The sequence below is a fragment of the Actinia tenebrosa genome, unplaced genomic scaffold (genome assembly GCF_029948245.1).
Source record: "Actinia tenebrosa isolate PJP-AT-01 unplaced genomic scaffold, QUT_ActTen_1.0 PGA_scaffold10__47_contigs__length_13832649, whole genome shotgun sequence".
In the NCBI taxonomy this organism is placed as follows: domain Eukaryota; kingdom Metazoa; phylum Cnidaria; class Anthozoa; order Actiniaria; family Actiniidae; genus Actinia; species Actinia tenebrosa.
Window position 1 is genome coordinate 12,922,549 of NW_028292570.1, and position 105,710 is coordinate 13,028,258.

At 41.3% G+C, this 105,710-nt stretch overlaps 5 protein-coding genes, 5 non-coding genes and 3 pseudogenes across 11 annotated transcripts; 10 read left to right on the plus strand and 3 right to left on the minus strand.

Annotated features, from left to right (window-relative positions):
* Positions 1 to 16,256: 16,256 nt before the first annotated feature.
* Positions 16,257 to 18,873, minus strand: LOC116306958 (equinin B). 2 transcript variants are annotated; one of them, XM_089027037.1, is made up of 4 exons: positions 18,727 to 18,873; positions 17,437 to 17,492; positions 16,868 to 17,084; positions 16,257 to 16,642 (listed from the first exon to the last, which is right to left on the minus strand). In XM_089027037.1, exons 3-4 carry the CDS (start codon positions 17,066 to 17,068, stop codon positions 16,583 to 16,585), a joined length of 261 nt encoding a protein of 86 aa, XP_088883163.1. In that variant the 5' UTR covers positions 17,069 to 17,084; positions 17,437 to 17,492; positions 18,727 to 18,873; the 3' UTR covers positions 16,257 to 16,582. The 2 variants fall into 2 exon arrangements, with proteins under 2 accessions (XP_088883163.1, XP_088883164.1); XM_089027038.1 differs by lacking the exon at positions 17,437 to 17,492 and having other exon boundaries at positions 18,727 to 18,850.
* A 10,384-nt stretch (positions 18,874 to 29,257) lies between these two features.
* LOC116288032 (astacin-like metalloprotease toxin 2) lies at positions 29,258 to 61,969 on the minus strand. The gene is made up of 8 exons (XM_089027041.1): positions 61,805 to 61,969; positions 59,990 to 60,142; positions 59,738 to 59,855; positions 58,965 to 59,146; positions 32,445 to 32,678; positions 31,443 to 31,599; positions 30,449 to 30,551; positions 29,258 to 30,085 (listed from the first exon to the last, which is right to left on the minus strand). Exons 1-8 carry the CDS (start codon positions 61,875 to 61,877, stop codon positions 29,984 to 29,986), a joined length of 1,122 nt encoding a protein of 373 aa, XP_088883167.1. The 5' UTR covers positions 61,878 to 61,969; the 3' UTR covers positions 29,258 to 29,983.
* Positions 40,350 to 43,798, plus strand: LOC148913109 (uncharacterized; annotated as a pseudogene).
* Positions 44,004 to 45,270, minus strand: LOC148913110 (uncharacterized). The gene is made up of 2 exons (XM_089027042.1): positions 44,785 to 45,270; positions 44,004 to 44,490 (listed from the first exon to the last, which is right to left on the minus strand). The coding sequence occupies exons 1-2, from the start codon at positions 44,994 to 44,996 to the stop codon at positions 44,073 to 44,075; spliced, it is 630 nt and encodes a 209-aa protein (XP_088883168.1). The 5' UTR covers positions 44,997 to 45,270; the 3' UTR covers positions 44,004 to 44,072.
* Positions 55,956 to 56,037, plus strand: Trnas-cga (transfer RNA serine (anticodon CGA)). Its single transcript has one exon. It is a non-coding gene; the product is annotated as a tRNA-Ser (tRNA).
* Positions 56,659 to 56,740, plus strand: Trnas-uga (transfer RNA serine (anticodon UGA)). The gene has a single exon. It is a non-coding gene; the product is annotated as a tRNA-Ser (tRNA).
* On the plus strand, positions 57,277 to 57,358 carry Trnas-uga (transfer RNA serine (anticodon UGA)). Its single transcript has one exon. It is a non-coding gene; the product is annotated as a tRNA-Ser (tRNA).
* Positions 59,264 to 59,345, plus strand: Trnas-uga (transfer RNA serine (anticodon UGA)). The gene has a single exon. It is a non-coding gene; the product is annotated as a tRNA-Ser (tRNA).
* A 799-nt stretch (positions 61,970 to 62,768) lies between the features above and the next one.
* On the plus strand, positions 62,769 to 64,189 carry LOC116288031 (histamine N-methyltransferase). The gene has a single exon (XM_031694746.2). It carries the CDS (start codon positions 62,885 to 62,887, stop codon positions 63,776 to 63,778), a length of 894 nt encoding a protein of 297 aa, XP_031550606.1. The 5' UTR covers positions 62,769 to 62,884; the 3' UTR covers positions 63,779 to 64,189.
* Positions 64,190 to 66,618: 2,429 nt separating this feature from the next.
* Positions 66,619 to 66,700, plus strand: Trnas-uga (transfer RNA serine (anticodon UGA)). Its single transcript has one exon. It is a non-coding gene; the product is annotated as a tRNA-Ser (tRNA).
* A 5,099-nt stretch (positions 66,701 to 71,799) lies between these two features.
* On the plus strand, positions 71,800 to 76,541 carry LOC148913111 (uncharacterized; annotated as a pseudogene).
* A 1,530-nt stretch (positions 76,542 to 78,071) lies between these two features.
* Positions 78,072 to 79,561, plus strand: LOC116288972 (uncharacterized). Its single transcript, XM_089026266.1, has 3 exons — positions 78,072 to 78,193; positions 78,526 to 78,671; positions 78,981 to 79,561. The coding sequence occupies exons 2-3, from the start codon at positions 78,569 to 78,571 to the stop codon at positions 79,340 to 79,342; spliced, it is 465 nt and encodes a 154-aa protein (XP_088882392.1). The 5' UTR covers positions 78,072 to 78,193; positions 78,526 to 78,568; the 3' UTR covers positions 79,343 to 79,561.
* A 5,160-nt stretch (positions 79,562 to 84,721) lies between these two features.
* Positions 84,722 to 86,382, plus strand: LOC116306549 (uncharacterized; annotated as a pseudogene).
* Positions 86,383 to 105,710: the final 19,328 nt, after the last annotated feature.

Consider the following 105,710-nt stretch of genomic DNA (forward strand, 5'->3'; position numbering starts at 1 on the left):
TCATCAAGAACTTGGAGCTGCAGTACGAGACGGTACACAGCGAAGAGCTGGCTCGTAGCGCTGGCATGGAATACAGCGCTGGGAAGGCTTTCCTTTACGATCACGTCGTGATGTACAAGACCTTTAGCTTCACGAACAACGTCGAAGAGGTCATCAACCAAAGCATTAACCTACCCAGACGCAGCCTTACAGGATAATGTTGCTGTTCGCAAAGACATACACGGCAGGATTGCGTGACTCTGAGGCATTCTTTAATCCTAACATCACTAACGTAGGCGTTAGCATTAACGGAGTACCTAATAAGGTTTACTCACAAGGGATAAAGCCTGAGGACATGTACCGGGAAGTCGCGCGTAAGTTTGGCGATCAAATTAGTCCAAAGGAATTCTTTAAGGATAAGTACGCGCTGTGGATCGACATGCGCACGACAAACGACGAAGACCTACATGGTCAGGGATTGCGGCTGGTAAATACCCAGGACGGTATTACGTTGGAGATCAAGCGCACCAAACATGCCAGCGACACTACTAAGATCAACGCGTATATCTTCGTAGTCTCAGACGCGCAACTGAGCGTAGAAATGAATCAGCTAAAGAGCGTTGCGTATTGATGCGCTGCGCTCCCTCATCCAAAAAAAAAAAGAATGAAATATCCCTTACGTATATAATGCTTCGCGTATTTGAAAACAATGAAACTAAACTGCAATGCATAGTGCAAGGCGATAAACTTTATTTCAAAGCAAAGGAAGTGGCGGCTGCGTTGGGTTACGAGCGTCCAAAAGATGCAATTAAGGCGCATGTTTGCGATAAATACAAGGTAAAGCTTAGCGAACTTAGAGTGGAGGTGAATCGCCTCCCCTCTCATTCACAGCCTAATTCCCTGTACGTAACTGAATCTGGGTTGTATCAGTTGATATTTAGCTCTAAGATGCCAACGGCAGAGACATTCCAGGATTGGGTCTTAGAGGAAGTTCTCCCTACCCTCAGGAAAACAGGTAAATATGCAATGGACAAACGCTTTGACAGTCCTAACAAGTTGGTATTCAAAATAGAAAATGAATTTGACCTGCATAAGAAGGTCGTAAACTACATACGTCGATTCCACCCTATCCTACTGCTCGCACCAGGTCTTGGAGAACTACAGGACTCAGCTAGCAAAAGGATAGTATGTTGGCAGAAAGGGTATCAGGCGGGGGCAACCCGACATCTTAGTCCTTAATGCACATAAAAAACATAATGGGTTATGCCTGGAGTTGAAGACGCCTAAGGGTAACGGCGTATTATCCTCAAAACAAGAGGCGTTACTCACACAATACGAGGCAAATGGTTACCTAACCATGGTGTGCAACGATTACGACCTTATATGTAGGGAGATCGACCATTACGCGGAAGGCATTCGTGTACCTTGTCCTTGGTGTGTTAAGGCTTTTAAGACGCAGGAGGCGTTAAGGACTCACCAAAGAATATTTCATAGATATAATGATAGTTGAACAGACACACTGGCGTAATCTGACCGTTGGTCAAACTTACAAAATAAAAAATTATGTCATGTTTGAAGATATCAACCGATTGAGGTTAATCTTGATGCATGACAATGAAGAGTGCACTTTATGGGCACCTGACTGCGTGCGGTATGTCCTTCAAGGTGAGGAATACACACACGTAAGAAGTTATGGTAAAGTGAATGGTCGATGGAAGTTTGACATCGAACGCCGCACCGACGCTAATCCATTATGTGATTAGTCATCCTCATGGGCGGGTTAAGTATTGGTCTGCTATGTCGGACCTCATTTTTTCTGTCATGTAATTAGTATGGTAAATTAAGGCTCCTCCTGCGAACGCTGCGATGTAAGGTAACATCATATATTATTCATTTTTCCATGCTTTTCTTACAGCAAGGTAATGGTCTAAGGGCTTGGGTCCGTCGTACAGGCAACACCAAATATGTTGACCGCTACGTATACAGCCACATCGGTTGCAAATGCCGTCCCAGTGTTCCCTGTATTCCCATCTCACGCCCTCAACGTCGTCAAAGCATACGAAGGTCTGGTCTATTTCCTTCTTACGTCGCGTGAGCACCCGGGAGGTTTCGTGGGGACAACAACGTTCGGCTAAGTCTCCGTGGGTTTCACAGACGACATCTTCGAGGTGGTAACGACGACAGCGGTATTTATGCCAGTTCTCCTCGAAGTGAGGTTCATCGCAACGGAGACAACGGTCTTTGAGGCAGACTCTGTTCTCGCGGTGATATCGTAGGGCCTGTACAGTGGACAGTTCCTTACCGCAGTCACCGCAAAGGGTACTTACGGTCTTCTGACAGACTTTCTTGGAAAGATGGTATTGCAGTCGCTGCTTGCTACTAAAAGCTCTATCACATTGCACGCACTTCATTATATATACCTTATTTTTATTGTTATTTTGTTAAATGCTGCAAAGAGGTCTCAAGTAAGGATCTATCTTTTATTGTTATTTTGTTAAGCCCCCATTAAAAGATGAGGTATCATTCTTTCTCATTGTTGAAACCAGCAAAAAGATAATCATGTTAACCATTCTTCGATCGTGATGATTTAACAAAATAACAATAAAAGATAGATCCTTACTTGAGACCTCTTTGCAGCATTTAACAAAATAACGATAAAAAAAGAAAGACCTATGCTAATTCCTCTTGCTGGGGCTTAGTAAGATCTTCTTTGCGACCTCTTACTCTTCTCGAACGTCGTCTAAAGTCCTTTGTGCTTTAGTATCCGCGGGACACCAATGTCCAACGAAGTCTTCTTCAGAGAATACCTTATTACAGTGACAGCAGCTGTGTTTCTTACGAGGCGTCGGAGGGGTAACGATGATGCAGTCAGCAGGTAGTTCGCACGTAATGCAGTCCATATATCTATGGGGGATATCGAATGAAGTCCTTAATGGACTCCTTAGCCCAGCCCGCCATTGTCAAAAGCGCGCCAAACCGTTCTGCACGCTTCAGACCACACATTTCATCGTACAATTCCTGTACGCGCTCTTTTAACCGGTCTATCTCTTCCCTTTGCATTTCTATGGTGTCTCTTTTATCCTTTGCGTCGGCGGTAATCCTTCTTACTGCTTCCACTGGTTCCATCTATATATGAACCCAGATCACATGCCTTGTAACGCTCTGATAGTAGGACCCACCGGCTGCGGAAAGACCCAGTTCATCGTGGAGCAGCTATTAGGATCCTTTAGATACCGCTTTGACTACATAGTGCTGCTTTGTCCCACCTACGTGAATAACCGCACCTGGGAAGGCATAGGAGTGAAAGATGACGACTTCTTCGTAGATATCTTAGATCCTAACGAGTTATCCAGCCATTTGAAGTTCTGGCACAAGCAATTCCCTAAAGATACACAGACGCTCCTCATATTGGATGACATTGCCTGTGGGGACGACGTAAAAAGGCGCACCTCCGAATTAGTGAAGCTCGCCTTTAGCGGCAGACATGACAACATTAGCGTTTGGTTGCTTTCCCAGCAGCTTACCAGCGTCTCTAAGCCCTTTAGGGAAAACATAGGCTCTCTCGTAGTATTTTATACTCCGAGCAAGTCTGACCTGGAAACCATTTTAAGCGACTACGGCGGTGAGATAAGCAAGGAACAGCTGCACGAATACATGCGGCATTTAAAAACGCACCAACATTCCAAGATGATCTTCTCTTTGAGGTTTCCGTATGACGTTAACATATATGGACATTGAGCAGCTCATAGATGAAGTCCCCACACAGTTAGATGAAAGTAACCTCAAGGAACAACTTAACATTCTTGTGTCTTCTGGGAAGTGTAAAGAAATGATAGGCAAGGAACTTACCCATGAGCAGGTTAATAAGCTGTCAGAAGAGGAGGTTAAGAAGTTCCATAAGAGGTACGAGGCTGCCCTTGCAAGTAAGACCACGGACGCCGTAGCAGACTCCGCTATCCGACTTGCCACTAAATTGCTTGGACTTGCACTGCCCATAGACGACGTGGAGCAACTACAGAAGGACATAAGAGATGACTATGTCATATCCCAAGAACTTAAGATAACCTGTGGGTGGTTGTCTTTGAAGTGCGGTAAGTTAATGGCAGTCGCCTCTGCGGCTTTGCACGTAGCTCAGCATGTCGACTTGAAGGAGGTACTAGGTTCCTTCGGAACATCTTGGAAGGACTTCAAGAAGGACAGAGAAGTCGAAAAGGTCTTCCAGGCGGCACTTGCTGAGGTACCTAGTCAAGTACCTGCAAGTGACTTATCAAGTACTTAGTCAAGTCATTCGCGGGAATTACCCAGGTCGCCTCAAGTACCTAGTTAAGTACTTATCAATTCCTTCAAGTCCTTAGATATAAATGAGTGAAGCCGAATCGAAGGCGGAGGAAACCCCTCAAGTAGAGGAGCAACGAATCACCAAGGCTAAATCTCCAGGCAGAGTCGCTGCCGGAAAGAAGCTCGCGGAGATGAACAGGAAGAACAAAGCCAAAAAAGAAGAAAAGGTGGAGGAAGAGGAATCCTTTATTAATCCGGGATACGTCATTGGCGCGTTAGGAGTCGCTATAGCAGCAGGCAGCCTTTACTTACAATGGCGGGCAACGAAAAAGGTAGAACCACCAACGTATCACGCACCTGTGGAGGTTAGAAAAAGTAAGATCCCTGAAATGGAGTAGATTTATCACCACGTACCGTGGCGACCTAGATTTTCCTTCTCGCTTTGTAATATAATGTCGACCGCGTTGTTGAAAACTGTTGAAGAGGCAGCTATCATTACTTCCATCGTTGCGGGTATTGGTTGGGTAGGTAAGAAAGTGCTCAAAGAAGACTTTACTGAAGACCCAAGCAAGAGCTTCGCTAACTTTGCTAAGATGACCGCTGCCGTAGGCGGGGCTATCATGGTAAAGGATTACCTACGGAAGGAAAAGTACCTACCTAATGTATAATGGTTAGCTTAGTCGCAGGTGGAGTCATTGCAGCTTTAGCATTTACAGGGGCTAATTATGGTGGTCAATATTTGGATAGATTAGTTAGAGGCGACAAAAGCGGTGCCGCCGAAAGAAAGAGACACGACTTAGCGCTGGAGAAATATCAAAGGGACGTTGCAGCTTGGAATGAAAAAAGACAAGCTTACAGGGATTGGTTGGATAAGAACTACCAAGACAAAATGCAGGCAGACAAGAACTTCGAAAACACAGACTACGCCTTCAAACTTTATGCGCAAGCACACCCCGACTTTAGAATGAAAAAGCCTCAGTTCAAGAATTACTACCAGCCTTCTAAGAAACGAAAAGACAATGAATTGGTCTTTGTAGGAGTCGCAGGGCTGGCCGGAGGCGTGGCTTTGGCGTATCTAATATAATGATCGTCTTTTTGGAAAGCGACAAGAATGACTTTACCACGTATTTGAATCCTCCCATCAAAGCCTGTAAGGTTCGGTTGGTTAGTTGCTCTTTGTACAATTCTTGGTATAATTTAATTAATGGCTTTGTCATCGGAACTTCCGGCACCAAACCAAAAATACCAGATTCCCATTACACCCCCATAACACTGGCTAAGGAGCTAGCAAAGCATGGATATACTCTTACCACAGGATTACCCCATGAAATGACATTTAAGAAAAATAATGGGAGCGCTAATTTAAAGGACAGTTCATTGGTAGAACTCCTGGGCCTTACTAGTACCACAATAAATAGCGGCAATACATATGATGTGAAATGGAAAGTCGCATCCTCTTACGAAGTCTATTGCGACTTGGTTCATAGTTACAACAATGGAGAAAAGTCTTCTCTTATGTCCAAGTTTCTGCCCCAAGGTAATCCATTTGACCCAGTAGAATACACTCCCATTTCTTTGAGCTATGACTTGTCTAATTTGGTAGAAAGCATAAACATCACCATTAAAGTGGACGGAAAGACGGTGGATTTTAACGGACGTAAGATCAATCTTGTTTTGGAATTCATATAATGGGCCGCGTAGAGGACAAACTTAAAAGGATTTACTATGGGCCGGAAGGCTATTGGAGAGGAGCGTCAGCTATCAAGAAACTCGCGACCGCGGCCAGGGTATCAGACGAAACGGCTAAGAACTGGTTGAAAAAACAAACCCTCTGGCAGGTTTATCTTCCCGTGCCTAAGTACATTCCCAGGCCCAGCTTCACCGTAAATACCCCCAATGAAGTTCATCAGGCGGATTTGCTTTTCTTGCCGCACGATAAGGTGAGAAAGAAGACCTATAGGTACGCTTTGACCGTAGTCGATATCGCAAGCAGATACAAGGACGCCGAACCTATAACCAGCAAGGATTCTGGGGAAGTCGCAGAAGCCCTAGGTAGGGTTTATAAGCGCGTCTTGAAATGGCCTAAGCTGCTGCAAGTGGATGCGGGGACGGAGTTTATGGGCGTGGTTACCAAGACCCTGAAAGACCACGACACTAAGATTAGAAGAGCTAAAGCAGAGTACCACAGGGGTCAAAGCATTGTCGAAAGATTCAATAAGACCCTGGCCGAGCGTCTCTTTGGATACCAGTATTGGAAAGAGCTGGAAGATCCCTCCAAACGCAATAGGGAATGGACTCAGAGGCTCCCCCAGGTCGTCGCAGCTTCGAACAACGAGGCGGCCAGGGCTACGGGAATGAAACCCAGGGATGCCATAAAAAAGAAACACGTGGAACACAAGTCCTTCATCAGAAGTTCGAGGGCGGTCTTCCCCCATGAAAAGAAATTAGGTAATGTCACGGTTCGATATCTCTATGAGCCGGGTGAATTAGAAGGAGGATCCAAAAGAGCTACGGATCCTAATTGGTCTTTGGAAACTTACCAGATCCGAAGTGCGATAGCTAAGAAGGGTCAGCCCATCTTGTATTATCTTCATGATGGTCCCACGCGTGGGTTCGTCAAAGAAGAACTGCTTATCGTGTGATGTCCGAATGCTATCGTATGCACTCCGTCATCACACATCCATCGCTTACCGTCAAATGCAGACAGTGACACCTTCTCCTGCGTGACGTTATGTATCTGATGACCATAGCTGCGCAGGCTGTTCATCTTATGCCGCTGTTCCTTGCGTGTTCGTAATACGTTGAGGTAGGACTCGTGCGTAATGTCCTTCTTAACCACATACTTTTTTACGCCTTTAGCTTTCTTTTCTACGCCGTCTAACTTTAGCACGCTGTACATCTTTGGTTTCAGACCCACGTATTCCACGATGGGTTTTCCTAACATTTCGTCTTTCATCTTCCCAATTACCTTCTTATTCTTCGCAGAGTAAAGGAAGTGCTCCTTCGGGTAACCGCTGGTGTCGTACTCGTCTATGTCGGGGAGGCAGTCTTTGTAAACGTCTTCCGTTTGCACTTCTAGAATTAGGGAGTCGGTGTCTGTGTACAGGAGGCGACAGCGGTCTCCGTACTTTGGCTTAAGCTTATCGTAGTAGAACTCGTACATAAGCAGCTTCGATAGATCCAGCACCGTAAAGCCTGTGTAAACGGGCTTGTTTAGTAAGAGGTTTGCCTTTTTCATGTGAATCACGTAGAAGTTCAGCATTTCTACGTATCTAACGAAGCCTGGCTGTGACACGTATGCTTCTGCTTCCTCTTTGGTGCTGACTATTTTTACGCTTACGCGCTTGCGGATGTTCTCCATTGTCTTTCCGAACACGCTGTTGTTCATCAGTTTGAAGAGATTTTTCTCGAAGTCATTTTTCGCTGCGGTACGCTTTTGCGTGTTAAAGTCAATGTAGGGGCGCATCCAGGGTTCCTGCGTGAATTTTAGGACTCTGTGGATCTTCTCTACGCGCATTCCGTGTCGCACGTAGAACTGCAGGTTGCGGTAATGTACCACATACTTCTTCTTATCCATCAGGTTCATAGTTAGTTTCCTGTACGGTTTGTAACCAGGGCACATTTGCTTTTGCAGCGGACTTAGCTGCTTAAATGGTATCTCTATCGCTTCTGGTGCTAAGGGGAACTCATTGTGTTCGTCGTGCAGGCGCTCTGGGTACTCCAGATCCACTTCTAAGACGTAACCCTTGTCTTCCTCCTTTCCTACCTGCATGTAGAAGTCTATCGGCTTCACTGGATCCCATTCGAAGTCTCTCACAGGTAGGTACTGTGACATTGCCCAACCATAAAGGTTATTCGCATCCAGGTAGTAAATGTATGTGGTTGGTTTCTCTGGGTCGTGCTCTACTAAGGGGTTGTTTGCGCGGGCGTAACGTCGGCTGGGTCCGCATACGCCGCCACGAATACCGTCTTCCATAAACCGATACATGTCGTACTCCGTTAGGAGATCCAACTGCGCATTTGTCTTCTTTAACAAAGCACTCCAGCTGAGCCCAGGAACCGTGTAGAAATTAGCGGGATCCAATCCGTAATATTCCATAGCCATCTTTCTGAAGCTTTGGAAAACATCTGCGAGCAGCACTACGTCAGACCTTAGGTAGATGTCGTGGTAGTCACCCATGTTCTCACAGGAGTACTTTTCCCACACGTCTAACGCATGCTGGTACTCCTCATCCTTTATACCAGACTCGTTTAGGGTGCTGTAGAAGCGATCTTTGGGTGGTAGGGGTTCTTTGAATCGATCCCAGGAGTCCATGTATTCGTATGGGTAGACTCCTTTCCTTTCCGCGCCGTATTGACTGGAAATGGGAAAGTTGGTGTTATACTTTACGAGGTTTGCTAAGGAGTCCGCCATAAACTGCTGCGAATCTAAGAACTTTAGCTTACCCACAGTTACGGACATGTAGCGCTCTTTGTTGTTGGGTATGCATTTGACGTCGGAGCCGTCTGTTCCTTGTAGTAGCAAATGGGAGTCGTAACCGCGGAGGTTGTGAAAGAACACCGGAATCTCCATGTCTGGATTTACTTTGAAGTTTATATTGCATTTCCAATGAGCCGCTCCTCTGTATTTACCCGTGATGTGGCAGTGATCCCTAACCTTATCCACATAGAAATCCTCAACAAATGCTTTGTGACAGTGAATGCAGTGCGTGGAGGGCTTTCCCGGCTTCTCACCTTTCTTAGCATACTTCCCGCATTTAAAATGAGCTTCTCCTAGATACTTTCCATCTTCATCCCACGCTTTCTTGGCTCGTCTTCCAAACTGAAGAAGCGTATGTTGGCAAATGTAGCATTTTTTTGCCTTGTTAAAAGCCTCCTGGTTCTCTTTGGTAAATTCCATCTTCTTTGGACATCTTAATTGTTCTCTAATCTCTCCCTCCTCTTCTCGCAATGCTTCTAGAAACTCATTAGCTGCGTTCTTACCTCGGTAAATCACAGGAGGGTTTGCTTTACCGTCTGATCTGACTACTATGTAACCAAAGGAGCAGATCTCGTGTAATCCTACCTTATTCGTGGCGCCACGTTTCTGCTCTTCCTTAGTTATCAACGCTTCGAAGTCTGCATATATCACGTAAGGCACTTGCATCTGCTTTTGATGGTCTGCGTATGAAAGCTCTTTGTTGGTGGGCATCTGGATCCGTTGCGCCACTTCTTCGACTCCGCGGCAGATCTCATCGTGTTTCTTTAGGGTATTTAAGGATGTAAATGACAGCAAGCAGCAGTCACAGAAGTACTTTTTGCCTTTGTGCTTAGTATGTCTGTAGAATAGTCTGCTAATGTGTTTAACCCATGAGTAGTGTCCGCCGTGGTAGAATAAATGTACGCGCTCTCCTTTACTTTTTGACAGAACTAACGGTACTATCGTCTGCTCTCTGACTCCGTAAACGTTAATTGCTAGATCGTTTATTTCCTCAAATATGGGGATGTCTATCAACTGCATGGGAAATTCCACACCATCCCACTCTAAATCATCTGTGGGATACTTACTTGTCCTACAGGGATCCTTCTCTGCTGGATACAGTGCAGACCTGATTGCCCACATAAAGCATCGATTGTCTTCATTCTTCACGTTTACAATAGCCTTCTTCCTTTCTACCCACGTTGGTAGCGGTACGTAACTCCCCCCTCGTATGGGTACGTACCTGGCTATACTTATCTCTATTCCTTCAACCTCCTCTACTGTCCAACCCGATCCTTCTTTCGTGTAGTTAGACAGCGACTCCATTATTGCTTCTAAGGCTTCACTGAGTGACCTATCCAGATTCGTGGATTCTAATATCACTAACGACTTTGATCGCAACATTGCTGTCGTCATTACCTCGTCTTTTGACAAACTTACTTCTACCATTATGCTCGCTTTCAGGGCTCCTAATTCTTCTATACCTTTTCGGAGAGTCCTTTTAACCTTCCTTTCTGACTGACGCCAAAACTGTCTAACGTCAATCTCACCGTTACCGGGTATTGACACCGTGCTGAAGTTGCTTTGGGATTCCATCTATATAATAGGAAATATTTTATACCTAATACCAAGCACTTTTTAGGTCGTCGTAGTCGTACTCACAGTCCTGACAATGCCAAAACAATTTAACCTTAGTCTCAAACTTCTTACCACATCCACAATCATAACTGCTCATACACTTCGTCTTCATTTTCAAATGCTTTTTCAAATCCGCTTCTTTCTTAAAAGTTCTCTTACATTCTTCGCACTCCATATATAGACTAACATATTTGCGCTGTTGCCCCCAACCACACTTGGAGTGGGTTGTTTCCGTAGGTGGATTTTTGACGCGGGTCTTACCCCGTGTTGAGATTGCGCTGGAACCCCCATTCCCTATACTACTTAGCTGGCTCTGTTTACTTGTTCGGATTTTAGCTTTGGGAGCACTCCTAGAAACCTCAATTCACCACTATGAGTATCCAAAGTTGGAAACTCTAGGAAAGTCTGCCAATAACGTGCAAAATTGGTGTATCTGGAATGAATTCAGCAGGTTTCTCTTAACTTCAAAGATTCAATTCAAGCGCATCAATTCTCCATCTCATCTGAATATCTCAACTCCGGCCTTAAAGACCACCAAACATGGCTCTGTGCTCCTGGCCTTGCCTGATAAACTATTTTGGACAGACCTTACTATACACATGGATGTCCAGAGGAATCCTGGACCAGTGGTCGCTACGAATCGTTCGGGACTTATTCAGAATCCTACATTACGAAACCAAAATGCTCCTGCGATAATTAAATATTCAAGAACAGAAATTTCGTACTCAAGATCTAATGCTCCTGTTTCACCGGATCTGTTCCTAAATCTTATACCAACTGCCATACATCACAGCTTCTATAATCGAACATACCAGTTTTCATCAACTACTAGACCTATTCCTGTGCTTAATATCTCGCAAAGACGAAGGCAAAGTAGGACTCTTCAATGCAGTAATCGCTTGGCTGAACAAAGGGATCTTCAAAATCTCGTCCCTATTCAACACATTAATTCTAAGCCGACTAAAATCAAATTTGGAGCTTGGAATGCACAATCTATAAACAAGAAGTCCGTTTCAATTTGTGATTTGGTAATATCTAAACACCTAGACATCTTAGCAATTACTGAAACTTGGCTCTTTGCTGATTTTCATGGTAATAACACTATGGCTGAAATATTGAATACTCTGAAAGATTTCGAATTCCATCAGGTTCCTAGAATCGACAGACCTGGCGGTGGAGTTGGTATCTTACTGCGGAAGGGCTTCAAAGTCACAAAAAATGACTGTATTCCGCTTCCATCGATGGAATATATGGACTTGACTATTAGTCATGGTACATCTTCCATCCGTCTAGTAACCATCTATAGACCGCCCTCTTCGAAGAAAAACCGCTCAACTCCAGATACCTTTTTTAATGACTTTTCAACGCTACTTGAAACGCTCACTTTAGCTTCTGATTATTTATTGTTAAACGGTGACTTTAACTTTCATATGGATAAAGAAAATGATACTTCTGCGAACGCATTCAAGGATATATAGGAATGGGCTGGCCTGGAACAACATATTACAGCCCCAACGCATCGCAGCGGACACACTCTGGATCTTATTATTGACAGACAGCAAGATTCGAAATTCTCGGAATTCTCGGTTATAGATGATTTCCCGTCTGATCACAGCGCCGTGATCTGCTCTATAGCCTTCGCCAAACCAGCTGCCAGTAAATCACAATACAAACAACGCCGCCTGAGAGACATTGACATGGACGCATTTAAACAGGATATGCTTCAGTCATCTTTGCCAAGAAACGATAGCCACGACCCTGATCCTGAGGAATTAGCTGAGCTTTACAACTCAGAACTACGTACGGTACTTGACAAACACGCTCCGGAGCTTTGCCGTTCTATCACTCTCCGCCTTCACGCACCGTGGTATACCGCTGAATTACGTGACCTTAAACGCGAAAAACGCCGCTGGGAACGTGTCTATCGGAACTCTGGTTTGGAGGTACACAGACAAATATACCATGAACAATGTAGAAAATATACGTTATCAGTGGATCAACATAAAACTGAGTACTATAAATCTAAAATTGAGTCTGCTGATCAGAGACAGCTGTTCCGTTTAGTATGGCATGTTCAAGGTTAAACCAGTGCCTCCTCTCCCTTCATATACTTCAGCTTATGAGCTCACTGAAAGATTCAACACTTATTTTACCGACAAGATCGTCAAACTAAGACAGACATTACTTCCTACACCGATGTCTAAGCCGATCTTGAGCCCCAAGTTTCCTCTTAATTGCTCTCTAGCAAGATTTGACCAAGTCTCACCGGAATCGATACGTAAAATAGTCGAGAAGTCACCTTCCAAGTCATGCCCTTCCGATCCTATTCCAACACGAATATTAAAGACCTGTATTATGGAACTACTTCCTGTAATAACGACCTTAATAAACTCTTCATTTCAAAAGGGTGTTTTTCCAACTGCCTTCAAAGAGGGTCGTTTACATCCAAAAATCAAGAAAAACCTCATTAGATAAGGATGACTTCTCTAACTATCGGCCTATAACGAATCTTGCATTCTTGTCAAAAGTTCTTGAGCGTATCGCTTCTATTCAAGTACGTGATTATCTCTCAAGAAATCAACTCTATCCCAGATTACAATCAGCATATCAAGAATTCCACAGTACAGAAACGGCTCTCCTACGAGTTCACAACGATATTCTTAGAACGATCGACCAGAGGAAGGAAGTGATTCTTGTTCTTCTTGACCTGTCGGCTGCTTTCGACACCATCGACCACGACATACTCATCAACAGATTGAACAACAAATATGGCTTTACAGGAATAGTACTTCGATGGTTTGAGTCTTACATACGTGAGCGCTCTCAGAAAGTCGTACTTGGAAATACCGAGTCCAGTCCTCAGCTTATGAAGTCCGGCGTAGCTCAAGGTTCGGTGCTTGGCCCACTGCTGTTTATCTTATACTTTGCTCCTTTGGAAGATGTAATTAAATCTCATGGCCTTGACTGCATGATGTATGCTGACGACTCTCAGCTGTACATAACAATGAATCCTGATCATAGACATTCTGCTATAAACAATCTTGAACAATGTATTAATGACATTCAGTCCTTTTTCCTAGAAAATAGGCTTAGTAACAATCCTTCTAAGACTGAGATCGTTCATTTTTATTCTCGTTTTTCAAACCACGCTCCTATTTCTAGTATCAGTATTAGTCAACATTTCATATCAATTAATGCGGAAGCACGAAACCTCGGAGTTATTTTTGACAGACATCTTACTATGTCTAGTCATGTGAATAATCTATGCCGCACAGCCTCATTAGCAATTAGAAATATTGGTAGAATTAGGAAGTATCTTGATCAAACGAGCACAGAACGCCTAGTACATGCTTTTGTGACCTCTAAATTAGACTATTGCAATAGCGTCTTGCATGGTTTACCCACAAAGCAATTAAATAAGTTGCAGCGCTTGCAAAATTCAGCTGCCAGACTAATAACTAAAACTAAGCGCAGAGAACATATAACTCCTGTTTTACGCCAATTGCATTGGCTGCCTATTAAGCAAAGAATAACTTTTAAGGTCTTACTAATTACTTTTAAGATTATTAACGGTTATGCACCAACATATTTAAACAGTTTATTAGAATCTTATACACCTAAGCGCGCTTTACGCTCTGTTTCTAAGAAGCTATTGATAGTTCCTAAATCATTTACATCTACTTATGGCGATAGAGCATTCTCTATCGCTGCGCCTAAGCTCTGGAATAACCTACCAGAAATAATAAAAAATGCTGAGACTGTTAAACAGTTTAAATCTTTAGTTAAAACATATCTTTTCAAAGAAGCTTTTGACTGATCTATTGCGTCCTTACGAAATACAGATTATGCTATCTTATTGTGCTATATTAATTTTAACCCTATATTGTTTTAACCATACTTTTATATTAGCTATATATTAATTAATTTGTTTTAGATTATCATTATTATAACATTTTAGTCTAGTTATCTATATATATATATATATATATATATATAATAATAATTATTACGTCTTAATTATAGTTTATTTGTGATACACATTGTAAACGCATTGAGGCGTAGCGAAATGCGTCATAAAAGATGTAAATTAAATTAAATTAAATCTTACCTGACTGGCTCACTTTCCTTTCCAGCTCACTTATGCTGGCCTCTCTGAGAGTACGATTTTTAAAATCAGGAGACCGAACATCGTATACAAATAAGGATAATCCGGCCAGAGTTCAACCAATTTCTCTTCTTGTTGCAGTTCTACCACTGGCGCCGCCATGTTTGTTTTGATTTTGAGGTCATCACGTGACAAAACGGGCGCTTATGATTGGCTGTGGTGAAAAATCAGGCGAGCAAAACGTTCACGTCCTCCGCAAACGTTGCAATTTTCGTCATGCGAGTTCAAAATTTTCAAGCAAGAGAGAAAATTGACTCAGCGCCTCGCGAGAAGTTAAAACATTCGAAATCTACCCGCAAACGGTGAGTTTTCTGCCTCGTGTGCCAGTGAGAAAATTGCTCGCGAGGCAAATTGCTCACCGTGTGCGGCGGCCATTACTGCTCAAAGTCAACACATTGGATTGAGCAAAATATTTTCTTGTGTTACAACTTGACTTACGATCCCCCGATAACAATAACAAGATAACAATGTAAAGAAGATACAAAAATATAGGTATTACATTGCGTTTCTCTGCTGAAAAATCTTTTGATTTATGGCATCAACGCTTAGAGCAGTTGTCGTATGACTGTGACAAGCTCAGTGCCGTAAGCGTGACGTGCCGTGACCGTGATACTTTCTAGAATTTTAATTGGCTGATTTTTTTCACGCGCAATATGATTCGTCTAAAAGTGCCGTGATCATGTCGTGACCGTGTCCGCTCCGTGTTTATGCCGTGTTCCGGGTATTTGATTGGATGGAGAGTAAATTCTTGTGCAATGTGATTTGTCTGGCGTATCCCTTGCTGTGTCACGACCGTGTTCGTGTCGTGAACTTTTCACAGTAATACGAAAACTGCACTATTCCCAAGATGTCGCGACGACGTAAGGTGCAATCAAAAATTGTTGAAGATGTGCATTCTTAACTTTACTGTTGGTATTTGTGGATATTTTGATACTAAAATGAGACTACTAGGCCTAGATTTGAATAAATGTATCTGTAATAACCATGGAATATCTTAAAATGCATTGTGCACGGCGCAGATCATTCCGCAAATTGTCTTTGTTAACATCAATCTCGTACTCAGAGCCTGCGTTTCTTCTGGCCTGCGGCGAAGAACGAGGGCTCTGACATAATCCAAGTTTTGAGACCAGGATTTCTTGGACTTCCGGTATAAGAGCGCATTCGTTCAAAGACTTGCCAAAATTGAAAAAATATATCCCCATTTTTAATTTTTATTTTGATCAGAATTAAACGCAGAACTCTGCTTGAAAGCATGATTTTCATTGATTGTGTTTCACTTCCGGAAAATTGTTCATACGCCAAAAAATGGATTATGCCAGATCCCTCGTCCATCGCCGCAGGACAGAAGAAACGCAGGCTCTGTGTACGAGATGCCAAAAAATATCAACAGCGACACGAGTGAAAAACCTCTGCGCATGCCCTGAATCCGTATGCAAATTAGTCAAAACATATGAAATTTGACTTTCAAACATGCCTGATAAATTGGACGTCACAAAATACCAAAACTTAGTGTCCATGCTTGAAGCTTAAGACTAATTCTTTCATATTGTGTTTGTTAATACAGTATCTTGGTCTGACAAAAGTATGCTCTCGAACTTTTTGTATACTCGAAGAAAACAAACATTTATTTTTTCACTCAAACTCTTCAAAATTCCTAGAAAACATGCTGAAGAGCACGCATGCGCAAATGTTTTTCTCTAGTGCCATCAACAGCACGAGTATTCAATAAATGACCAATTAGATAACATCTCGTTTTTATTCGTATTTATTATTTATTCATCTTTTTTTTTTCCCTTTTTTTTGGATTTTTTCAATCCAGTTCCTTCGATGTTACTTTGTGTGATCCAAACCTGAATAGCTCAGACCTAAAGATTTAGTACCCAAACCCTTCAGATACATCCACACCAAAATTGGTCGAGGGAACTTGGAGGGGCATTTTATATTTTATCCGAGCCGTTTAAATTTATCGTTACACGTAAACTTTTTCCTTTTAGTTGCTGCCGGCAGGAACAGCATTTCTAAACTAGTTAGGGAGATTCCGGCGTCCGTACTTGTCCTCGTCGTCAGTAGTCGTTAAAGTTGTTTGGAAGGATCACCAATGTGTCGCTCTCATCATCAAGAGCCTGCAAAAAAAAAAAAAAAAACCACAATCATACATAAGGGAATAAAATAGTCGTCTTTCGATGCATACCGCTGTTGTTAGAAACGAAAACACGTTTAGCCTCGTTTATACAGACACCATTACTAATCGATAACGTTTCTAACCATTGTTAATGTTCAAGCTGCATGAAGTTGACATTAATTAAGCTAATTATTTTTTATAAAACTGGGTAGTCTTGTATAATTACCATTTGTTCGGGTTCATCTCCGCGTCGCATGCAGTACCCGAAACAGCGTCTTATGCATCTTCTCCGACACTGGGGATGTTTAGGGCACTTTTTTCTGCAATGCCCTAAGCATTTTCGCTGGCATTGGCCGCCCTCTGCTTGGTCCACCATGATCACAGCCATCAGCACGATACACAGCAGTACAAACACTTTAAGATTCATCCTTGATCAGCTTCTTCTAAATAAGAAAAGGAAAGCGAATGATTGGCGATGATTCTAGGATAAAGACATATGTGAATAGCTGTGCCCTTACTTAGTAGAACAGCTTAGAGGATGGTTTCAGTATTTGATCTGTGAAGTAGTTTCAAGGTGCAATCCGTGAGTTAGCTATGCCCTGACTTTCGGATCAGCCCAGAGGTTGTTTCAGGGTTCAATCTGGGAGTTAGCCATGCCCTGACTTTGATCAGCCCAGAGGTTGTTTCAAGGTTCAATCCGTGAGTTAGCCGTGCCCTGACTTTGATCAGCCCAGAGTTTGTTTCAAGGTTCAATCCGTGAGTTAGCATTGCCATAAATATTGAAAAGAATCTTACTTAGGATTGCTTGGATATTTCTCTTCTTCTGTTGCTTACTTTCCTCGAACGAGAGACTGAAAGCATAGATTGAACTCCAAGTCAAATTTGGTTGCACCTCAAAAATAAACCTTAATTGCTTAACTCTAGGTACTGACTTTTTTAAAACTATTTTCAAAAGGAAACCTCGTTAGTGATAGAGATGTCGCCTTTTAAATGGTTGACATATTGTTCTAGTCTTTGGTGTATAACCACAGTGCCCCAATGACAATAGGTATGGTTTTTGTTTCCATACCCCACATTTTTTAATTTCTATTTTTAAATCTTTGTAGTTTGAGAGTTTTTCTATTTGTTTTAGGGGCACATTTCGAGTTCTGCTGGGATTTACACGTTCGCTATCAAGGAACATCGTTTCTCTACTTTATTCTTGACTATAATTAGGATGACGTCTGCAGACGTCTGTGGTACGAAAAAAAATTCCTTTCTTTCTTCTCAGTTGTCAACATAAATAAATCATAAAGAATCAAGATGTTAGGAGTCCCTTCTTTGTTAAACAAAATGGATCTGTATCTCAATCTTCAATCATCAATGTTGTCGTTCACAAATCGTTTAAAATATTTTTTGAAAAATCTTTTTTTTTTCATGACGCGCCAAAGTAACTTGGTAATAACAAATTTTCTGCCAACATTTAGTTATTTTTAAGATAATAAAATTTCATAGATTTAAAGCCAAGACAATGCTAAAAACAGCTTTTTGAACAAGAAGCCCACACACATATTTGCAAAGGCACGCGAGGCCCTCGAAGTTGGAGGGTATTTTGGCTCTCTCAGAGGGCCATTTATTGACAATTTTGTTTTTCTCATTTTTCTCGGAAATAAAGCAATATTTCGAAAAACGAAGCATACCACGATTTGTGTTGACTATATGTTTACCTTATACTTGAATATGAGCGAAATTGATTTTTTCGGCTGTTGCCGCCAAATTTCGATTTTGTTTGATTTTTGCTGAAATCTTCTCTTAATCTTATTACTATTCTCTTTCTTTTTGCTTTATTTTTTCCTCCAAAATTATTTTAAGCTAATAATACTATTATTTTTTCCCTAGGTGAGCTTGTTAGTTCTTGGAGAGAGAACAATGAAAAATTGGTTAAATTGAAAAAAGATACTTATCCGTTAAAATAATTATATGTTACATAAGACTATAAGATGATTAATGATTAACAAAACTAGAAGATCCAACTCAATGATTCAACTCTACCTGGCCGGACAGTGTAGAGGAACTAGCGATTTCGTTCGTAAAAGAAAGACTTACCGTGCGATTAACTTCTTTTGTTTTCTCCTTTGTGATCACAAGTCGTAGAACTAACGAGAGATAGTTCCGAATGTCGACCCGCTAGACTATCGAAAGCAATATACTAGACAATGTTATATCGGGATCCAATCACAATAGACTACGTTAGATTAAATAATATATTTAATTTTTTTGGTCTTGCGTGCGGCGCTTATTTGAGAGTGGCTTTTGATCGCCCGCTAGACTATCGAAAACAACATGCTAGACAATGTTAGGGACTGTGCAATAATTATCGGGAAGTGAGGGGGGTTCTAAAATTCTCCAAATTGGGCTTAAATTAAAGCTAAACACCCCCTGTGCCAAACGTAAAAAAACTTCTCACCCCTTCCCCTTTTGAAATGAAATAACTATCAACCCTCCCGCATACATCGTCAACAACGCCAATCGAAAAAAAAGGACGCACACATTCCTCTACTTGCCTTCATATATTTACTTGTCCTATATCCCAATCTGCTACAAACAAAACCTGAAAGCTTTCATTAATTCGACTTCAAAATCACTCGAGCTATCATCAGCGGACGTAATTTCATCATCTTCTTCCTCGAGCTCTTCAGTTTCAAGTGTTCTAGATCCTCTAGCATGCGAAAGTAGACGTTCAACTAATTGTGCTTCGTCCCCAGATACTTTTTGACCTATTTGTTTGAGATACAGTTGCAGTTGCTTATTGGTAAGTTTTTCGACGTCTTCTTTGTTCTCCCAACATATGTCTGGTATACAGTTTCTTTCGCTTTTTCGTTTTTCTGACTTTAATTAAAGTAAGAAATTCAAGGTGCTGAACATATTCTATACATGTGCTTTCGACAATGTTTAGCATTGAGCATGCTTGCTATACAGCGTTTTTGTACGAAGAGGACAACTCTCTTTCAAGAACCATCTTCTTCACTTGAACACTAGAAAGCACGCTGTCTATCACCATCGCAGAGGTTGTACTGTTTTTAATATAAAGGATACTCAGTTTATACATTATATTTCAACACATATGGTTTTGAGGTTGCATCTGTGACAAGTTGTGTTCTTTATACAATAAAAAATATAACAATAAATGTTTATTTTAAATGCATTTATATGCATCTTTTCCATTTTATGGTGAACAAGATCCCAAATTAACTTATGACCCCCCTCTCCATATTTAAGCAATTAGCTTCTAATCCCCCTACCCTATACACTCCAATTTAACTTTTGACCCTCCCCCCCCCCCCCCCCACGATAATTATTGCACAGTCCCTTATATCGGAATCCATTCACAATAGACTACGTTAGATTACATAATGTATTTAAATTTTTTGGTCTTGGGTGTGACGCCTATTTGAGAGTGGGGTTTGATCGCCCGTTAGACTATCGAAAACAACATGCTAGACAATGTTATCTCGGGATCCAATCACACTAGACTACGTTAGATTTAATAATATATTAAAGTTCTAGTTCTTATTTATTTATTTTTGGTCGGGTGCAGCGCTTTTTTAAGAGTGGCGTTTGATATGTGGGGGAGCTTAAGGTATCAGGGTACCCCTAGCGACCATTGTGCATTCAACTCTTAATAGCGCAAAACTTTTTAATCAAAACCTTAACAAAGTATACATTTTCTGGAAGCTGAATAAATGAAAAAACTATTCCTTTTTTCCTTTTTGTAAAATATATTTATATTTATGTATAAATTTATATATTTATTTAAGTTAGAGCGAATTATTCAAATTTTTACCTAGGCATCTTCGCGGCGGTTCGATAGCAGCACGTAATGATCGGAAACCAATGCTTATTACCTTTCCAAGGTCACAAGACATCACTTGTGCAAAAGGGTGTCTCCGATTTTTGATTCATTGCCCCGTTGCTTTTTTATGCGCTCCTAAAGTTATGACGCTGCTATATCAGCTGTATCCGAGCCAAAATCCACGATAACTTTGGAAATAAACAAAAAATCAAGAATCGAAGACATATTTTTGAAGAACAACTATCCAAGATGACTTCCTCAAAATTTCAGTTAAATCGGTTAAATTCCCTTTGACAACGAACTCAAAATGTACGTGTAACTGAACGCAAAATCACTTCCGAGAAAAACGCAAAATCGTTTTTCAAGCCAAGAAGTGCATTTGTTGACATAAGGGGATTACGGACACCAAAATGTGTTCTCAATGACAGATAAAGTATCCAGAAACCAAAAGATCTAATTACTTTATCACTGTTATTCAGGGCGGGAAGTTGAGATAAATTCCTAACTGAACTTTGGTTATTCAGTACCGCTCAATAGTATTTTTTTAGGCATTCATCGCTATTATTCAAGTTCAGACATGTTGTTTGCTCAGTTTACGCCTAACTAAAGAGAAAAGCAAGCAAACAGCAGGGAATCAAAACAAAGGCCCAAAAGCGTCCAAGGTAAAACAACAATGGCTGATAGAGACGTAACGACAGATCGTTGACAAATAATGTCAACAACAAATCGAAAACTCAATTAAAGCTAAAAAGTCGTTTTTCGTTTATTTCTCGCTATTAAAAAACGCTATTGGAAAATCATTTTTGGAAAATGATAGCTTATTGTGCATTCTCTCGGAAAATGTAAAAACCTAAAAACCAATCTTTCATAGCAATTTTGGGTTTCCCCTGATACCTTAAACGAGTAAATACGGTATGCACGAACATTCATCAATTGTTAATCAGTGGCTAACAAACTTGTAGCCCTCGTTCCGTGATCGAATAGCGCAGCGCAATCGTGACGTCATAAAAACGAAGACAAAGGCGAAATTCGGACAAACAAACTTACAAGTTTACTTTCAGCAGATAATTTTCACAGCCGATCGCAGTTGATCTTAGTTTACATGGGTTATTATCGTAACTTTAAGTAAAAATAATAAAATCGGTTCGTATAATCCTCGTAGCGGTTTAACAGAATGCAATGTTTGTCTGAATCTTTAAGCTATTTTTAGAATCAGTGCACTTAGCTTATTGGAATTTAGAATTTGATTTTTACGGAGGCAGGAAACCGAAGAAACACCCTCGAAGCACATGAGAGAACGAACAGGAAAGTCTAGAGTTGGCGAAACACGTTGAAATGCCGCGGCCGCTTGTTTCGTGTTACCTACTTTAAGGTTTTGACGCCGGCATCAGTTTCAGTTTATTTCAACATTAGCGTCTATATATCTGTTATAAATATTTAAGACTTAAGGTGGAACCAAACTAATTCAGAGCGAATTTAGGACAATTTTATTCTCGCTCCCTTCGCAAACCTATTACGACAATTTAACTGTGTTTTTCATATAATGTGCTTGGATTATCCTAGATTCTAACAGCGTATTTTATTTTAAGCTTTTTAAAATGTTTAGCCTATTACGACCAAAAATCAAACAGTGCTGTTTTTAGTTTTTGGCTTTTTTCTCATCATCCTTAGATACGATTTTTCTAAAATTTTCAGAATCTAATCATCCAGTACTATTGCAGCCTGTGTATCAATTTGGATGGAAAGTGTTGGGCAGAAAAAAGTTATGATGCCGCTTGAAAATTCAATCCAAAATTTGAAGCATATAAGACATCGCGCTGTAGAAACATTAACATTGAATGGATTGCCTAGGAGTTTTCACATATCTATTCATGTTTCCAAGACGCATGGAAACATTGTTTCCCGATGTTTCCTGACAGTTTTGCCACCTTAGGAGACATTTAGGGTAACATGTTTCTGGAAACATGTTTCCTCGTTAAGCCAGGACCTTAATATAACGGTGGTTCTATTCTTTATATTAACTAGATATTTATTCAAATGCTGTTATTTCTTTTGCTGAAACAATCATATATATATTTTGCTACTATTTTTTGTATTGATTTCTTTGGATTTATAATAAAAGCAAATTTTTCTTCCTTTTTCAACCAATTTTCTATTCGTAATTGTGTTATATTTTCAATCTTATCAATAAGGTATTTTCTTTCATTATAATAATTTGGACATGTTAGTAGGAAGTGTAATTCACTCTCTACTTCAAGTTGGCATATCTGACACACTCTTTCTTCTGGTTTGGTATATGGTCTTGTATATCTACCTTTTTCAATTTGTAATTCTGTGTTTAATGTTAGTTACCTCTCTTAAGTACTTCTCTCGCTTATAATCTATTCTAAATGTTCTATATGTTCTTAATTTATTTTTCTGTGAGTCTTTTCTTCCCGAATCGTTATGAATGTCTGCAAGCCAAGTTTGAAATTCTTGATCTTCAATTCTTTGTCTAATGCTTTTCATCAGCTTAGTTAATTGGTATTCGGTCATTCTCTCACTTGTATTTTGCTGCCATAAATAGCTTAGACCTAACTTATCAAGGGCTAATTTTATTTTCTCTGTCCATCTCGAATTGTTCGAAGTCTCTGAGAAACTATAAGATATTGTCTGATCTGATCGTACACTGAATACATCCCACGTAAAAAATACTGAATAAAGTATAAAAATTCAGGTGATCGATCATTGGGAAGTCATCGTGGACAAATATCAGCACATTTTCCTTTTCTAGATTTACTTTTAGTCTAGTTTAGCAGCTTTACACCTAGCATCTTGTTAGCGAAATTATGCAAATGAGCTATATTGTTTACGTGCAACATGCTCATTTCTTTTGGCTTCAAGTCCAGCCGATCACAAATAAAATACCGTGCTATATACAAATGCTGTTCTTACAAAAACTACATACTGCAATCAAAGTATGAAGTTTAAATGTTGACATTGCTATATCCAAATGTGACTTTTGAATGATTTTATACCTGGATGTATTCAGTGTACGATCGACGCGTCAAAATGTGAAAATGTAAGTACGAATGAAGCTGCCTTGCAACAAGAAACAATTGTCCGCGGCATTTCAGTCGGGAAAGCTATAAGAATAAGTGATCTTTCTGGGAAAATTAGTGCCTTTAGTGTTTTCAAGCTACTACATTGGTTTTGGACTGTTTGAACTTCGGCTCTTTTGATCTTCCATATCACAAAGGACAAAGTATACCGCAAAATTGTATAATATATATCTCCCTCTAAGGGACCGATCGTTGATTACGTCCCAGGGAGGGGGGAGGGGCGGCGGTGGATTTATAAAATTTCCAAATTCTTAAAAAAAGACCCCTTTTGAAATCTTTCTTCCTAAAACATACCCCCCCCCCTCCCCCAACACACACATACACAGGCAAAATTTTTAGTTTGCACGTGGAATGTACGAAGTTTTATCTAGTCTCATGTGTTGCGAAGATGGGAACGGCAAAGGTTAAAGTATTGCACGGTCCTTCCTACGAAAGATGGAAAGTTTTAAACTTTGATCGAAGTGAGTTCCTCGCCATGGGCTTTGATTTAATTCACTTTTAAAATCTCCACCGCGATTGAATAAAGATTGTTCTTCATAGCTTTCACAAAACTGCTTCCAAATTTTTCTTACTGTCTTATAATCTTAAATCTTAAGGTCATCGCTCCTTCTCTGTACTGTAGCTGCTCCTGAACTCTGGAACTCACTGCCAATATCTCTCCGAAATGTATCACATCTGGCCTCATTCAAAACTGAACTTAAAACTTATCTCTTCAAATTACCTTATTCTTTGTAAATAATTTTCATTTTGTCGTTGTCTTTGTCGTTTGTAATTATCCTTTTTACAAGCGCTTAGAACAGATTTGTATTTGCGCTTTATAAAAAAATATTATATTGTATTATTATTATGTTATATTATAAAATGATAACTTAAATTCTTGCGCAAATGAAGAGAAACTAAGTAAAAAAAATCCTGTAATACTGTCTCCTCCTTGCAGTAGAATACAGTCAATGACCAATCTTCTCATATCGTTCGAGAGGGAAGCTCCAGGTAAATATGACCTTCCAAATTTTTTAACTCTTAATTGCATTTTTTTTTACTTCGCGCTTAAAGTGTAGAGAGTTTTGATATGAAACCAGGGCGGGAGGAACTTAAAGGAAGAGCCGCATAAAACTTCGTACGTTCCACGTGCAAACTAAACGTTTGTCGACGCCACCGTAAAAGTTTCACATGTCAAACTTGACAGTTATATGTGCCAAACGTCTGGCAAAAAAAAAAGTTTGGCGCGTCACGCTTCACGATAGTTAGCAAATAGTAGTATGTTGTTCTGAAAAACAATTCCAATATGGAAGAATCCTTCGTTTATTTTTCAAAACTGGTGTCCTCAATTTGTCGCGACCAAGAACTAGTCAGTCCATACCATATTTTCACCGCCTCATCCCCCTGGGACGTAATAAACGATCGGTCCCTGATAAGACACATAAATACAAAACTGTTATTTTTAGCCTCAATATATGTTTTTCTAAACTTCTTTGTCTAGCTTTAGTTTCTTTTATATTGGCCTTCAGGCTCAAACGGTACTGTATTCAGTTTTCTACTTATTTTCCCAGAAAGATCACTTATTCTTATAACTTTTCCCGACTGAAATGCCACGGCACTTGTTTCTCGTGCGAGGGAGCTTCTGGCTTACCTATTTTCACCATAGTTAATGGACCGGAATGGTTAGGAAACCTATCGTTCTATGTTTTTGTTCGTGTTTATTCATTGTTATATGACGTTGACAGTGCACAGTGAAGGAAAAGTTTCTCCATTTGTTCACAGTATTAGGAAATATAAAAGTTTTTTATCCTTAAAAATCGTTCTAAAATATGTATTATTTGTTAATTAATCCTATGTGATTAATATCAATTGTTTATTGAAAATGAAATTGCCCTTTTTAATGCTTTTTTATTTATCATCTAGTAATTGAGCTGTACCTGCACGGAAACATTTATTCGCATGGTTTTTGGTCATGGAATGAAAGTTTTTACTTTCAAATTGTCCATACATGAAAATAATAAAAAAATGAGCATTTTCAGCCATACTTGCTTTGGTTCATTGTGCACCGTCAGTATCACGTGATGTTACGATTCAACATCAAAGGTAAAATAATAGCTTTGTTCTATGGAGTTTCCAAACCGTTCTGCTCCATCAACTATGTTTTCACGTTTCGACGCATCGATCGTACATTGAATACATCCACTTAAAAAGTACAAAATACATTATAAAACTTCAGGAGATCCTTGAAAAGTCACTAAAATTGTCTTTGGAACTTGTGCGAAAAAATGTTAGTATATTTTACTATGATTTATTTTTAGTCTAGTTTAGCAGCTTTTCATAGCTAACCTAGCATCTTGTTAGCTGAATTATGCAAAGCTATATTATTTACATGCTCATTTCTTTGGGCTTCATCAAAAGCGAGCCGATCACGGATAAATTATCGTGCTATACAAATGCTGTTCTTAAAAAAACTACATATTGCAATCAAGGTACTAATATTACTAGTATTTAACGTTGATAATTAAATATCTCAGGCAGCTTATCCAAGACTGAAGTCTTCACATGGATGTATTATTAACATATTATATAGACGTACGCGGTAACCGACCGCTTTCATTCAGCCAAAGTCATTCAGCCTACAAGTAGAAAGCGTTCGGTTACCGTGTACGTCCAATATGTTAATAATACATCCATGTGAAGTCTTCAAGCGCTAAGCCCCGTTTACACTGGCGATTTTTGCGGCGATTTTTGCTGCGTTTTTTGTGGCAATTTTCGGAAATATGAAATCTTTTGTCTCATCCTTCAAAAGAGACATTCGTCTAGGAAAATCTTGGTATCCTGAAAAAAACTACAATTAAATTCTTCACCATTATTTATTATGGACAAAATTGCAAAAAATCGCATGATCTATGATCGATAAGAGGACAGTAAATGGAAAGTATATAAGCGATTCGTTTTTACGATAAAATCTAAAAACCATCTAAAAGCAAGGAAACAGCTTGAAAGTTTCAAGTTCACGTTGGCTTCATGCATGCGCGAGCATTGACGATCATGTGATTCATGGCGCGAGCGCTTCGTCATTCTATGTGTCTGTGGGTTGTTTTGCTTTTTAATATTTATTTTACGAGGGTAAGATTAATTAACTCTCTCTGTTGTGGAAAGTACTGCTGTTTTTCATTTGCAATACATCCTTATAACTGAAATGTATGGTTTTGTACACTTAGATAGGTTATTTGACTTCAGAATAATTCTTGAATTTACGTCATCTCATTTGCATATTGATATTTCAATTTTTTCATATCTCTGCAAAGAGAAGACCACATACAAAAATACTGCAACCATACTACTACACTGTTCACATATAAGGTATTTTGAAAATGATACATTGAAAACGCAATATTATCAGATTTTCTCCCAGCTTCTGAGGGCTTCTTTCGACTTAGAGGGAGCAGCAGAATGTTCTTAAATACTAAATGCTAATATTAAGTACTAATATGTAATAATAACAACTGGGTAGTTAAAAAACGAGGTGGTCTAGTTAGGGTGATTGAGCGAATGAAATGTAATAATAAATTAAATGAATAAATATATAGAGTACAAACACTAAAAGTGTGCAACACTTTGCACTATTGAGTACTAAATAGCGCTAATTACTCGGGCTTCCGCAGGAACCCGAGTCTAAAAATGCAGGCCGTTCTTTTTCGTCGTATTTGGTCGCCAAAATGGGGATCATGGTCCCAGGCGTTCCTAGTTGAGTCGCTGGGAACTGGGGATGAGAATCATAACCGCATGCTAATCAATGCTAATCTAAACCCTGCTTTCTTCGTTCCTTCTGCTTCGGTTCGTGGGATTAAATTTGTTGCGTGAAGAAATCTTTGGAAAGTGCTATGCCTTATATGATCATCCCACATACAAACGCACTCGCCATTCGTGGTAGGCCCACACTGAAAGATGTAGAGCTTTTTCGGAACAGGTCGGTCCACGAATCTCATAGCTTGAAAGCTTACTAGCCAAATTCATACTAGTTCTCACGAGGTAACAAATGAGCTATATATTCGAGAACAAACCTCGAAAAAACTGCTAAAACTATGACTAGTGACTCAACAGAAAACTATGACGCTGAAATGAACCACTCAGTTGTTGAAATAACAGAAAATCTCCTAGAGCAGAGCCTCGAAGGTGAAGCAAACGACAACAACAAGCAAATCGCCATATTGGATAAAGAATATAGTAAGCGAAACAACTTGAAAAGTAAATATCTAAGTTTAACTTTCTTGTTAAATATCCTGATTCATTTGTTTGTTTTTGCTGTATTCAATAGTCGTAAAATACGATTTGATTTTGCACAAATAACTATTTGTGTTTATATCGTACAAGTGATTGTGAACATTGGTTTGTATTACGTATGGAGTCGCACGTGCTTAGTAGAAGACGTGGTAAATACTCTTGGTGTCTGTAACATACTAGAAAAAGTTATCCATTCTACAAATGTACATGAACATAATGATGTTTCAGTGTCAATAAAGGTACAAGAATTCGGATCTCGGTATGCAAAGTATGTATTTCATAATTGTCATGTCGAATGTGATAGTCATGGCTCTAGACGCGATCATGAACCAAGCAGGGTACCAGTGAACAGATTAAGACGTGTCTTTCAGAAAAACAGAAAACTAAGGAGTTATGTATGCAGAAATGTAATTAAAAACACGCCTAAGCCATCGAAAGTTCATTGTCTTATTAAAAATATTGCAACGAAAAAGAGAAGTATACAGTACAAACCAGGTATCAGATTTGTACAAAAAATGAGAAGGAAACCAATATTTAGAATAGGAAAACTTAACTCTTCAATGAGATATGTTTACAATTCCAGTACAGATAAATATAGGGATAAATATCTCAAATACGTAAGGTGGTTTTCGTGTAATTTTCCATATAGTGAGTATAAGGGTTTAGATCATAAAAGCAACTGTGCAACTTACAAGCTTTTTAATGATATAGAGAAAAACCCAGGTCCTGTCACCCACCATGTTGATGCAAGTAAAACAGTAAGTGCAGCATATAGTCAAGGGAATGTTGTCATATATTTGGAGAAAATGCCGGGCAACAATGTGTTGCAATGAGTTTATGTGTTTTAATTTATCACCAAATGAAAGGGATTACCAACTCTGATGACTTAAAACAAATCATGCATATTGGGGATCAATTGTATAGCAGTTTGTCACAACTTGTACAACAATCGTTTTTACTGCGATTTTTACCGATTCAATATATTTCACGAAATATAAATTACGGTTCTTTTGATAGTAAACTCAGAAGGGGGGGGGGGGGGATGACCCTAGTCTCCACAGCAGCCGTTAAGAACGAGTAGTATTACACCAAGAGAACTATATGTACACTGTCTTTCGCCTGTCATTAATTACATTGTACAGGACGCATTTCAGTTTCAAGAATGAAACTTACGGCATGGTCCTTACTGTGCTGTGACTGTGTTCGTAAGCATTCTGATTGGAAAAGCAGTTATCTCTCACGCTCTACTAATAAAGGGTTGACAGAATGCTGCCATTTTCGTAACACAAACGTACCGTGACTTCACACGCAAGAAGAAGCCCGAGTACACGATCATGGGTCGTCTAGTTAAACAATAGAAAACGGGTGCAGCTAAACACTGAAACACCGAAACAATCAAAATACAAATTACACCATACATAATGTCAGTATTTATTTTCATCCATTTCGAATTCAAACTGAGCAATAACTGGCTTATTTTTTTTGAATTTTAGAATATTTTGAACATTATGTCTGTAACCGATCTGTCATCACTTACTAATCTATTTTTCTTTCGTCCCTCCCTCCCCAGCCCCCTCCCCCAGGAACTTTTGACTCGTAACCAATCTTCCTCGACCAATCGACACGGACAGACAGACGTACAGTGACCAAGGGGTCTATTGAGCTGCTTTGACGTCACGTGCAAGGGGTCTATTGAGCTGCTTTGACATCACATGCAAGGGGTCTATTGAGCTGCTTTGACATCACATGCAAGGGGTCTATTGAGCTGCTTTGACGTCACATGCAAGGGGTCTATTGAGCTGCTTTGACGTCACATGCAAGGGGTCTATTGAGCTGCTTTGACGTCACATACAAGGGGTCTATTGAGCTGCTTTGACGTCACATGCAAGGGGTCTATTATGCTGCTTTGACGTCACATACAAAGGGTCTATTGAGCTGCTTTGACGTCACATACAAAGGGTCTATTGAGCTGCTTTGACGTCACATACAAGGGGTCTATTGAGATGCTTTGACGTCACATACAAGGGGTCTATTGAGATGCTTTGACATCACATGCAAGGGGTCTATTAAGCTGCTTTCACGTCACATACAAGGGGTCTATAATGCAAGTGACCTATTAGTTCCTCATCATATGTCACTACCATTAGACCGAGGGCATTAGAGTTTTCGTGTTGTGATCACCAGATATCCAACAAGAACAACTGAAAGTATACTTCTTTTTTCGTTTGTCATCTTCGACGTCGATCTGAATGAAAAAATAAATGGCTCAGCTTTAAAATACGACTAATATACCTTTTAACTGATAGGGCGGCCATCTTGAATTTTGGATTCCCTTTGGCGGAAAAACGCAGAAAATTTATGAAGCATAGAGTTGCGATTTTTAAAAACACTTTTATCAGCTGATTGAAAACCAGCAATTCTTTCTGGCTGACAGCACATATTGGACAGTGTTTGGCCACTATTTGAAGCAGATAATGAGATTCAAAGACTTTTATCAGCTGATTGAAACTCAGCAATTGCTCTGAAGGTAGAGTGAGCTTAGACCAGGAACAAAGAAGGTAGAGTGACCCTAGGGCGAGGGACGATATTATAGCTGAAAACAGAATACCTTATTAAGATACCAGGCCGCACCAAAACCTTGATTATTGTGTCTCACAGTTAGCTTGGTAAGTTGGCCCAAGTCTGGAGCAACGACGTTAAACTTGTCTGTGCTGAAAACATGAACCATGATAATCAATCTGATGTATGACTGTACACAAGCTAGACCAGTGAATCTTGGGGTGGGCGAAAATAACCCCTTACGCCAAAGCAGCTCAATTTGGAGGAGAAAATAAAATAATTTCCAAATCATGAGAATTGGAAAACCTATGGTTATGTCCTCCAAATTGAGCTGCATTCCAACGTGCTGCAAGGGGTCTATAAACCCATTTAGCTTGACGTTTACCTTCTGAGGTGTTAAGAAAAATAACTGGATCTAATTGGCATCGTAGTTTATTGCGGGACCACTTTAGGGGCTATATATCTAAGATGGTGCCTATTTAATCCGCAAGCGTTATACTGAAAAATCTGTATCGTTTCCTTTCTCCCAAGACTATTCGATATCAAATTCATTTGGGCGTAGTTTTCCCTAGAGTATAATTTCTTTGTCTAACAGTTGCATTCATTGCATGAGAAGACACACGAATGATCCCTTGATTGTATGTGACGTCAAAGCAGCTCAATTTGTAAGACAAAAACAAAAAAATCTCAACCTCATGACAATTAAATACCTATTGTTATATCCTCCAATAAGCCTGAAGCGAGATGACGTTTTACCCCCGTCTCTAGACCATAATCCTTTTCACACTGCTTTTGTTCTTTAATTATGACTATTGTTCCTGTATTCTCTAAGGAATCAAAAATTTTAATATGAAAGAATTTTAAAAACTATTATGGTAAAAGTCGGGGGTAAAACGTCATCTCGCTTCAGGCTTATTGAGCTGCATTCAGACGTGCTGTATAGGTCTATATTTACCCGACTTAGAAAAAGAATCGTACTCTCAAGAGAATGAGACGTGGTTTGTAATGGGAAAAGCTTACGCCCAAACCTATTACATACTTACCCTCCCGTCTCAAAGTGCCCATCTTTAGCATATATCTGCACTTCGCCAGAATTTGTTCTTTCTCCAGCCAAGATTCCATACAACTCGACGAAGACCTTGGCGTCAGTGCCCGCGAAAGGTAAGTTGCCAGTGTAAACAGTTAAACGGAAGTTTTCAACTGTAAATAAAAGAAGACAAAAAGATGTTGTAAAGTCACTTAACTTGGATTGACCAAGAAATTCCTGCTGAGCAGGCAGCACACTAACCAACCAAGCCAAACTTGCTCCTTAAAACAAGTGTGTGAGGTCACTGAGGATCAAACTATGGACCTCTTGCTTAGCAGGCAGCACACTAACCAACCAAGCCACGCTTGCTCCTTAAAATAAGTGTGTGAGGTCACTGAGGATCAAACTATGGACCTCTTGCTTAGCAGGCAGAACACTAACCAACCAAGCCAAACTTGCTCCTTACAACAAGTGTATGAGGTCACTGAGGATCAAACTATGGACCTCTTGCTTAGCAGGCAGTACACTAACCAACCAAGCCACACTTGCTCCTTAAAACAAGTGTGTGAGGTCACTGAGGATCAAACTATGGACCTCTTGCTTAGCAGGCAGCACACTAACCAACCAAGCCACACTTGCTCCTTAAAATAAGTGTGTGAGGTCACTGAGGATCAAACTATGGACCTACTGCTTAGCAGGCAGCACACTAACCAACCAAGCCAAACTTGCTCCTTAAAACAAGTGTATGAGGTCACTGAGGATCAAACTATGGACCTCTTGCTTAGCAGGCAGCACACTAACCAACCAAGCCACACTTGCTCCTTAAAATAAGTGTGTGAGGTCACTGAGGATCAAACTATGGACCTCTTGCTTAGCAGGCAGCACACTAATCAACCAAGCCACACTTGCCCCTTAAAACAAGTGTGTGAGGTCACTAAAGATAAAACATTGAACATGTCATTACGAGACTATGAGGATTGAACTTTGGACCTCTAGCTAAACTGTGAGCGCAAATTACCTCGTTGGGATCCCTGTGGACAGCGGTACAGTCGATTGATCTGCATAACATCAATCGCAGACAGAGAATTCATCGAGCCTAATTCCATGTTCGGATCTTGTAGTGATTCAATAGTGTTTTTACCATTCTTGCTAAACTCTTTGCGATGGTAATGCATGATTGACCTAAAGTCATAAGGTTGGCCAAGATTCGTTGACTCCATAGACGATCGAATCTTGAACTGGATCTCATTCCCTTTATCAAAAACACGTGACAAAAATATCATGAAAATATAATTAGAAGGCCGCAAAATATGGTCCTGCGTGCAGAGGTTTTTTTCTGCCCACCCTTCTAGCTTTAGATCGGGGGAGAAAAACAACTCTGCCCTGAGGCGATCGTTCCTTGACTGCGGGCGGTCTGGACATACAGTCCTTTGACTAAACGTTGTCGTTGATCGGATCATCCCTACGCGCCTAGACCGAAAAGGATAACGGGTAAATTAACACGAATAATTAATCGTTCTCTATCAGTCGGTGGCAAACGCACAATGGAGAGCAAAATGCACATTTGTCTTCGCGTTTTACGCAAGGAAAAGAAGAGCCGTTTCACATCATATTCCATCAAGGATGTCCCAAAAGATGTCCTAAAAGATTATCTGCTTGAACGCTGTTCAGACGAGTTATCGCCGGCTACAGATAGTAGCTTCGAAATAGGTTACTTTGGGGATAAGAGCCAAAAATTTACGGTATTTCCAGTCCAGTACAACTTGCTCAAGACGTGTTAGATAACATATGCGGCAGCTAGTAACTGTGAATTAATTATCCCCATGATCCTTTTCGGTCTAGGCGCGTAGGGATGAAGCCGATCAAACGACAACCTTTAGTCAAAGGACTGTATGTCGTGCATGAAAGAGGATGTTAAAATCAGTAAAACTGTCAAGTTAAAGGAAATGACTTCAAAACTAAATGTATGAATTTTGTAAAAATAACTTTTGAAGGAGGGAAGATATGCTTCCAACGAATGCCTTAAGGTGACTGCCTACTTTTGGAAATTGATTTAAACTTTTTTTTAAACTTCGATTTTCCGAATTGAAATTTAATGCTGATTCCAAATCTGGAAAGAAAAATAGGGTGTCCCGAGCTCGTTTTTGAGATAATCAGCATTTAATGGGAGCCTACGCACGAGCTTTTGGAGTAAAAATTGTGCCACCGGAAGTGATTAGAAAAAAATTAAGATTTATGAGATAATAGTTATTTGCAGACTCTATGATTGCACGAATGAAGGCTAGTCAATCATTCTACAATAATACATGGATATTTTCGACAAAAATACAAAAAAATACATTGATTTGTCATATTTTGTAGTTTCGGTGCTCTTAAAAAATCTCATAAAGTCGAACAAAAATCCCTACAAAAATCTATTTTTTCATGTGTTACTGATTTAAACTTTTTCTAAAATGTTGATGTAACCTAGAGCAGCAGTAAGGGGGACTCGCGGTCAATGTCAAAGATTTACGGGTTTTACAGGCGGTTTAAGGAAGGCGCCGGCAGCGGGAATTACCCGCGCGACAAGTCCTTACTGCTGCTGTGTTGGGAATCAAAGATATCGCAAACGGAGGTTAAGATATCCTTTACATATAGATGGACACCATCACAAGCATTCGAAATAAAACTGTGCGCCGACTGCGAACTCAGGTGTTGGATCGCCTGGATGCTGACTTTGCCTTCACAACATTTATGGAGGGAGATACGGACGAGACGATGACAGAAGAAAGGGCTGAAAGAATAATTAACTTAATACCCGAAGGTAACTACCGGTTGGAGCTAACGTTCATAAAGTATTTAGACGGCGAGTGGATGATAGAAAAGGGGCGCAATCCTATCAGGGCGTCTGGTAAGAAGGACCTGTTTGTCTTAAACGAAAACGCACGCCCGGGAGCATTGGTAGGAATAGACATGCTGTTCTACGAGGTTGCTTACCCTGTTACCGTAGTCATTTACGGTGCGTACAAGATAAAGACGCCAGACGTTAAGAAGTTGAAACCGATGCGACATCCCGGTAATTGCGTAGGGAAGTTAGTAAGAGAGTTCTTTGAAGACTCCTCTCGGGGCGGTAAACTGACTTTAAAGAGAAGAGAAGCCATCAGGAAATGGGAAAAAGATACTAATAGGACCGGAGGGTCGATAGACAACATCAAGAAGTTAGAAACGGCGCTGGAGAGGCGAATCCATGTGAAAGATATCACCGACGGCTTTATTTACTCCGGAACACACAAATATGGGGGCCGTGGTGCGCCTATAGTCATCTACCAGCACAATGGGCACGCCTGGCGCGAACTGCGGTTCCCAAGAAAGAAGGAAACGAAGGTCTATAAGAATTCTCCATTGGCAGAGTTAATCCATGAGAATTCCATTTGGTTGATGGATTCAGAAGGAAGTCAGTTTATGACGCAAGACGGCACTTTGTATCGACCCGAAATTGAACAACAGCGCATTCAAAGCGCCTGTGAGACCTTAGGGGAAGACTTCTCTGACGAGGTCCTTAGCAGTCGCAGCTTGGACTTCTTAGCCGCAAAGAAAAGAAATGGATGGAAACCTACCCCAAAAGAGTTCGGAGACATAGCCAAAGCCTGTGTAGAACACGGTCACGGTGGTCTGTGGAACATGGAATACGACGAAGACCAATACGTGTCTTTGGATATGAAACACTGTTACCCTGCAAGCTTTAAAGGTCTAGGAGATTGTAAGGAATATTACGACCGTTACGGACATCCAGACTCCCAATTCTTTAGGGTGTCACTACCAGGTTATTACGACTCCCCGGCAACGGGGTTTGTACGATTGACCTCTTGGAAATTAGCGTCGGGCCTGCATCCAATAATCTATGCGTGGTACGGAAAGCACCTGCAGGAGAAAGAATGGATACCGGTGCCCTTATTGAAGTTCTTTGAAGAGCGTAAGCTGCTCGAATACACAGCGCATGAAGCCATACTTTGTCATAGCGCCTTTACACAATGGCTCCCAGAGCACAACCCCACAGCGCGGATTGTTATAGGTAAATTCACACAGGGCGCTAAAGAAGGAGAAAAACATATGCAGCGTCGCTTGATAACAGACGAAGGCGAACTAAGCTTCCTTATAAAGCGCGCACATGACCAAGGAACGATGGTGTCCGTGGAGAAATGGGATTATTTCATAGAAGCCGAGCAGAGAGAACGTAAGTGGAATGCTTTGTGTTACTACCAGGACCATCGACCGCAGTATTATCATCTGCGTGCCAGCATGCTTGCATATGCGCACATTAACCTTCTCGCGATGTTACTGCGGTTTGACAAAGAGGACGTTCCGCGCGTAGCTACGGATTCCTTATACGTAAGGCCCGAAGTGTTAGAAAAGATGAAGGAATTCTACACCGACGACGAACTCGCAGAAAGTGGCCAATGGCGCGTCAAAGATGAAGAAATAAAAGCTTGGAGAGAACGCGTAGAATATCACGGCGAGCACACCCAGGGCACCGTAACGCCGACGGAAGAGCCATTACCGTCGGTTGCGGACCCAATCTCTTACCAACGATTCTCTTACCTTTACGGTACGGGAGGCAGCGGTAAGACGACGCGTGTGTTAGAACTCTTTCCTAAGATAAAGGTGCTAACTCCAACGCATCGTTTGGAAAGAGAACTCTGCGAAATGGGCCACGACGCTCAAACGTACCACAGCTTCTTTCGTTGGAATGGCCAAAAGTGGGTACCGGAAGCTATCCACGACATACCACCGGTAATACTTTGGGATGAGATTTGCACCGTACCTTTGGAAATCCTGCAGGAGTTCGTAGAATTCCTCCGCGGGAAATGTCAAATAATATTCGCCGGAGATCCCTGCCAGCCTCCTCCAATAGCCGGAGAGATGCCCCACGAATGGCTAAAAGATTTCGTAGACCATGCGGAGGAAATTAACGCCGACTACCGCAGCAAGGATCAAATAAGAAACCTGAAAGCGGAATTGAGGGGCCTCAGTGACGCCGGGCAATGCAAAACACTGCGCAAACGCGTACGGGCGAAGAAATACGAGGACTTCCTTTACACATGGCATCCAAAGGATCTGGTGCTGAGCAGCAAACGCGCAGCACAGTCTCGCATACAAAAGGATTTGCTAAATATACACCAAGAGCGCTTCCCTACGCATCTCGTACCTCTTTGCTACAAACCCCACGACACCCGCATGCAAAAAAGAGACGTCTGGGTACCTGGTACTGACATCCAACTGCAGAACGCAGTAACGCATGACAAAGCCTGGGTACCCATAGAAAAGGTGGAAAAAATAACCTCCCATCCAGACTGGCGCTTAGGTTATTGCATGACAGTCCACAGCGCGCAAGGGCTTACCATAAAAGAAACCTTATGGATCATAGACCAGCGGCTGTGTTGGAGCAACCTTATCTACACCGCCGTAAGCCGCGTAGAATATGCCAAGCAGTTAAAAAGAGCCTGGGGTCCGCAATTGCGCTACGATAAGACGCCAGAGAACGTAGCCAAAGAAAACATTGCTAAGAAACTCCTTCGCTACAAAAGACACGACGAAGAAAAAGATATGACGTTCGACCTATGCGTGGACGACGTCTATAAGAAAGGGGCGCGGTGTGCCAAATGTAACATACCTCTACTATGGAGGTTTGACCCGAATGACGATCAACAGTTCTCCGTGGATCGCATAAATAATAAACGCGGCCATTGTAGAGGCAACGTAAGACTGACATGCCTAGAGTGCAATCGGGCGCGTGGAGCAGCACTACTCTGAGTCTTTGGGGACTATGAGCAGCTCTTCCTTGACGAATCCGCGACTTGGGCCATCTAGGTAATACAACACGGGCTGCCCTTCCTTGGTGACGGACTTCGAAATCTCATACGTTTCCAGGGACCAGTTAGGATCCGTGGCTCTCTTACTGCCACCTTCGAGTTCCCCCGGCTGATAGAGGTATCTGACCACTATGTTGCGGGGGAGCTTTTTTTCCTTCAGTCCGACCGCCCTCGAACTTCTGACGTAGGACTTGTGTTCCACGTGTTTCTTTTTTATGGCATCCTTGGGTTTCATTCCCGTAGCCCTGGCCGCCTCGTTGTTCAAAGCCGCGACGACCCGGGGGAGCCTCTGAGTCCATTCCCTGTTGCGTTTGGAGGGATCTTCCAGCTCTTTCCAATACTGGTACCCAAAGAGACGCTCGGCCAGGGTCTTATTGAATCTTTCGACGATGCTCTGACCCCTGTGGTACTCTGCTTCGGCTCTCCTAATCTTAGTGTCGTGGTCTTTCAGGGTCTTGGTAACCACGCCCATGAACTCCGTCCCCGCATCCACTTGCAGCAGCTTAGGCCATTTCAAGACGCGCTTATAAATCCTACCTAGGGCTTCTGCGACTTCCCCAGAATCCTTGCTGGTTATGGGTTCGGCGTCCTTGTATCTGCTTGCGATATCAACTACGGTCAAAGCGTATCTATAGGTCTTTCTTCGCACCTTGTCGTGCGGTAAGAAGAGCAAATCCGCCTGATGAACTTCATTGGGGGCATTTACGGTAAAGCTGGGCCTGGGAATGTACTTAGGGCACGGGAAGATAAACCTGCCAGAGGGTTTGTTTTCTTAGCCAGTTCTTAGCCGTTTCTTCTGATACCCTGGCCGCGGTCGCGAGTTTCTTAATAGCTGACGCTCCTCTCCAATAGCCTTCGGGCCCATAGTAAATCCTTTTAAGTTTGTCCTCTACGCGGCCCATTATATGAATTCCAAAACGAGATTGATCTTGCGTCCGTTGAAATCCACCGTCTTTCCGTCCACTTTAATGGTGATGTTTATGTTTTCTACCAAGTTAGACAAGTCATAGCTTAAAGAAATGGGAGTGTATTCTACTGGGTCAAATGGATTACCTTTGGGCAGAAACTTGGACATAAGAGAAGACTTTTCTCCATTGTTGTAACTATGGACTAAATCGCAATAGACTTCGTAAGAGGATGCGACTTTCCATTTCACATCATATGTACTGCCGCTATTTATCGTGGTACTAGTAAGGCCCAGGAGTTCTACCAATGAACTGTCCTTCAAATTAGCGCTTCCACTATTTTTCTTGAATTTCATTTCATGGGGTAATCCTGTGGTAAGAGTATATCCATGCTTTGCTAGCTCCTTAGCCAGTGTTATGGGGGTGTAATGGGAATCTGGTAACTTTGGCTTTTGGGAAGTCACAACAACAAAGCCGCCAATCAAATTATACCAAGAATTGTACAAAGAGCAACTAACCAACCGAACCTTACGGGCTTTGATGGGGGGATTCAGATAAGTGGTAAAGTCATTCTTGTCGCTTTCCAAAAAGACGATCATTATATTAGATACGCCAAGGCTACGCCTCCCGCCAGCCCTGCGACTCCTACGAAGACCAATTCATTGTCTTTTTGTTTCTTAGAAGGCTGATAGTAATCCTTGAACTGAGGCTTTCTTAACCTAAAGTCGGGGTGTGCTTGCGCATACAGCTTAAAGGCGTAGTCTGTATTTTCGAAGTTCTTGTCTGCCTGCATTTTGTCTTGGTAGTTCTTATCCAACCAATCCCTGTAAGCTTGTCTTTTTTCATTCCAAGCTGCAACGTCTCGCTGATATTTCTCCAGCGCTAAATCATGCCTTTTCCTTTCGGCGGCTAAATCTCCGCTTTTGTCGCCTCTAACTAATCTATCTAAATACTGACCACCATAATTAGCTCCAGTGAATGCTAAAGCTGCAATGACTCCGCCTACGACTACGCTAGCCATATATATTACACCGTAGGCAGGTACTTTTCCTTTCGTAGGTAATCCTTTACCATGATAGCCCCGCCAACGGCAGCGGTCATCTTAGCAAAGTTAGCGAAGCTCTTGCTTGGGTCTTCAGTAAAGTCTTCTTTGAGCACTTTCTTACCTACCCAACCAATACCCGCAACGATGGAAGTAATAATGGCTGCCTCTTCAACAGTTTTCATTAACGCGGTTGACATTATATTACAAAGCGAGAAGGTTATTACTCCATTTCAGGGATTTTGCTTTTTCTCACGGGCGGCTCCGCAGGTGCGTAATGTGCTGGTTCCAATTTTACTTTTGGCTTCGTAGCCCGCCATTGTAAGTAAAGGCTGCCTGCTGCTATAGCGACCCCTAACGCGCCGATGACGTACCCAGGATTAATAAAGGATTCCTCTTCTTTTTCCTCCACTTTTTCTTCTTTCTTTGCTTTGTTCTTCCTGTTCATCTCCGCGAGCTTCTTTCCGGCAGCGACTCTGCCTGGAGATTTAGCCTTGGTAATCTTGGTAATCTTCTACGGGTGGTTGTTCTTCGGTGCCACTCATCTTATATTAAGGGACTTGAAGGACTTGACAAGTAACTTGATGACGACTTGACAATGACTTACGGACGACTTAATAATGACTTGACAACGACTTAACTAAGTACTTGAGGACGACTTGACAACGACTTGACAATGACTTGACTAAGTACTTGAGGCGACTTGATCAGGTACCTCAGCAAGTGCCGCCTGGAAGACCTTTTCGACTTCTCTATCCTTCTTAAAGTCCTTCCAAGAGGCACCAAAGGTGCCCGCAAGTTCCTTCAAGTCGACATGCTGAGCTACGTGCAAAGCCGCAGAGGCAACTGCCATTAACTTACCGCACTTCAAAGACAACCACCCGCAGGTTATTTTAAGTTCTTGGGATATGACATAGTCCTCGCTTATGTCCTTCCGCAGTTGCTCCACGTCGTCTATGGGCAGCGCAAGTCCAAGCAATTTAGTCGCAAGTCGGATAGCGGAGTCTGCTACGGCGTCCGTGGTCTTACTTGCAAGGGCGGCCTCGTACCTCTTATGGAACTTCTTAAAGGGCAACTTACCCCCCAAAATGAACCATTTTTAAGAGAAAGTACATCAATTGAGAAACACAAAAATTTAATTTTTAGAGGGGATAGAGCATCCGTGTTCCTAAAAAAATAATTTCAAAACATCGCATATATCGCTCTGGTGGCCGCCATCTTTGAGCCCGCGATAAATTACCGCATTCAGGTGTGACGTCACAACGTCAACGTGTGTTTGGATATGTAGAGTTTTTCTGTAAGCATGAGAGTTTGAAGTGGCTTTTTCGACAAAATGGTTAATTGTTGCGTGCCTGAATGCACTAACTATTCGACAAAAACAAAAGATGTTAGCTATCACAAGATTCCTAAATATTTACAAATTCAGAAAGCTTGGATTTCTCGTCTAAGACGAGCAAATCTGCCGCCATTGAAGAATTGCTATGTATGTAGCGAGCACTTCGAGGATGGTTGCTTCGAATCCGACCTTATGGAGCAACTAACAGGCGAAAAAAGAAAAAGGAGGTTAAAGGCTGATGCAATTCCAAGTATTTTTAACTTTTCAACCATCCCTAGTAAAAGAAGAGCTACGACAGAAAACCGTATAAGACTACAACGACAAAAAGAGGTAGGTGATTTGTAGTTTGTGTTCGCACGTGCACTGCTAGATTGTCAGTGTAATATGTAAGTCTTATATATATATTAGAGCTATTTCGTGACTGGTCTGTGACTGTGCTCAGACCAAACCAATGCATTAAATTCTTAATACTAAGTTTACCGCTGCGGGTTTAGTTATGATGAATTGCGGATGAATAAGTTATACGCTCTTTCATATGGAGTCAATGAAAGTCCTATAAACAATTAAAGCTTGAGTGTCGTCTCAACTATCGGAATCAATGAGAACCCCAGTAACTGCCATTCATTGTTATTTGTATTTGTTCTATAAATGATTATGTTTACTTCTTTTTCCCCATAAGACATTGGATAACCTACTGACTCCAACTACACATGCACTTGATGAAATGGTTGAAGAATCTGATATGGAGGTTTCCTTCGATGAAACACCTTCCAACAAAAGGGACTTTGGAGTCCAGTGCTGTCTGGATGAAAAGCTTTCAATACGAAAAAGCACCTCAACCCAAACAGAAAATGTGGATGTTAGTGTTGAGACTTCTGATGCCTGCATTCAAGTAGAAGGAAATTCAACATTTGAGCAATTGAACAGTATCCTGCATGACCATCCATACAGCTATACTGCTCCCTCTGTACCCATGAGTGTGTCACCACAAAAGTCTTGCAAGAATGATGTATCACCACAGAAATCTGCAAAGTCCTGTGGGTCTTTTCCTTTGTCAGATGAAGAAGTGAATCTTTTTTCAAGTGATGAAGAGGATGAATACATTATCTCATCACAAGAAACAAATTCTTCAACAGACAAAGAGTCTGAACCTGAGTATCACTTTGACACCTACATCAAAGAGCCAAAGTATTTGGTATTTGCAGCATGCCTAGGTGAACTGTTCAGGTTTTGTATCAACTGTGGTTCCATCGTAACTGACACCAACATTACCTGCACAGGAAGCATGGTAACGGTTAAAACCATATGTATGAAAGGTTACAACTGCTTGTGGAATTCCCAGCCTCTCATCAATCGTGCACCGGTAGGAAACCTTCTAATCTGCTCATCTATTTTGTTCACTGGTAACACTTTTACAAGAATCCAAAACTTTGCCTCATGTCTTGGGTTACGATTTATCAGTGAAAAAGTTTTTTACCAAAATCAGAATAGGTATCTATTTCCTGTAATAAATGATACCTGGGAAAGAGAAAGAAGAGCCGTTTTACAAGAACTGTCAAGTAAGCCTCTTGTATACTTGAATGGGGATGGACGGTGTGACAGCCCTGGCCATAATGCCAAGTATGGTACATACACATTTATGGACAATGACTCAGGGAAGATAGTTTCCTTCTCTGTGGTTCAGGTCACAGAAACAACATCTTCAAATGCTATGGAGAAAGAAGGTTTCATTAGGAGTCTTGGTAGTCTTGAGGATGAGGACGATATTAACATCAAGAGGATAACTACTGACAGACATACCTCAATCACTAGCACCATGGAAAAAGATTACAGCCACATCAAACACCAATATGACGTATGGCATTTGTCAAAATCTGTTGTGAAGAAACTCAACAAGAAGGCCAAGTTGAAAAAAAGTGCTGACCTTTCACATTGGATCCAGTCGGTCTCAAACCATCTGTGGTGGTGTGCAGCAACATGCAATGGTAGTGTGCAGCTGTTGAGAGAGAAGTGGGTCTCTATCTTGCATCATGTGACAAACAAGCATTCTTGGAGAGATGCAGAGATCTTCAAAAAATGTGACCATCTTCGACTAACCCGGAGAGAAGCTCGTAAAAAGTGCTGGCTAAAACCAGGATCTGCAGCTCATGTAGCCCTTGAAGAAGTGGTCCTTCAACCAAAACTGCTGAAGGACTTGGCAAAGCTCACTGACTTCTGTCACACAGGTGGGCTTGAAGTATACCACTCCATGATCCTGAAGTACTGCCCAAAGAGAGAGCACTTCTCCTACAAGGGTATGGTTGCTAGAACACAACTGGCAGCCATTGACAACAACCACAACACAGGAAGGAACCAAGCTGTGATTCAAAAGCCGGGGACGAGGATGGGAGAGGCAAGATACCGCCCATGTTTCCCAAAAATGCACAAGCGTTGGGTAGTTAAGCCTGTGTTGGAAAAGAAAAGTTATTCTTTCCTTCCTGAGCTTCAAAAGAAAGTGCTGGGATTGTGTGATGGCTCAGAAGTTGACCTCCAGGAAATTGAAGAAGTAGACCTACCAGCAAACATTGCAAGTTTGCCTGCACCGGATAAACAGGAATTGATTCAGAAACACCGGTCCAGGTTTTCAAGATAATCTAAATTAGAATTAGCCTTTGTGTACCTGCAGGTCATATGACCCTCCACTGTTTGGTCCTTCTTCCCCTCCCTCAAGTCCCAATCCCCCTCTGCTTTGCAGGCTATCTTTGGACAGTCGTGTAAAATACTGGTAAAAGATATCCCTTAATGAAAAAAGCTCCCAGATATGGAAAGGTACACGACAGACCCAAGTATAAATGCTATATACAAAATATGTAATTTTTAAAAATGACAAGGGGACCTGATGAAACGGGCAGATAAGTATGCAGTACCTTTTAGATGTTCAAATGAAAATTTTATTAAAATATTATTTCCATTTAGGTAAGAATTGACTGTAAAAAAGAGGTCTTTTCTTTACCTATCTACACTACCTTATATATGGGAGTCTCCCCCAGTATGAATATATTAAAGAAAAATATCCAATTGAATGGTGACATTTGCTTCAGCATATTTAACTTTTTTGCTGCCAGGACTCGTATAACTGCAAATTTTGCTTGGTTGGCTAGTGATCGTGTTCACTAGTGCTTTGTACACTAGGTTCACTATTCAGCTGGGTATTTTGTTTAGTGTGTTTTTAATAATAAAATATGTAAAACATTCAAAAAATGTTTGTTCCAACAAAAAGCTTTTTATATAAAAAAGAAATTTATATAACACACCTTTCCGTGTACTGCATCCTAAATGAATACATGATTCTTATGCATATTGGTCTCAGCTTTTTCTAGTCTATGTTTTTGTTTTCAATTATCTTGCAATTAAATATGCCAAAAAATTGCAATTCCAGGAATTTTTCCTGATAGAAAAAACTCCACTCTGTATAGTAACTGAAGTAAGGAATAAATAAAATGTATATATTCACTCCATGCAACATTATATCAAGCTAATCATCTGCATAATGAAAACCCTCAAACTGAAAGTCCTCCTCTACTCCAGGAGGAGGGGAGTGTGCTCTGATGCACATGACAGCACAAGAGGGCAGAACAACCCGAACTTCCTTTCCAAGAACTCCCCAGCACCATCTTGCTAGTTGTCTATATGCAATGTGTCTGTACTGCTTCTGCTCTGGGCCTTCATAAGCATCTCTGTATTGCTGTTTGTACTGAGCCCATGCGGTTCGAAGAACATACTTATTGCCACAAACAGGTAAGAATCCAGGATGTTGAGTAATGCATGGTGGTGGTTCATCAGCATCTCCATCTTCAACAACAGACTGGCATGTTGCAACTACTTTTTGGATTTCTTGGCAACAAATGCATTCAGCTATCGTACCCATAATTTGGCAGCTACCACAGGTACACCTATTAACAAATAAAACAATCCTTAGTATTTTTGAACACTATCAATGATTGTCCCAAGTGAGAGTATATACACAAATTGTGACACAACTATATCCCTGAATCTGTGTCCTACAGTATATAACTTATTGACAACCAAGCGATGTTTAATTGTGACAGTTGGTTTTGCTTTTGGTTGCAAAGGTCGTGAGGCAGATTAAAATGCATAAATATACAGTGCAAGAAAGTGGTAAACACGACTGTAAAAAATGGATACGTAGTTGAGTTTTATCGTGATAAGAAAGAAGTAAAACTTACCAATCTGAATTTGTTAGTCGATTGTTCTCTTGTTCATCGTCTTCAATAATGTCACTGTCAGATCCTTCTCTGAACTCTTCATCTGAGGAGATTTCTATTTCTGGTTCGAACTGATATGGCCGTAAAACAAACTCGTCCGTTTCTAAAAATTCTTGAGCAAAATCGTCTCTCGAGCTGTCCGAGTCTTCGGAAAAAGAATTAGACTCTGACATGCCTTTAATTGAATGACCAGGCCGTATTTCGTTCGTAAAATATTGAGTAAAACGTCTCAGAAACAGGGGAAGAAGTCAACCAAACGCTCGTAAACAACTTGACGCCGTGAACTCTTATGACGTTGTGACGTCATTACCTGTTTTTCTGAGCCCGCGATAAAAGTGCAAGATGGCGGCCACCAGAGCGATATATGCGATGTTTTGAAATTATTTTTTTAGGAACACGGATGCTCTATCCCCTCTAAAAATTGAATTTTTGTGTTTCTCATTTGATGTACTTTCTCTTAAAAATGGGTCATTTTGGGGGGTAAGTTGCCCTTTAACTTCCTCTTCTGACAACTTATTAACCTGCTCATGGGTAAGTTCCTTGCCTATCATTTCTTTGCACTTCCCAGAAGACACCAGGATGTTAAGTTGTTCCTTGAGGTTACTTTCATCTAACTGCGTGGGGACTTCATCTATCAACTGCTCAATGTCCATATATGTTAATGGAATACGGAAACCTCAAAGAGAAGATCATCTTGGAATGTTGGTGCGTCTTTAAATGCCGCATGTATTCATGCAACTGTTCCTTGGATATCTCACCGCCGTAGTCGCTTAAGATGGTTTCCAGGTCAGACTTGCTCGGCGTATAAAATACGACAAGTGAACCTATGTTTTCCCTAAAAGGCTTAGAGACGCTGGTAAGCTGCTGCGAGAGCAACCAAACGCTAATATTGTCGTGTCTACCGCTGAAGGCGAGTTTAACGAGCTCGGAAGTGCGCCTTTTTACGTCGTCCCCGCAGGCGATGTCATCCAATATGAGGAGTGTCTGTGTATCCTTAGGGAATTGCTTATGCCAAAACTTAAGGTGGCTGGATAACTCGTTAGGGTCTAAGATATCTACGAAGAAGTCGTCATCGTTCACTCCTATGCCCGTCCAGGTGCGGTTATTCACGTAGGTGGGGCAGAGCAGCACGATGTAGTCGAAGCGGTATCTAAAGGGTCCTAATAGCTGCTCTACCACGAACTGGGTCTTTCCGCAGCCGGTGGGTCCTACTATCAGAGCGTTACAAGGCATGTGATTTGGGTTCATTTATATCCCTTCTTTCGAAGGGAACTTGTTCCCTGATATATATGGAGCCAGTGGAAGCAGTGCAAAGAATTGTCGCCGACGCAAAAGATAAAAGAGACACCATAGAAATGCAAAGGGAGGAGATAGACCGGTTAAAAGAGCGCGTGCAGGAGTTGTACGATGAAATGTGCGGTCTGAAGCGCGCGGAAAGGTTTGGCGCGCTGGTGACGATGGCGACGTGGGCTAAGGAGTCCGTTAAGGACTTCATGCGATATCCCCTGTAGAATGTTGACGTTTAGGTTAAATCTTTGTTAAGTATATGCTATTTAAAAAGTGTCTTAGAATGTTGACAATAAGGTTAAATCTTTGTTAAGGATGTGCTATTTAAAAAGTGTCTTAGAATGTTAACAATAAGGTTAAATCTTTGTTAAGTATATATGGAAAGCCCGTAATGGTTAGTAGGTGGCTTAAAATAGTAAAATAGGGTTTGCGCAAAGAGTCTCAAATCCCTTTTTTTTTTGTTTTATTATTATTATTATTATTAAGAATAATTAAGGATATTTAATAATAATAAATAAAAATAAGAACCCCTTTGAAGGGCACGTCTTAACAAAGATTTAACCTAAACGTCAACATTCTGAGACACTCTTTGAAATAGTTTCCAGGTATCCTTAACAAAGATTTAACCTAAACGTCAACATTCTGAGACACTTTTGAAATAGTTTCTGGCCGTTAAGGATTTCATGCGGTATCCCATATAAGGGTTATTAAATCCTTATTATATATGGAGTGTGAGCGGTGTAACAAGGAGTTCAGCAGCAAGCAAATGTTAAAATACCACCTGGAAAAGAAGGTATGCGCTAAGAAGGCACGCGAAAGGCGTTGTAAGGAGTGTAATCGCCTCTTTAGCAGCGCGCAGATGTTGGATTACCACGTTGATAACCGCGTTTGTCTAAAGAATGTATGTGAGCGCTGCGAGGAGGACAAGAACGATGAATGGCACCGACATCGGTGCCGCGGTAATTACGACCTGCTGAGCGTGGCTTGCGAGGAGCACGGCGACGTTGCCGCACGATGTTGCCCAAAGGAAACCCAAAGGAAGTTAACGCGCCGGAAGAAGGAAATTGACCAGCGCTTTACGGAGTTTGACTGCGTCGAAGGCGTAAGGTGGGAAAACAGGGAATATTGGGAGGCAACTTGTGAGCGCTGCGGCTGTCAAAGAAGTGACCAACATATTTGGCAGTGCCTCTACGACGGTCAAGGCGGCTTTAAAGAGTACTTAGATCGCTTTGATGCTTGGCATGCCGGCAATGAGGCGGCAAGGAAAGCCCGTAAGGATTAGTAGGCGGCTTAAGATAGTAAAGTAGGGTTTGTGCAAAGAGTCTCAAATCCCATTCTTATTTTTATTTATTATTATTAAGGATAATGAATAATAAATAAAAATAAAGACCCCTTTTAAGGGCGCTTGCATAATCTAATAATAATAAATAAAGATAAGAACCCCTTTTAAAGGTATATGCTAGCCTACGCAGCCGCCTTCTTAGGAGGATTCCTAATTACCCTTTCAATATATGGACTGTATTACTTGCGAACTACCTGCCGACTGCATTACCCCTCGTAAGCCGCCGATACCCAAGCCGCGTAAAAAATACACCTGCCTTCATTGCGACAGGGTATTCCCCGAAGGATCCTTTGTGGGGCATTGGTGCTCCGCGGATCCTAAAGCGCAGCGGACTTTAGCAGACGCGCTTAACTACAAAGAGGAGATGGAGTGACTCTTCTTTCAATGTCAAACTTCCATCGGCCATTTACCTTACCATAGCTGCGTAAGTGGGTGAATTCCTCGCCCTGAATTACGTACCGCACGCAATCCGGCGCCCAAAGGGAATATTCCTTGCCTTCTAAGTCTTTGAGGACTAACCGTAAACGGTCGATGTCTTCGAAGACGACGTAATTTTTTATTTCGTATGCTTTACCGCAAATCAGGTCACGCCAGTGTATTTGGTTGACGATCATTATATCTATGAAATATTCTTAAATGCGTTGCCCTTGTCTCCGTAGTCTTGAAGCGTTTGCAGCACCACCGACAGGGAATACGGATGCCTTCCGCGTAGTTGCTAAGGGCATGACAGATGACGTCATAATCGTTGCTAACCATGGTCAGGTAACCATTCGCATCATACTGCGAAATTATCTTGCGTTGGTCTGCGGAGAGTATGCCATTTCCTTTCGGCGTCTTTAATTCGATGCAAAGCCCTTCATACCTTAAATGCGCGTTCAGTATTAAGAGGTCGGGTTGACCCCTTTGATAACCCTTCTGCCAGCATTTTATGCGTTTGCTGTCAGAATCCTGCAATTCCCCTAAGCCGGGCGCTATGAGCATCTGTGGGTAGAAGCGGCGTATGTAGTCCACGACTTTCTTATGCAGGTCAAACTCATTTTCCATTTTGAAGACTAACTTGTTAGGACTATCGAACCGCCTTTCTATTTCATACTTACCTGTCTTTCTTAATGCGGGAAGAACGTCCTCGAGGACCCAATCCTGGAATGTCTCTGCCGTTGGCATCTTAGAGCTAAATATTAGTTGATACAACCCAGATTCGGTTACGTACAGGGAATTAGGCTGTGAATACGAGGGGAGGCGATTCACCTCCACTCTAAGTTCGCTAAGCTTTACCTTATACTTTTCACGAACATGCACCTTAATCGCATCTTTTGGGCGCTCATAGCCCAACGCAGACGCCACCTCCTTTGCCTTAAAGTACAGTTCGTTGCCTTGCACTATGCATTGCAGTTTGGTGTCGTTATTTTCGAATACGCGTAACATGGTATATTAGGCAAATATTTTAATAAGCAACGCTCTTTAGCTGATTCATTTCCACGCTCAGTTGCGCGTCAGACACGACGAAGACGTAGCAGTTTATTTTGTCGCCGTCGCTCGCACTGGCGTTCTTGGTGCGCTTGATCTCCAATGTTATGCCATCCTGCGTATTTACCAACCGCAAGCCCTGACCATGTAGGTCTTCGTCGTTAATGGTGCGCATGTCAATCCATAACGCATATTTATCCTTAAAGAATTCCTCAGGGCTAATTTGGTCGCCAAACTTACGCTTTGCCTCTCTGTACACGTCTGCGGGCTTTATTCCCTGGGAGTATACCTTGTTTGGGACCCCGTTTATGTTTACCCCGACGTTAGTAATGTTGGGGTTGAAGAAAGCCTCGGAGTCACGCTTACCGGCCTCGTAGGGCTTAGCAAACACCAGCATTAACCCCGTGAGACTTCTTCGGGGGAGGTTAATACTTTGGTTGATAACCTCATCCGTCTTATCCAAGAAGCTGAACGTCTTATACATCACTACGTGGTCGTAAAGGAATGCCTTTCCGGAGCTGTATTCCATGCCAGCGCTACGGGCCAGCTCTTCGCTGTACACAGTCTCATACTGCAGCTCTAAGTTGGTAATAGAGTATGGGGTTGTTGTGGTAAGTGCAGTGCTTAGCCCACCAATGATGTTATTAGCATCTGCTAAAGTTACTTCAAACTGTAGCTCGGATAACTGTCTTGGGTAATACGCGCCGTGATTCGTGATTACTTCAAAGTCCAGTGGTATGACATACTTGCTACCATAGGCTGTCTTTATTCGCTTTGCGTCTGCCACTGCGGTTTCTCCGCTGCCGTCAGTAGGTTGCGTTTTCGTAGGTGTGCGGACCTTACGTAGAATGACACTACCAATTCCTTGTTCTATCCTTTGCGCGCGGTCAAATGCTGTCAACCATAAGTCTTTGTACGTGGTATACAGATCGTACCTATTTAAGTCCAGCAAGGATTCCCCGGCGAACTTTACGCGCATCTTAGAAACAATGTTGCGACCCACGTTGTTAACGATAATCCTTTCATCTGTGGGGCTTGACTGCACCGCTAGGTCGAAACCTCAAGCGCCAAGGGTACCAGGTAACCTAGACTAGGTTATCCGTTAGGCGGGGTACGCCTACGTACAAGGTTTCCCCTGGCTTAGCGCTGGATGGCGTGAATGTGACCCGGTGAAAGGTGCGTTCTGCTTTCAGTCCGCCAACCTGCTTAGGTAATACGTTGGGATTTAACTTTGAGCTTATCATATATAATGGAAGTAGAAGGAACGGATTTCGATCCCCTTACCGAAGAAGGTCAAGTCGATATTAACGACGATGAATTCGACGCATGGACTCAAGGCGCGGATACCGACCCCCTAGTTTACGACGCAGCCCTAGAAAACAAGTATGGTAGTAGATGGAAAAGCGCCAAGTCCACCTTAAGACGCATGTGGCAATCGAGGAACCGCGGCAGCCCCACCCCTGAGTACTTGGAACTTCAAAACGTGGAGCAGCCGGAGGCAGCTGCGCGGGAAACCGTAGAGTGGGCAAATCAAGAGCTGGAGCAGCGTTATCCCCACCTTGACACTGACGGCGTAAGGCTCACAGAACACGGAAATAAAGTCCTCATAAGCGTTAGAGACTTGAGGTATCCCGACAAAGAGCGCTGGACGAAACCACAGCTCCTTTTCGACGAAAATGGCTCAGTCAAGGTTAACGTGGCAAGATTAAGGGGCTTCCAAGTGGCTACCCGGAGCGCTTTAGAGCGGCTGGAGACCTTAAATGAAAGGGTCGCGCTAGAAAAACGCGCTATCGAACTGCAAAAAACGTTAAAAGAAAGGGAGGAAGAATACGCAAAGCAAACTCAGCTAATTGTCGATGCTGAAAAAAAGTTCGGTAACGAAAGAATGGTAGAAATGAGAAACCAGTTGGATAAAGCCCTGCGGGAAAGGGATAAAGCGCAAAGGGACCTGGAGGAGGCTAAAGGCTCAGGCGCCTCAGCGGAAGCGCTGCGGGAAACGTTGGAAGAAAGGGAGGAAGAATACATGAAGCAAAACCAACGACTCGCCGACGCACATAGGAGGGAAGTCGAATTTAAGAATCAAGAAATAAGCGAGCTGGTAGACCAAAGAACCCGAATTCGGCGTGAAAGAAATCAGGCTCAAAGGGCTCTTAACCTCGCCCTGCAAGAGTTAGACTTAATTAGAGACGATACCGAAAACCTACAAACCACCATAGCTGGCTCTTTGGTGGAAAGGCGGCGGTTAATGGCTGAAATCAATACTAAGGAGGAACAAATCCGGCAAAGAAATCAGGCCATCGAAGACCTGGAGGGGCAAATAGATCGGCAGCAAGAAGTAATCGAGGACCAAACTCGTACCGAGGAAGAAAGGGAAGCAGCTCAAAAGGAAGTAGAAACACTTGAAATACGCCTTGCGGAATTACAGGCGCAAAAAGAAAACCTGGAAAAAGAGCTGGGGCTTACCACCAAGGAAAAGGTAAAAAGAGCCCTCTTGAAGTATGGCATTCCGCTGGCATTCGCGGTCGCTATTTCAAGCGTAGTAGGAGTCATCCTTAACGCACTTAAGGCTACGGGCGCGGGCGTAAAGAAATTAGGCAATGGGCTGACGGACTTGGGAAAAAAGATGGCAGCCGGTCTTCCTGGGCTGCTGGGTTCGGTTGTTTCCTTGGCACTTAGGGCCGGCGGCGAACTGTTGAAGTTCGTGGGGAATAACATCTGGATATTAGTCGTAGCTATTGGAGTGGTACTCCTGAAGAAGATGAAGGCTTAATCTTATCCTCGTGTATTACTGGTGGCTTATCGTCGTCAGGCATCCGAGGCGTCCTCGACTGGGGATAAGTAAAGATAGTATTCGCACCGCCTTGATAATTTGGCAGTAGGGGTATGGCAGTCATGGTGCTAATGGTCTTATGATTCCAAACAGCATCCGGCAAGCCACGATTTTGCGTTATGGCATTAAATACGACAAAGCCTTTACTATTGGGATTACCTGGGAAGTTATCGCTGGGGCGAACTTGAAGCTTTGCATATTGACAATTAACTACCATGTGAAAAGTTACCGGCTGTTGGTTTTCCCTGGTAGCAAGCACACCTTCAAACGTAAAGTGTGATGGGTGCCTCTCGTTTATTTTTTTCCTATATGGTAATAATGTGGTGTTGGCCTCATCTACGATTCTAAGTCCAAGATTACAGCTATTCCATAGGTTAACGTTAATGGTGCACATAACTAATCCCAAGCCCCCAACCTTTACCCACACCCCGGTATCGTACCACTTATCCCCCTGGTAGTACTCCTCCCCTAAGTAATGAAAAAACCAATCTTCCTTCGCGTGTGGGTTCATATATTTAAAGACTAAGCACCGTTAAAGTGCTAATGGTTGCGTGATTATAGGCTGTATCTCTCTGATTTTCTATACTATTTACGCAAACGCTCCCGGTGTCATCTACACGCATTTGCAGCTTTACCTTCCCATGGCAATCGGCGACCATGTGGAAAGTCCAAACCCATAGATTTTCGCCGCTGGCTGGGTTGGGCTCTACGGAGAAATGCGCAGGCTCCCTGTTGTTCGTCTTTGCGCGCATAGGCTGCAGTATGCCATTGTCATCCAGGAACCTGAAGCCCACGTTGGCGTGACTGCTCGTGCCAATGCAAATGCTGCATATTATCAACTTCTTTCCTGAGTAGTTCAAGTCTATAGACATTCCAGTGACATCAACCCAAGCCGCCTGGGTGTATTTTTTCTCGCCTGTGTAAGTCGTATAGACACAATCTACTCCAGCTACGTAGGGGTTGTTCATCGCCATATATAATAACTCAGACCAATGCTCGCAGCTGCTAAGCCGGCTTTTAATAAGTCATGGTCATATTCCTCACGTATCGCAGGCAGGACCTTCTTTGATGGTTTCTTAACTACGGGTAGCTTCGTTTCATGCGACTTTTTTGACTTCTCCACAAAGTGAGGAATGCCCTTGGTAGTATCAGAGTTCACGTCATTCACCCCAAACTTCATATCCTTAGTAGCTCGTTGAAGTTTGTTGTTGTATCCTACTACAGAGCCAGTATTTATAGATAAGTTACTAGGCATTAACCAACAACCCGGGGCTACTGCATAGTCCAACCTTGCCTTAGAATTTTGTATAGCTAGTTGGTAACGCTGTACGCCCTTGCTAATGTCGCCCTCCAAGATTGAACTTTCGAATAGAATCAAAGCTTCGGCTCGCGTTTCTTCTGCGGCGCCCGTATTTCCGATTATGCTGGATCGGGTGTTTACCTGAGCTCCAAGGATAGAATACACGTAAGCTTCTATGCTGCGGTTCAAACGGGCAAGGCCGGCTTTGGTTAACCCCTTACCTTCTGGGGGTATGAAATTAAAGTATTGCTTCGTTTGCTCGTCGTTGGTAATCTTAATAATCAGTGGATTGGCCCCGGCATACTTACCGCCCTCGTCTTTGAACAAAGGCCCGTCTCTAACTTCCTTAGTGGTCTTAGCATTTGGTTCAAAGAAGGTGCTACTGTCATAGGTTTCTTTATGATACCCAGTGTTCCATCGTAGATTCAATGCATGAACTTCCTTATCACTTAGCTCGTGTCCACCAATCCCCCAATAAGCCCAAATATGTCCCAAACCATTGTTAGCGCCCGTAGTGCATCGGAAATCCTTCCCTACGACACCAAACTCCTTACAAAGTCTATCATAAGCCGGCACGCTGTATTTGTTATCTCTTGGATAAAACGTGGCATCTCCCGGCAGCGCAATAACACCCATCTCATGCAGTATTCTTCGGACGGTAAAGTGGAAGTGAAACATAAATATCGAATTCTTCATCAAGTTTGCACTTACACCACAGCCGCCAGTGGCACACCAAACCGCAAAGTTCAATTGCTGCGGCCAATAACGCATGTTAGGACCACTTAACCATTCGTGGGCTTCTTTTGCGGTGGTATGATTAATGGGCACGTTTTTGAAGATATCTCGCACCTTTAACGGAAAGGAATGGTTGTTAGAGATCCGCATGTTCAATGTCAAATCCAAACTTGGATGTTCATCAAATGAAACCGCGGGTATCGGATAAGTACCGGTACCAAGCAATAATTCCTTTGACCAACCTTGCACGGGTTTAGGCTTAGGATGCTTCAGCTGAGAGTCTATCTGATCGACCAGCGTAGGTTTCAAATCCTCATTGCTGTACATCCTAGAGCCGTTATAGTAAATCCCATCTGGCCTTCTTTCAAACTTACTAGGGTCTGCATGCGGAAACATCTTCCTAAAGGCCCTCCAGTTCCAGTAATCCCGGTTGTCATGATGTGGCTGCTCCTCGACATCATTCCCAAAAGCGTCGTACATTAGTATATATAATGGATGTTATACCATCAGCACCTCCACTTTATCCCGATTTACCTAAGGAACCTAACGAATTAAACGCGGAGAACTTCAGGCTTAATAAAGCAAATTTAATCCTGGCTTACTTAGAGGGGCAAACAAAACACTATGAGGAGGTTAGGAAAAAGTATGCTAGAGCCCGAAGCGCGCTGCATAAGATTGCGATAACTTCGGGCTCCATGTCCGTGGCGTTAACAGGCTCTGGCGTTGCTACTTCGCTTACTGGGCCGGGAATAATTGTTGGAGTTCCTTTGGCCAGCGTCGGAGCCGCCTGCGGCATCGTTTCCGCTAGTTACAACAGGTATTATGAAGCAATTATCCGGTAAGATATCCAAGCACGATACACACATAGCCCTAGCAAGAGCAAAGGCTAACACCATCGCCGACTTAGTGTCTCAGGCCCTGCGGGACCGTAAAATTGACGACGTGGAGTTCTCTTTGATCCTCGCGGAGGAAAAGAAATACGGGGAGTTAAAGTCAGGTAATAAAAAAACCATCGTAAAAGATCTTTCCGAAGAATCTCGCAAAAAGATCTACCAGGAGGCAAAAGAGGAGCTGCAAAGAAAGCTCGCTCAGTAGACATTTGCTTTGAAAAAAGCGTAGGTGGATTTCGGCTGCACATTTCATCTTCTCGGAATCCATTCTAACAGCGGGTGGTTGGGGTCTATTTTGTAAAATATTTCGTAGATTACGTCAGGGTAATAAGGAATATCCTTATCCAGCCGACAAAACATCCACTCGGCTTTTGTCATATCAGAAACCTCGGGAATAGACTTACCGGTAATTTCAGACAAAAGGTAGGGAATAGCTTTGTAATATTTCCCTAGCTTTATTTTTTTCAATGTCTTCCGTAGACTTTGTGGGGTTGGCTCTTCTAAGTGGTCTATGATTTTCTTCTTTACTTCGTTGTTTAAATATACCGGTCGATAACCTTGGATATGACTCATCCAGTCCCTGAAGTATTTTATTCTTTTGTATGGGGTCTTCTTACGACCTCCATTGGCGTAATACTGCTCTCTGGTAGCATTTGGCACAGCATTACGAATATTCGTACCACACTCGTAACACTGCGCTGACGTGTCGTCTTCTATTTGCATTTTCTTACCACAACACCAGAAACCCTTAGGCTTGGGTATGTTAACTTTGGATCTTAGGCAAATTATACAGAAGTCATTGGTGAACTTTTTACATTCATGCATATATAAGACAAATATTCCCAACATAGCAGCAACGTACAATGGAACACGGGTATTTCCCGCTGCCGGCGCCTTCCTTAAACCGCCTGTAAAACCCGTAAATCTTTGACATTGACCGCGAGTCCCCCTTACTGCTGCTCCTAGATTTTTAGGAGTTTTTTCAAATGCGCTATTAAAAAATATAGAGTCCCGTGCAAAATGTGAGGGTTTTGCCCTGTTGAAGCTCAAAACGCGTATGGTTCTTCAATAAAATCTTGTAGATTTTTCAGCGGTTTTTGAGCGCGCGCACATCGTGGGCTCAATTCGAACGTTCAAAAGTAGGCAGTCACCTTAATGCGATTTTTTTAACAAAATTTTTTCGAGATTTTGAAACTTATAGGTAATTCAAACCTCAACGTTTGTCCTGTGAGTTTTCAAATAAAATGATTAAAAAATAAACAAGCTGTAGGTTAAGAAACAGTTGCGATGGCCGAGTGGTTAAGGCGTTTGACTCGAAATCCAATGGGTTTTTCCCGCGCAGGTTCGAACCCTGCTCGCAACGAATTAACTTTTTTCTAATCTCATTCAGGTGCCTTTTAAACTCATATAGACAGTAATTTTGAGCATAAAGGTTTTCCATTATGCACCGAATCTAAATATTTTGACAATTTAAATAACTATTGTTCTGAACTGACTAGCGACTGACTAGCCTTGTGTTCACTTGGAAACATAAAGGCGTTTTCACATGTAAAAGAGGCTAATCAGTCGTTAGTTAATGAAGAACAACAGTTTTTTAAAATGGTTCGCCATAATTCGATTTCATATTTTTTATAACCTCATTCAGGGCACTTTGAACTCATATGGACAGTAATTTTTAACGTAAAGCTTATTTTCATTATCACAGAATCTAAATATGGCCATGGCGACTCTTGTACGTTTTTCAATGACTAGCGACTGACTATCCTCTCTTACATGTGAAAACTGTTTCCACGTGAACACGAGGCTAGTTAGTCGCTAGTCAGTGCAGAACAATAGTTATTCAAATTGGTCTAATTTTGATTCGGTGTAAAGAGTTGTCGATAATAAATAACATTTCACATGGAAATTGCAAGGGGTTGTTTGATATCTGAAAAATGCGTAAAGTAACTACATCGATGTCGTGCAGTGCAATTCCTAAGCAATAGTTGCGATGGCCGAGTGGTTAAGGCGTTGGACTTGAAATCCAATGGGATATTCCCGCGCAGGTTCGAGCCCTGCTCGCAACGAGAGTTAACCTATTTTTTAGTTCCAAAGGAATTTTCTTTTTAAGATGGTTTTCAATCTTTTTCAAGAGAATGAAATAATAAAAGACACGGCAGCCATGTTGGTTGAAATATAACGAAACTTTTACAAATATTTTGCTAGACTCAAGCAAAATGATGGCTATTTTCATGAGGTTATTTTGGTGTTTGACGACATTATTCTCAGTGGGAGCTCTACGCACGATGCCTAGACTTCTTTCTAACCTCATTCAGGAGTACGTTGAACTCATCTAGACAGCGACCAGCGACTGACTAGACCTGTGTTCACGTGTAAACATAAAAGAGTTACAAATGGATGAGAGTCAGTGCAGAAAAATAGTTATTGAACTTGGTCGCCATATTTCCGTTCTTTTCGGTGTATAAAGTCTTGTCGATAGAAAAGGAATATTTCTCAAGGAAAATGACAAGGGGCAGTTTAAAATTGAGGAAAAACTGTTTAAAGTAAATCGAGTGCATCAGAATTTACATCTGGTAGTTAACAAGTCTCAGTTTAAGAAACAGTTGCGATGGCCGAGTGGTTAAGGCGTTGGACTTGAAATCCAATGGGATATTCCCGCGTAGGTTCGAACCCTGCTCGCAACGAATTACCGTTTTTGAAATGTTATTAGAATCCTTTCTTTTTTTTCGTCGCAGATATACTTTGGTTAGTCGAAGGTCCCGTATCCGGGTATTTTATACTTAACTTGGGTTTAAGCTTTCTTAGAAATTTCACCTTAACTTTTTCCGAATTCTCCATTTTATTATCCATTGATTTCACTGGTCAAACACAAAGCACTCAAGCCTTAATACGCAGCCCGTAAAGTCCTCCACTGTTTATAAATGTAAAGCGCATCGAGATATTTGAAATGCGCTATAGAAAAACCCCATTATTATATGTAATAGGACTCCATGATGTCCAATTAAGAAATAATTGGACGAGGAAAATTCCGAGGACTTCCAAAATTGGGTGAGGCCGTAGGCCGAGTCTAATTTGGCAGTCAGAGGAATTTTTCAAGTCTAATTATTTCTTGATTGGGGAGCATGAAATTCCATTACCTATTAATTATATATAGCTGCCTAATTAATCCCATATCAACGAGACCTGCCGAATTAAGAAAATAATTGGACAGTTACCTATATGGGATTAATGACAAGCTGTTTAATAAGCCTTTTCATAGTTTAAGAATCGATTCCACTGCGCATGCGATTTTATCCCGAATTTCTCACCTTCTTTTGTCTAAACCTTCTTTTGTTCTTAATTAAACAAAAGAAGGTGAGAAATTCGGGATAAAATCGCATGCGCAGTGGAATCGATTCTTAAACTATGAAAAGGCTTATTATTATTATTCAAATTTGAACCTCGCAACCTCGACTGAATGCTTGGAGTTTGACCTGTGAACCGATGTATCGTAAATGGTGAATTCGCTTGAAAGACCACAAAACAATGGCTCCAAGACGTTGGACGTAATAAACTACAGTAAATGTATGAACACATCAAGTCCATGGCCAACCTCGAATTTGAGCCAATGTTTCGTGGACGTCATTCGAATAGAACGTTTGCATCAGTCATGGCGTCATTGACCTCTACTACCAGACTCCCTTGCACACTTTCTTTTATCCAGTTAATTAGCACTAATTGTCTTACTATTCTCATGAGGGAATACAAGATTAAAAAGGAAAGAAAATTTGCGAAGCATTATGGTAGTGGGAGTCAAATGACGCCATCATGCAAACGCCATGTCCTATGATAATATAACAAAATAATTCATTGAAAAGATTTTTGTTAAATTCATCCAAGATGGGGCTATGACGTCATGTGCAAAGAAGAATCAAAGAAAAGTTTATTCTGTAGGTATTAATGGTTATTAATGGACAGCCGCCATGTTGGATGACTTTAACAAACAATACGTCATTAGTATCTTTTGTTACATCATCCAACATGACCGCCATATCTTTTGTTATTTCATTCTCTTGGGAATGATTCCAAACCAGCATTAGAACCCCTGAAGCACTTTGGAATGCAGCTCAATCTTGGGAACAAAACAATAGGTTCCAATTCTCAGGATATTGGAATTATTTAGTTTCGTCCCCCAGATGGAGCTGCTTTGACATCACATTCAAAGGTTCTATAATGGTAGCTTTTTTGGTCCCAAAAGCAAAACTACCACAGGTAACCCAGTTATATTTATCCCCTAAATTATTTTCTCACCTTTCTTGATGTTGTCCCATAGAATTTTTATATAGTTGTCTCTGTCTGGTCGCGTGTGCTCGTGGAAAAATCCTAACGTGTGCATAATTTCGTGGGACACGTGACCAGGACTCATGCAGCCGTCTCCCAGAGCGATGGTTTGTTTGCCTCTTTGACGACCAATACTGGACTCACATGCGTTACTACAAAACAGGGAACTGTGTTAGTAACTTTTTAAAACTCTCTGACAAGGGGTTGTTTGAAATCTGAAAAATGCGTAAAGTAATTGAATCGCTGTCGTGCATTGCCATTGCAAAATAGTTGCGATGGCCGAGTGGTTAAGGCGTTGGACTTGAAATCCAATGGGATTTTCCCGCGCAGGTTCGAGCCTTGCTCGCAACGAGAGTTATATCATTTATCGTCTTAGTGCGCTAGGTGACATAAAATAAATATATATATATATGGAACTTAATATGAGATTATGTAGAAATTAAAATATAAAATGTTGCTAGTGTTCGTAATAGAAAAAAATTAATTTGAAAGTAAATGTGTCTTGAGCAACGATTTAAACTGTTCGAGCGAGGGAGCATTCTTGATTTTTCGATAGTAGTGATATTCGTCGTAACGCCAATTGTTTCGGCCGCCCCCACACCTTTTCTCAGATTCCTGGATTCACCCCTGTACCTTCCCCACTGCCTAGCCTGCGTCTAATCCGGAATTTTCTTCCTATTTTACGAAGAAAATTCCGGATGTGACTCAGGCTACCACTGCCATGTTTTCTGCTCTTATTTTACCTCTGATCTTTGTAGAATTCCACATAATCTTTTTGGCTTTCGCGAGGCACAAACCGTAGACACGTGTGTTTCTCGATACCAGCCATTGCTTCTTTTATCATCTTCACATCATTATTACCTGAATAGCAAGATTAAATAATACAGTGAACTAATCCCATTGAACGTGAACTCACTCAGCGTCACCGCAAAATATTTAAATTTATTTCGTACTCTTTGCAACAAAAAATTAGATTTACAGGGTGATTTACTCACCAAGGCCAAAGAACCACCAGAATCCTGTCTTGATTGTGTACGGGATATTCACTCTCACCACCTTGTAATCATAATCGATCACCGCTGGCCATAACAGACGATGGTATCTGACGGCACCCCTTTTTCTAATCACGTGGTGTGGATGAAAATCATCTAGGATTATTTAATATATATTACGAATATATTAGAAACACAAAGACATTTACACGTGCACGCATTAGAGAGGTACCTGGTCGAATAAGAAAGGTTTTCACGATTTTATTTTTATGAACGAACATGTGTTTGTGTATACACTTATTTCAATAAAGTTAGTCATCTGTAAAGCTATAAAACTGAGGCCGACAAGGATTATGGGAGATTCATCTTACACGTTCATCCGCTTGATAACTGTTGATGGACTTGCGAATCTTCTACCGGTTACAGTCTCACCTCTTCTGAGTATCATCGAGCTGCAGTTTGTATTAAAAAAGCTTTGTATATATATGCTTTTTTGATATGAAAAGTTTCCCATGATGCTTAGTGATCTCAGCTTTCTAGGTTTTTGGTGACTAACTTTATTGAAATAAGTGTATGTCTGTCTAGGCGGAAAGGTCATTAAGATATGTTCAAGTGCCCGCAATACAGAGGTTACCGGTCGTAACAAAAATGTTTTCACGAGGTATTTTCATGAAAGGACTTGTTTGCGTAGATTTCTGTCTAGACGGAAAAGTCGTTGAAGAGTTTCCAAAAATGCTTGGCGCCACATTCTAACAACAGGAATAAAGCCTACGAAGGAACTAGAAAAACAGCCTTCAAACTCTTAATACGTTTCATCGCTGTCCTAGGCAAAATATTTGAAAATATGGATGATAAAATTGGAAGTATTATTTCTATTAATTATTTCTATTATACCAAATGTACAAAATGAGCTTCATTACGAGTCTTTTTTAGTTTTTTTTATGGATTAGGTCATTGCGTTTTCTCAAAAAAATTCAAAAATTTTCATCGAATGATTTGTAATTTTTCTACAGAATTTTTGAATCCGGCCTTGAATTCGACTTAATAAAAGCTTCTAGGGCTCTCAGTATTGTAAGCAAAGCTTCGACTAATGAGCAGTATGCCCAGATTAGGAGGTAGTGTTCAGATAATATAGAGGAATTTTACTTGGCTGTGAAACAAAGTGTAGCACAGTGACTAACAGCCAAGTTAAGCTAGACAATGAAGCCACACAAGTAAAACGAAAGAAAACAATTGGAGTTTATGTTTACTTCTATGCATTAAGCTGACTATTCTTTCAAGGGAGATTAAAATCACTCTAGGTGAGCTTATACCATAATTAGGCAAATACATTTGCAATGTGTATCTTTCTTGTTTATTTATACGTATATAAGATCTTAGTCGTAATATAAATTCAGATGTTATACAAGTTTTAAAATGGATGCAAAAATCTACGAAGTATTTGTTCAAAGTTATGAACTAGAATATCTAGTTATGCTGGCTCATCTGAGGTTTAATTGGAGGATTTAAGCATGTTATTATAAGTGTTTTCTTTTAAATCAGTTGAAGTATCGATTCCCGCCTTTAGTTATATCCGTCCTTTTGTCATTCGATTGTCTTTCTAGCTCATAGATATATACTTTTGGTTGAACTTTAGTCTTTATAATTTATACATAATGATAGTTATAAAAGAAAATTTTGGAGAACTGATTATTTGCAGAATAAAGTAAAGTGCCGGTAAGCTGGAGCGAACTAAAATTCTCGAGCCAGCTTACCAAATGAAGAATTCGTAGAAGAATTGAATTTTAAAAAGTGAGTAGTATTGTAGTATTGGCCTACCTCTCGCTTCAGACTTTGCCTTGCAAACAATTATAAAAACACTGAACAAACCCCATAAGTAAAAAGCCTTCATGTTAATAGTGAAAGGTTTTCCTTGCGAAGAACGTTGGAACAAAATTTTGGCGCTCGAACGCAATGACCGTGTAATGAGCGTTATATAATCGGCTTAGTGTGTTTTGATATGCTTGGATTAACACTGCATGACTTGTGTAACGCAAGGGGTGCCTTCGAATCATGCCTATAGTGAAGGCATTTAACCCGTGAAATAATACTAGTCAACGTATAGTTGACCAATTTTCTCCAGTTTTCCGTGGTATGTCATCTTATTTACCACGATTTTCGTCATCTAGCCCTAAAAAATGTTATGGACTCACGGGCCTAGCCGAAAATAGAAAATATATAAGCTATACTGGGGGAAATGTGTAAAAAATATAGCGGGACTTAGATATAAATTCTTGCCCCAGTGTACCTGAGGGAGATTTAGAAGATAAGTAAGAAAAATTGGGGGATTTCGTAAAAGACTATTTTGAATAAAATTTTGCGCTCTGAAGACTAAACTATCGTGAATATCGTTTTTTCTCCAAGTCTACTTAAATGAGGTTTCTGTGTCAACACACACCGCTTGCAAACTGGTGACCTGTTAGTCATTTAATTCAATCATGGCGGACCGGACAATAATTTTGCTTGGGGTCCCTCTCCAATCCCCTCCCCCCTCCCCCCCTCTTGGAAGCCGATGATACGTGCATAATTTGTACAAATTCGTGCTATTGCTTATAGAGTTTTTTACGGATATCGGTAGAGTTTACATGGGAGAGAGATGAAATCTGTGAAAAGATGACTCATTTACAAGGCTAATTCTGTGCAAATGAGTCTGACGTTGCGAGACCGACCCTATTTTATTATGGGATCCCTGTGGTTTATGCTCTCACAATGATTCATTGTAATATTTACAGGGTGACATAATAGTATTGTACTGTCCTGTAACAGGAACGATATCTTCGCACTGTCGTGGAGCACAATTTTGTAGATCATCGCAACCTATCGCTCGCTAATTATTCAGCTGCATCCATTGAAGCAAAGATGACATCGTTCGCCATCGATACAGGGGATTCTTATGAAAAAAGATTTCAAATTTACCGAGAAAAGTCCGGAGAAAATTTCCGAGACCTCGATGTCCTCAAGTCACGTCTACCAGGAGAAGCGTGTTCAATCCTTAAGGAAACCGGTCGAGATCGCCTAAATATCCTTAGCATCGGAAGTGGCTCAGGAGAGGTTGATTTTGAAATTCTCAAAATGATTAAGGCAGAGCTTCAAGCCAATGGTTATGACTGCGACAAGATGAAAATATTCAATCGAGCAGTTGAACCTAATGAGCACTACATCAATGCCTACGAAGCTTCAATTAGTGATTTCCAGAAAGATTTAGGTGGACAAGTCACATTTGATCTAGTAAAGGGAGCGTTCGAAGAATATCTAAAGAAAAAGCCTGACTCAGTTAGGTTTGATATTATTCACTGGGTACGGAGTATCTACTATGTGGACGCGGAGCAAGCGTTGCGTGACTGCTTCGATACAGAGCTGAGCAATGGAGGGAAGATAGCTTTAGTCTTAGCCGGCGCTGATGACCTGATTAGCCACGTCCACAAAATGCTCTGGCCGAATGGAAAGCCTATGAAAAGTGAGCCATTTGAGCTTCAAGATGTGGAGAAAATTTTGAAGATTGCTGATAAAAATGGATGGAAAAACGACGTTTCTTCAGTGCAGTACTCACTCGATGTCACTGAAATTCTAGACGACAAATCGATCATTGGGAACCTATTGTTGGATTTTATCACCCAGAAAACTAATTTCCGTGAAACTACTGAACAGCAAAAGCTGACTGATACTTTAGAATTGATGAAGAAAAATGTTGTTTTGGAGGATGGGAAGTATTTAGGCAGAAAAAGTAGCAATATAGTTTTTTTCTACAAATAGTTCTTATCATACATGAAGAAGATTTGCCTCAAGGGAGGGGACCCTAGGGTCACTGTGCAGTAGATGCATTGTTATACTTTATTTTCCCTTGGTTTTAGAATGAGACTTGCTAGGTCTCTAGCATAGCTGCTAATTATCCCAGAAAAATTATAAATTATAAAAATTGTTAATTATATATTCTTGATCAAAGATTCTGTTCTTTTTCACTGATCTACCCTGTTTAATTGACTAAACAAAAAAATTCTGAAATTTTGTTTTAAGACAGTTTTATATGATTTACTGAAGAAGATCCGTGGTCACAGATCGAAACGTCTGTAAAAGTACAATGAAACTGAATATTATTCTTCGTGGAAAAGTGATAAATGATACTTATTCATTTGTCTTACAATTAAAGGTTATTTGTAGAGGACCGCGACGTCTCGACTGCAAACTGCTAGTCATTATCATGCGATGGTGTAGACTGGTTGGTGTGTCTCTTATACCCGTGGGGGGTAGGGGGCAGGGTACTCCCCTATATTTGCTATACGGGTATGTGCCGTCCCATAGGGTATGGCTTTTCGGTTTTTGGGTCTGGGGTTGGGTATCATTTTTGTCTGCTGGGATAGGGTTAACGGATTTCGTCGTTTTTGTCTGACGAATAGACTACGCTTTCTGATGGCACAAAAACAATAAAAACGTTAGTTAATATTGATTGCAATCTATTGACTAACCGGGTTTAGTCTGGGATAGGTTTTACAAATCTTAGTTATAGTCTGGGGTAAAGTATGTTAAATCAAAATTTTAGGTCTGGGATAGGCTCAGGGTTTTGAGGTTCTGGCGGCACACTCCTACCCAAGTTGGGGTGGTAGTACCCCCTCCCCCCCCCCCCCCCCCCGGGCTCTTATATACCACTCGTCGAAGTATCAGCGTCGTGATTCAATGGTTGGTTCATGTTTTTATTGGGCGTTTCGTACACACCATCCAGTCTACACCATCGTCGCGGTCCTATACAAATGACCTTTAATCGTGAGACAAATGAATAAGAATCATAAATTATCTCAGCAATGTAAAACTATTGTTACAAAGTCCTAATTTGCGGAACATTTAGTCCAAAGGGGCAGTTGCAATAGACCGCGAGCGAGACCTGTAAAATTCTTATGATACGAGTTCAAGGTTTCACTTTCCTGCTAGCAGAGTCTCGAGCAAACAGTGATTCTTCGTGATAGTATTTCTGGCTATCTGGTTTCACAACAAACCGGTCAAGTTCACTCAAAGCCCAGTTTTCATGACTTTGAACCACTCTTTTAACTAGCTAGAAGCGGCTTTTTTCAATAAAATTGGAACCCTTTCCTTGTGCTATCTAGGTGTTGTCGCCCGAAAATCAGTAGAATTTCCAGGTGACTCACCCGCAGTTCTAAGAGAGACCTACGTTTTTATCAAAAAAATGCACTATTCTGATAGTTTTTGCAATAAGCAAGGCAATAAGCCTGATGCGAGATGACGTTTTACCCCCGACTCTATACCATAATAGTTTTTAAAATTCTTTCATATTAAAATTTTTGATTCCTTAGAGAATACAGGAACAATAGTCATAATTAAAGAACAAAAGCAGCGTGAAAAGGATTATGGTCCAGAGACGGGGGTAAAACGTCATCTCGCTTCAGGCTTATTGCCTTGCTATTATGATAAGCCTGAAGCGAGATGATGTTTTACCCCCGTTTCTAGACCTTTTCACACTGCTTTTGTTCTTTAATTATGACTATTGTTGCTGTATTCTCTAAGGAATCAAAAATTTTAATATGAAAGAATTTTAAAAACTATTATGGTATTTTGTTAACGCAAAAGCCCTCAAATTATCCCGAAGATGGTAGAAACGTACATTTCGGCTTGCGATTTTCCACTGAGTATCTTGAAGTTCAATGGGGTCCCATGTCCTAACATTAGGCTCTTCAAACTGACTCGTCTTATCTACTCGGGAAATTGAGCAGCGCGGAACGATTACTGAAGAAATCTTTGAGCTCTATAGTCACAAATTTCTTAACTGATTTAGAGCATACAATGGGAAAGAATTTTCAGGAGATTGAAATTCTTTTCTTTTGTCCTCCAAATTGAGCTGCTTTGACGTCACATGCCATGTGTCTATGGTCCACTAGCACTTTCAATGTGGAATTAATTTGAAATAAATGTGAATGAGAATCAGAAATAAATCGGACGAAACAGAAAATCCCGTTAAAAATTTTATTAAAAACTATTAAGCAATCAATAGCAAAAAGTACGAAAAGCACGAAAATCACGTGAAATCAACGGTGAAAATCGGTATAGATTACCGTTTCTGAACTATCAGTATCCCTTACCTGACATAGTAGTATTCCTTACCTGAACTAGGAGTATTCCTTACCTGGACTAGGAGTATCCCTTACTTGGACTTGGAGTATCCCTTACCTGGACTAGGAGTATCCCTTATACCTGAACTGAGAGTATCTCTTATACATGAAAATAAATGTTTTCACTTTCAAAATGTTCATACATGAAAATAATAAGGAAATCAGTATTTTCAGCCATAACAGCTTTGGTTCGTTGTTGTGCACGGTCAGTATCACGTGATGGTACGGTTCAACCATTCAACTCCGTTAACTATGCTAAGCCTCGATCATTCCTTAAATAGCGTCAGATAAAGGGTTTGGACTTTAAAGTATTTGGAAAAAGATACACATGAAACAATGACTGTAATAGAGGTGTTTTTAACCACCGCGTGATAACAGCCATGTTAGATGGCAGGACCAAAACAATCGTATTACATGAGAAAAAATTCATGTACAGTCATTATTTGATTTGTTCCTTTTTGCAAATTATTAAGTGTAGTTGCGATGGCCGAGTGGTTAAGTCGTTGGACTTGAAATCCAATGGGATTTTCCCGCGCAGGTTTGAACCCTGCTCGCAACGAGGGTTTACCTTTTTTAACTTTAAAGGAATTTCATTTTAAAGATGGTTTGCAATCATTTCCAAGAGAATGAAATAATAAAAGACACGGCGGACAGGTTGGATAAAATAAAAACGAAACTTAGACAAATATTTTGTTCGACTAAAGCAAAATGGCGGTTTTCACAAGGTTAATTCGTGTTCGACGACATGATTGCTGTCCGCCTAAACTTGCTTCGTTGTGACGTAACATGGAAGAATAAATTTCTTTTTTCGGAGCCGGCCGAGCTCGCCCGAGCAGATGAGGTTTATAGCGATCGAAATATGTTTTGCTTGTCACTAACAAAGGTTTTAGTACATGGCTTGGTGCCAAGTTCATTTTATTCTTTTCTCCTGCCATGAATCACTATGCATTCCCGAATTCTTAATGACTACGAAATAATGGATTCAAGTTGAGGTTAGACTTTTTTGTTTGTTTTGAGGGTCACTGGTAGCCTCCTCCGCAGGCTACGCCATATAATCTGTATTCTCTGTTGGGATCCCTGTGTTAAATCTTATGGCACAGGAAACCCAAGGAGCAAAAAGAGAAAATGAGATGCCTGCGGAGGAGGCTAGGTCACTGGGTTATTTGTACGATTTTTATTTCAAATTAGTCATTCTGAGGTTGAGGAAAAAACTGGGTTGGCATCATAGTACATCGTGGTGATGTTTTATAGGGAAATATTTCCAAGATTTCGTCTCATACAACAGCCCCAAAATGCACTGCATTGCCAACTAGACCTAGTTTCTTTCTCAACCTCGAAATGCCTAATTTTATGCATGTGTCCACTAAACAAATGATACTAATTTTTTTGGACTTATACAGTTGAGGCATGAATAATCATGTCGATCAAGCTTTGACTTGGAGTCACAATTTCGTGGTCAATCAAGTGAAATCGAAAAATATCTATTGTGCCAGTTAAATGAGGCTAAATGTAATTTAGGCAAAGTTAAAACCACGACTGAGCCTGCGGTTCAATACTTCAGGGGCATGTCCTCTCAACGCATGCGCCTTTGCTCGGGGAGCATTTGCTGCTAGGTAGTTAGTACGCCATCTTTGCAACGATCGAATTTGTTAAGTTGGCCCTCCCTCCCTCCCTCCTCTGGTAAAGGTAAGTATGCCCCAGATAGGTAGGTATCACTTCCACTGTTTCACAGTGTGACAGGTACCAGCGTTGGGCTGTGGCCCGGTTGCCATAGTTACCTCCTTGCTCGGGGTTTTCTCACGAAACCGGATCCCACGTTGGTACCTAGCCCAAACTCATCAGTCGATGAGTTTTAATGGACTATATTTAGTTTGTAATGGGGTAAATGGAATTTTTTTTCCCCATTGCGAGCAGGGCCGGGTTGTTCAAAGCTGGTTTAGCGCTAATCCAGGATTAACTCTATAGGCCTTATTAAGAGTTAACCCAGGATTACCACTAATCGAGCTTTGAACAACTGGGCCCAGGGTTCGAAACCAGTTGTATTACGTGCCCAACCGTTATTTTTTAAGAGTCTGGTTTAGGAAATACAGATCTCAGATAAAATTTTGCTTATCTATTAAATTTCAGGCTTTATTCATTATTGGCAATAGAGGCTTTGCACCATCACTTGATGGCAGCCATGACAGGATACAGAAACAATTGAAGGTGGTCTAATCTGATTTACATGAGAAATAATTCAGTTTCCCGGGGGAAGACACATTGTTGCACCTCCTGTCATGGCTGCCATCATATGATGGTGCAAAGCCTCTATAGGACGTTTGTATGTTGGCGTCATTTGACTCCCAATACCATATTGCAATTGGTGCTAAGAAACGGAACAAAAGAAAGTGTGCAAGGGAGTCTGGTAGTAGAGGTCATTGACGCCATCATTCAAACGTTCTATTATATTTATAATAGTACAAGATAAAAAAAAAAAAAACGTCTGCGTTTCACTGCATCGCCGACTTGACCTAGTTTTTTCCTCAACATTGGAAAAAGGTAATATTGCCAAAACCGTACTTAGATTGAAAGGAATCAAATGGGACCCCTCCCTCGCAACCACTAATAAGGGGGATCATAAACGAATAACGCCTCTTGGGGGGATCAGGTAATCAATCAATCAATCATGAGAATATGTAGACCGCGTAGCACTTATGAAATACATGAAGATATAGAAATATAGATAAGTTATAGTGCTTGGGAACAAGGTTATTATCTATATTTCTATATCTTCATGTATTTCATAAGTGCTACGCGGACCACATATTCTCATCTTTGCATCATAGTTACCGCGACCTAATATGTATTTTACCCCGACCTGTTCTCAGTCTCACCTCTAGCTCAGCTGGTAGAGCATCGGTAGTACAATTCCGAAGATCCTGGGTTCGATTCCCAGCGAGGTCGGAAATTAATTTTTTCCGAATTCAATTCCATGGGTTTTTCGCCCGGAATAACCTCGTTCCCAAGCACTATGACTTATCTATATTTCTATATAATCAATCAATCAGTTTATTCAATCTACCATTCTGGAAATATAGTAATAAGTATTTAAAATATTGACAGGAATGAAAGAATCCCAGTTTAATTGCAGTTTAATGTTTCGTAGTTTTTCCTATTTGTCATACTTACTAAGTTATTTATCTATTTAATATATTTGTCTAGTCTTTACCGTACGCTTTGCGTATGTGCATGGAATAAAATCAAGTATGGGACAAGCAGTGCCAACAGTCACCACTAATAAGGGGGATCATAAAAAAATATGGTCCCTCTTTGGGGATTAGGTAAACATTGACAGGAATCAATGGGGGAATCACTCAGCAGTCACCACTAATAAGGGGGGATCATAAAAAAATATAGTGTCTCTTGGGGAGATCAGGGAAATGTTGACAGGAATCAAAGGGGAATCACTCAGTAGTCACCACTAATAAGGGGGGATCATAAAGAAATATAGTGCCTCTTGGGGGGATGAGATAAATATTGACAGGAATTAAAGGGGAATCACTCCGTAGTCACCACTAATAAGGGGGGATCATAAAGAAATATAGTGCCTCTTGGGGAGATCAGGTAAATGTTGACAGGAATGAAAGTAGTCCCCATTAATAACAGGGGAATCAAAAAATGAAATGTAGTGCATCTTGGGGGGATCAGAAAAATAGACAGGTACCAAAGGGGATCACTCAGTAGAGACCACAAAGGGGGTGGGGGCTAAAGAAATGTAGTGCCTCTTGAGAGAGTGGGGAGGAGTAGATGACCCTCCATAAATAGAGAAATGAACAAGACTGAAAATCAAGGTTAAAATATCTTTTATTAGTTGTACCCTATTATAAACTAAATTTACAATAGCTTGATCAAGGCCCTAAAAACGATCCCTACAATTGAGTAAACTTTACTGCGGTTTTCCATATTTTGCGAGCTCGGTAGATGCGAGCTGCACGGAAAATGGCAGGGAAATTCGCAATAAATCATTGTTTGTTGACTCAAATCTTGGTCACAATCTTGGGTCAAGTTTTTGGGTCAATATTCTGTCAATTGTTGAGTGAAATGCTGGGTCAAATGCCTGCAATGAACCCTCTCGATCTTTCCTACAGCCCCCTAATTAATATGCAAACTCTCAACCAATCAAATTCAAAGACATTGCAAGGAAATTTCGTTATCAAGGACTTTTCAAGGACCTAGCTCAAAAATCAAGGACTTTTCAAGGCTGTACGTACCCTGAAATAATATATTAAAATCGGTGCAAAAACCTGAATGATGGACCCCAATGGAACCCTAAAAAGAGCACATCGTGAACCCTCAAAAGAACATATTGTTTCCTCATTACCACGTACCAACTACAGACTGCCATAACTTACAGCCACTACTACATTTGGGAGGCCTCTACTTTTTGTCAACAATGTCTAGTAACTTGTTGACCAATCTAGGAACTGTGCGGTTATATCCGCTATCCATATACCACTTTCCATGTAATGTCACATTTGACACTCACACAACTGGTCTAGGTACCTGTCCTAAACCATTTTCAGTGCAAGTCCCAGACTTTACTGACACAGCATTTAAGTACATCTCTTGGGGAGGCATAGCCAACAACATCATAATATTACTCACAAAAGAACTTGATGCTACTCTCAAAAATCTTACAAACAGTACAGAAGCCATCAGCTCACCCGACTTCAACAAGCTACCTGATTTAAAACAAAATACCATGAACCGAAACAGTACTAAACAATTTAGACAAAACTTATGACATATTGGACAGTCGTTTCTCAGATCAATTACTAGGTGGAGGACGATCCAACCTTAATTATTGTACACCGCCTTGATATTCCCAATTTTAGACCTTGTAGTCATAGTGATTTGTGTCAAGGACTACCATTGCCATTGTAAACCGGCTCTTTTGCAACAACAGCAGATACAAACCCAACAACAGTTACAACTGCAAATGCAACCACAACAGCAGCCACAGATACCTCAGCCACCATAACCACAAGTACCGCAGCAACCACCAATACAAACTCTCTTGACAACCAATGTTAAGAATGATATGGGAACTTTTGTGCCAATAGGAGATCGCCGAAAATGCAAACAGTTTAAGAAAGCAGGAAAACCAGATAGCACCTTGGTCTTTAAGGAAAAGGAATCAAAAGGGAGTGGACAAGGCAGAAGGCGAATGGAAAAAATGGCAAGGACATACAAGACTAGTTAGAAACATCGAACAGTTACAGACATAAACGCATGGAACGACCATGTTTAAAATTGGTTACATGTATGAGTGCAGTTGTAGCCTGATATACAATTCCCCCTCCCCTACCCCACTGGCCTTATGGCTGTACAATAGATCGAATGTATGATAGATTACCCTTGTTTCATGAAAGCGTAAATCTGAAATACGACTATGAGAAGTAAGAAATTAAATTTAAATTAACATTTTATGTAGATAGTGCGATTTGATAGAACTATGATCTGAACATGAAGCGCGTGTGGCCGAAATGTCCAGGAATTTGATAGTTTAAGTCAAATTAGAAAAATGTGTTGTACATTACCAGGTAGACAATAATAAAAGCAGCATTTAACAAAGTGTTAGTCAGTCTAGAAGTTTGTTAATTATGGTGAACATCAGTTATGGAGGCGCGTAGTGAATCGTGTTCTTTTCAAGCTATCGTTGGTGGTCAGTGTGGGTTTGACCCAAAAGAAAGAAGTAGATCTGTTACTAACGTTCCTTTGACAAGATGTAAACGGGATATCGCCGAGCACAAACAATATTTTCGTATAGTTGGAGTTGAAACTGAGGTCGAACTAATTCTCGCAAGAGCATGTATTTTTGAGCTACCAAGAAACATAGACAGCCTTACAATCTGTCCACATCACCGTGCGTCCTTGGGCGTTAGCTGGAAACGGACATCAGCGAAATGTTCTGTACCCGTAACTCTTTCTCAGCACAAAGCCGATGTCAAAAGGAAGCCAAAAGCAGAGCGGGGTTTGAGCAAAAATGGATCGAAAACTGTGTTAAAAGAGACTGGTGTTTTTCTTGCTGTTGGTTCAGGTAGGTTGGTAGATTGCTAGCATTATATTGACTAATATATACGGTCTATACGACGCCATGACTACTTGCGCAGTGCTCATTCGTGAAATTGTGCACGCTTGACGCTGCTACATCATTGATTACACATAATCATTTGCAGGTGTGTGCTCAAAATGCCGAAAAAGTCTTGGGGAGGCCAACGAAGAGAGTGACGTTATCTTACGAATGGAAGAATTGACTTTGGTAAGTCGAACAACACGAGGGACGCAAGCTACTTGATTGCAAATCGATGTGGGATGTAGTTTGATGTGGGTGGGTTCACACTGGCTCCAAAGTAGGTCTAAGGTATTATGGAGCCACCAGATGACAGGTTGCTGGGCGTTTGCTGTTTACATAAGGGATTAGGAAAGCATAAAGTATAGTTAACGGTCTACTAAGAAACGTACTTCGGCTCCTTTACCATAACTACTAAGTATATTACTTGAGCAGACCATGACACCGTTCACACCCAAAGTGCAACCAAAGTATACTCAAGACCTACTTTAATTTCGCTAGTGTGAACCCACCCACACGCATCAAATTTAATGGTTGTATTTAATTAGGTGTGCTTTCAACTCGTGGATTGCAAATTAATCCACGAGCTATTTAGCTATTTCCATGCACTCTGCCCCCTCCTGATTCCAATAACAACGGTCGAAACCTTGTAGCATTATGTCTTGTACCTTTGAACTTGTCTTTTTATTATAGGTTGCTATCATTCACGTGACTTTTTGGAGTTAGGGGGGGGGGGGGGTTCCTAGGGGGTGTTAAGCCAAACATGTCAAAATAAGTACTCAAAGTATTCTACGATTCAAACTGCAGCTATTGCCGGATGTGACGACTATTGATAGTAACCCATTTTGCGACTAAGAAGAAATATAGTGTTTGGTTTAATCAACAATGCGCATAAATTTCTAAGGCTAAAATTCTTTACATGCAATGCCCAAATTACAAAGCAGCTTTAAACGCTGCACACATTAATTATTCAATAAATTTTAAATCAATGACTTGGTTGTATGATAGGATGACGATACAGCTCTTCCTGTAGCCCAAAGTACACCTGGCAATGCCTTTGACTTTTCTGTCCCTTCTTTGGAGACACCAGAAGGAAGCCTATATTCTCCGTCAAATACAGCAATATCCACCACCATCACATCCCATCTGAGCAGACTTGACACTAATGTAACTCCACTAGAAAAGCTGAACGAATTCCTTCACAGTAAAGATGTCAGTCCGATCAGACATACTGTGAAGGTACCTTGGGAAGAGGCAAGTGAGAGAACAAGACGCCGACACACTCGTAAAGCCAAAACAGGCAGTACAGGCTGTCCTCGAGGAAGTTGCACAAACACAGTCAGAGGATTTGTGGCAGTCCGTCGTTAAGTCAATATCATCAGACAAGCGGGGAGACGACACGATTGATGAAGTTCTGATAGATGCTTTAACAGAGTGCTATAACAATGCCAGCTCATGGGATACTAGACGCCAAATACTATCCATAATGTCTGACAAGGTAACGTTCTCGACCCTAAATAAGTGGATTCCGGATCTTACCAGATATCGCTTTACTGTGGCACGGAAACATGCATTGATTCACGGCAGAGGAGTTCCCCTTCCCAAGACAATGCAGACAAAAATGTTTGTTTCTCAAACTCAACTGGATCATTTCCTGGATTTTATTACCAGTCCATACGTAATCCAGGATATGCCTTTTGGACAGAAATCTATCGAACTTTCAAACAAAGAAGTTGTGAATGTGTCAAATGTCATACGAATGCTAATCCCAGAATCAATCGCAAAACAGTACCAAACCTATGCAGAGGAGAATAACTTCAAGCCACTTAGCCGAAGTACATTGCTTCGAATCTTATCCGTTTGTTCAGCCTCTGTACGAAAATCGTTGCAAGGCCTCGACTACATCAGTTCAGCAGGAGCACAATCATTCGATGATCTATATGACGTAGTGGAACAACTCGGAGACGAATTTATGGGAATGGCATGGGCTAAAGAACAGAAAGATCGGTTAAAAGCTGCCAAACTCTACTTAAAAAGCGACTTTAAGGTAACGGTTACACTCAAAAAAAAAAAAAAAAAAAAAAAAAAAGAGAGAGAATTAACGATGTATGTGTTTGTTAACGTTGGTGTTATTATTGTTTGGTTAATTAGCTGTTTAGTTATTCGTAAATTAATTTCTTCGTTCATTTATTCAGTCATTCATTTATAAATTCTTTTATTCCCGTCCATCCATTCGTTCGTTTGTTCGTTTTCGTTTGCTTGTTCCTTCATCGTTCGTTCATTCATTCATTCGTCCGTTCATTCCTTCGTCCGTTCGTCCATCCGTCCGTTCATTCATCCAACCATCCATCTATTGTATGATTGATGATTTTCTATTTGTATACAAGGTACACGTGTCCAAAGAATCAACTGTCGCAGACCATTGTAGGAAGTACGCACTGAGTGATCCTGTGGATGAAGATTTCAAAACAAAATGCGACCATGACCACTTCGATTCCTGTGACCGCTGCGAGATGCTGTCCCTAGTTTTAAAAGAAATAGACGCGGCAGTGGCCAAGATGTCTAACAACAAAGTTCCAGACGATACAAGAGAACAGCTGGAATTCACTGTGAAGCAAGCCAAGCACGACTTGACGCCCTTGAAGCTATAGATAGTACTACAGTTTTGTTGGTGGAAGACTGGGCCATGAAATTCATCCCACGAAAGTACAGAGAGAGTCAAAGGGATTGGTATGGGAAGAGAGGACTGTCATGGCACATCACCGTGGCCACTCGTCGAGCGCGGTACAATCCTGACCAATTAGAAATGATGACCTTCACACACGTCTTCCAATCATGTAACCAAGACAGTTATTCTGTACTTGCAATCATGTCAGATGTGGTAGCAAAGCTGAAGGGGATAATGCCTAACCTAAAAAAGATCATCTACAGTCAGGATAACGCTGGATGTTATAGGAGTGGACCAACCATCGTTGGAGTATCTCTTCTGAACAAACTACACGGCATAATGATCAAACGCATGGACTTTTCAGACCCGCAGGGCGGGAAAAGTGCGTGCGATCGAAAAGCAGCCAACATTAAATCTCACATGAATGTGCACCTAAACCAGGGAAATGACATCGAAACAGCACATCAAATGGTGAACGCCATGAGATCATCGCTGGGTGTCCATGGGCTCACAGCTACTTTATGTGAATCCTTGGTTATCGTAAATAATCAAATTCGAGTTAAACTGGACGGTGTAAGCTCCATTTCCAATATTGAATATGGTAAGACCTTCCTGCGTGTCTGGAAAGCTTATGGTATTGGAGCAGGTAAAAAGATTATGCTTTCTAGCCTCAACTTCGCCAAAGATGCTCAGCTACCATCCGTACTTACTAGTGAAGATGAAATGCTCACTGATAAGTTTTTGAGTGTACGCGTGCAATCAACAGCCAAGGCGAGTACTTCAAAGCCGCCAACAACATGTGCCAATGTCACCACTTCCATCAGCACGGATGTCGAGGAATCCATCTCAGACGACTCGGTACAACTATTTGCCTGTCCAGAGGAAGGTTGCACTAGAACATACCAGCGTTTTTCTGCACTGCGACACCACCCTGAAAGTGAAAAGCACGAAAGGACTCTAGAACGTGAAACCTTGTTTGATAAAGCAGTACATGGCTACGCTGTCAGATTAGAAGAGCAGTTTACCAGAGTACAGATTCAGCAGAGTAGTGCGGTGACAGGACCAAACCAACCAACTTTGCCTATGGGCTGGGCCCTCAAATCAAGTACCACTAAACGAAAGCGATTTAATGAAAACCAAAAAAAGTACTTGATTAGTAAGTTTTCTATTGGAGAGGCCACAGGAAACAAGTTTAGCGCAGCTTCAGTTTCCAAGTCCATGATGACTGCAAGAGATAACGATGGGGAACGTTTGTTCTCGAGCGACGAATTCCTCACAAGTCAGCAAACTTCGAGCTTCTTTTCTCACCTTTCTTCCAAGCGCACTTTAGAAATCAATCAAGATGAAGGCGATGAGGAAAGCTCAGAATATGAACAACGGTTCGAGGAATTAAGGAATGAAGTTATTGCAGAGGTCGTACCAAAGCACCCCATTTGTTACGACAACAATAATTTGTGCGAACTGGTTAACAAATCAAAGTTGACCATCTTTTCTATTGCTATGTTGCGAAAGATGTGTGAGCATTTTGACATTCCAACGTCTGATATCACAAAGAAACTGAAGGAACCTTATGTCAAGAAACTTGTTCAATTCGTAAAGAATTGCAGCTGTTGTCCATAACTGTACTATTTATCAAGTGATTACAAACACGTAACATTATATAAACTAGTTCTTTGATGTCCGAATTCCATGAGACATTAGGCTGCGTTCATAATATATGGCAGAGGGGACAGGTGAAATTTAGGGGGATCGGAAAAAAATTTACCGGTAAAACGGGGAGGGGGAGGGGGGGTTAAAAATTTTTTTCTGAGAATTTGGGGGTGAATGCAAAATTTTTAGAAGATGCTACGAGAGATTGCCGGGGGGGATGGGGGGATAGTTATTTTTGGGGAGACTTCAAGGAGGGGTCTTAAGAATTTTTTTGTCATTTAAAGATTTCACCTGCCACCCCCAACCCACCCCCCTCTCTGCCATACATTATGAACGCAGCCTTATTCAAATCGGGGTCTTTTTGTCGTAAAGAACAATATCATTGAAAGCACATACCGAAGTCTTGATAATGAGTGGTTCTCTTAATTATGCTATGCCAAATCACAAGATGTTCAGGCAATGAAAATCGTACTGTACCAAACGACGTCACGTCCGGCTCCGCGCAAACTGTTGTTTGTCACGCCATCAGTTTACATAATCCGCTTTGACATGTTTGATCTCTGCTTATTTACAAGGTAAACTTTCAAACTTTCAAGCTTTAATATACTCAGTATGTGAAAAAACTATGTGATAACTGGATACCACTAGAGAGGAATAGTAACGTTTATAGAGCATGTTAACAGTCATTTATGATTACTAAGTTTACTACGCACCGATGAAATGCCACCGAGGCAAGCAAGACGAGTGTCTTCAACACCGGAAATGTAAGCTTAACTTCAACTGATAATCATTTAATATCAAAGCAAAGGCCAACCATGCTTAGATAGTCCTTAGATAGGCTAATGTGTGGATTATTAAGCTGTTAAAACTATTTAGATGACTTTTTTTGTGGCCGTGATCTGTGGCGTGGAGATGTAAACAAACCGCTAATTTGCATATTTACATGGCAATTTTTTCCAACTTCGCATGAAGTTTTCATACGGCCTGTGCAAAAACCCAAACTAATTTTTGCAGTTCGTGTTAATATGTCCCTTGAACATTGTACAGCTTGAGTTTCGTAAAAATTGGAGAATGGCCACATGCAAAAAATCGCTTTCATAAATGCGAGGTAAAATCAGTGTTTTACGAGACTGTGAATTACTGTGCTGGAAGAATGCAATTTTTTCTATCTAAAGTTTAATTTAAAACGGCTAAATTCACCTGGAACAATTGTTTAACATCCCTTTTCTTGAATTCAGTTGCAAATTTGATTGTAATTTGGGTTTTCAGTTGAAGCGAGAATGTTTTTGAAAGCATAATTGGCAGTCGTTTCTTGATCTATTTTTAGACCGACACGGGGTGAAATCGTTTTTTTCAAAAAAATCCGGATTTTCTACTTAGATCGAAAAACCGATCCCAGTACTTTCATAAACTCAGCAAATAGTGTCTACAGACCAAAAATGAAGGACTTTTATTTTTTGACTGTGGCCGCCCTGTGCTCGATATTTCTGGACAGTCGCTCTTAATGGAAACTGCCTCCAATCATCAGTTATATACCAAGCAACCGTCACAAGAAAGGACAACAACACTACCGCAACATACATCGGACTCACAGAAAACGATTTCAAAACAAGATACAGAAGGTAGGGTGATAAATTGTGATAAATTGTGTAAATATAGACATTCTTTTATAAAAATAAACTTGAAACTTAAACTTAAACTTGAGAAACCACACCGCCTCATTCCGCCACGAACAACATAAAAACTCGACCGAACTCGGCAAACACATTTGGACTCTCAAGAACAATAATATCAGCTACTCCATTTTATGACGCGTCCTATCTTCAAGCTCTGCCTACAACAGCTCCAGCAAAAGATGTAACCTTTGCCTTAAAGAAAAATTTGTAATAATCTATCGACCGGAACTCTCATCATCAAATAAACGAAATGAACTTGTATCTTCATGCCGCCACAGAAACGAAGCATTATTACGCAACAGCTAAACTGCTAAAGAATTGATGTTGGAATTGGAAAAGGCTTACGATGATTTCTGCAACGTGAACGAAGAGTACGAGATAGCTGTTATGGATGAATGTAATGCTGAACATCGAGTGGTGAATCGTGAGTATATTGTTACTTATAGAATGAATGTTAGACCGAGTTACAAAGAAGCTAGAAATGAGTTTATTCAAGCAAAACGCCATGTTGCAAATAGCCGGTACATGGGGAATGAAAATTACGCTACCTGTATGCGAGAAAGAGACATTTTTTGATTCCTTGTCACCTTTGTAAACAAAATTTACATGTGGTACCCGACTATGTTGCCTTACCAGAAAATGAACGGCTTGAAAGACATTATAACAATACACACAGAGTAGAACATGATAATTGCATCCCCAAGCTTACACAACTTTATCGTTCATTATTTAGATCATAATAAAGATAGCGAGTTCAACGATTACGAGAAGCATATAAACAAATCTGGGAAGATCATTGCTCGAAGCTTGTTTGCTTATTATGATTTACGCTATTATATAGATTTTGTAGCTAACTCTTATGAGCATTGTTGGCAGTTATATAACCATAAGCTATATAACCAAAAAGCATTAGAAGGATTTTCCCCTCAGGCTTTACAATATTTTTTACCATGTGACAATGAAAGTGTCCAAACTGCAGTAAATACTTTATCAGATCCTCTAGAAAAATTAACACAAGTTGCTGATGAGTTTAGAGATCAAATTGAACATGCTACAGGAAATAAAGAAAAAATAAAAATAAAATGTCGTATATAAAGTCTGGACGGAGAGCCAGCATACCTTTAAACAAAAACGATAGTAATTAAGTAAAAAATATGTTAAACATTACATTAACAGGCAATTTAACACAAACTAGTTTGCGCGTAGCATGTTTTCCCACAATCTCCTTGCACACATGACACAGTCATTACTAAAATTACTAGGACATTTTTCTATTCGTCTCTGTAAACCTATACATTTTATTCTTCACTTATATTTAGGCCCCTGGCGTGCAAGCTAGTTGCACGAGCTCCAGTTATTATAACCATGGCCGGTTATTATTTGTCATAGGACAATCTTTTGCCAAGTTTGATTATTGTAGATCAACATGCAAACAGATTATCAAATACGACACTTGAGTAGGAATCAATTAATTAATTAAGAAAAGTAGGTTTGTTTGCTTTGTGTGTTGTTTCTAGGATTACATGAATAGGCTCGACATTTTGGTTCCACATGTCACAAGGGAGAACAGAAACGCGTGTCAAAGTTAAACAGTATCAATTGATCGGTAAGCAAGAAACGTGTTCTCGGAACTAAAATGTCAGTCCTACTGGTTTGCTTAAGATTAAGGTCGACAGCTCAGCACGTGGAGTTGTTGGCCATCTGAGCAAATATTGTATTCACTTTTGACATCTCTAAAGCTTTTGTTCTCTGTAGAGTACTGCATAATCGGGTGTGTCAACAGTTTGTTGACGTCCCAACTTTAGTCTCAATAATCTCCTTCATTTTTGTTTCAAACTTAAATCCACTTCAAGTGGCACTTAGTTAAGTAAAGTATATAGCGACTCCTTTATGATCTATGCGATTTAGAGTTTAGTAAATCATAGAGATTTGGATTAGTTCAAATTCCTCCTAGGGAATTGGGAACTAGCTCATTGACTCCTCTGAGTCGCATTGACCAATCACAGGTAGCGTCAGGACATTATTGGCTTGACGTCACTTTCAATAGACTATAACTAATACTTAAGTGCTCGTAACACAATGTAAGACAGACGAAGAAGATAAAGAGAAGAAGTAAGTACGAGACGAATAGAGCGAAGTAGAAATAACAGCACAATTAACAACCGCGTAAAAGAAGACAACCGAAGCGAATAAAAGACCAGTAAAGAAAATCAGTGAAAGGCTACATGTGTGGACGTGGGACGAGCTAGTCCACCCCATCCCAGTCATCAAGGCTAAATTGTTACCCTAGGAACCAATCAATGAAAGAATCGTTATAAGATTCCATGTTTGGCGTAATCAGAGATGGAAGACTAGTGACAGCATTCCCGGCCTATAAAGACCGAACACACAACGGGCTAATTAGGAAAGAACCTTTTGAAAAAGTGTATACTCTTGTCATTTGTCAACTAGTTATGATAATGCATGTAATTTATTGTCGACTAGTACAAAGAAACGTAATGTTTACAGTTAGTACTATGTTTACTTGTATGCATTTCTTTGTTTCATTTTGTATTTTTAACTAACACAAAGTCAAACAAACCTGGTTTGACGAGTGGGCTTATTGTTTATATTAAGTTCATTTCTAATACTCCCTCTGATTTTTCCTCCTAAGACTAAGTTGAGCCTTGTTTGACTAAAAGATTTTTCACCGTGTATCTAACATCGGGAAAAAACCTTACCTCTAAGTAAAACTTGTTCAAATCCTATTCATACTATGAAAACAAAAACTGTTAGAATGGCTGAAGCAGAAGAGAACGTAACAGCCCTTAATAAAGAATAAGTAGCAGTACTAAAAAAATCGTTTGAACAATTACAAACTACGCTGATAGAGCATACCGACGAAAATCATGGTGAATTGTTAGCAGTTAATGCTAACTTAAAAGAAAATATGACCAAACCTAATCCTATTCAAAAGAATACGTCAGGTCTTAGTAAAAGTCCGATCTTCTCAGGAGACGAAGCAGAAGCTTTAGAGTTTTTAGAGCAATTTAATTCTTTTGCCGATTTTCATTCATGGGACGAAAAACAAAGGCTTGCCGCCTTCCCAATTAGTTTAATTGATGTAGCGAGAACTTGGTACTTTACGCTTGACAAAACGTTTTCTACCTTTCAAGAGCTGTGTGGGTTGTTTAAGGAACGCTTTCTCTCTAGAAGCGATGATTGGGTTTTAAGACAAGAGCTTAGCTCTAGGAAACAGGCCAAATGAGAGTGTAGCAGATTTTAGTGCGGATATTTTTGTGACTTTGATTTCTATAGCACAGTTTGTTTTGAACTTAGAACACAAGCGAAGATCATCGACGCTTTGTTTAACTAATCCTTTTCTGAAGAGCCCTTTACTTTTTAAGGCTCTCGAGTTTTTAAGGCTCGTATGCTAAATTATTCTTATCCTCAGTACTTTTACTGGAAACTCGTCATAAACTGGTTTCTATAATATATTCTAGATTTATGCTAATTTTCTCTATAAATAAGGATCAGTTTTAGCTAGAAAGAGAGAACACCGAGAGAGCATGAAGAGACTAGTTCAGATACAACTAGAGTTGTGCAGCCTAGAAGAAACCTTGCAAAACTACTGAGCGTCGAATAAAGATCCTGCGTACCAGAACTACTTGTGACTCTTCTTCTAGACCCACGACAATTTGGTGGTGAACCGGGTACAGAAGGTAAGCCAATGGTGTTTTGTTGTAGAAGCATTTAATGTAAGCGTGTCAGATTCTTTGTTTCCTCGTTTTTTTTGTAATCCTTACCAGATATTCGTTTGTGCCGTAACAACCCTTTAATCGTTTGTACATATCCCTGTGTTCGTATTGAGTTTCTTTGTAAGGGATTAAAACTATGTGGTAGAGTGCGATAGTATTCGACAAGGAATCAAAAGCCCATATAGAAGAACGCCATAATGACAGATGTTACGGAAAATCGAGATTCGTATTACAACCAGAGGAAGTCTTTTACTTAGTGAAAGCTGTGATAAAGGAAGCTCAAGAAGTAGGGAAAATAGACGCGATATATTACAAGGGCTTATCGGTAACATTTATTTCAATATAATTATAATTCAAATTAATATTTTATAATTGACCTGCAGGGGCAGCAGTTCCCAACTGCATTAATTCTTGTATATATTTATCACTTGATAGCTGTTATAGTTTATTACGTAAGATGAATGTTCTGCAGGGGGCAGCATTCTATCACTGTATTCCTATTATTCATGTATTATTCCCGCACCTTTACTGGGCAGAACACTCTGCATTTGTAAAAATTGATAATTAATTGTTTATATCAATAAACGGCTGGGGTTTATTTCCCCAAGCCATTTTACGCCAGTAGAAGGTGTGTATGTTTTTTCCTTTGCCCAGCAAACGCAGCTCAGGCAATGCAGTGTCTTTCCGTATTCATTGATACTGAGATAAAGACATAAAATATCTTTTTTTTTGTTTGTTTGTTTGTTATCTCTTTAAAGTGCTACTATGACGAAAATAGCTCAAACTTGGATTCAGCTGAAACTTCCTAAAAATACTCTTTAAAGGTCCAATAATCACTGTATGAAGTGTTTTCTCGATATTCAGTACGAAAGTATGATATTTTTACGATTATTTTTTGGAGTCTGTGACGTCATACACTCAACATCAAACATTGCTACATATATTTCTTTGTATATAAATCCTTAATTTATTTTATTCCTATGAAGCCCAAAGGGTGGCTAATGTGCTTATTTCACATTACTTGTGACTATAATTTATAGTTTGGGGTGTTTAGGTATTTCTTTCTCCCTTTACTACTGATATTTTGATCATAAACTACAAAGAAATGTATGGAGCGATGTTCGATGTTGAGTGTATGACGTCACAGACTCCAAAAAATAATCGTAAAAATATCATACTTTCGTCCTGAATATCGAGAAAACACTTCATACAGTGATTATTGGACCTTTAAAGAGTATTCTTAGGAAGTTTCAGCTGAATCCAAGTTTAAGCGATTTTCGTCATAGTAGCACTTTAAGCCATGAACTGCACCATTTGCAAGAAGGAGCACCCCAAGGGCGGAGTAGATATGAAATAGCGGTTCTGCGCCATGAGCAGCGAGGAGGCGGCGGAGCATTGGCAACAAAGAAAGGATAGACGAGATTGAAAGGACCAAGGGAAGAAAGGTTACTCTTGATGAACTGATCCATTGGGAAGCAGACGAGTCCTTTTGGCAAAAGGCCTTTCAGAAAGCCTGGTTTCGTATGCAAAGAGAACTTCCCTTACCAACATTATTGCAAGCTTTTGGATATTTCATGGAGTATGAACATGGTTTGGAAAACTCTGAGTACTTAAAACCAGTTCTGAGAAACTACCTCCACGAGCTATACGATAATAACGACAGTGGAAAAATGATAAAACTGATGCAAGAAATAAGCCACGTTAAGAGTCAGGCCTTCTCAGTATCTTACAAGAAAATCTACCTCCAAGAGCTGGCTAGTGACTTGGCATATCAGACCATCAATCCTTTGTTTAACAACCAACCATTATCATATCTTGCGATGTATTCTTCCAGTACTCCAACTCAAGATGCTGCTATATCCCTGAAGTCGATAGTGGTTGTACCGTGAGAAAGCTATCTTCGTCATCTTTTTGTAATTTTGCTATGTTTGCAAAACCCAGCTACCAATACAAGATCCTCAAGACCAGCGAAACTTTTACTAGTCCTGAAAAAGATATCCGCAAAGCATTGTTTCTCCACGAAAAGTGTACGGAGAAAAATGCTCAATCTATTACGTGACATTAAGAGAATTTGAGAACTATGAACATTTAAACTATTAACTATCATGCTGTGTACTCTAATAGTTATATATTCTAATGAAATTCTTTGAAATCTCGAACGAAAGTGTTTCTTCATTAATCAACTATTGAAAAGAGTTCAACACTCTCCAAAAACTGTGCGCGCTAAATTATGTGCGGTTTTGGATATAGAGCGTGATCCATTCAAGCTCTCGATCATTTGCTTGCGAACATGGACCCCTTCACATTTGCCGAAAAGCAACTTATTTTGACTTACGCATCTAATGTGCGTAAACAGCTCCACCAAATTGATGAAAATCAGTGTCGTGGCTGTAAGGATAAAACTAGTAACAACGAGTGTCTGATGCCAATGTTGACGCCTGATCAAGTTAGGGATTTGATACGAAGCAAAGTAATTAGAGCCGCTTAATCGCCGAGACCTATGAGCAATAATAACATGCGTTTTAACCATAGAGGTGATTTTGGTAGAGCAACAAGGATTACAGATGGCACAGTTATTTTGGTTAGCTAGGAATTCAGGATTCATTGCCGGATTTCAAGCCGAGAGAGTCTGGGATCTAGCTCAGAAAAATCCGGACGCAAGAAACAAAATGGCGGACAGTGAAGTTTTCATACTCTTCTTCTGATCTTTTTTTAGTTCTATTTTTGTTGAAGTTTTAGCTCATCAACTTCATGGTTTGGCATTGGAATTGTGCTAGTGCTTTGTGCCACAATAGCTGGCGAACCAAAGGAGTGCATTACTATAATTTACCTACAGATTTCGAGCTAAGACGTAAATATGCGAAAGTCCTGAAGAATGACAATGTAAACTGGAACAAACAAGTAATCTGTTCAGCACATTGGAAAGGAGGTAAACGATTGTCGAAAGATCATGTCCCAGACATCACCTGCAGTGAGGAACAAGTGAAAAAATTCAAAAAGGCCAGTGAAAAGCGACCAGAAAACACCGAAATAAAGAAAAAATTGGTATGTGCCGAAAGAACGAGAAAGCAAGACAGCCGGATTAGTTTGAAATGAAAAGCGCCTACAGATCGATCAACAATACGACCTATAAAGAAGAAGAGAAGAAAATCATATAGGAATTTGGAGAAAGAAGTCGTAAAAGTAAAGGCAGAGCGTGATCAGCTTAAAAATCAGCTTAGATTAGAAAATCAACATTTGATTTCACAATTGTCTGAACTAAAGAGACTGGAAAAGGAAATCGATGCGTTACAAGAGAAACTTCAATCACAGACAAGTACCTTTGAAAAGAAACTTAAAGAAATGAAGTTTGAACTCAGCAAGAAAACATTTTCTTACAAATGTTTAATTCAGAATGCTAAGGATTTTTTCTACCTATGTGGCTTAACTACAAATGAATTTGATTGTGTTTTCGCTTGTCTTGAACCATTCACTCACTTATTGATTTACCCTGATTGTATCCATAAAGACAAGAATAAAGATTTTAATAACAAGCTTCTTGATGAGAAAACTGAACTTATTGTAGCTTTGACGATAGCAAGACACAGTGTTAACCTTGGAGTTATGGCAAAGCTAGTTGGAGCAAGTGCATCTACAATGTCAAGAGTGTTCGTTGCATGGATGGTTTTAATACGTTGCGTTTTTGAAAGCATAAATCTAAAGCCATTGCCTGGTTTTATTGAAGCTTTTCTGCCGAAGAAATTTGTTGATGCTGGGTATTCAGAATGTGGCATTCTTGGTGACAATACTGAGACATGGGTAAGTCAATTTGAAAACTATGAAATCAATAATATAACATTTTCTCATTACAAGAATCACACAACGGGAAAAGTCTCTGTTTGGATATATCCACATGGTTCACTCTGCAAGTGCTCTGATGCATATCCTGGAACAATCTCTGATGAACATATCACAGAGCAAATTGAAGTACTAGATTTATGTCCAAAAGGAAAAATTGTCATGACAGACAAAGGTTTTGCAATCACTGATCTGTGCCATGATAAGGGCCTTCACGATAACAGGCCACCAATGAAGTTCAATGAACAATATGATGAAAATGAGGTAAACTTAAACTTTGACATTGCCACCCTCAGGATATATAATGAAAATGCAATTGGTCGTATCCGTGATTGGTCCTGATTGAACACGTGCTGGCTTGCAGGGAGAGTGGACCTCCTAGGCACTTGCTGGATTGCACTGGCACATGTTGTTAATGTTACAAAAGCACCAGTTGGTCCAAAAGATGACAAGTGAATAAATAAATACAATATGAATTATATGAATGATTTTAATATCAATGAATGCAAAGAAATATAATCTATTAATTATATTCATTACAGTAGGTCATTAGAGGTGACCAGCTCTATAGATCAAATAATAAGTATTGTATTGCTTTGTGAGCAGGAATCAGAGTAAACTAATATTTTGAGTACTTAAACAAATGTAAATATGGTTTATTTTTGCCATTGCATTTTGGTCTGATACTATATCAAGTTTCTGTTCTTTGTTTGTGTTTAAGTTATTATGAATGATCATTATTAATAATAATTTTCAAAGTTATTAATAAGATTAACTTCAGGATATGAATTTAAACTTACAAAAAAAAAAGTGAATATATTTATGTTTCTTCCTTTTGTTAAACTACAACATGAATTTGTGTATTATTTTGACATGAGAAACTAGCAAACCCTGTATGATATACAGTATATATACCAATAATGGATTTGGGTTATGTAAAATGTACTCTTTTAACTTTTGCTGCTTCTTTCCTGTTCCAAGCCCTCAGTGGTTTTAGGGATGCAAATGTGGGAACTTTGTTAAGGTTTTGTTCACCTACTTTCTTCAAAAGATTATTCTCCTCGTGAGCCCAATATGTAATTGTAGTGTTAGCTATCATGTGATCAATCACCATTTTCACTACATCTAGAAGAAGATTATTTCTTTCAATTAGAAATACATTAGAATACTTTTCTTCAGGTAGATATGATTGTAGAAATGTTACAGCTGCCCCTGTAATAGCCATTTGGAAATTGGTTTGCAATAAATGATCTGCAGTGATTGCTGTTAGTGGACTCTTGCTTCCTGCAACTCTTGTTTTGATCTCTAGCAAATATGCTGGTCCGATGCCATCAGGGCTTCCACCATATTTGTTATCATCGGGATGACTAAAGTAGCCACAGGTACTAACAGGCACACCAGTGGATGTTTCAAAAGCCTCTCTGGCCTCATTTTCAAATTTATGTCCCCTAGCAAAACTCTGGCATTTTTTTGGTTTCACTTTGCATGGATCAATGTTGTTGGTAATACATGTTAGTATGTGGAGGTGCTCTTTTTCTCCTGAAAGACCAATTAGATTACCAATTGAGCTACAAGTAACCTTTCCAATTCTCAAGTCCAGCCATTCCTTAGAATTTTGTTCAACAGCATGGTAATTGTATCCAAATGGTTTTAATCTTGGCCATTTAGGAATAGATAAGTATAAAACATCTGGCTCTTTTAATTCTTTTTTGCAATCTGCATCATTTTTATTTTTACCATTCGCTATTACTGTCTGCAGCATTTCCACCTTTTGTTTAATTTCTGGGTGCTCATAAATGGGTTTTTGCTGTGTCAATGGTATCATGTATATCACTGAAATTACCAGTAGTTGTTCCAGTGTCAACATCAGCATTTGTTTGCAGTGGCACATGCCAGATATCCTTATGCTGGGTAAATTTGGACTTTAGGGGTGCTGGATCAAACAAGCCAGGTACATAATCATGATCTTCTAGAGCCTGCTTCACCCTGAAATGGTAGTTGTAATTAAGTTGGCCAAATAAACCAGAATTTAACACATGTTTTTTCAGTGTAGTGTAAACATGATTCTCTATGTTTATTTGGGTTCCCTTGATACCTGTTTCAATTTTAGATACCATGTCATTGATATCTCTTTTCATCCAATCACTGAAATCCATTGAAGTTTCATTAATTACTTGACCCTTGTTTACTTTCCTTTTGGTGCGTAAGTTACCTGCCTTTTTTCTTGAAGATCTTAAGTTTCTAAAGTGAGATATTGGAAGGTGAAATAACCGAGTTTGGATTGAGGTAGTTCTGCCTCTCCTGTGCCACTTCTGCAATTTCTGAGTACAAGTGAGGGAAAGAAACTTTGTACCAGTCTTTGAAAAGTGTTCAAGGTATAATAAAATGCAAATAACATGACAACATATTCCAGATAAACCAACTGCACATTCACAATGTCCCTGGGATGGTTTGCCATTTCTAAAGATAATGACAGCTGGCCTGGTTATGCCATTGCTGAAACTTTTATGAATGTTTGCCTTAACAAAAACTTTACTTCATTCTTTTAAAACTTTTATTGTTTTCACTCTTCTGCTGTTGAACATCCTAAGCGCTTTTCGATACTGTCCTTCACTGCCCTGACGTTTAAGCTTTTGGTAGCGCTGAACATCATCTTCTGAGACCTATGTGATATAAAGATATAGACTGATGTAACAACTGTACGATGCAAACGACTGGGTTTCCGGAAACTTCAAATGCCAACGAAAGAAAAGCGAAATACACATACCTTAGGGTAAAAAGCAGTATCAGAGAGCCACTGTGCTTCTGGTGGAGGTATATCACTCTTGGATAGCCTTGTCTTGAACTCGAATATGTTTGTTTGCTTCTCGATAAGTTTATCATACAATTCCGGGTTTTTCTTCAATCTGCATACCCTTTTTGATAGCTCTTCCTTTGTTCCCGCTACACTTAACCGTAATTCACTCAAGCATGTCTTTAAAGTATCATTATTCCAACCTTTGGGGTCTTCCTTTGCTATTCTCTCTCTCAGATTCTTTAAAGAAATAGGTTTCTTATCTTCAACTAACTTTTCCACCTGCTGCGCCATATTGAATATTCGCGAGGGAAAATCACTTCCGTCTGGAAAGTTTAACACTAGAGCCCAGTCTCTCTCGGCTTGAAATCCGGCAATGGGTTCAAAGCCAACTCCCTGATCCCGAAGTCATACCCCACGGATATGATTATTTACAACACTTGTTTATACATAAGCTCCATGAGAATGGTTACCACCAATTAGCCAAGAAGTACTGTAGACACAGATCACAGATTGACCTATTGCATTCTGGTTATCATATAGACGGTTTTGTTCAACTTAGTTGCATTTTGTATTTCTCAATTGCATCTAGAAATCGATACTCCTAGGTTTTTCTTTTCTCATCGTCATAACCAATCGTCATTATGAAATATATATATATATTTGTTTGTTCTCTCTTTAAGTCATGAACTGCACCATTTGCAAGAAGGAGCAACCCCAAGGGCTGGTCTGGGCAGCACGCCAAATACCTTCCGTGCTGTCGTAACCCTATACACAAGGTGTGCAGCAGCAGTTAGGTGGACTCGCGAAGCGCCGACAATGCCAAAAATCACAAGTCGAAAAAACCCACCCCCCCCTGGGGTTTTGGGGGGTCGTGAATCCGCGGAACAGGGGGTCTTGCGCGATTGGCCGACAGCGCGAAAGGTGCCTAACTGCTGCTCTGTTGGGGTCGCAAATGGAGGAAAAGATATTCTTTAGATATACATGGCATCCGTCAACGACATTCAAAACGAAACTGTGCGCAGGCTGGGAAATCAGGTGATGGATAACTCAGATGCGGATTTCGTCTTCGCGACGTTTATGGAGGGAAAGACAGACAAGACGATGAATCACGAGATGGCTGAAAGGATAATCGACAGAATGCCGGACGGTGACTACCGTTTGGAGTTGACGTTCGTGAAGTATTTGGATGGCGAGTGGGTGATAGAAAAGGGCCGTAATCCCATCAGGGCGTCGGGTAGGCAGAGTTTGTTCGTTTTGAATAAGCAAACGAGACCAGGGGCATTGGAGGGAATTGACATGCTCTTCTATGAGGTCGCTTACCCGGTTACCGTTGTCATTTAGAAGAGTGTACAGAATCCCATTTCCCCGGCAACCACTTTCGGCTACCTTTTTTTGTGTCCCAAAAGATGTGTATGCGTGTCCCCAAAAGATGTGCGTGTCCCAAAAGATGTGCAGCCGCGTCCCAAAAGATGTGCGCGTGTCCCAAAAGACGTGCATGTGCTAAAAAAGTGTCTAAGAATGTTAACGATAAGGTTAAATCTTTGTAAGTATGTGCTAAAAGTGTCTTAGAATGTTAACAATAAGGTTAAATCTTTGTATATGCTAGTAGAGTGTATGCGTGTTCCCAAAAGAGTGTATGCGTGTTCCCAAAAGATGTGCAAGGGCGCCCGCCAGACGGGCTCCCTTAGTAGAGTGTATATTTTGTCCATGTTCCAAAGGGCCCCAAAACAGGGCGCTACCGTCGAAGGGCTATGCGCAATGGTGCCGCTACGTAGCCCGGAATGCGTGCGTTGCCTATTGTCTCCTGTGCTCTGTACAAACCTCCTAGGACGTCCAAAAGGATTTCTATCGTGCGCTGTTTTCCCAGCATGTGTGCAGCTATACCCGTAGCTATGTACAAATACATGCTATATCTGTGGACAAACAGGTATCTACCATATGGATCCATAGTGTTTGTCCATGGAATACCCTATGGATCCATAGGTGTCTAGACACAAAAAACATGTGGTTGTAGATATATATGGCCACACCCAGGATACTATCCGAAGAGGAGATCGCAGACCTTTTGGAAGACCGAAAGAATGGTATGGGGCTGCAGAAGGTAGCTAGGAAATACGGTATAGGAATACCCAAAATACGCAGGATAGAAAAAGAAAATGGCGTAGAGGTTGCAATACCCGAAAAGCCACCAACCACGGATCTGCAGAAGCATTTCCTGGAAGTGCAGGATTCTTTTGCTATTGTCCTCGACAACCTACGGAAAACGAAAGAAGAATTGCTGCTGCGCATAGGCGATCTGGAGAAACAGCTGCCAACCAGCGATTTGGAAAGCCTATCCAGCGAGGCAGAGGATTTGTCCGAAGAAGTAGAGGAGATATCCACGAAAATAGACTGGCAGATAGCTGGGAATGTGCTATTCGCCGTCTTGGGTATTGGAGCGCTTGTCTGGGCCGCCAGACAAGAACCCAAAGTTGTATACAAATATATTCCAGAGCCACCAAAAAAACCAAGCTCTCGAATTCCGGAGATGGAGTAGCCGAAAGATGTCCCAAAAGACGTAGGTCCATATTTCTAGGGATGTCGATCCATATTTCTAGGGATGTCGATAGATGTCTTGGTTTGCGCTCCCCTTTCGGAACACGGATGTACATCTTTTGGGACAGCAATGCACGTCTTTTGGGACACAAAAAAAGGTAGTCGAAACATGGTTGTCGAGGCAGTGACAATCCATGCACTCTTCTAAGAACGTTAAAGATAAGGTTGTTAAATTGTTAAAGATATACACACGTGCTGTTTAAAAGACACTTCAGAATGTTAAAGATAAGGTTGTTAAATTGTTAAAGATATACACACATGCTGTTTAAAAGATGTCTTAGAATGTTAAGTGTATGGTTGTTAAATTGTTAAGTATGTCTGCATGTGCTGTTTAAAAGATGTCTTAGAATGTTAAGTGTATGGTTGTTAAATTGTTAAGGATATGCGTATGAGTCGTTTAAAAGACACTTCAGAATGTTAAAGATAAGGTTGTTAAATTGTTAAGGATGTATGCATGAGTCATTTAAAAGACACTTCAGAATGTTAAGTATAAGGTTGTTAAATTGTTAAGGACATACTACATGAGTCATTTAAAAGACACTTCAGAATGTTAAGTGTATGGTTGTTAAATTGTTAAGGACTATTATTTCTTTTTTTCTTAAGAAAATATACCTAAGAATAAGGATATTTTCTTAAGAAAAAAGGAATAATAGTCCTAACAATTTAACAACCTTATACTTAACATTAAGTAGTATAGGGAATGGGGGTTCCAGCGCAATCTCAACACGGGCAAGACCCGTGTCAAAAATCCACCTACGGACAATCCCCACTCCAAGTGTGGTTGGGGGCAACAACGCAAATATGTTAGTCTATATATGGAGTGCGAAGAATGTAAAGAGTTTGCTTATGATTTCTGTGTAAAGTGCTTGAAACCCAAGTTTGTTACCCCACCACCAAATAAGTATATTTGTTGTGGTAAGAAAATGCAAATAGAAGACGACACGTCAGCACAGTGTTACGAGTGCGGTAAGAATATTCGTAATGCCGTGCCTTGTGCTACCAAAGAGCAATATTATTCCAACGGAGGTCGTAAGAAGACGCCATACAAAAGAATAAAATACTTCAGGGACTGGATGAGTCATATCCAAGGTTATCGACCGGTATATTTAGATAACGAAGTAAAGAAGAAAATCATAGACCATTTGGAAGAGCCAACCCCGCAAAGTCTACGGAAAACGCTGAAAAAATTAAAACTAGGGAAATATTACAAAGCTATTCCCTATCTTTTGTCTGAAATTACCGGTAAGTCTATTCCCGAGGTTTCTGATATGACAAAAGCCGAGTGGATGTTTTGTCGGCTGGATAAGGATATTCCTTATTACCCTGACGTAATCTACGAAATATTTCACGAAATCGACCCCAACCACCCCCTCTTAGGATGGATTCCAAGAAGATAGTGAATCTTATGACATAAGATGAGAAATTACGCGTAATAATTCGCCAAATAAGGTCATGTAAATAATTTATATTACGCGTAATAATTCGCTAAATAATTTATATTACGCGTAATAATTTACTAAATAAGGTCATGCCGTGTATTATGGTATAAATCTTATGCCATAAGATTACGCGTAATTTCCAGACTGTCGTTCGATATGTAAACGAAATCCTGTCACGCTCTTTTCAAAGCAGATGTTTACTGAGCAAGCTTTCTTTGAAGCTCTTCTTTTGCCTCTTGGTAGATCTTTTTGCGAGATTCCTCGGAAAGATCTTTCACGATGGTTTTTTTATTCCTTATGTCCGACTTTAGTTTCTCGTATTTGTCTTCTTCAGCTAAGATAAGCGAGAATTCTGCGTTGTCTATCTTTCTGTCACGCAAAGCCTTTGAGACAAGGTCAATGATCGTATTTACTTTAGCCCTTGACAGAGCTATTGTCGTGTCATGCTTGGATATTTTGCTTGACAACTGTTTCATAACGCCTGTTGTAACAGCCGAAATAATACCGCAGACGGCGCCGACGCTAGCCAAAGGAACTCCAACGATTATTCCCGGTCCAGTAAGCGAAGTAGCAACGCCAGAGCCTGTTAACGCCACGGACATGGAGCCGGAAGTTATCGCGATTTTATGTAATATGCTTCGGGCTCTAGCATACTTTTTCCTGACCTCCTCATAGTGCTTCGTTTGACCCTCTAAGTAAGCGAGGATTAGATTTGCCTTATTCAAGCGGAAGTTCTCGGCATTCAATTCATTGGGTTTTGTAGGTAAATCAGGATAGAGTGGAGGCGCTGATGGTATAACATCCATTATATATACTAATGTACGACGCTTTTGGGAATGATATACAGGAGCAGCCACATCACGACAATAGGGATTACTGGAATTGGAGGGCCTTCAGGAAGATGTTTCCGCACGCGGATGCTAGTAAGTTCGAAAGAAGGCCCGATGGTATTTACTATAACGGCTCCAGAATGTACAGTAATGAGGATTTGAAACCTACGCTGGTTAATCAGATAGACGATCAACTGAAGAATTCTGGTTATGTTGAACATAAGCCTAAGCCAACATATGTTGAACCCAGTTGGTCAAAGGAATTATTGCTTGGTACCAGCACTTATCCGATACCCGCAGTTTCATTTGATAAACACCCAAGCTTGGACCTAACGCTGAACATGCGGATTTTTAACAAGCATTCCTTTCCGTTAAAGGTGCGGGATATCTTCAAAGACGCACCCATTATTCATACCACCGCTAAGGAATCTCATGAATGGTTAAGTGGTCCTAACATGCGTTATTGGCCGCAGCAACTAAACTTTGCAGTTTGGTGTGCCACTAGCGGCTGTGGTGTAAGCGCAAGCTTGATGAAGAATTCAATATTTATGTTTCATTTTCACTTCACGGTTAGGAGAATACTACATGAGATGGGCGTTACTGCATTGCCGGGAGATGCTGCGTTTTATCCTAGAGATAACAAATATGACGTTCCAGCCTATAACAGGCTTTGTAAGGAGTTTGGTGTTGTAGGGAAGGATTTCCGATGCACTACCGGTGCTAACAATGGTTTGGGACATATTTGGGCTTATTGGGGGATTGGTGGGCATGTGCTAAGTGATAAGGAAGTTCATGCGCTGCAGTTGCGATGGGACACGGGATATCACAAAGAAACTCACGACAGTAGCACCTTCTTTGAACCAAACGCTAAGACCACTAAGGAAGTTAGAGACGGACCTTTGTTCAAAGACGAGGGCGGTAAGTATGCAGGGGCTAATCCACTGATTATCAAAATTACCAACGACGAGCAAACGAAGCAATACTTTAATTTCATACCCCCAGAAGGTAAAGGACTAACCAAAGCCGGCCTTGCCCGTTTGAACCGCAGCATAGAAGCTTACGTGTATTCCATCCTTGGAGCTCAGGTAAACACCCGATCCAGCATAATCGGAAATACTGGCGCCGCAGAAGAAACGCGAGCCGAAGCCTTGATCTTATTTGAAAGTTCAATCTTGGAGGGCGACATTAGCAAGGGCGTACAGCGTTACCAACTAGCCATACAAAATTCTAAGGCGAGGTTGGACTATGCAGTAGCCCCGGGTTGTTGGTTAATGCCTAGTAATTTATCTATAAATACTGGTTCTGTAGTAGGATACAACAACAAACTGCAGCGAGCTACTAAGGATATGAAGTTTGGGGCGAATGACGTGAACTCTGACACTCTTAGGAACATTCCTCACTTCGTGGAGAAGCCAAAAAAGGAACACGCAGAAAAACCCGAACCAAAGAAGAAGCCCCAAAAGAAGGTCCTGCCTACGATACCCGAGGAATATGACCATAACTTACTAAAGGCCGGCGTAGCAGCTGCAAGCGTTGGTCTAAGCTATTATATATGGCGATGAACAACCCCTACGTAGCTGGAGTAGATTGTGTCTATACGACTTACACAGGCGAGAAAAAATACACCCAGGCATCTTGGGTTGATGTCACCGGGATGTCCGTGGACCTGAACTACTCAGGAAAGAAGTTAATCCTTTGTACTATTTGCATTGGCACGGCGAGTGATGCAAACGTAGGATTTCGTTTCTGTGACGACAATGGAGTATTACAGCCCATGCGCGTGAAGACAAACAACAGGGAGCCTACGCATTTCTCAGTAGAGCCGCCAACGAATAGCTCTGAGAATCTTTCCGTTTGGACTTTCCACATGGTTGCTGATTGCCACGGAAAGGTAAAGCTGCAGATAAGAGTAGATGACACCGGGAGTGTTTGCATAAATAGCATAGAAAATCAAAGGAATACTGTCTATAACCACATGACCATCAGCACTTTGACGGTAATGAGCCTCTAGAAGGGAACTTGTTCCCTGTAATATATGAATCCATACGTGAGGGAAACGCGTTATACCCACCGCTTAGATGAAGAGGGATATGACAACGGCGCCTGGCATGACGTTGGAATGTGGGTTGAGGTTGGGGGCACTGCATTGGTCATTTGCACTATTAGCATTAATGCAAATACGCATGCGAATGTGGGGTTTAGGCTTATCGATGAGAATAATAAGCCCCTGCTTCCTTATCGAACTTCAACGAACACCAGGAAAGTTTCCCATTTTTCGATGGAGCCCTACACTAGGTCCACTGAAGACCTAACGCCAGTGACTTTTCATATGCTAGCCAATTGTAAATATGCTAAGTTGCAAGTCACTTCTGATGACGGCAAGTTTGGGATAAATCGCATAGGTCGCAGGCCCGCTAATGCAGCCTGGAGTCATAAGCCCATTTCTACCATGAGTGTGTTGCCGTTGGTTCCAAATTACCAGGGCGGTGCTAATACTGTCTTTCATTATCCTCAAAGCAGGACACCGTCCGATGAGAAGATTAAGCCTTCATCTTCTTCAGGAGGACCACCCCAATAGCTACGACTAATATCCAGATGTTGTTACCCACGAACTTCAACAGTTCTCCGCCAGCCCTAAGTGCCAAGGAAACAACTGAACCCAGCAGCCCAGGAAGACCGGCTGCCATCTTTTTTCCCAAGTCCGTTAGTCCATTGCCTAATTTCTTTACGCCCGCACCTGTAGCCTTAAGCGCGGATAGGATAACTCCTACTACGCTTGAAATAGCGACCGCAAATGCCAGCGGAATGCCATACTTCAAAAGGGCTCTTTTTACCTTTTCCTTGGTGGTAAGCCCCAACTCCTTTTCCAAGTTTTCCTTTTGTGCCTGTAATTCCGCAACCCTTTCCTGAAGGGTTTCTACTTCCCTTTGGGCTGCCTCCCTTTCCTCTTCGGGACGAGTCTGGTCCACAGCTGCTTCCTGCTGCCGTTCTAATTGGCCCTGCAGGTCTTCGAGGGTCTCCTGAAGTTGTCTTATTTCCAGATCCTTTTCAGCCATTTGTGCTATGGTGCGCCTTTCCCTGGCGTGACTCTCCACTAATTCATTTCCTATTTGTATTAGCTGCTCATCCTTACCAGCCAAGCGGCTAAAGGCATTCTGAAAGTCTTTTACGGCAGCGGTTTTTTCATCTAACAACTTAGATATTCGCTGTCGAAAATCGGCAACTTCGGCGGCACGACTTTCAAGAGTAGCCCTGTTTGCCCTCATGACTTCGTTTTCCATTTCCCTAAATCTTTCCTTAAGGACGTCGTTTTCCAGCTCTAGTTGCTGAAAAGATGTTCTAAGCGCCGTCAAATCCTCGCTTGCCTTTAAGAGGTCCTTGCGCTCCCTGGTGATTCGCTGCAAGTCGTTGTTAGCTGCCTCCTTTTGGGTATTAACGTCGGCCAATTCTCGGTGTGCTTCCGCTAAATTATATGCGTTGACGGATTTCTTTATGGCGTCTACTGGTAAGGCACGGTATTCATTTATCTTGGCTTCCAATTCCTCTTTTTGGGCGTTTAACGCAGCGACTTCCTCTGTCTTAGCTTGGAGCGTTTCGCTTAGCGTTCCTATTTGCGCTCTTAATTCTTCGTGCGTTCCATAGCCGCCTGCAAAGGTCGGTAATCTAACTGCATTAACGAGGAACCTATCGAAAGACTGTTGCATTTCCTCCCTAGCCAAGTCACGCTGCGTGGTCAAGTTGGGCTCTCCAAGCGCCTCCGCGACTCCTTTGGGAAGCCGGTTGTTAAGCAGGCGGGAATTCTTCCTTTGATACAGATTGTGCCATTTTTCCCTACCCGATTCTCTAACTTGAACCTGCCCTTTGTCTCCTATTTGGAAGTCCAAAGTAGCCAGGTTTATGTTTGGGTATCGCTCCCTTAGGTCCTCGATGATGTTCGCTGTTAAGTCCGACCGCACGCCAAAGGATTCCATTTGTAAGTACTCCGGAATGGGCGTGTGGGGGTTCTTAGACTTGAATTTATCTCTTAAGGAACGCATAGCATCGCGGGCCCTGCTGCCATACTTGCTCAGCAATTTATCAAAAAGGCCTCGGGGGTCTACGTCGTTATCAGGAAGCAGGGTTTCATATTCTTCATCGTTAATATCGACTTGGCCTTCTTCGGTAAGGGGGTCAAAATCACCTTCTACTTCCATTATATATGATAAGCTCAAAGTTAAACCCCAACGTATTACCTAAGCAGGTTGGCGGACTGAAAGCAGAACGCACCTTTCACCGGGTTACATTCACGCCTTCTAGCGCTAAGCCAGGTGAGACGCTGTATGTAGGCGTACCCCGCCTAACGGATAACCTAGTATTGGTTCCTGGTACCCTGGCGCTAAGGTTTGACCTAGCAATACAACCAAGCACTGCGGACGCGCGTCACGTTGTCAACGACCTTGGCCGCAACATTGTCTCAAAGATGCGCATAAAGTTCGCCGGGGAATCCTTGCTGGACTTAAATAGGTACGATCTGTATACCACGTACAAAGACTTATGGTTGACTGCATTTGACCGCGCGCAAAGGATAGAGCAGGGAATCGCCAGTGATGCCATACGCAAGGTAAGAAGCGCAACCTCTGGCGCCTCAGGAGAAGACGAAATAAAGACAGCTTATGGCACTAAGCATGTAGTTCCATTAGATTTCGAAGTTATCACGAACCACGGTGCATACTACCCAAGGCAGCTAAGCGAACTGCAGTTCGAAGTAACCCTAGCAGATACTACGAACATTCTGCAGGGAAAGGACGTAAGTTCCTCAGCCGTCCACCCATACTCCGTTACTAACTTAGAGCTGCAGTATGAAACGGTATACAGCGAAGACTTAGCGCGTAGCGCCGGTATGGAATACAGCTCCGGCAAGGCTTTTCTTTACGATCACGTCGTGATGTACAAGACGTTCAGCTTTACAAATAACGTCGAAGAGGTCATCAACCAAAGCATTAACCTTCCCAGGCGCAGCCTTACAGGGATAATGTTGCTGTTCGCAAAGACATACACGGCAGGATTGCGTGACTCCGAGGCGTTCTTTAATCCTAACATCACTAACGTAGGCGTTAGCATTAACGGAGTACCTAATAAGGTTTACTCACAAGGGATAAAGCCCGCGGATATGTACCGGGAAGTCGCACGTAAGTTTGGCGACCAAATTGGCCCAAAGGAATTCTTTAAGGATAAGTATGCGCTGTGGATCGACATGCGCACGACGAACGACGAAGACCTACATGGACAGGGATTGCGGCTGGTAAATACCCAGGACGGCATTACGTTGGAGATCAAGCGCACCAAAGACGCCAGCGACGCTACTAAGATCAACGCATATATCTTCGTAGTCTCAGACGCGCAACTGAGTGTAGAAATGAATCAGCTAAAGAGCGTTGCATATTGATGACTCATCCTTTTGATAAAAAATATCGTTGGTATATAATGCTTCGCGTATTTGAAAACAACGAAACTAAACTGCAATGCCTAGTGCAAGGCGACCAATTGTATTTCAAAGCAAAGGAGGTGGCTGCGGCGTTAGATTATGAGAACACCAAGAAGGCCATCAGGGATCATGTCTCTGAAAAGTACCAGAAAAGATGGGTTGACATGCAAGGGGTCCCAAACCGTTCCCCTTCTACTATCCACCCACAATCCGTGTTCATTTCGGAACCTGGGCTGTATGAGTTGATATTTAGCTCCAAGCTACCTAAAGCAGTGGAGCTGCGTAGCTGGGTCTTCGAGGAAGTCCTACCTGCGCTTAGAAAGAATGGTAACTACGAGCTGGAGAAGCGCTTCAATAGCCCAAATAAGATGAAGTTTAAAATAGAGACCGAGTCTGACCTACATAATCGGGTCGTATACAACGTTCGCAGGTTCTACCCATATGCAATCATAGTCCCTGGCTTAGGAGAACTGCAAGACACCTCAAATAAGCGCATTAAATGCTGGCAGAAGGGCTACCAGGCAGGGCAACCCGACCTGTTGATTCTCAACAGTCACAAAAAATACAATGGGTTGTGCATCGAACTGAAGACACCTAAAGGCAACGGAGTCTTATCCGACAAACAAAAGGTAATGTTGGAAAGATTCGAAAAGAATGGCTACCTGACCATCGTAAGCAACGATTACGATATGCTGACCAGGGAAATAGCCGAGTACATGGCTGACGTACGTATCCCTTGCCCTTGGTGTGTAAAGGCTTTCAAAGACCCCAACACCTTAAGCACGCATCTTAAAATATTCCATAGGTATAATGATTCTTGAACAAATACACTGGCGAGACTTGCTGCAAGGCGTTGCATACCGAATAAAAAATTACGTCGCATTCGAAGACATCGACCGTTTAAGGTTAGTCTTGGAACGCGAGGGTCAGGAATACAGCCTTTGGGCGCCTGACTGCGTTAGATACATACTACAAGGTGAAGAATATACACACCTACGCAGTCATGGTAAGGTAAACGGCCGATGGAAGTTTGACATCGAACGTCGAGCGGAGGATAATCCGTTGTGTGACTAATCCTCTTTATGGGTGGATAAGTAGTCATCTGCTGTGTCTGCCCTCATTTTTTCCGCCATTTCATACGCTGATAAGGTAATAGTCACACCTCCTAGGAACGCTGCGATGTAAGGTAACATTATACCTTAAGTAGATTCCACTCTTTTCTTACCAACAGATAATGATCTAAGGGCTTAGGGCCATCGTAAAGGCAGCACCAAATATGTTGGCCGCTACGTATACAGCCACATCGGTCGCAGATGCCATCCCAGTGTTCCCTATTCTCCCACCTTACACCCTCATAGTCGTCGAAGCATACGAAGTCTTCGTCGATCTCCTTCTTACGTCGCGCGAGCACCCGGCCGGTTTCAAGGGGGCAACATCGCCCCGCTAAATCGCCGTGGGTCTCGCAGACCACATCTGTGAGGTCATAGCGACGGCAGCGGTACTTATGCCAGTTTTCTTCGAAGAGGGGTTCATCGCATCGGCGGCAATGACCTTTAAGGCAGACTCTATGCTCGCGGTGATATCGTAGGGCCTGTACTGTGGACAGTTCCTTACCGCAGCCACCGCAAACAGTGCTGATGGTCTTCTGACAGACTTTCTTGGAAAGATGGTATTGCAGTCGCTGCTTGCTACTAAAAGCTCTATCACATTGCACGCACTTCATTATATATACCTTATTTTTTTATTGTTAAATTGTTAAACCCTGTAAGGGGGTTTTAGGATAGGATCTACCTTTTATTGTTATTTTGTTAAATCATCGTTGAAACCAGCAAAAAGATAATCATGTTAACCATTCTTCGATTACGATGATTTAACAAAATAACAATAAAAAATAGACCCTTGCTTGAGACCTCTTTGCAGCATTTGGCGAAATAACGATAAAAAATAGGTCCTTACTTGAGACCTCTTTGCAGCATTTAACAATTTAACAATAAAAAAGAAAGACCTATGCTAATTCCCCCTGCCGGGGGCTTAGTAAGATCTTCTTTGCGACCTCTTACTCTTCTCGAACGTCGTCTAAAGTCCTTTGTGCTTTAGTATCCGCGGGACACCAATGTCCAACGAAGTCTTCTTCAGAGAATACCTTATTACAGTGACGGCAGGTGTATTTTTTACACGGTTTGGGTATCGGTGTTTTGGGAGGGATTATGCAGTCAGCAGGTAGTTCGCACGTAATGCAGTCCATATATCTATGGGGGATATCGAATGAAGTCCTTAATGGACTCCTTAGCCCAGCCCGCCATTGTCAAAAGCGCGCCAAACCGTTCTGCACGCTTCAGACCGCACATTTCATCGTACAATTCCTGTACGCGCTCTTTTAACCGGTCTATCTCTTCCCTTTGCATTTCTATGGTGTCTCTTTTATCTTTTGCGTCGGCGGTAATCCTTCTTACTGCGTCCACTGGGTCCATTGTATATATAATGGATCCGAATCATATTCCCTGCAATGCTCTGATAGTAGGACCCACCGGCTGCGGAAAGACCCAGTTCGTGGTAGAGCAGCTATTAGGACCCTTTAGATACCGCTTCGACTACATAGTGCTATTATGCCCCACCTACGTGAATAACCACACCTGGACGGGCATAGGAGTGAAAGATGACGACTTCTTCGTAGATATTTTAGACCCTAACGAGTTATCCAGCCATTTGAAGTTCTGGCACAAGCAATTCCCTAAAGATACACAGACTTTACTCATACTGGATGACATCGCCTGCGGGGACGACGTAAAAAGGCGCACCTCCGAATTAGTGAAGCTCGCTTTCAGCGGCAGACACGACAATATCAGCGTTTGGTTGCTTTCCCAGCAGCTTACCAGTGTCTCTAAACCCTTTAGGGAAAACATAGGCTCTCTCGTAGTATTTTATACACCCAGTAAGTCTGACCTGGAAACCATTTTAAGCGACTACGGCGGTGAGATATCCAAGGAACAGCTGCACGAATACATGCGGCATTTAAAAACGCACCAACATTCCAAAATGATCTTCTCTTTGAGGTTTCCGTATGACGTTAACATATATGGACATTGAGCAGCTCATAGATGAAGTCCCCACACAGTTAGATGAAAGTAACCTCAAGGAACAACTTAACATCCTTGTGTCATCTGGGAAGTGCAAAGAAATGATAGGCAAGGAACTTACCCATGAGCAGGTTAATAAGCTGTCAGAAGAGGAGGTTAAGAAGTTCCATAAGAGGTATGAGGCTGCCCTTGCAAGTAAGACCACGGACGCCGTAGCAGACTCCGCTATCCGACTTGCCACCAAGCTTCTCGGACTTGCGCTGCCCATAGACGACGTGGAGCAACTACAGAAGGACATAAGAGATGACTATGTCATATCCCAAGAACTTAAGATAACCTGCGGCTGGTTGTCTTTGAAGTGCGGTAAGTTAATGGCAGTCGCCTCTGCGGCTTTGCACGTAGCTCAGCACGTCGACTTGAAGGAGGTACTAGGTTCCTTCGGAACATCTTGGAAGGACTTCAAGAAGGATAGAGAAGTCGAAAAGGTCTTCCAGGCAGCACTTACTGAGGTACCTGATCAAGTCGCCTCAAGTACCTAGTTAAGTCATTCGTAAGTACTTAGTCAAGTCACCTCAAGTACTTAGTCAAGTCGTTGTCAAGTCATTGTCAAGTCGTTGTCAAGTCGTTGTCAAGTCCTTCAAGTCCTTAGATATAAGATGAGTGGCACCGAAGAACAACCACCCGTAGAAGATACCAAGATTACCAAGGTTAAATCTCCAGGCAGAGTCGCTGCCGGTAAGAAGCTCGCGGAGATGAATAAAAAGAACAAAGCCAAAAAAGAAGAAAAGGCGGAAGAAAAAGAAGAGGAATCCTTCATTAATCCTGGGTACGTCATTGGCGCGTTAGGAGTTGCTATAGCAGCAGGCAGCCTCTACTTACAATGGCGGGCAACGAAGCCAAAAGTAAAGTGGGAGGCCGTGCATGTGCTGCCAACATATCACGCACCTGTGGAACCGGCTGTTAGAAAAAGTAAGATCCCTGAAATGGAGTAGATTTATCACCCGCGGCGACCTAGATTTTCCTTCTCGCTTTGTAATATAATGTCGACCGCGTTGTTGAAAACTGTTGAAGAGGCAGCTATCATTACTTCTATTGTTGCGGGTATTGGTTGGGTAGGTAAGAAAGTGCTCAAAGAAGACTTTACTGAAGACCCAAGCAAGAGCTTCGCTAATTTTGCTAAGATGACCGCTGCCGTTGGCGGGGCTATCATGCTAAAGGATTACCTACGAAAGGAAAAGTACCTGCCTACGACGTAAGCTTTGCTTGCGTCTAATATAAATGGCTAGCTTAGTCGCAGGTGGAGTCATTGCAGCTTTAGCATTCACTGGAGCTAATTATGGTGGTCAATATTTAGATAGATTAGTTAGAGGCGACAAAAGCGGAGATTTAGCCACTGAGAGGAAGAGACACGACTTAGCGCTGGAAAAATATCAAAGGGACGTTGCAGCTTGGAATGAAAAAAGACAAGCTTACAGGGATTGGTTGGACAAGAACTACCAAGACAAAATGCAGGCAGACAAGAACTTCGAAAACACAGACTACGCCTTCAAACTTTATGCGCAGGCGCATCCCGACTTTAGAATGAGAAAGCCTCAGTTCAAGAATTACTACCAGCCTTCTAAGAAACAAAAAGACAATGAATTGGTCTTTGTAGGAGTCGCAGGGCTGGCGGGAGGCGTGGCCTTGGCGTATCTAATATAATGATCGTCTTTTTGGAAAGCGACAAGAATAACTTTACTACTTATTTGAATCCTCCCATCCGCGCGGAAAGGGTTAGGCTGGTTAGTTGTTCTTTGTACAATTCTTGGTATAATTTGATTAATGGCTTTGTCATCGGAACTTCCGGCACCAAACCAAAAATACCAGATTCCCATTACACCCCTATAACACTGGCTAAGGAGCTAGCAAAGCATGGATATACTCTTACCACAGGATTACCCCATGAAATGAAATTCAAGAAAAATAGTGGGAGCGCCAATCTAAAGGACAGTTCATTGGTAGAACTCCTGGGCCTTACTAGTACCACGATAAATAGCGGCAGTACATATGATGTGAAATGGAAAGTCGCATCCTCTTATGAAGTCTATTGCGACTTGGTTCATAGTTACAACAATGGAGAAAAGTCTTCTCTTATGTCCAAGTTTCTGCCCAAAGGTAATCCATTTGACTCAGAAGAATACACTCCCATTTCTTTAAGCTATGACTTGTCTAATTTGGTAGAAAGCATAAACATCACCATCAAAGTGGACGGAAAGACGGTGGATTTTAACGGACGCAAGATCAATCTTGTTTTGGAATTCATATAATGGGCCGCGTAGAGGACAAACTCAAAAGGATTTACTATGGGCCTGAAGGCTATTGGAAAGGAGCGTCAGCTATCAAGAAACTCGCGACCGCGGCCAGGGTATCAGAAGAAACGGCTAAGAACTGGTTGAAAAAACAAACCCTCTGGCAGGTTTATCTTCCCGTGCCCAAGTACATTCCCAGGCCCAGCTTTACCGTAAATGCCCCCAATGAAGTTCATCAAGCGGATTTGCTTTTCTTGCCGCACGATAAGGTGAGAAAGAAGACCTATAGGTACGCTTTGACCGTAGTCGATATCGCAAGCAGATACAAGGACGCCGAACCTATAACCAGCAAGGATTCTGGGAAGTCGCAGAAGCCCTAGGTAGGGTTTATAAGCGCGTCTTGAAATGGCCTAAGCTGCTGCAAGTGGATGCGGGGACGGAGTTTATGGGCGTGGTGACCAAGACCCTGAAAGACCACGACACTAAGATTAGAAGAGCTAAAGCAGAGTACCACAGGGGTCAAAGCATTGTCGAAAGATTCAATAAGACCCTGGCCGAGCGTCTCTTTGGATACCAGTATTGGAAAGAGCTGGAAGATCCCTCCAAACGCAATAGGGAATGGACTCAGAGGCTCCCCCAGGTCGTCGCAGCTTCGAACAACGAGGCGGCCAGGGCTACGGGAATGAAACCCAGGGATGCCATAAAAAAGAAACACGTGGAACACAAGTCCTTCATCAGAAGTTCGAGGGCGGTCTTCCCCCATGAAAAGAAATTAGGTAATGTCACGGTTCGATATCTCTATGAGCCGGGTGAATTAGGAGGATCCAAAAGAGCTACGGATCCTAATTGGTCTTTGGAAACTTACCAGATCCGAAGTGCGATAGCTAAGAAGGGTCAGCCCATCTTGTATTATCTTCACTGATGGTCCCACGCGTGGGTTCGTCAAGAAGAACTGCTATCGTGTGATGTCCGAATGCTATCGTATGCACTCCGTCATCACACATCCATCGCTTACCGTCAAATGCAGACAGTGACACCTTCTCCTGCGTGACGTTATGTATCTGATGACCATAGCTGCGCAGGGCTGTTCATCTTATGCCCGCTGTTCTTGCGTGTGTCTCGCATACGCTTGATTTCCGTAGGACGACGACCTGCGTTCTTTCTAAGTACTCTTAACCACACCCAATACCTTTTTTATCGCCATTTACTGCTTTCTTTTCTACGCCATGGTCCGCTTTGCTTTGTTGTGTTTTTTTTGTGTTTCGCTTCCTAACTTTTTTAGCACCCGCCTGTACATCCTTTGGTTTCGCCCACGTATTACATTAGAGGACGGTTTGTCCTATATTACTATAGATCGTCCGCGTACAGGTTTTTACACCACTTACCCTCTCCTATTCTT

What these genes read in the sequence shown, in the direction of transcription:
- LOC116288031 (XM_031694746.2), top strand. Translation starts at nt 62,885, where the DNA reads ATGACATCGTTCGCCATCGATACAGGGGATTCTTATGAAAAAAGATTT.
- LOC148913110 (XM_089027042.1), bottom strand. Translation starts at nt 44,996, where the DNA reads ATGTCAGAGTCTAATTCTTTTTCCGAAGACTCGGACAGCTCGAGAGAC. An exon ending in CGACTAACAAATTCAGATTG is followed by an intron (nt 44,491 to 44,784) that starts GTAAGTTTTACT and finishes ATTTGTTAATAG; the next exon opens with GTGTACCTGTGGTAGCTGCC.
- LOC116288032 (XM_089027041.1), bottom strand. Translation starts at nt 61,877, where the DNA reads ATGAAGGCTTTTTACTTATGGGGTTTGTTCAGTGTTTTTATAATTGTT. An exon ending in GAATTCTACAAAGATCAGAG is followed by an intron (nt 59,147 to 59,737) that starts GTAAAATAAGAG and finishes CCTGTTTTGTAG; the next exon opens with TAACGCATGTGAGTCCAGTA. An exon ending in CGGCCTGGTATCTTAATAAG is followed by an intron (nt 30,086 to 30,448) that starts GTATTCTGTTTT and finishes TTTTTCATTCAG; the next exon opens with ATCGACGTCGAAGATGACAA.
- LOC116306958 (XM_089027037.1), bottom strand. Translation starts at nt 17,068, where the DNA reads ATGAATCTTAAAGTGTTTGTACTGCTGTGTATCGTGCTGATGGCTGTG. An exon ending in GAGATGAACCCGAACAAATG is followed by an intron (nt 16,643 to 16,867) that starts GTAATTATACAA and finishes TTTTTTTTGCAG; the next exon opens with GCTCTTGATGATGAGAGCGA.
- LOC116288972 (XM_089026266.1), top strand. Translation starts at nt 78,569, where the DNA reads ATGTTGGAATTGGAAAAGGCTTACGATGATTTCTGCAACGTGAACGAA. An exon ending in TGAACATCGAGTGGTGAATC is followed by an intron (nt 78,672 to 78,980) that starts GTGAGTATATTG and finishes TTCATTATTTAG; the next exon opens with ATCATAATAAAGATAGCGAG.